The sequence below is a fragment of the Sminthopsis crassicaudata genome, chromosome 4, assembly GCF_048593235.1.
Source record: "Sminthopsis crassicaudata isolate SCR6 chromosome 4, ASM4859323v1, whole genome shotgun sequence".
Taxonomy (NCBI): domain Eukaryota; kingdom Metazoa; phylum Chordata; class Mammalia; order Dasyuromorphia; family Dasyuridae; genus Sminthopsis; species Sminthopsis crassicaudata.
Window position 1 is genome coordinate 442853019 of NC_133620.1, and position 144179 is coordinate 442997197.

Sequence of the window (144179 nt, forward strand, 5' to 3'; positions counted from 1 at the left end):
ATGAGAATATGTCCTGATTATGAGACTCAGGTACCTTCAGCAACTTTTTCAGGGGAATCCATCTCCACCCCAGTCTACTTTTGTTTTTCTCCTTTATGAACTGGCTTACCCTAAACTCCAATACAGAAGTGCAAGGATAAGAACTCATTTCCTTGAGGCAAAAATTTGCCTAGATTATATTTTATTTACATTCCAAATAGAAATAAAGTCTCTATTTTCCCCCAAGGGCTCAGGGACATCCCCTCAGTCGATCTTGTCCTTTAGAGATTAACTGACTCTATGCAGTGCTAGTCTCTAAATGAGGAAATAAAGGAGAAAAACCTTAATTTTTATTTCATAATTGGTTAACATAAAAGCAAATAATCATGTTAGTCAACAGTCATAGTTGAAGAGATAACAGACTAGATTTCCTGGCATCTATCTGCATCTTTCAGAATTAACAGATATCCTTGACACAAGATTAAAATAGTGATTAGCAGGAAAACTGAACTTCTAAACTTTACTCAGAGACCAATGAAATGTGATTTAGGTAATTACACAAAATATTATTCGTGATACAAAATGAAATAAATTACAGATTATCAATTTGATTTTTTTAATTTTAAGGTCAGATTAGTATGGAAAGGATACTGCACTGATTCACTTGGGTATAGATTCCCAGCCCCTATTTTGTTCACACTGGTGAGTCAACCAAACAATTCTTGCCTTTTTTGGGTTGAATTTTGTACTTAGGCCATTAGAAAGCTACACCAACTTTGTCCCCTGAGTCAACTAAATCTTGAGGCTAAGAAAAAAAAAAAAAACTAATGTGGTTTACAACATGGTTATTCCATCTTTCACAATATCCTATCCCCTGAAGGTGGGTCCCTCATATGTGATCCCTTTGCATACTCACGTTACCTACTGATGGTATGTATCTGTGGGAAAATATACCCAATGCTTATGACAGAAATGTTCTATTGCAAACTTTCTTGCCATCCTTTTCGCCTTAAGTCTCTTTGCTTTGAACTCTCTGGTTGTTAAAGAAAAAAGGAAACCATTTGGAGATTCATGAATTATCACTTGGAGCAGATGTGGACTTAATAAGTACTTGAACTTGGTATAATTCTTCAGAGACCCTATATTTAAGAAGGAGGTATCTGAGTGCTGCATATATAAAACACTTTGTGGACTTTAAAGTGCTAAATAAATATGAGATATTATTACTCTGCTTCTCTCCTTTTCTCTTGTCCCAGTGGTGTAGTCTTCCTTTCTAGCCATGTTCCTTCTTCCTATCTTGTCCCAATTCTTCCAGAATCTTGCTCCATCTGTTTCTCCCTTTCTCTTTTCTGGTCATCTTAAAGCAATGATCCTGTCACAGTCTTCTTCACTGTAGGTAGTGAGTCCAATCATGGTTTCACCTTTCCTGCCAGTGGTCCTGCTCACAGTGGAGTGACGTATTAGTCCTGTCTATAAGTAACACATGGTTTCATGTTATACAAAGTATATTGATATTCAGGCAAAGACCCTCAGTCTTTCTACAGTGGTTCTTTTCCCCATGTATATTCACCAACCAACATTGATGTTATCCCCCAAGGGTATTATGCCCCATGTCTGGCATAGTAAATCACTCAGAGCCCAAAGAATCATATAAGCAATTCCTTTAATAGAGACACTTAGGAAACCCAAGGAGAAAGGCAATTCTCATGGTGGGAAAAAGTAATCTAGGAAACCAAAAATAGGTAAAACCCATTATCAAGGAGATTTTTTTTTCAATTTGATTCAGTTCAACAAACGTTTATTATATCAGGGAGAATAAGTTGGCAAGTTCTTTTTGCTAAAGTCCTAAAATTGCTTTTATATCCTCTTTATCCAAAAAAACTGAAAAGTGAGTTCTAGATCAGTCCATCTGGAAGCAACATTTACTCAAATTACCCAGGTCTGTTCCACAGAGTTCTTGGCTTATAACAGCTCTGGTTTTATTGTGAAGCTATAGGAGTTAATTCAAGCCTCTCCAGTCCTGCCTGCTAGAGTCCTGGCCATAATAGGTATGGGAGAGGGAAATATTGATCAAGGGAAATCTCTGAGCAATTGAGTGATCCTAATCAGTTTGTTGAGATTATAGGGCATATAGGGCATGGAGAAAAAGGCACTTTCCATGGAAGTGGATATTCCCTCCACCTCCTTGCTAAAGGACATACACTTGGGTTTTGATTGGTTCCCAAGTATCTGAGCACCTAGAGGATTCTGTCCAAGTGATTAGTCACTAAAAATCAGGAAGGGTGGCTGCTTTTGGATCAGAAAGAGGCACTCTCAATAAACTCTGTGGGAAAGAAGACTCTCTCTACTTTCGAGCATTTTGCTTTTGGTATTTTGCCAGCCCTTTTTCTCTCTTCCTTGGATTTCCAGGAAAGGGGAGAGTTTCTTTTTCCTATCCCCACACTCTAGAAATGGCACAAATATGTAGTAATAGCCATCACTTTGTTCTTACGAAGGCAGGATCAAGATGGGACCTCAAGTCCAGGCTTCTGTTTCTGCTGTATTTCTTCACCTTAAGTACAGGTGAGACATTCCCTGGGTGAATCAGAGTCTAGTCAGAAATTAAATGGGTGTTTCCAGCCTTGGAGGCAATTACATGAATTGAGAAGCTTGGATTTAGGCATCAGCTATTCAGATAAAGGAGAGCTTCTTGGAAAAAAAGATTATCATTGTCTGTATCATAATAACGTCCTGGCTGACATTAGATCTTGTGAGTTATATTTACAATAGAGATTGAGAGGGCTGGGAATGTTTAATTTGTAGAAAATGCTTTGGGAGGTATAGATGGATGATAGATGGGGAGGGAGGAAGGTGGGAAGAGAGACAGAGACACCCACACAGAAAGAGACAGAGATTGAAAGATTACCCATGGAAGCTATTGTAGACAGAATAAGGAGAACCACATGAGAGCTGAAGTCCTGACAATCAGTCAATAGGCATTTATTAAACATCTGTAATGGTATGGTGGATACACAATAGCAAATATCCAAGGGAAAAGATAGATAGTGTCTGCTCTTAAGGAGCTCAGAGTCCAAGAATAGTGGCCCATGAGAACCAATTGTCAGATGTTCAGCATGAGTATTCACCTTGAAAATCAGCAAATGGTAAAAATCAGGATTTGATTTGTTTTGTTGATTAATTACTTAAGAAAGTATAGATTAATAAATGTTAATAATTCAAATTAATCTAAAAGTCTATTATGGGTATATTATTTTTTCTCCCTCTTAAGGGAAAAACAAACATTTTTCAGCATACTTCTGTTCAGGAGTAACAAAACTCAGACCTTTTTAAACTGTGTGAAGGAAAAGGGGGGAGTGTCAAAAAAGCAAAAAGATCACTGTTTTGAAGTAGGCATGGTTCAATGAGAATTGAATGAGAAAAGCCAGAAGTACTCAAGTTATATTTTGCTTCTGTTTTGTAATGGAAAGAAGACAAAAGTGGTTAAGAGAGGATTGAAACTCAAAGGAAGTAGGAAGAAAGAAACTTGCTGTCTTCAAGGAGTTCAAAATCAACAAACCTGGATAAACTATAACATAAGCATTATTGCTAAACCATTGCTAAGTTCTAAGTGACTGTTGAAAAATTATTAAAAATGGGAAGAGATTCCATTGCACAGGATTGGAGAAAGCAAAATCATTTTTTTGTGGCTTTTAAAGTTAAGCTCCAGGTCCCAAGATTTCTGAGCAGCTTTTGAGTTTTGGCTTTAAACACAAGGGCCCCTTGTGTTTGGTGTCTTGGTCACAGCAGGGAGTAGCCCACACTAGCCCTGCCTGGTTTCCCTGTGCTGGGAATTTGCTTTTCTGTACTGTCCCACTAGCTTGCTGTGGTACTGTCTCCTGCAGCCAAGATCGAGTTGCCATTGATCTGTGTTCTGGCTAAGACTCTCTCACTGCCTTGACTGGAACCCTCTGTGCTAGGCTGCACTCCCCTTTCACCCAAGTAAGTATGACATTTTCTAAAGTCCTTTCAAACTATCTTGAGCTGGAAAATTGTTTCATTCCATCTCTTTGTAGGTTTTGTTGCTCCAGAATTTGTTCAGAGGTTTGGTTTCATGTTGTTTGAGAAAAACTGGGGAGAGCTCAAATTACTTCCTGGCTTCTCTATGACATCTTAGCAAAATATTTTACAAAAAGGAATAGAAATGGAATAAAAATAGGCCAATCAGCTTGACTTTGACTCCTGATAAAATACTATAACATAATTGAAATGCCTCTTGCTATGGTACCCCAAAGATAGCCTACTGTTATATGTTAGATATGTAGAGGGAGACCTGCCTCCTTCTCAGTAGAAGGAATGCTGAGTATGATGCTGTGTACCTACCTGAGATTTGGTTCCAGACATTCTCCAAAAGAGAGACATCATAAAGGAATTGTGGGGAGGAAGTAGAGATAAAGACTTCAGAATGAGGGACATATATGAGAATCAGACCCCATAATGTGCCTTGACTTACTTAAAATACTAGAGATCACAAGGATCTTATCTCTCTCCTAGCTGAATATGTCATTTACTGATATATTCTTTTATTTTATTTTTCCAATTTCATGCAAAGATAGTTTTCAGCATTCATTTTTGTAAGATTTTGAGTTCCAATTTTTCCCTCCCTTCCTTCTTTACCTTCTCCTCTTCTAAGACGGTAAGCAATTTGATATGGGTTATATATATATAATCATTTAAAGCATATTTCCATATTTGTCATGTATACTCATATATTCTTTGGATATTCTGTATAATTTCTCTGATTTCTGTTTGCTATTTTTCTTTGCTCTTTGTTTCAGGGGGATGATGATGTCAGAATGTATTGTGATATTTTTAATGTGAGCACTTAGATAAAATCACAAACGCTTTAAGTCAAGGTTTGGTTTATTGTTTTACAATACAATACAATATTCATTAAGTTCCTTACTATGTACCCTGCATTATATTAAATACTGAGGATGCAAATAAGAAAAAGAAAGACTATTTCTGTTCTCAAGGAATTGACAATCTAATGAGAAAAGACAAACATATAAGAGGAAGCTGCAAAGGGGGAGGGCTGAAGGCACTCAGAAAACTAAAGTATGGGGAAACAATAAAGTGACTAGACTTCTGGGCCCTCTTTAAAAGGAGACTTTGGGGGACTTTTCTGCTCTACTCACCCATCAGAGGAAAGGAGGCAAGTGAGGATATGATGAGGTGTGAGTATTTTGAGGGCAGCTGGTGGAAAACGAATATTTTATTGATCTAGACTTAAATAAGTGATGGAGAAAATGTTAATAATGCCCATTAAGTTTATAAAGTCTACTGGTTTGAGAGAACTAGTTGTTCAATATTTGCTAGCATATCCCTGCAGTACTCTAATGAATCAGACCCATTACTTTTTCTATCAGTCTCCAGATTAGGCCAGCTACCTGAATCACAAATTTATAGGGCTTTGGGGGAGTGTTGAATGCTAATGTAAACTTGGCAAATGCCATCTCAGAATTCTGGCCTCTCCTATCCTTATACTCTTGATTTTGCAAGCATTCTTGTTATGATTTCAAGGTTTTCTGCCTTTAGATATAACATAAAAGTTCAGAAGCAGAGACTGGCACCATTTTTTGTTAGTTCAAAATGCCTATAGCACTTTTAGTAAATATGTAATATATTTTGTCCAAATTTCTACTAGTTATTTCTCAGGAATATTAGATGGAATGTTCTGACTATCTTTCTGGGGGACCTTTAAAAGGGCCTTGGTCTTCTTAGTGGAGGAATACAGGAGGCAGGAGAGCCACCAGGATGGTGGGAGATGGAATGCCTCTCTTTCAGTCCTTGTTGGTCCTTATATACTCTATTATAATTACATCATTACAGCATACTCTGCATTGTGAACTTAGAGAACTATTACATCACCATGCTAAGTACTAAGTATATGTAAACTAGATAACCATTGTTTCATCAATTCCTCTGAGTTAACACCTTGTTTCAAGTATATTTCTCTAGAGTTCTGGCCCTCTACATCTCCCGCTTTCTTTTTATTTTAGAACCCTGACTTCTCAGGGAGGGAGGTGAAAACACCAACCAGATATTGTGAGCAGGTTTCCTCTATGCCTAAGGGTTTTACTTGAAACAGGTAGACACAAATCTATCAGCATGGGAGGTATTAACAAGCATATAGTAATATAACACAGGTTAGTAGTGATGTAACAAATAACATGAGGAATTAGACATGTTCATAAGTCCTAGAAGGAAGGTATATAAATAACAATCACACATACACCTCCTTCAGCAGCCAAGAGATAGTCCAGAACCCATCTATTGTCCATCACTTCACGTATCAATGATTCCTGCAGATTTTGAAGTCCTGCAATAGTCTCATCATGTCTCAGGGATTTCAATGATTCCTGAGGGTTTTGAAGTCCTACATCAGTCTCATTATCAGCCATGCTTTTTCAGTGTCAGATGTTTCTTGGGTCTTCTCCTTTGTTTTGAGGTTTTTTTTTTTTTTTTCCTTTTTCTATCTCTCTCTGATGGACAAGGCGAATATGGCTCATTGGCACTCATCTGATTCCTTCTCCATCTGTAGAGATACAAGCAAACCTTCTCCCCCAAGCAGTTAACTTATCTGGTCCCTTCCATTCATCATTTTCTGGATCTTTCCACATTCCCTGGCGATTATCTAAAGGTAGTGGACTGCTCGCACTGAACATTGCCCTTCTGGTGGGTTATAAAACTTGTCTGCTGGAGCCAGTACATCTTTGTCAACAAACAAGAAGTTAATAATATAAAGAGCTAAATTTATAAGTTCTCCAGGCTTTGTTCTAGTTGTGCTGGGAGGTTTACCCACTCTATCACACTGTTTCCTTGTTGAAAGACTGTTGTGGGTGCCTCTTTTGTAGCAAAAACTGATATTTCCAAGGGTTTTTGAGTGACTATTTCAACTACATTGGATAAAGCCAGTTCAATTTCTCTCAAAGCCTCTTGAGCTTCTTTTGTAAGCTAGCGTGGTGAATTTAAAGCACTGTTTCCCCTTAAAATGTCATATAATGGTTGCAATTGATAGGTAATTAAGCCTAACACTGAACACATCCATTAGATATCTCCTATCAATTTCTGAAAATCATTTAAGGTGTTCAGCTTCTCTGTTCTTAAGGAAAGTTTTTGTATTGTAAGCACCTTAGGGTATACTTCATATCCTAAATATTGAAAAGGAGCATCAATTTTTTCCGGAACTATATGCAATTTGTAGTTCCTTAGTTTTCTATGGTCTTTTGTAGACATGCTTTTAACATTTGCTCCTCAGGTGCACAACCCAAGATATCATTCATGTAATGTAGCAACATAATTTTTAGAAATGCTTTTCTTACTGGAGTAAGAGCAGCAGCAACATACATTTGACACATAGTAGGGCTATTTTTCATTCCCTGTAGTAAAACTGTCCATTCATACCTTTTATAAGGCTCAGCTAAATTAACGCTGGACCCCGAAAAGGCAAATCTTTTCATATCCTCCTTATCTAGAGGGATAGAATAGAAACAATCCTTAATATCTATAACCCAAAGAGGACATTCTCTAGGCAACTGGGTAGGAGATAGAAGTTCAGACTGAAGAGTTCCCATAGTTTCTATCTGTTCATTTACTTTTCTTAAAATCAGTCAACATCCTCCATTTTCTAGATTTCTTTTTTACAACAAATACAAGGGAATTCCAAGGGCTTAGAGAGGATTATAAGTGTCCTTGGTTAATCTATATCTATACTATATCTTGTGAAGGACGAGTTAGTACCTTGATCTTTATTCTTGATTTTTTGGGGTGGCAGTCAGGGGAATGGATATAGGAATCTCCGTACCTTCTTTCTCTCCACTCCCAAAAGTGACCCTCTGATCCCTCTCACAATTTTCTGTATACATCCACAGATCAAGACAGCATAAGACAGTGGCCCAGGCCACTCTCCAAGCATATGCTAATAGAGTATTGTCTTAAGTGTTGGTTAGCCAAATGTATCTGCTCAGTTTCAGCCCTTTACAATATATCTAATAAGGCCTGAATTTTATCACTAGCTAGAGGCCAGTGTTTTACCCACATTGGTGTATGAGTTTTCCATTGAATGGGAACAGGTGAGAGTACAGACAGGCCTTCAACAGCAACCCTACCTAAAAAGCCAAAGTACTCAGTTGTTATCCCTTTTTTCCATCGGATTGCTTCTCAGCTGACTGATCATGTCTGAGTACTGAACTTCTAAAAACTCTCTGGGTATAACCTTGGCTGTCCTCATACCGGAAGTGTTTTTTGCCTGGGGGCCTGGAGCTGGGCCTTGCTTTCCATTTTCCTGAGTCAATATACATTCTGATGCCCAATGGAAGCTTCTGTTGCATTTTGGACATGGGTTTTGGGTCTTATTCTCTCACCCTGTCTTTTTACTCTATCTCTGTGCCAACATTGAGCTTTCAGATGCTCTACTTTACCACATTGAAAGCATTGATGAGTCTCTGTGAAAGTCCCTTGCCAAGAAGGACCCAGTCTTCTCATGTTCTGTATCAAACCCTGGATATAAAAGGCATCTTATGATCTCTAAAAGAGCATCCTTATGTAGTCCCAGTATAATTCTTCTACAAACCTCATTAGCATTTTCTCTAGCAAGTTGTTTTATCATTATTCCTGTTGCTTCATTTTCACCAATAGTTCGTATGACAGCTGTCTGCAGACATCCCATGAAATCAGCAATGGGTTCATTTGGACCTTGCTCTGTTTTTGTGAAGGCTTCCTCTTTATCTTGCCTTCCTGGGGGGGAGGGTGCTTTGATAGCAGCAGAAGCAATTTTCTCATATGCTATCAAAGAGTAATTAATCTTTGATAAAATGTCTGCATACTGACCTATACCTGCTAGTTGATCAAAGGTGACTAGTATATTAACTCTAGGTTGCCTATTTCATTGGTCTTGTGTCTACAGAGTTCCCTATACTCTAAAAGCCACAACAAGTTTTATCTAGATTTTAAACATGTCCTTGCTATAGATTTCCAATCATTCAGAATTAAAATTTTAAATGCAAAATTCTCTAATACCATCTTAACATAAGATGATGTTGTAGCCCCATAAAGAGTGCAAGCTCTTTTCAGATCTTTGATAATTTTCAGATCAAAAGGAGTGTATCTCATATATTGTATCTAGGATATACTATAACATATTTAATATATATGGGAATGCCTGCCATCTAGGGGAGGGAGTGGAGGGAAGGAGGAGAAAATTCAGAACAAAGGGAGTGCAAGGGATAATTTTGTAAAAAAGTACCCATGCATATGTACTGTCAAAAAAAAAAAAAGTTGTAATTATAAAATTAATAAAAAATAAATATATTTTTAAAAAAAGAGTGTATCTTCTCCTGTCTTGACCTGAAGAATCAAATTCTTGAATCACAGGATATGCTTTTATTCTTAAATCAGATATAGCCTGTCCTTTTTTTTTTTTTTTTTTAGGTTTAATTACTGCCTTTTATAATCTTGTCATGGGGGTAGACAAAGCTGCTTCATGGGTGATGCTGATTGTATCACTGCCCTTCACCCTCCTCCTTCTCCCTCTACCCATGAAGGGTTAATTGAGGAGGTGGGTCAAGGGATGGGGAATGACTAATGGCTCCTGCTGTGAAGCACCATATTCCTTAATTTCATCAGCACTTGACTCCTTTCTTGTGTAATTCTTCACGCTTTTCAACTATTTTGTCACTACCATCCCCCTTCTGTTCTTTCTACTTTTTCCTTATTCTAATGCTTATGTAATTCCTTAAATCTAATTGTTATGTTGTATATATAGAGTGTTTCTTCAGGAATTTAATCAAGACCATTATCATTGTAATATTCAATTAGTTGCTCTCCCACTAGTTTCCACTTTTCTGGCTCTAATTTTTCTTCCTTAGAGAACCAAGGAGATATGTACTGTAATATTTCTAAGATTTCAATGATCCACTTCCAATTACAATCAAATCTTGGGTTTTTTATTAGCCTAACTATGAACTCTACACACTTCCCTTGGGGTGGGGAAGGTTCTTTTCTAAGCATATGACCAATTTCAGCTGAAACACTAGTTTAGCTCTTACCAAAGTTTCCTACTTGTCTATTTTTGTTCTCATCCTATTCCAAGTTACAGGGACTTCTCCACTGAACTTATCGTGTCAGTCGAACTGCTGAGTGTAAATCTTTATTTCCATGTTCACGTGCCAAAATGTAATGTCCAGGCTAGCTCTCTGGAGGTCCTCTGAATGAGCTTTGGTTTCAGTAGAATAATCACCACAAGAATAGTCAGGGATAAAGTCCAAAGTCTTTATTAGTCTCCTTCAGTCTCCCAGTCTGCTTCAGCAGTCTGTCAGCCAACCAGTCAATAGTCTGCACGTCCAAACGTAATGTCCTGCTTTCTAGAGCCCCCAAGTTGGGGTGACAAAATGTACCACTGCTTTCTACAGCTCCCACACAGGGGTGGATTAAAATATAGCATCCAGACTAGCTCTCTGGAGGATCTCAGAACCAGCCCAATCTCGGAACCCAATCCTCACTTGCACCAGTATCCTATATATACAATCTGGTGTTAGATCTCATCATTTTTACCTTTTTAACATCTTTCTTATATATGAGATACACATTGATTTGGTTCCAGACATTTTTCAGGAAAGACATATGAATAAAGAAACTCCAGGGAGGAAGCAGAGAGATAAAATAACTCTGTACATATGAGATAGAATGTAAATAGAAAGCATTTCCAGAGGGCAAAACACTAATAGAAAATGCTTCCAATAGAAGGTGGAATTTAAGCAAAGCCTTTGAAGAAGCTAGAAGAACACTCAAGGAATTGGGGACAGTACAGAAAAGCCCCAATATCAGTAGATGAAGAGTAGTATGTTAGGAACAGTAAGAAGGTCAGTGTTGTTAGATCTTAGAATGAGTGGAAGGAAGTCAAATATTAGAAGACCAGAATCTCTTTTTATACTTCATTACAGAAGCCAGGATGTAGAGGTCTTTAAAAACCAAATAAGATTTTGCATTGATACTGGAATTTACTCAGTAGGAGGAGTAACCTAATTGAACTACCCTTCAGGAAAATCATTTTGGCAATTGAGTGAAGGTTGAATTGGAGTGGTGAAAAATTTAAGTCAGAAAAAGCAATTAGGCTTAGTTTTGTATTATTATGAGCTGTTATTGAAATAGTCCAGGAGAGAATCAGTGAAGGCTTACATCAGAGTGGTATCTATGTGAAAGGAGAAAAAGGAACAAATAAAAAGCAAGTAGGAGTTACAGAAAGCCAAAGGATAGATTCATTGTGTAGGAAGTAGGCAGGAAGCCTTTTTAATATCCAGGCTGGTTAGGAAAATACCTGACTCTGGGACATGATGAAAAGTCAAAAGAGCCACAAATAGTATAGCCGGGTTAGAAATGAGGAGAGTAAGACCAGTCCAGGTCAAGTTTCTCCCTGAAACAAAATACCTATCCAGCTTCACTACTTGGTTTATTCCTTATGGCTGCTATTGACAGGAAACAAAATCTGTTTTGTTAAAAAAAAATATTTCTCCATCATTGAATCCCCTCCTCTAAGAAATACCAAAAAGCATGTCCAGACCTTGCACAAAAAATTACTATGAATAATCCTAAAAAATGATCTGACATTCTACAAACTCTTCCTGTTGATTGGAAACTCCCTTTATCACACCTTAAATGTGTATTCTTTCTATCAGGGAGATCTCCCCACAATGGAGTGCTTATACTTGTATTGTTTGATATTGATTAATTCAACAGGAATTCACTAAGCATCAGCCATGTTCCAGAAACAGTTTTAAGTGCTGAAGATATAAAAAGCTAGGATCTTTAGCTTCAGAGGGCTTATATTTTATTTAGTGAAAACAATATGTACATAGAAAGGTAAAATACATACAAAATCACTTTAGGATAGAAGATTAGGGAGATCAGGATGGGATTCCTATAGGAATTGGGACCCGAAAGAGCCTCCTAGGAACCTGAGGATTCCATTAGGTGAGCTGGAAGTAGGTAGTGAATGCATTCCAGTCATGATGTGATGTTTGTTCAAAGGCACAAAAATGGGCAAAGGGGGAGAACAACTCTAAATTCAAGGCAATGATCATATGTTTATTTATTGGAAACTATACTGTCAATTTATAATAACTCAGAATAATGAATTATGGTTTGTAATAAGGGTCAATTTTTCCCAAGTGATTGTTTCAAAAGAGAAAGAGAAAGACACCTGGGAGTTTAATAAGCAAAATATACAGGGATTGGAATATCTGCTCATTTATTTGTGAAGGAATTCCCTGGTCAACTCAGTGAGATTACAAAGCAATAAGCCTTTGTTTGAGATTTTAGTTGGATCTTCCTAATGAGAGTATGAATCTGTTTCATAGTGTCTTCTATAATACCTCCATGATGAATTCAATGGTCTCCACTGTTGTGAAATAGTTTAGGGGAGGCCTCCCTCTTTGTGCTGACCTATAAAAGGTAGTAACTAGCCCTCTTAGGATTCTGTTTTGCCTTTTTATCTTTCCAGAATGATCTTGAAAATGTTGCAGAGAGAGTTGGGAGAATTCACCAATTCACCCCCATTAAGAATCATTAATGACAGTCTTGAAGCAAATGCACAGAAGGGCTATAAGAAGTCACCCATGTGGGCTGAAAAGAGAGTTTCTGAACAAAGTTCACCTCCAGTCTTGGAGGGGCACTAGACCATATGGCAAGTGTGGAAAGAAAGCACATGGCTGAATGATGTTCTCATCATTCTTCAGAGCTGCTTCTCTAGCCAAAATTGGAGAGTGCTAGATTCCAGCTTTCTAAGGAAAGAAGGGGGATCCAGCTTCCTACCTGAAGAAGGGAGATTTTGGGAAGCTGTGCCAGCATTTTAATTGTAAGTAAATCAAAGTTTGACATGTTGAGAATATTTTTTTTTCCATCAACAGAAGAGAACTTTCCTAGGCAGTGTGCATTTTGAAGAAATAAGAGGATCACAGGTGTGATTATATCAGCAAAGAATGAAATATATTATATGCAGAACCAAGGAATCTAAGTCTTATCCTTTGCTCTTATCATAGGTTATTAATATGATACAGATTAAATGGACAAGCACATTTCCCTTCTGAGGAGATCTAATGCATAGGATGACCCTGAAAATTTGGGAAATATCGCAAAGTTCCCAACATTCAAATGACTTCCATCATATTGTAGATATGTTGCCTATGTAACAACACCAAATTCATTTTACTTCTGAGTATAACAGAAATCACAGAATGGTACAATGAATCTGGGGCACAGAAAATGGTACTTGGTGAAATGTTGGAGACTTCCCTATTGGTGACCCCAATTTTGCTTACCTTCTGAAGAGAGTCCAAACTATAGAATAGTGTTGATCTTTTTTTTTTTTTTCTTTTCTTTCTTTTTCTTTTTCTTTTCTTTTGCTGAGGCAATCGGAGTCAAGTGACTTGCCCAGGGTCACACAGTTAGGAAGTGTTAAGTGTCTGAGATCAGATTTAAACTCAGGTCCTCCTGACTTCAGGGCTGGTGCTGTATCCACTGCACCCACCTAGCTACCCCTAGTGTTGTTAATCTCAGAAAATTTTGGGAACTTCAGGGAGGGAAGGAGGAGTAAGATTTATAGGAAGAGGAAATTTATATTGATTGTTTATTAATTATTTTGATTCCTTTACATATTAGTTTATTTACATTGTTTATGAACTTTGGTAAATCTTTTCCATTTGTTGTGGGCTTGGAATATAGGCTGTTCTATAACCAGAAAATATATTTATTTTCCTTGGGTGCTGATTGTACAGGAATAAAAAAAGAAAACTCTGCTACTTATGTTTATAGAAATTTAAACATGAACTATATTTGAAACTTTTCCCAGTGTGAACTCTTATGGAAGGGAAGGCAATATGAACCAAAGATATTTGGGAAGGAAGAGTTGCCCCAAAGCAAAGAAGGAGGATCCAGCTTCCTACCTGAAGAAGGGAGATTTTGGGAAGCTGTGCCAGCATTTTAATTGTGAGTAAATCAAAGTTTGACATTTTGAGAATATTTTTTTTTCCATCAAAGTTTTAATTCCAAAGATAGAGGTGCTGAACTATAGGTTTCATTTAGGTATTGCAAGAATTAGATCTATTAGAAAAAAGAGTATACTTATATACACACATACACACATATACTATTAGATCTATTATAAAAAAGAGTATACTTATATACACACATACACACATATACTGTGTATGTATGTATGTATGTATCTATTGTAAAATGTAGTTGGAAAAGATGTTCTGTTTTTATTTGTGAAATCTTACTCAAAAAAAAAAATTGCCACAGAAACTTCCTGGAAAACTTCTAAGTTCCTCAGTAAACAGTCTGGTCCTATCCTCAAGTCAAAAAAAATGTGGGGTAACTGGAATGGAGAAGGAGTTTGGCTCAGCTCCTGGTTAATCATTTAAGTAGGAGAACAGAGCCTGCTCTCAGAATTTTGCAGGTGGCTTATCTCTAAACCTCAGACTCTTCTAGAGTATGAAAGTCTATGTAAAAAGATCACTGACTGCTCAGGAATTTAAAGAATAAGTAGATAACAATAACAAAAACCCCAATAAATACCATCAAAAATATTATTCAATCTATCTATTATGGTCTAAGTGTATGACTTCACATTTAATTTTCCCAAGACAGTCTCTAAAACTTTAAAACATACTACATAAGTGCAGTAAACAGATTAACATTCATTCAGTACTTTTGCTCAGAATTTCCTATAGCAGTTTATTGTATATATTAGATGGATCTGCAGACAAATACAAGGGCAAGAAAGAGATCATAATAATGTTTATGGAAGGAAATACAGGAACCAAAGGCAAAAAGGTGGTAGAGAGCATTTGTGCATAGGAACTGAGGGATGAATGCCCACTCAAACCTATTAAGAAAGAAGAATGGTCAAGATTAATGAAAAGGGGACAGAAATGATAATATCATGAATATAAACATATCATCAGAAGGAAGAAATAAACAAGGACTTTAGAAAATGATTAACATTTTCAGACTGAAATGGAGGCATGATGTAGTAGTCTTGGAAAAATGTTAGATATTCAGACATCTGCTGAAGTTCTCTTTCTGCCAATAAGTTGAGTAACTAATAAATTCTTGACTTACTTTAATGATAATTCAACAGTTAAATGTAGGAAATCTAGGATGACAGTGTAAAAAAAAAATCTAGGATGACTGAATCAACCAGGGGAAAGTTCTGGGTTTTGTTTTGTTTTTGAAAGATAGTAATATATGAATGAGAAAATTGAAGAGTTGGCAAAGAAGAGAACCATTTTATTTTGTTAGACTGGAGCAATGGGAGAGATTGAGAGACCTAGTGAGAATTTGGACTATGAAGGAAGGGAGCTTCAGGAATTCTGAATGAAGAGAATCTATTATCTCAGCAAAGTAGGGGGCAAGGCCATTTTTTGAAACTGAGGTCATAGTGGGTGGAGTTAAGGGCTTTAAGAGAGGTTTGGGGAATATGATAGAGGAGCTAGAGGTTAATAAAGGATAGTATTATAATGATGTGGCTTCTGTTAAGGTTAGATAACATGAATTTGCAAAGAATCCAGTCAACAAGGTTTCATAACGTCCTCTTGTGGCTCAGAAGTAGGACTGAAGAAGATAAAGGTGATCCAGAGTTGAGAATTAGAAAAGGGATAACAGTTGAAAGAAATGAGGGTAAGGACAATGTATTTTTCTTTTATTTTTTAAAATTTAAAACTTTTAATGTATTTATTTTTTAAGATTTTTATTGCTATCTTTTGTTTTTATCAAATTCATTTCCAAATGTAGTCACTCCTACCTTTCTACCCAGAGCTGCATCTTCTATAAGAAAGAACAAGAACAAGATAAAGAAGGAGGAGAAAAAAGCAATTCAGCAAAATTAACCAACACATTAATCAAGTCAGGCAATATGAGCAATGCCTTAGACTCATAATACTGAGCATTTTAAAAAAAAGGGGGGGGGAGGAAAGGAAAGGTATATTTTCTCATTTTTCCTTCAGAGCCAAGCTTGGTCATTAAAATTGCCCAGTGGTGTTGTTGTTGTTTTTTTTTTTTTTCTTCTTTCCATTAAAAAAATTTGTAGTCATTGTGTATGATCACATATACAATAATGTTTGTGGGCTATTTCATCTTTTACATGTTTTTCTACATTTATGTTTTCCTGGTTGTTTACTTCAATTCGCAATAGTTCATAAATATCTAATCATGCTTCACTCTGCTCTTCCTATTAATTTTTTTAATAGCATAGTAATATTTTACTTGCATCTACCACAATTTTTTTTAACCTGTTACACATTGGGCTTATAAAAAAGTTTAGTTATAACATCACAGTCATTTTTGAATCTACTTCCTAAATCTCCTCTCTCCTTATCTCTGTTTTTATTTAACTGTCATTCTTTGTTACAAAAATCAACATAGTTATGATATCTAACAATGTATATAACATTCTGGTTCCCTGGTGTAACATCTCTCTACCAAAAGGAAGGAGAGTTATCACTTCCAGCTGATCAATGATGGACAGAAATAACTACACCCAGAGAAGGAACACTGGGAAGTGAATGTAAAATATTAGCACTACTGTCTATCTACCCAGGTTACTTATACCTTCGGAATCCAATACTTAACGTGCAACAAGAAAATTGGATTTACACACATATATTATATCTAGGTTATATTGTAACACATGTAAAATGTATGGGATTGCCTGTTATCTAGGGGAGGGAGTAGAGGGAGGGAGGGGAAAATGTGGAAAAATTAATACAGGGATAATGTTATAAAAAAATTACTCATGCATATATACTGTCAAAAAATGTATAATTATAAAATTAACAAAAAAAAAAAAGGAAGGAGAGTAATTTCCTTGTTATTTCTTTAAGCCCCAAATTGGTTATTACACTTAGATTTCAACTCTATTTAAATGTTTTTTTAATTTTCATTTAAATTATTTTATTTGCATATATTAGTCCTGTTTCTGCTTATTTTATATTCTGTATCAGTTTATACAAATTCCCATGTTTCTCTGAACTCCTCATATTGATCATTTTTATTGCCCAAAACTATTAGAGTTGTATACTATAGTTTGTACAACTAACCCCCAATTATGAGCACACCCTTCATTTTCAGTTCATTTGCTACCTCAAAAGAGGACAATTTGTTGTAAAAATGGCTCACTCTGTCCTAGTCATCTATAAAAAGGGGATAATAATAGCATCTATCTCTCAAGGTTGCTATAAGAATCAAAAATAATAATTGTAAAGCATTTGACATATAGTAAGTGCCATATGAATGTGTTTTTTAAGTATAATTTTAAAAATTTATTGTTTTCCTTATTTTTCTAGTTATACATGTACATTAATTTTTTAAAATACACATTTATTTATGTATCATATTGGAAGAGAAAAATCACAAAAGGGAAAAACCACGAGAGGAAAAAAAAAAAAAGACAAGAGGGGAAAAAAAAGTAAACATAGCATGTGTTGATTTATATTTAGTCTCTTTAGTTCTCTTTCTGAATGCAGATGGGATTTTCTGTCCAAAGTTTATTGGGATTGTCTTGGATCACTGAACCGCTGAGAAGGACCAAGTCTTTCATAGTTGGTCATCACACAATCTGGCTATTATTGTGCACAATGTATTCCTGGTTTTAATTGTTTTGATCAGGATCAGTTCATATAAATCTTTCCAGGCCTTTCTAAAATCAGTTGTTCATAACTTTTTATAGAGCAATAACAATATTCCATTACTTTCTTATGCATAACTTATTCAGTTATTCCCCAATTGATAGCATATGAATGTTTATGATGATGATGATTTTTAGATCCCTCAGGCAGAACACGTGAATTTGAATCCTGACACTGCTGTTTTTTGTGTAATCTTGGGCAAATCACTTAATCTCTCTGATGTCTAGTTTCCTCATTTGTAAAATGAGAATAAATGATTGCTAACCTCTCTCCCATCTCCAGATTTATGAGCCCACTAACCTTGATTCTTATGACCCTTCTCCCAAAGTAATGAAAGAAGAAGTCCCCAGAGAAAAATGTTCTTACTGGGGACCTACCCAATTACTCAGCAAACATTCAGAGGTCATTTACTCGGAATGGGAGAAATAAAATTCCAAAATACTGAGTGAAATAGGAGTGGTGGTATGAAACTCCTTCAGTATAATGTAGCACAATAAACACTAGAACCAGGAGGTTTAATAAACACTTCAGTGTAAGACAAAAGGGCAGGTGGTGGATGGCGCAAGGTATATGTAGACATTATTTCTGTAGTTGTATCCTAATCTCAAACTGCACCACATAAAGGGTTGTAGAGTTTTATTTTTTTAAATGTTAAACAGAATTTTTCCCCCTGTTTTAAGAATTTAGGGACACCCTTTGGTATAAGTGAAGAAAGCCTAGAGTGTCACAAAGCTAGGCTTAGGGATTTCAGGGCTACTAGTTCAAAGTTGAAGTACTGGACAACCATAGTCAGAACCCTCTGTAAAACTCTGGGCCTCAGTTTCTCTATCAGTAAATTGGGAACAATAATTCTATTATCTCTTACTGAATCTCTGAAAAATAAATAAGATGATCTGATGGCTATTTCCTCCTTTATACTCCTGATATTTTCACTGGCTGTTACCCGGACTTGCAATATTCTCTTCATCATCTCTACCTCCTGATTTCTCTGGCTTCCTTCAAGTCCCAGCTAAAATCCCCTTCTGTTCTATAGGTGAGAAACCTATAAAGTTGTTTTTCCATACAGGGACAAGGCCTTAGAGAAAGGTCAAGTTAGCTGACTAAATTAGTTGTACAAAATAAAATACTGAGCCACTGAACTGATAAATATAATCACCTTTAAACAAAAAGAGGGTTAAAGTAACTACAAGCACTGGATGGGCATGGTTAATGAGCTAATTAATATTAACTTCTCCTCCCCAAAGAAATTTTCTGCCATTTTTGATTATGGGTTGTATGAGGAGAGAAGGGAAACATGTCAATGAGGAACTTTCAATAGGAGGAACAAAAAAATCTGTTAATTTTATCATTCTCAGACAACTTATCCCAGGGGATAAGGGAGAAACCTTGCACTCAGGGTCTGCCCCAGGTGGATACCCCATTTCTTGAAAGAACCATAAATAAACCAACTTATTTCATACATTCCAGAGTTTTTTTTTTAATCTTTGCAGCATATTGCCAACAATTCTATTCACTTTATGTCCTGGGTATATCTTATTTGTACATGGTTGTTTATTGTGCTAGTCATATCTCCCTCCCCCAACTGATTTTCTTTCTGATACTGGGTACTATCTTTTACCTTTCCTTGTGTCCCCATAACTTAGCTCTATACCTGACACATACTAAGCACTTAATACATTTTATTGACTGACAGATCATAGGTGGAGAATAAGGTATATACATACAAATATGATCATTGTGTCTATTTTGCTTAACCTTGGTGGATAATCAAAGTATTATTTGAAGTAATTTTTTAAAATTTCAATATTTTATTTTCCAAATACATGGGAAGATAGTTTTCAACATGCATTTTTAAAAGATTTTGTGTTCCAGATTTTTCTCCCTCCCTCGCTTATCTCCCCCCTCACCAAGACAGAAAGCAATCTGATATAGATTAAATATGTGCAATTCTTTTAAACATACTTTCATATCTGTCATGTTGTACAAGAAAAATCACACCAAAAGGGGGAAAGCCATAAGAAAGGAAAAAAACAAACAAACAAACAAATAGGTGAAGATACCAAGCTTCCGACTATATTCAATCTCCATATTTTTCTCTTTGGATGTGGGTGGCATTTGAAGTAATTTTAAAATAATTTATTTATTTTTAATATACATTGCTTTATAAATCATGTTGGGAGAGAAAAATCAGAGCAAAAAGAAAAACCATGGGAAGAGATAAAAAAAAAAAAAGACCAGAAAAAAAGGAGTGAACATAGCATGTATTGGTTTATATGCAGTCTCCTTGGTTCTTTTTCTGGATGCAGATGGCATTTTTTTGTGCAGTCCATTAGGATTACTTTGGATCACTGAAACACTGAGAAGAAGCAAATCTTTCATTGCTTGATTATCGTACATCTTTGCACCTTCACTTGTTTCCCTCAGCATCAGTTCATGTAAATCTTTTCATGTCTTTTCAAAATCAGCTTGTTCATTAAATTTTTTTGTAGAACAATAATATTCCATTATTTTCATATGCTACTTTTTCAGTCATTCCCCAATTGATGAACATTCACTCATTTTCCATTTCTTTGCTACCACAAAAAGAGCTACTATAAATAATTTTGCACATGTGGGTCCTTTTCCCTCCTTTATGGTTTTCTTGGGATAGAGACCCAGTCAGTGATGGCACTGCTAGGTCAAAGGATATGCAGTTTTATATTCCTTTGGGCATAATTCCAAATTGCTCTTCAGATCTTCATATTGGATCATTTCACAACTCCACCAACAATGCAATCAATGTTGTCCATTTTGCCTTTTATAATGTTCTCTAGTTCTTCTTTGGTCATAAATGCCTCCCTTTTCCAGAGATTTGATAACTTATCCCTTGATCTCCTATTTGTTTATGGTATCATCCTTTAGGCCCAAATCATGCACCCATTTTAACCTTATTTTGGTATGTGCTGTGAGATGTAGGTCTATGCCAAGTTTCTAACACATTATTTTCCAGTTTTGAAGTGATTTTCAATGTGATGACATCTTTTCTGAGAAGGCACAGCAGAGTGTTAGAGGAGAAAGGATTCTTGTCCTCGCTTTCTGAATGACTGAAGCCCATATAGGGCCATGCCCAATCTTCTTGAGCTCTCTTTTCCTACTGATAAAATGAAAAGGAATAACCAACAATAAAAGTAGACTGGATTCATCTATCTGAATTTTTCCTCAGGGATTTACCAACCTTTACATGCCCTCCCTGAGGATAAGACAAAGAAGGGAATAGAGGGAAAAGAATCAGCATCTTCTGATTTTATAAACTTCACATCATTAAGAATTCTAAATCTTTCCTTTTGGAATTCAGTTCATTTCATCATATTCAGTCCTCAACAGAAACGGAGAACAATTCTTCCTTTCCCACTTTAGAATGAGTAACAAGCAAGATGAAATAGTGAGCCTAATCCAAGGTGGCAAGTTTGATCTCACAATAATTATTTAGACTTGATAAGATGAGACCCCAAGACTGGAATATGTCTCTAGAAATCGTATTGTAATAGAGTAGAAGAGAAAAACAGTAAGAACAAAAGGGAGGAGAATAGTATTAAATAATAATAAGATGCATTCATTAAGGAAATTCAGAAGACAAGAGGGAGAGTGGAGAATATTTATGTGAAAATCAGTCGCCTACTTGTCTCAATTTCTCTTCACATGGGAGAGCTGGGGGGAGAATGCCAGTAACCAATGTACCTGGGTACGAGCACACTTCCAAGATGGAGAACAAATTTTTAACTCTAAGCTCAATGTAGCTTCTTTCCTTCTAACATCTTTTTCCCAGAAATCTTCACAAAGCAGCCCTTTAAGCTCCTGTTACATGATGTCACTAGTTGATGAATTCCAGGGTAATATTTCTCATTTTCAAGGTAATAGTGACAAAAGATTAAATTCCTCGCCTGGACATATATTTTTTAGTCCCTTAAAAAATTTGACACTATTATTATCCTTCTCTCTTTGATACTCACTTCTCTCCAGGATTTCAGGGCATCATTCTCTGATCATCCTCCTCCTACCATCTGAGTTTTCTTTGCTATATCTTCTTCCAGATCACTCTGACCTTAGGTGTCCCTCAGTGTTCTGTCCTGGGCTCTCTTCTCCCATTATACCACTTCACTTGGTGATCTCCTCAGCTCCCAATTGATTTAATTACCATCTCTATGATGGTTCTCAAATCTACCCAAACTGCCCTAAGCCTCTCTGCTCATCTCCAACTGCCTTTCAAATATCTCAATCTATATGTCGAGTGGACATCGTAACAGTCAACATGTCTAAACTCTTTCCTCCCAATCTCCTTGAACTCCATTTTCTCTGTTACTGTAACACCATCCACCCAGTCCCTCAGGCTCAACCTAGATGTCATCCTGGAGTTCTCTCTCTCATCCCTCATATCCAATGGGATCCATGGTCTATCGATGTCACTTTTGCAACATCTCTTGATATGCCTTTTTCTCTCCTAGGACATTGCCACTGCTCTGGTTCAGGCTCTCATCACCTCCCATCTGGACTATTGCAATAGCGAGCTGGGGGGGTCTTCCTGCTTTAAATCTCTTCCTACTCAAATCCATCCTCCATTCAGCCACCAAAGTAATCTTCCTAAAGTGAAGGTCCAACCATGTCATCCCCTTAATCTATAAATTCCCAGGCTCCCTTCACTCCCCCCCCCCCCCCCCAGGCTGGGGTTAAGTGACTTGCCTAGGGTCACACAGCTAGGAAGTGTTAAGTGTCTGAGATCAGATTTGAACTCAGGTCCTCCTGAATTCAAGGCTGGTGCTCTCTCCACTGCGCCACCTAGCTGCCCCCTTCCCTTCACTTTCAAAATCAAATATGAAATCCTCTGGCATTCAAAGCCCTTCATAGTCTAGCATCTATCTTATATTTCCAGTCTTCTTACTAGTTTTCCCCACTGTGGATCCTCCTCATCATACACTCTTCAATCCAATAATACTGGCTGGCTATTTTGCTATTCCTGTTAGACTTTACTCCATTTCTCGTTCCTGGGCATTTTCTTTGACTCTCTCCCACACTTGAAATACTCTTCTACTTCATCTTTGCCTATTGACTTCTTGGTTTCTTTTAAATCGCAACTAAAATCCCATCTTCTATAAGAAGCCTTTCCTAATTTCTTTTAATTCTAGTGCCTTCCCTCTCTTAATTATCTTCTTTATCCTGTGTATAACTTGTTTATACAAATTTGTCTACATATTGTTTCTCCCATTAGATTATAAGTTCCTTGAGAGCAGGATCTGGTTTTTGCCTTTCTGTGTCACTTAGTTGCTCACCTAGCAGCTATTAAACATGAAAATTAAACTAGTAATATTTAAGGTGTGTGGGGGGGATGCAGATAGATAAAATTTGAGTACCTCTTTCTCAGAGGAGAGCAGGGAAGCCGACCTCATGTTCCCTTATGTTTTTCACAGGTAGGAATCACAAAATGCCTTGAAGAAAAGTGGGCAAGAATTCAGAGAAATCTATCAGTGCCTCCCCTTGAGCCAATGGCCATACATTTGTATTCCCCATGTCCCTATTTTACATAGGCAGCATCCATGCATATACTTGGTATAAGAGGAAGTATTCATAAAAAGCAAAGAATGCAAAGCAAAGCTAGCTATAACTATCAACAAGGCTATCAGGGCAAACAGAACTATAAATGCCATCATAACACATCAATTCATGGGTGGTTTTATACTACAAACACACACAAGCACGTGACCCAGTAAGTATACCAGCAAAACCATAACAAACATGAACCCAGACAGGTAATAATTAACATGTGCAGTAACAAATACACACATTTATATGTAAGGCACACTTTAGGTCAGGACTCTCTACTACTGTCACCTGGACATGTGTCACCAGTTCAGATTCACCTACACCATCATAAGTGAGTCTAGTGACTTGTTGAATGGGCTGAGTTCTTCTGAAACTTGTTGATTTTTGTTTAACATTACAGGTAGAGGACCACTTCACTAGCAGGATTTTTCTGCTCTGCGGATTTTTTTTATATTCTAGTCTCTAGGATATCTTTTTTCTTCAAGTATGATTGTCTACTATTAGTATCCAGGTATCACAGTGGATAAAGTGGCCTAGAGTCGGGAAAACCTGAATTCAAATCTGTGTGATCTTAGGCAGATGATACACTTAGCCTCAGTTTCCTCAATTATAAAATGTAAAACCCACCAACTAGGAATCTTGTAATGATCAAGCAGGATATTTGTAAAGAACTCAGCATGCATTTCTCTGGCATACAGTCGGTGCTATATAAATGCTAGATATTATCATCTTTATTATTAACATTATTACATAATAATTATAATATAATCATTTATGTACTATACTATCTATCACATATAAATAACTATATAATATATAACATTATTAATATAGTGACATTAAATGTCACTTTCAGAGGCCATATCTGGTTTAGGCAGACTGAATAACTGATGAGTGGTTTCATCATATCATTTCTTTCAGAAATAAATCTCTTGAGGTGAAGTCATGTTACTTGTTTGGCTTCTCTGTCAGCTGAGAGATGTACTAGTTGTGACTGTTTGTATCATCTTCAAACATGTCAATAGGTAAGCATGGCTCTTGCCAAAATATAAGCAAACATGGTACAAAGTTTGCAGCATCATTGTTAGTGGAATATATGTATTAGAAATGTCATATGTTAACTCCACTAAAATTAATATTCAAGTCTCAATATTCTCAGCATTTTCATCAGCATTCAGTTGAAATGATCAGGCTGTGTGTTTCTTTGTGGGTGGTCAAGTATAATTCTAGATTTTGAGGTATCTGCCAGAGACAACATTCCTTTCAGTAGCTTACTCTCAAAATGTTTGACTTGTTCATAATGATGCGGACAAGGAAATCCATACATTGAAAAAAGTTTTCTCCCAAAATACTTTGGCAACTGGATTTGTTATTAACAGAGCACTAGGTAGGTACCTCATTTAGCCTGGCACATCGTAGCTCTTTGGTGGGAAAAGAGGAAAATGACCCTTTCCTTCAATTTCTCAAGCTAAGAAATCAGTGTTTCTGCATAAGCATCAAACCAAACCACTTTTGTATCTTACCTGAAAGATGAGAAGTTAACTTTCAGTTGGCTCTAGATCTTTAATCCTTGTGGGGAGAGCCCCACATTTTCTGAGAACCCTATCGTTACCAGGTTTTCCTTTTAATATATGAAGTCTGATTCTCTTTCTCTTTCTCTCTCAAACTGCCTTTGGATTTGGGGAGTTCTTTGTAAGCACCAAGAGAATGTTTTTACAAATTTTTGGCAAGCAGCAAATTCTGATTAGCTTTATAAAATAGGCATTAATTTCCAAATTTGCATAAGTCTGTGTTTGGGAATAAGTGATTTCATCCTGTAAATCTGGGATAGTATAAAATTCCTTAAAAAAATTTTTTTTCTTTAAAAAAAAAAAAAACAACACTTATAAGGACAGTACTTAAGTCTCACTAAGCCCAAGATAATTTCTGGACTGGAAATAAGGACAAAAAAGTTCAAAATGTCCCTTCATTTGGCAGATTTGCTAAAGAAAGCAAATATACAATGGTTTGTATTATAGGAGTTTATTAGTCTGTGGGGGGTTTAGCCTTGAAATATGTGAGATTGAAATAGCTGTAGAAAGATTGGAGAGATCCATTAATGACAAATGGATCTGGAATGACAGTTATCTAAAGAAATGGTGCTTTGGACATTATGAATACTTAGTGACAGAAAGAAGTGCCAATTATGCATTCTGAAAAGCATCAACCCTTCGGTCCTAGTACAGAGGTGCAACTAAGGAAACTTCATGAAGATTCCACAAGAGAAATAAAAAGTCTTACAGGGCCAGGAATTGGGACACCCTACTCTATGGTCATTGTATTTGTGGAAGAGTCTACCTTGGATTTTAGAGATAATATATGAACTGTTCTTGTTTCATTTTTAAAGTAAATTCCTTTTTAGAAATCTAAATAACTCTGGTTGGCTGATTGTTAATGGGGAGCACACTGGCAGGGACTTATGAGCAACAATACTAGAAATTTAGCTCCGGAGGGTTATCACCGCACTAATCCTCCCAGAGAACAAGCTGCAATAGCTCCATTTGGTTTGGTGTATCTCCAATAACACATTTAAATGCAAGCTAGGGGAATGGCCTGAGGGAGTGGGGAATGCTACATAATATCTACTTTTAGGAGCAGGTAGGTGGTATTGGGGTTAGAATACTGGCCCAGGAGCCACTAGAGCATGACTTTAAATCTGGCCTTAGAGACCAGCTGTGTGACCTTGAATAAATCACATAAAATTTTAATAAATCTACTCTTAAAAAAACCAAATTGTACATAGTAGAGATTTGTGATGTTGTATAGAGGCCTCTTTTTCTGTTCTTTCTATAAGGAAGTGTTTGTGTTTGTTTATATTTATCAAATTTATCATAATAAAAAAGGATTTTAAATGATATGTACAGAAGTTGAAGCAAGGGCAGGTAAATAGAGCATGAATATGAAAGTGTGGCATGAAATGCCAAAGCTAAGGATGAAATCAGGTGGAGAAGGAAAGCTAAAGTTAACAAGGATTTCTTTCTTTCTTTTCTTTTTCCTGAGGCTCGGGTTAAGTGACTTGCCCAGGGTCACACAGCCAGGAAGTGTTAAGTGTCTGAGACCAGATTTGAACTCGGGTCCTCCTGACGTCAGGGTCAGCACTCTATCCACTGCGCCACCTAGCTGCCCCAAGAAGGATTTTTTTTTTAAATTATGGGAGTGAGGGAGAAAGTGTAGGAGGAATAAGTCCACTTTGAAGGTAGATAAAATGATAATGAATGATGGAGGGAAGGAAGAGCTGCTCAACTCTTATTATGCTTATTTTTTTCTTTTCCAGTGAAAATGAGCTTTGACCTACAAAAGGACAAACTCTAAATAAGGGGAAATTGAAACAGAAGATAAGTAGGAAAATAGAGAACATTGAGCTGCCTTGAGTTTAAGTCCCAGTACTGGGTGTTCTGGCAAACCAAGATTGTGGCGATAGATTGGAAGAAGGGCAAATGTCCTGATTTTGAAAAATAAGAGAACAGATTGTGCAAATGATTGTACAAAACAGGCCAGGGAACTTCAATTCCTTGCAAACTTCTAAAATGTTTTCCTTATTGTAGGTTGGTTTGTTTTTTTTTTTTAATCAAGGGGATTGACTGGAAGAGAAGGGAGTGCAAGAGATAATGCAAAAAATTACCCATGTAGTGTACTGTCAAAAAAAAAATTTATAATTATAAAATTTTTAAAAATTTAAAAAACAAAAAAAATCAAGTGGATTGAAAATCAGCACTTCCTGCTCACCTGTTAAGTTTCTGAAATCCCTCAAGACCCTTTTGCCATAAGTGCCGAATTTACTTGTCCGGGTAAATAAATGAACCTGGCCAGAAAGGGAAAACTGAGTTTGAAGCCTCCTCTGCGGCTTTCATTCGCTTTGGGCTCCGCTCTGAACCAGGGTTCTGTGGACAGGCCTCAGTCCTTGTAAGGAATAACTGGAGAGACACTGGTCGGGCCCTGCCGGGAAGTTTCCTTTAGCTTTACTTCAGCGCGGTGGCCACTAAGCGGCGCACTGGGATGAGGAGAACTCTGGACTGGGCACTCCGCCTCTCTGTTTCCTCATCTGTAAAATGGGAATGACAATGCTTACCCCACAGGATTCTGGTGAGAATCAAATGACATAATAGTATGCGTCAAGCGCTACGCGGACATTAAAGCATTATGCATTTCAGGACGCCTTGATGTTTCAGTTACAGTTTTAGAAAAAATATTTAGCCTGTTTGGGGTTTCCTTACTGTGTTTACAAATACATATACGCGTGCGTACTTACATCATGGCATTATATATAAAAATGCACTGCCCCGTACCCATGCGGCACATCTATCCTACGGGTACTTCTAAGGGAAAGTGACGACTCCGTAGTTTAGGATCACTCCCGTACCCGGCGCTGATCCCCGCCCCCGCCTCACTCGGCCACACGGAACGTGACGACGACGTCATCAGAGTTGGACCTCATTCATTGGTCGATCCCGAGGAGGCGGGAGAAAGCGGTTGAAGGCTTTTTACGTCACTTCCACTTCCCTTCGCGCAGGCGCTTTCATTTCCCCTAGGCAGAGTGACTAAGATGGAACCGTTGTTGGAGCCGCGGTTGGGTTTGTGGGCCGGGGGCCCCTCGCCGGGCCAGTTTTACCGTATCCCGCCCGTTCCGGGAGCCCTCCCGGGGCCGGAAAGTTCTGTCTACGGAGGCCCGATTACTCGGACGCAGTGAGTGTCCACATCACTTTCCCGAATGGCCGCATCGGGGCCGCCGCTGGGTGGGGGGGTTGGTGGGGAACTCGGGGGAGGTCGCTGATTGGACGGCAGCTGGAACCGGGGCCAAGACCGAGGCCCGGGGGTCACCGGCGTGGAGGGGGAGGTAGCGGCAAAAACCGTGGAAAACCGGAAGTGAAGGTGTCCTGGAGTCTGGGGGCGCTTCCAGCGCCGGCCTCGTTTCCGCCGGGGCTCTGCGGCTGGTTCCTTCTCCGCTGCCTTTCTTCGCTCGCTGCCCTTTTGAGCCTTTGTCCTGCTCCTTTCCTTCTTGCCGGACTTTCCCGGCGCTTCTTCTCGCCGCTCCCCGACCCTTTCTGCTCCTGCTGAAACCGCTAGGCCGGCAGTCACCTGCCCTGCCCTTGTGGGCCCTCCGTCTTTGCCCCGAGCTTTGGTCTCGGTCCTCGGCGCTCCGGTGCTTTCAGTTATACCCTCCGTGCCGGGCACGCCCACCTTCCTCTTCCCTCTCTCTGCTCCCGGCGCAGTTGAGCCCCCGCTCAGTGCCCGGGTAACTGGCCCCGGGCGGGCCGCTCATCCTCGGATCCGAAACCGAAGCTCCCTTACCTCCTCAACCCACCCTTCAGGCCTCAGCCTCTTAGAGGCCCCTCCTCGTCCCCTCCCCCCCACGATCCCCACTCCCAGCCCTGGTGTTCCTTCAGACTCTCCTTGTCCCGGCCCAACCAGACACTGCTTTGTCCGGGAACGTTCCTCTGACTCGGTGGCTCTGCCTGAAACCCCTCCCCCTCTCTTGCGTGGTTATTACATTTAGCTTCTCGGCCCCCTCCGCACTTTTATCCTGTCGGTTTTCACACGCTCTCTCCCTCCCTCTCCCTCCGTTAGAGTGTGAGCGCGGCTCCTGGGGTACCAGTGGGTAGATGCGGAACGATGGAGAGTCCCTCATCTCCAGATGCACTTCCTCACGGGGGGGGGGGGGGGGGGGGGCCGCTACCTTCTCTTCAGCGTCTGCCCGCGCAGGGGGGTTGTTTAACCTGAGGAGAGGACGGAGGCCGAGGGTTTGGAAGATTTTTAAGCGTTGTTGTATAAATGGACGTTATCGCCCTTGCATCTTTCCAGGAACCCGATGGTGACGGGGACCTCCGTCCTGGGTGTGAAATTCGAGGGCGGTGTGATACTTGCGGCGGACATGCTGGGCTCCTATGGCTCCCTGGCTCGTTTTCGAAATATCTCTCGGATCATGCGTGTCAACAACAACACCATGCTTGGTGCTTCTGGGGACTATGCCGATTTCCAGTATGTGAAGCAAGTCATTGACCAGATGGTGTAAGTCAACATGAGGGCCCAGTGTCTCCGTCCTTTGGTGCCGGTTCCATAGAGGCCACGCCTCATTTCTAGGGCCCATCCTGAGGAGTCCTCAAGTGGGGAGGAGAGAATGTTCTATCTTCCTTCCGCACAGGGCATTAGGATGCTCTTCTGAGCCTGTAGTGGGAGATGATGTAGCAGGAGCTGGGCTGTTTTCCCTCACAGCTCCCTGGCATCTTATTGGGGGGTAGAAGGATCTCCCTGGCTGCTGCTTCACTGTTTAGTTCCTCCTTCTCAATTCTTCTGAAGGATTGATGAAGAGCTGCTGGGTGATGGACATAGCTACAGCCCCAAAGCCATCCATTCTTGGTTGACCAGAGCCATGTACAGCCGCCGCTCCAAGATGAACCCGCTCTGGAACACCATGGTCATCGGCGGCTATGCGGATGGGGAAAGGTAGGTTAGGAGACATCTGAGGCTTTGACAGGGCCTCGACCCCAAGGCTGTATTCACCTGCTCACCCCTGATCCAAATTCAGAAATTAATGGTGGGGTGGGGCCTGGGGAGGTCCAAAGTAGAAGGGGCCCTTTGACCAGTTTCACTGTCTCTTTCCAGCTTCCTTGGCTATGTGGACATGCTTGGTGTAGCTTATGAAGCCCCCACGCTGGCCACTGGTTACGGTGCCTACTTGGCCCAGGTAAGCAGGCTGACCCTGACCTCCCCGCAGTAACAGGAGTGGGGGGGGCTTCTCCAGGATAGAATTCTAAGTACTAAGGAAGGTGTGAGGCATTGAATAGACTTTCCCTAATGTGAGACGTTGGTAGAAATGTGTCATCTTCTCCCTCTTTGCCACCATCCCCCAATTCCGTAATCCCGCGGTTCTTTCCCTCTCAGCCCTTGATGCGAGAGTTTCTGGAGAAGAAGCCAGTTCTAAACCGGGCAGAGGCACGGGAGCTGGTGGAGCGCTGCATGCGCGTGCTGTACTACCGGGACGCTCGTTCTTATAACAGGGTAAGGCACAGTCAGGCCGAGGGTTGGGGTGCCACTGAGGGTCTGTGGCTATCTAGAACAGTTAACCTCCTCAATCTAAAGTGCATATCACCTTATCCCTCATCTTACTCCTCTTAAAATCTGAGGGAAATCAAATTCCTTGGCCTGACACCAAGCCAGGGGGGTTTTCTGAAGCCTCACAACCACCACATTCTGTTTTGCCTTTTAGTTTGAAGTTGCCACAGTGACTGAGAAAGGAGTTGAAGTAGAGGGACCTCTGTCTGCAGAAACCAACTGGGATATTGCCCACCTGATCAGGTGACTTGAAATTCAGGGTTTCTCTTTTGGGCGGGGGATATTAGGGATTGTAGATGGGAATGGTAAACGTGAACTCTGTTGGGTATGGTTTTTTTCTTTTCTGAAGATGCCATGAATTCTAGAAGAGAATTTGAGCTGTCCTCTGCTAGAATTTGGGCACTGGTCAGAGTGACTGCCTTGGAAGTCAGGAAAAATGAATTTGAATCCTCCATCTGCCTCTTTTACTAGTTGTGGAAACCATGATCATTTAGGTTCCATTTAACCTTTAAAAAATAGATGTTTTAAGTACTTGTGAAGCAGTGCTGTTTTTAAGCCATAATTCTGTCTTTTCTGCCTCAAATGGTTTTTTTTTTCCTTCTCTTTTTTAGTGGTTTTGAGTGATGCAGTTTTATCTCCAGCCTCTTCTATTATGCTCTCACAGTTACCCTGCTATTAAAGCCATGTTGGCTGTCCCAGGACTGAGATTTGACTTTCTTCTTTTATAAGAGATTGGTAGGAAATAAATAATTCTGGACCTTTTGTCTTTGTGCTTGTGGGATAAGATGGTGAGCCTGTTGCCTCTTGCAGTTCGCTTCCACCCACACAACCACCTAGTTTTCATTCTCTCTCAAGACATCTTTGTTCAAGAAAATGAATTTGTTCTGTAAGGAAGTATCCACACTGAATTCTTTTGGGCCTCAGACTCTCTATATAAAGGAAGTCCCCAAAGATTAATGCTAATGCTCTAATGTAATCTTAAGCCTGGTTTCAACAAAAGTGCATTTTTAAAGTAGCAATAAGGTGCTTAATAATTTAGTGGCAAACAAAGATCAATGAAAATTGCAAATACAGCCACAAAATTGACTTTACATAAAGTAGTCAACTTATTGGGCTATCCTCCCTCTCCCTTCCCCCCCTAAAAAAACCCCATTCAAGTGAAAAAGTAAAAGAAAACCAAGGACAGAATGGGCCTTGGCTTTGTAGTGTAGAACGCTCCCCCCCCCCCCCAGTCTGATCTCTCATTCCATAGAGGTCTGCAAATTTGCTCAAATTGTGTGGCTTCCAAAATCACAAAACTCACTGTATCATAAAGTTGGGAGAGGCATTAAGAAAAGCAGTGTTGGTTCTAAAATTAAATTATCTCTGGTACATTGGTTATCTGGGCTTATATTTTACCTCTTGTGTTTAAAAAAAAAAAAAAAAAAATCACCCTTTTAAAAGTAAAATCCATATCCAAAGCAGTTGATGAAATGGGCTTTGAATTTTCTCCCTTAAGTATGATCATTCCCCTTAAATTACATACATACCTAAATATCGAATGTAATTCATCCACTCAGACATGAATTTTCTAAAGAGCTGAATTCTATAGCTCTTAAATGCCCCAAATGATAGCAAATACCAAATCCAGGGGGAATGTGCTGGGGTGTGGGAAAGTGATGGAAATAAGAGGTTCTGCTTTGGCAGAATGGACAACATGGCATAAAACACCAGCCTATGGCATCCCCAACTCTTACTTCCAACAGACTTGTTTCAGGAAGGTCAGTTTCCCAAACATTTGACTCTGTAAGAGATGATGTAATTGCTAAATTCTGATTTTAAGAAAGGGTGGAAACTCTAGTAGGGGATACAACTTAGACCTATTACTCCCAAGACAAGGATACCCAAAATGAAAACAAATTTGTTTATAAATCATTTTCCCTGGTTTTATTAAATGTTCCACTTATGTACAATTTAAAGATGAATCATTTACAGGTCTGTGCACACTGCCTCCCGGCTCCCTGAAGGGAAAGTTGCTAAAAACCTCAGGATGGACAAACAGAAGCGTAGCCGTGGGCAAGGTGGGCTGGTGGTGTTTTTTTCCTCTTTGCTGTTATGTCAAAATGCATTTATTTCCGTTTATATCTTAAGTACATACAATAAAAAAAAAACCCTCAAACATGCAAACTGTAGAAAAATTGTGGTTTTTTTCCTTTTTTTCCTTCTTTGAAGCTGGCAGTGAAAAATAAAAAGATACAATGTCTGTGCACACCCCAGTCTATCTTGTCTCCGGGTTGGGTTCTTCTCTCTAGCTCTAGGGAAAGTATGGCAAAGCCACACAAAAAACAAGGGTATATTGGCTATGGTTTTTTTTTTTTAATTTTTATTTTTTTGTTTTTACCTTTAAAAAAAAAAAAATTTAAAGGTTGACCATGGCCTGTACAATTATATCTCCTGGCTATGGTGCACACAATTCTCCTGAGCAGGCTTGGGCTTTTCCTTCCTACCCCAGGACCCCTCCTCTTCCTAAGGGCACTGGCAGGATACAGACCAGCACACAGTGGGGAGGTAGAGAGGATCCCATGCCCTACTGTGAGCCTAAGCCTTCAGTTACTTTGTTTATTCCATGCTCCCAATCTCTAGAAATAAGATGAATCTCATCAAAATAGGGGAGGAGCAGAGGGACAAGGGTGGGGAAAGGGAGTCAAGTATTCACAAAAGCCAGAGCTTATTTACTTTCTGTGAAAATTACTTTTAAAAATCCAAAAAAATATTTTGGATAATTAGAGACGGTTCACACATTTTTAAAGCCACAATTTTAAATGTAGGATCACAGCAGAAACCAATACCTCGGGGAGGAAAGGAAAAAGAAGATGGAGGGGGATCTGAATTTGGTGATTTTTTTTTAAACATCTTTTTTCCCTTTTATGTATAAAAAGTTAAGACCACAATGGAAAAAAAAAAAAAAAAGACATGTATATGTGTACACACACACACATACATATGCCAGTTTGTCAGCTACATATTTTTATCTTTTCCCATCTTCAGAAATGGTCTTACATTAACAATGGTTAGATAGTATCATGCCCAAAGACATCAGCCGCACAATAAAAAAAACAGAACAATGATACAGTTGAGGTAAGGGGAAACAAACCAAAAAAAGAAAAAAAAATTCACTCATGATGGATTTTTTTCTTTTTCTTATGTTTCGTTGGAAAAATACCAAACACAGTGATTTTATTTTTTTTAAAAAAAGTCATGAAAACCTCTCTTGCAGAAGCTGAATAGCCTCTGGCCAGCTCCTCAGCTTAGACATGATCCATTAATTTCCTTTAATTCAAAGGGAAGTATGAACCAACACAAGGGGGTGGCAAGAAAATTAAAAAACCAAAGTTCCCATCCCGCCTTGTACCTCATTTCCCCCCACCCCCTCGCCTACTCCTCCCCTCCCCAGGAGTTTACCCTTCAGATTTCCATCAAATCCAGGTCAGCCTCTTCGAAGCCATAGAAAGACTCTGTTTCACTTTCACCTTCGAAGAGCTGGTGAAGGCTCTCGGGTTCAATTACCTCTTCAGGAGATGGTCTGGATTGGGGTGTGGAGTCGGCAGGCTCCTCTTCAGTCTGCTCCCCACTCAGTTTCAGCTGCTCCTCCAGGGAAGTAATCAGCTCCTCCTGCATGTCAGCGTTGCGGGTAGGTGAGTTAGCTGTGCCATCGGGGCCAGGCAGCACACTGGCCACCAAGAAGGACTGCTGGACTAACTCTGGGCAGTCTGCGATGACCTCCAGCACCTCTGCCAGCCAACAAAGCACCAGCTGAAGGAGGATGTCAGAGTCACATGTGCCATCTGCCATCTCTCGGGCCTGCTCTTTCCACTTTTTGTGAATGAAGTTCTTGACAGTCCTTTTGATGCACACATCCAAAGGCTGGATCTTGGAGCTACAACCCGCAGGCACCACAGCCGGGAGAGTGCTGTAGGAGCTGAGCATGGACAGCACTTCCTCGGACAGGTGGGTGCGATGGCAATCCATCACCAACATGCCCTTGCTGCGCTGGCAGGCTGTGTGCTTCTGCCACACCCTCGAGGACCACAGCTCCATGATCTCGTCATCGCTGTAGCCACTCTCTTTGGCCTCCAGCAGGATAGACTCTGGCACATTGGTGGGCTGCTCCATCTGCCCCCTATAGAAGACCAGGGTGGGAAGGACGGTGCCATCCGCCAGGATGGACAGCACGACATCACACCAGGGCTCCCCTGTGCCCACCGTCTGCAGGGCGTTTTCCTTCCGATCATCGCTGCTCAGTACCTCTGCGTCTAGAAACAGGGAGATTTCATCGATGGCCACGATCATAGAAAGAGGCAGGTCCTGGGTATGGATCTGCCTCTGCACAAACTCAATGAAGAGTCCAGCATTTTCTGCCACTTCCTTGGGTAGGGTGTGAGCCACGGCCCTCCGGGCATGAGGGGTCAGGTGGTGTCGAAGCATAAACCTCACTGCCCACTCATAGGAGATCTTGAAACCGCCCTCCAGCGAACGCCCGATTTTGGTGGCCTTCTGGAAGAGTGTTTCCTCATTGACAGGAAGCTGCTGTTCCCGCTGTGTCAGGACCCATTCGGCCAACTTCTCCTCGGCTTCTAAACTCAGATACTTGCCCTCCAGATTCTCTCCTTGGGAGGCCTGAAAGCGCCGCAGCCAACGCCGGATACGCCGCTGTGGGTTGCGGAAATGCTCAGCTGCCTGCTCGGTATTGCAGCATAAGGCAAACAGTACCACTCGCAGCTTCTTTACTGACAGCTGTTCCTTCTTGCCGGCTCCACTGAGGCCCCCGGCTGCTGTTGGCTCGGGTTCTGACAGAGCTAGGGCTCCTTCCTCTTGCTCGTCAGGACTCAGGCACTCAGCCCCCTCTGCATGCAGAAGGGATGCTGGAGTCTGGGGACAGCCGGGGGCTCCCGGAGGGAGAAGTGGAGATGATGCTGACAGCAGCTGGGCCTGGTGAACAGGTGGCTCCCCACACTCAGAGGGGGTGCCCACGGATTTCACAGTGGCAATTTTGTTGTGGGGGAAAGCAGAAGGGTAGGTGTTCTTTATGCCCCGGTCATGGGCCTGGCCATGCCTGAAAGAAAAAAAGAAGAGCAAAAAGAAAGTCCTTTTTTGAATAATAGAAAACACAAGGATAAAGGGCCAAAATATTCAACACTGACACAAAGATACCCAGAAAGGAATTTGGTTACCTAGAATGGGATATCCAAGTCAGTCCTGCAGAACGAGAAGTCAAAGAAGATAGTTAAATTAAGAAAAGGAACTCTTCCCCCACTCAAGGATCAGTAACAGCTGAAGCTTATACAAACTACAAAGACAATATTTCCCAATTTAATGCAGCAAAAAGCCCAGGCAGAAACTGAGGAGGGGACAACTGACACCAGCTAGAAATACTGCTGCTTTCTCAGTCAGTAGGAGCTCACCATTCTATCTGATCTTTTCTTCCTCAAAACAAATTCCTGACAACCCTTCTCGACCCTTTCCTGTTCCCTCCCCAGCTCACCTCGTGGTAGGATATTGCTGGATTGATGTGATGGATTGAAGACCAGATGTTTAGCCATGGCATCTCCCACAGAAGTAACAAAAACGCAGGAAGTACAGGCCAGCTTGATCCCACTGAGGCAGAATAAAAGGTGGCATGCGGCCACCAACAGAGAAGTTTGAGAAATGAGCTTCTCTTTTCTCATTTTTCCCAACCACACCAGACGTACCCCCAAGAAAACATCAAAGGAAAATGTCTTGTTAATAACATTATAAACATCATACCTGACAGTGGAGTTCTTAAACAAGGCCAGGTACTTGGGGCTCTTCCGTGGAACATGATTGCTGAGGCAAAAGAAAACTGACATTAACCCATCCAAATAGATACTGGCTGCTCCTCTCAATGGTCCAAAGACTGGAGATGCTGCTTGTACCCCACCTGGCTCCAGTTACCTTCCCAATCCCTTTCTCTCTGCCAAGTTAGAAACTGAGACATGAAAGCTAATGGATGGTTTAGTTTAGAAGGAAGGTTGAAGGCCTCGTGCAGACAGGGGGTAGGGAACAGACTTTGGAAAGCTGAGGATGCTAAGGGGGCAACGGGAAGGGCCAATGTCTGGTCACATGGCCTACTTGATCATGTGGTTGGCATATGCTCTGGAGCAGCAGGTGCTATAGCGACACAGGGAGCAGTGGACATAGGTAGGGAAATGATTGGGGAAATCGGGGATCTCAAAGCTGCACTCCAGGCACGTTTGCCGGCCCATGACACTCCTGCTAAAAGAAAGGGAGAATCTCATTAGTGCTGAATTAAAGTGAATCTCCATAGTGTTACAGGGGTTCCCCCAGAACCCCACAGAAAGGCTACCAAGCCACCTCGGTGGTTGGCAACCATTCTACCCAACCAGCCCCGAGTGGCCCAGCACTTAGTGGAAGGCGCTGACATTTTCTTGACAGCTTTCTTCTGGATGCTTCGCTGGACAGGGGGATAAAGGAAGATGGGAAGAGGGTCTGCTGGGGTAGACAGGGGGGCAGCATCTTGCAAGGCATTAGGTGGTGCATCATTTGAGGAGACAGGCAGTATTCGTGGCTGTCCTCGGGATGCCCGGATGGTCACCTGAAAGGGGGTAAAAAAAGGTACATTTAGCCACTCTTGGTCTTCAGTGGGGAAGGAGGATGAATGTTAAGGTGCTGACACTCCTCCTGCCACGCTCAGTTAACTTCAAGCAGCCCTGGCCCTTTACCTTGGTGCCTGGTTTCAGGCCCTCCAGCTGTTTGGGCTTGCGGAAGGTTTTGTGATGCTGAAGTTTGTGCTCTATTTTGTCCTTGGCAAACAGAAACTGCAGCCGGCATTTATTACAGTGATAGACACTCTTCTTCTGAGGGATAAGAGACATTTAAAAAAAACAAAACAAAACAAAACAAAACAAAAAAACCCCAAAGCAAAAACAAACCCTGAAGGGCCCAACCTAAGAGTCATTCCCTGAGTAGAGAAAGGGCATGAAGGCAACAGACACTTCATACACATTTATTCCAAATTGGGAATTTTGATTAACCGAGGGACAAAGGAAAGAACCCAAGGACAGCAACACCTGCTTTTCAAGAGGTGGACTCAAAGGCTTGTCATCTTCTCAGTTCTTCCTGATTCACTGAACAATACAGTATTAGGCAAATTGCTCAACACTTCAATCTCTATCTTAATAATGGGATTATTATCTATTCCTGAACAAATTGCATAGGATCACCTGAAAGGTCCCTTTGAGGAGGGATTTTTTCCTTCACTGTATTTGTATTTCCAGTGACTAGCAAAGGGCCTGGCACCTAGAAGGCCCTGAGTACATGCTTGTTGATTGATTGATCTTATTTGATTCTGACAAAGAGAGGGCTCCTATTGTTGAAGTGCATCTGAGAAAGGGAAGGAAAGGAGAAAGGGAAAGGGATAAGCATTTATATAGCACCTATTGTGTGCCAGGCACTATACTAAGTGCTTTATAAATATTATCACATTTGATCCTCATAACAACCCTGTCAGGCAGGTGCTAAAATGGGGATACCATTTTACAGTTGAGGAAACTGAGGCAGAGGTTAAGTGACTTGCCCAGGGTCACACAGCTTTTATAAGTGTCTGGGGCTGGATCTGAACTCAGGATTTCCTGACTCCATGCCCAGCTCTCTGTGCACTATGGCTCCACTAGCTGCCTCATTAAATCGAAGCTGAGAGTTTTCCCTGCAATCCAGGGGCCCATTTGACAGATCCTGGTGAAGAATATTCAAGCTGGCTTAGCAATCATCCTTTCTGTGGTCCCTTGATTTGCCTTTTGTGTAAGGCCCAAGGACCCAGGTGAGGTCAGATCAAGATAGTGAATATCGGGTTGTGATATTCTTCTTTTAAATGACGAAGACTAATAATAATCTTTTCTGCTTAGTCAAACTTTGGGGAAAGTTACCTGGTGCCTCATGAAATGTTGCTGGAATGCATTGCCATTTTTGAAGACCTTCAAACAGTAAGGGCAGAGCAGATGCCGGGTATCCTCATGGATCATGCGAAAATGACCATCTACTTCTGAGTACAGGGAAGAGCGGTACTGACACACCTAATCATGGAGGGACAGGATGGAATGGCAGGGGTTAAAGTGGCCAGGCTATGGCCAAGAAAGGTAGTCAAGTCTTTTCCCAATACATATGAAACATAACCACGTTGGGAAAAGAGCAAACTCTCTAATGTTATTGCTACAGCTGTAGACAAGAAGAGTTAAGTTTAAAAAGTCTAGGTGAGCATCCTAAGCTGGCAGATGCACTGAAAAAAGAGAGTCAAACAGGAGAGGCAGAAGCCAATATTCTGGACCCGAAGCTGGCACACATATTTCCCTCCTGGGCATGAATCTTCTAAAAAAGGTAGGAAAGTTTTGTAAATGACAACTAGTCCTTATACACACCACTCACTACCCTTGTGGGTACATGCTTTAATCCCGGGCATGGTTCAGGCCTGACTGGCATATCCCCAGAGTGATCGATGAGGGAGGAGTCAGGAAGTAAAACAATACCTGGCAAACGTAAGGCATCTCCCCGGGTTTGTGGGTGTCCTTCATGTGCTGGAGGAACAAGGGCTCACTCTCAAAGGCCCACTCACAAATCTTGCACTTAGCTGTAAGGGCGGGAAGCAAGAGATCAACCCAACAGTCTTCAAACCCAACATATCCTTTTCTAATGGCACCTTCATAGAAGTTCATAACTAACTTTGACCAAGTCCTTAGTATGTGCTAAGAAGTGGGGAAATCACCATCATGATCACACTGATTCTCAAAGAAGTGAAAGGCAGTATGGTACAGAGAGGGAAGATGGCCTCAGAATTGAGAAGAGTTACATCTGAGGCCCACCAGATCAGAAATGTATCAGCTCATGCATGAGCAGGAGTAAAGATTTCATCCCACCTTTGGAGATGAGTAACTTATCTGCACCAGGGGAGAGAATTTCCATACTGAGAGTTCCCAAAACAGATAAAATCAAAGGTCAGAACCAAAAAATAACAGTAATTAAAGGTATCCAAACATATGAATACCCTGCTGTGTATTCAATGCATTTATTAAGTGTTTATTTTAGTCTTAAGAAATCATGTAATTATCATCACAATTAATGAATATATTTGATAAAAGCAAAAGAAAAACTTTTAACTCAAGAATTTAAATATATCAGATTACTGATGTCATACTGGTCTCAATCTATATTCCTAAAAACTTTGTGAAGGCCTGCACTTTCTTCTTACTCTCCTCTAAGTCTGCACAGTCTCCTCACTTCAACTGAATTCACCCTGATCTGTCACCTCCACTGGCCTCCTTTCTGTTATCACGCTCCAGGAGCTCTTGGAAGCCTCCAATACTGCCCATCACCCTCCTCCTTGGGTACTCTTTTCCCTCTAGGCCTCCACTGCTCTCTTCTGGTCTGTCCTTCCTGATTATGCCCTCTCAGTCTCCTTGGCTAGATCTTCAGCTAACCATGGGTGAACTTCAAGGCTCTGTCCTCGATCTTCTCATCTTCGTTTTATAATACTTTTATGCAAACATTTCTGACATCTTTTTATACAGCCCTAACTTTTGAGATTTCCAATATTGCATTAGACTTGCTCTGGGTCCTTTTTTTCTTTTCCTTCTCAATTAAAATCCCTCTTTCTGCAAGAGGCCTTCCCTAGGACACCTGAAACTCAGTGCCTTCTCTTCTTCTACAAGCAGTTAGGTAGCACTATGGATATAGCACTAGGCATGGATTCAGGAAGACTCAAGTTCAAATCCAGCCACAGACACTTACTAGCTTGTACAATCCTGAGCAAAGCATTCCACCTCTGTTTGCCTCAGTTTCTTTAACTGCAAAATGAGGATAATATCACCTACCTTCCAAAGTTGTTGTGAGGAGTATATGAGAATTAATAATAATTGTAAAGTATTTTAGCACAGTGACTGGCACACATAAGTATTAAATAAAACAAGTTCCTTTCCTCTATGATTATCTCAAGTTTATTCTACATATATCTTGTTTGTGCATAGATTTTTGTATGTTGTCTTCCCCAATAGAACGGGAGTTCTATGTTCAGCAGAGTACCTAGCACACAGTAGGTACTTAATAAATATTTGCTGATTTAATTAAACTAAAAGGCAAGAATGGCACGGTGGTAAGAAGAAGAAGTAAGAGGCAATGTTGCTTGGAAGAAACTCTTCCATTTATGGTTTTCTTCTATGCTATTTTCAATAAAGCAAAAATCTTGTTCAAAAGTTTAAACTAAATCAATTATCACTACAAATGATGTAAACATGTATCCATTCTTGCTATAGAATAAATAAGCTATTAACAGTTTGAAGTAAATGTTTCCACTTCTGTTTCCACTGGGCACTGTACAAATGATCTTCCTCAATTGGTCCCAGTGAATTCTCTTTCTTGCCTTTGGCCAGGCTGGCAGCCCTTGATTTACCAGATCAGATTTAAATTCTTCACAATGGCATTCAGGCTGCTCTACATTCTGCAAATACTGCCATATCCTCTCCCCTCCCCCCATCCCCACCTGCTCTGTCCCTTTATTTAATAGTTTAATTAAATTGTGTCTACTATCCATAGAGAGTGCCAGGCACTGGAGAAGTGATTTCTCTAAGGAAGGTAGTAGGTCTCCCTTTCTTTCCTACATGCCTCTGTATCCATGTCTCTGCACTTTTTTCCTCACACTCTCATTTCCCTAACTTGGAATTCACTTCCTCTTACTTTTTTCCTGTTCAAATCATGCTATTACTTCATGATCTCAGTTCCCATGTTTTGAAAACTCTGCTCTTTCTAGCCAACACTGATCTTTCCCTTTTCTGAAAATGATCTCTGCCACATCAATTGGCATGTAAACCTATTGATTAATCTCATCATCTACAAGATCTTCTAATTAGTTTGTACAAAAAATTATTTCTTTTGACAAGATGAAATACTCCTTGAGGCTAAGATCTCTATCTTATACTTCTTTTGTGGCCTTTCAAAACTCCAAATAATTACTAATCTTGGTGGAAATGTGAATCAAAATAACTAGCAACACTCTCTACCACCAGGAGTGGAAAAATATTATCCCACCCACCTTGTTTTCCTCATGGTCTGAAACTAAGACCTTAAATTACTTAGGGCCTCATATTCCAAAGGGATGAAACTTAATCCTATAAGAATGCAGGCTGTAAATAAAGAGCCTGAAAACCAGGAGCACTCCTTCCCTGCTGACCCATACCCAGTTGTCCTGTGACCTATGGCAACTCTTCTACTCACTGGTAGACTCGTAGGGACTGTGAACATTTTCCAGGTGGCACTGAAGCTGGAAGGGAGTGGAAAACTGGCGGTAGCAGTGCTGGCAGATGGTGTGGACATCCACCTCCCCATTCTGCTGGTCCAGCTCCACGTGGTGCTTCATGTGGTTCATGAACCTGAAAGGCGGCACAAAGAAGACCAGCTAACATGACAAGGCCCAGAAGCAGGGTCAGGGTCAAGAGCTCCTTGCTGCTCTCCTCATTAATAGGGCAGAATGTTTTCTATGTTGTGGAAAGGTGCCTGTGGAAGGAGATTCAATGGCTTCCCTCCCTCTCCCAGGAGGTTCCTGCTGATGAAGGCTTAGCCTTCCTGCTGCAAGCTCTACCTACACTTTATGGACTCAGCAAAGGCAAACAATTAATTACCATGAAATATAAAAAGCAACATGAACTTACCGGATATTGTTTTTAAGCCTTTTCGTGCAGTGTGGACATCGAAAGGACGTGGGCACCTTAGGAAAGTTGAGGAGCTGGCTCACTTTGCCGCTGTCCCGTCCATAATAGAAGTCGTCCACTAACATGATGAGCTTGCTCTGAGTGACATCACCTGAATTCTCCATGGGTTCAGGGGCCTTGGCAGGTGGTGACAGGGTAGGAGCAGGTGTAGAAGATGGCGTTGAGGGCATGGGAGCAGTCTTCTCTGGGGATGGTGGCTTTGTTGCTGATGTGATACTGGGCTCTGAATCAAGAGGTTTTCCTTTCTTCAGGAAATCAACCAAGTCTGGACAGCAGTACTATGGAGATAATAATCACATCAATTGTTTGTGGTCACCATTAGAGTGAGCTAGATAGATCCTCATAGCTCAGATTTCAGCCCAAACTTTAGCCCAAATCTCACAAACTCCATTTAATTTTGAACAGTTTTAGGGGATCCCCTATTGGTTATCACAGCTCAACTATCTCTTTCTTCTGTATATATTCTCTTCAAATGCCCCCTTCCCTCTCCCTCCTCCTCCCACCTACCCATTACATGTCTCTCTCTCTGCTCACTCCTTCAAAGCAGGGTGGGATGAGCACCAGCCTCAGAGTTGGGAGAAATGGGCTTGGGGGGTCCTGGGTCTGAAATCATGATTTGTTCATGATTACACAATTAATCTCTCTGAGCCTCCCCTGATCTAGAAAATGGGGAATATAAGTAACACTTGCACTATCTGCCTTACAGGGTTGTTGTGAGTAAAGTGCTTTGTAAGCTTTCAAGTACTATACAAATGAGTTTGTTATTATTATCATTATTATTATTATTATTATCATACTTTACCCTTCCCTAAGAGTTTTTGGTGCCATAACTCCTCAATGCAGCACTTCCTGGCTTCAACCTTTCCTGGCATAAACAAAGCAAAGAATCTAAGAGCAGGAGGAGGCTCTGAAGTTATTAATGAGTCTAAGTCCAATTTAGTCAAGAATCCCTCCTACAAAGTCCCCAGCAAGTGATCTTTTGGCTTCAGCTTAAAGTTCCCTAGTGAAAAGAAAATCTCTTTCCTCTCAAAGCAACCCCTTCTGCTTCTGAAGCATTCTGATGATTAGCAAGTTTTTTATGTTAAGTCTAAAAATCTATCTCTTGGCAACTTCTGGGCATAGATTCCACTTCAACCCTGTGGAGTAGATCAAGTCTATTCCATGACTGTTCTGTAAATATTTCAAGAAGCCCCTTAAGTCTTCTCTTTCTTGGGGTAAACATTTCAAGTCCCCCCAGCTATTATCTGTGTGACAAGTTCTCTGATTCCCACCATCCTGACCACCCTCATCTGCCCAGAATTAAATGGTATTGTAAATGTGGCCTAGCACTGGTTTCACTGGCTTTTTTGGCTACTTTGTCAACACAACTGATTCATGTTAAGCTTGGGTCTATCATCTAGCTACCAATTCCCCCATATTATATCTTATATTAGCTCAGCCCAGCCATGAACAATTTATATTTTTCCAATTGTTTAGATCTAATTTTATTTGTGTGAAGGTAGACCCCCCCCAAAATTTTTATTTTGTCTACAATAATTTTAAATGGAATTTCTCTATCTCTTGCTGATGAGGCTTTGTCAGTTATATATAGAAATGCTGATGATTTGTATGGATTTATTTTATATCCTGCAACCTCCATTTTATATCTTAATCTTTTGACTCCAAACGTAGAATTTCACATTTATCCCTATGAGGTTTTGTATAATTTGATTCGGCCAACTATCCTAGTCAGCTGAGCATTTCTGCATCCTGATTTTACCATCCAATGTTAATTTTCCCATCACCTGGAAATTTAATTCATCCAAGGTATCGATCAAAATACTGAATAACTTAAGGTCAACAAAACATTCCCGGAGTACTACACCAGAAACCTTCCTTTAAGTTGACATCAACTCAATAATTGGACCATTGAGTCAGTTCCAAATATGCTGCATTATCAATGACCCTCATCTACAAATATAGCATGAAAATATTGTGAAATGTATTGCTATAATCTAAGTTGTGTCTATGGAATTTTCCTAATCTATCAGTCTAATTATTTTATGAGAAAAAAGAACAAGATTAATCTGACAAGGACCAGTACTTGAAGCCAAGAAGGTTTTTAATGATCACTGTTTCCTTTCCTAAGTATCTGAAAATTACCCTTTAATTAAAAAAAATTTTTTTTTGCATTCTTTAATAATGTGTTATAAAATATTACTAGGATTTTGAAGCAAGTTCATTGGTTTGCAGATCCAATTTGTTTCATTTTGAAAAAGTGGATATCTGACCTTCTCTAATCCCAAAGCATGATTTCACTTTTCCAAGATAGTCTAAAGATCATTGAATGGCTAGTAATCTTATCTACCAATGCTTTTACTACTCTAAGATGCTGTTCATCTGGGCTTGATTACATGAACTCAGTGAAGGAAGTATGATGTTGTCTGCCACACCAAACTTGGGTTTCCAAACTGGGCAAACCATTGCTGGCTTGTTGGGATAGCCTTCTTAGAGCAAAGAACACTATTCTTAAAAGAAAAAAACATAGGGGCAGCTAGGTGGCGCAGTAGATAGAGCACCAGCCCTGAGTCAGGAGCCTGAATTCAAATTTGACCTCAGACACTTAACACTTCCTGGCTTAATTCCAAATGCCTCAGGAAAAAAGAGAGAGAGAAAACAGAACTGAACAAAGTGGGGCCCTAACTTATCTCTGGGAAAAAACACTAATTTAAGCACTAAAGGAAAAGGAAGTATAGGAAATGTGACTTGACTGAAATATTATCTGAGAGACTTGGGCTTCCTGTGTCTTTCTCTAATATATTTTTGTGGGCTTACAATAGATTCCCTTGAGGTGATATCTTTTTTTTGGAGGCTGGAGTTAAGTGACTTGCCTAGGGTCACACAGCTAGGAAGTGTTAAGTATCTGAGACCAGATTTGAACTCCTGAATTCAAGGCTGGTGCTCTATCCACTGCACACTACTTAGCTGCCCCCAAGGTGATATCTTTATCTCTTCTTCAAGAGACAAAAATAAAGAGATTACTCTTTTCTCTGCTTAGTCTTTACTCCCAGGTTCCCTGCTTAAAACCATCTATGGTTCTTCAAGCTGGTTCACAGTACAGAAATATCACTTACACACATGTGGCCTCTCAGAGCTTCAGTGACACGGAACTGGGAATTACAGCGTGGGCAGACTTTCCGGCCACCATCCTGGAGGTCAAATGTTGGTATTGGAGAAGTCACTGAAAATGAAAGGAAAAAGAAAGGGTAATGATTTGAGAATATTAAATGCACTGCTCTTAGGAAGACTTCTTCTTGGAGGATATCAGAACAGGGGCCAGGGAGCAGGAACCACTAAGCTGAAAGCACCTTCCTGCTGTCCTTTTTCCTTATTTCACTACACTGATCTCATGCTGAAGTTTTAAAATACCTCTACTCACCAAATCCAACTTTGAAAATCGTGTTCATCAATGTTCATGAAGCCATCTCTGAATTGAGCTGACTCTCATTACAGCAACCCTCCCCTCAAAGCACTGGCACAGTTTGTGTGTTTTCTGTTTTAGCAGCTTACTCATTCATAGTCTTCATATGTGTGGCCTATCTCCCACAACAGAATGTAAGCTTCCTGAGGGCAGGCACTGGGCCTACTGCCTTTTTTTAATCTTCCCCACTGGGCCTAGTATAAGTGCCTTACACTCAACAGATGTCCTACCGATGTCTGGACTGACTCATGATCTTTCAGGCCAGGCTATGTACCTTTCATTGCTGATGACTCAGGTCCGCTGGTTCTCTGAGAGCTGTGGGCAGGGCTGTTGTTGGACACCACCATTGGCCCAGGGCTCTGGCCCAGGGAAGGGATGGTGTTGAGGGTATTCACCAGCTTGGCCACCTCATTGCTATTCTCACCTGTCACCCCAGGTCGCTTGACAGTGACAAAGCTGGCAATGCTCACTGCAGGCGGAGAGGGGAAGGAGGGAGCTAGGTTTGCCAGATGATAATCATCTGTTCTGACCCACCCCAATCCCTGCTCGGCCAACCCCCAATTCCCAAGCCTCACCTAGCTTGGGATTCGGGGCCTGGCTGGACTGGCTTGGTGGCTGTACAGCCAACTGCCCCAGCGAGGTCGGCTGCGTGGCAGTGGGAGTGGTTGAGGTGCTGGGAGTGGACTTGGTCTGCTGAGACTGGGACTGCGGGACGGTGCTGCGGATGGTGAGGGTAGCTGGGATGACCGTGGTAAAGGTGTTGGTGGTGGGCCTCACAGGCATGGTGGAGCCTGGCCTCACCTGTGTCATCTGAGAGAACACCTGAGGAACGCCAACTGTTGGTTTAACAAACTGGGTACCTGGAGCTTCAGATGAGAGAAAGAGAGAAATTGCAACCTTCTGTCAATCAACCCCAACATGGCCTTCCTCTCTGCCCGCTTGGAAACACGAGGAATCAGGAGAATTCCTTCTTCCGATTGGCTTGATGGGTTTTATCATCGTTACCAAAAAGAAGTCTAAGACTTAAGGAGGCAGCAGATCTGAGAAGCACCCAACCGGCAAGAGCTTGATTCTGGGGGGGGGGAGAGGGGAGGGGGGTGTCTAGGAGAGTGGGGGAGAGGGAAGGAAAGCCTTGGGAGCCTGCCAACTGCATACAAATAGAAGCTTATTTGGCCTGCTTAGGTAGTCTATGGTTTGGCAGTAGAAGGTATTAAAGGGAAAAGACATAAGCAATTCTAGAATTCAGACAGGAAGCAGGGCACAGCAGAAAAAGGGTCAGACAATGTGGGTATGGATCCCAATTCTACTGCTTGCCAACTCTGTTCTGAGCCTCAGTTAGCTGTATGTAAAATAAAAGGGCTGGATGAGGTCATTTCCAAATTCCCTTCCACCTCCAATACCATAATTCGGAAACTTAAAGAGCGAATTGGTCTTCCTAAAGACTTCAAGATCAATTAAGAGGAATGAACTTCAGAGGAGAAACTTATAGTCCATGACCAAAACAACCTACACTATCTCTGGGAACTGGGGTAACATCTGATAAATAAGTAACAGGGAGAGAGGATTGAACGATATATTGATCAGGCTAAAGTCTTAACTCTGTAAGAAATATAATCTAGTCAATGATGAGCTAACATTTTAACTTCGAAGAGAAAGAGATTCACTTTATTCACATCCAAATCCAATCACAGGTAAAAGTAGGTTTTTAGAAGACCTAACTCCATAAATGGAGAGACTTACAAAGGTATTTCAGGAAACAAAATATGGAATTCAGGGATCAAATAAATGTTCTTGGAGCACTAAAAATCCAAGAATTGATGGAGAGGAAAACTTGAAAAAAAAGAGATAAGCAGGGAAAATTCTGTTGCAGTGCCTCATGATAGGTGTTAAGAAACCAAAACAACTAAACCACCTTCCAGTCAAAAGTTGGGAATATCTTTAAAATTATAGATTTTTTAATTAGATACACATTGCTAGTTAGAACATTCGACAAGGTTTCTAATTAGCCCAGCACATAATTTTCATTAGCCCCAGACAGTAAAATAAAAACTTCTGTTGGATAACATTTTAGTTCAAGGGAATAAATACTTTTTTCTTACCTGGGACTAGTGTAATTGGTCTAACTGTTTGGCCTTGCTGTACATTCAACACTATTCCAACCTGATTCATTGTATTTTGTACAGGCCGAACATTCCTTACAGGAAATCCCTGCATTAAAAAAGCAAAACAAACTTTAATATGTGAATACAAATCAATATGGACCAGTTTGCCCAAGAAAAAGAAGTTGGATACTAGGTAAAATTTTGGATCTAAATACACTTCTTAGAATCTCTCTTGTTCTGAGGTTCTGCTGATGTTGGAACTTTTAATGAATGAGGATGAATAGTTTGGAGACATCCTTAATAAACAGAGAGTTTGGACATATTACTTCAAGAAATGAAAGCCCAATTCCTGCCCTACGAGGACCCAGGTTTAGAAGGGTCAATCTTTAAATAGGTAAAAGCAGAGAAGGAAGGCCAAAGCCAACATTAATCACAGGAACAATCATAGACCTAAAGTATTGTTTTTTAAAAACAAAATACTTCTAAGGCCATAATCTTTGAGATTTCCAACTGGAAACTTAAGCAGTTTCAAGGTCTAATACAAAGAGAAGCTTCACTTAGTACTCAGAGATAGGCTGGTTTTTTACCTTGGCTCACCATGTTATCAATAACAAGTGTGTTCTCTTTCTGCATTTAAAAAGCTTTTCCCCAAAAATATTTCCACAGTGATCCCCAAACTCATCTCAGATAACAAAAGAAGCATGAGTGGAGAAGTCTAGATGCCCAAGGATAACAAGTTTTAATCCATATTTTTATACTAATTTGTGTGACAGCCTCAGAAAAATAGCAATCAGGTTCTGCAAAGCTGTCTACACATTCATGGCATCAAATTAGAAATAATAATTCTGTAAACTTGTAAAAGAAAGTAGAGAAGAAATGGAGGACTTATAACTTCAGATCAGGAGTTGGGAAATCTTTTCTAAGAAGATAGAAAAAATATTTTAGGATTTGTGTGGATCAAGAAGCAAAATCAAGGATATCTGTAAACAAGAGAAAAAGCAAATTTCCATAAATTTTTTTGATAAATTTCAAAATATAATAGTAAAACAAGTCAACTTAATGAGAAGAATGGCATTCTTTCTTGAGGAATAACATTCACTTATTTGGGGTTCAATGTTAAATGTTCCCTATCAGCAAATTCAATTGCAAATGTTAATTCATTAATGTTGATATACAATGAGATTTTGTGTATTTCATCTTTGAAACTATGTTTCCTAGGGCAGCTAGGTGGAGCAGTGGATAGAGTACCAGCTCTGAAGTCAGGAGGACCTGAGTTCAAATCTGGCCTCAGACACTTAAGTGTTTGATCCCGGGCAAGTCACTTAACTCCAACTGCTTCAGGAAAAAAAAGAAAAGGAAAATGTCTTTCCACAGACAAATACTCCAAATAATATTGACATCAATCTACAAGCATATGTTTTTAACTGAGGATATTCTAATGTGGAAAACTTTTTTTAGAATTCCGTTAGGTCCTTCTCTTGACCTACATATCATTATATTGAAGATAAATTCCTTCCAATCAAAGCCAAGTGGTAGCTCCTCAAATGCATCATTAAATGGATTCTGAAATATGGACTTTTTTTTTTTTTTTTTTTGTATCTGCACTAAGGTCAGAAAAACACTACTGAAATTTTGAGCACAGGAAATATATTTGTTACAAATTTGAGTGGGGATGGAAATCTTGCCTAGTTTTAATTTTGACAACATGGGAAGTATACTACTACAACTAATAGTAATAACAACCACCTCAACCAGCTTTTATATAGCAATTACTATGTTTAGACACTGTGCTAAGTTAAGTGCTTCACCACAATCCTGGGTATCACACCCATTTTATAGGTGACAAAAGTTAAGAACCATAGAGGTTGAGTGATGTGCCAAGAGTCCCACAGTTAGTATGTGGGGACAGATTTAAGGTCAGGTTTTCCTGGCTCAAGGCTTGGAATTCTATTCATTGTACTATGAAGCTGCCCTTGACAGAAATATGTGACATTACATGTAATTCAAATAACATTAGTTATTTTGGTATTTGTTTTACTACAAGTTTTGCATGTAAGCACTGTTTTTGCCTTCTAATTTTAAGCTAAATTCATTAGGAACATCCAGTTTGAAGGAAAAGCTAATTTCTAGTCATCTGGTATTCAGCAATATGACTGAAGGCAGTTCTTATTAAGGAAAATTTTGATCTTGACCCTGAGTTCAAAAAAATTATGATAAAACTTTACCACTGGTAAGCAAGTTAGGATACTCAGCTTCTTATTTCTAACAAAAGTTCACAGAAATGACCATGGTTAAGCCCATGAAACCAAATGAAGTTCACCAGTGTTTGTACTGGTTCAATAATACCTGAGAAATTCAAATATTCTTCACACTTGCTGATGAATAAGATAATAAATAATCATAGGCCTTTAAACACCTTTCATTTTCACTAGATTTGTAAATTTTTCCAGCCTTGCAAGCTTTCTTTTTGCTCCATACATATTAATACCACCATCATTGTAACACATCTTAGCAGATTCCATTTCAGGTTGTACTGAATTAAATGTTTTTGAACTTCTTTGAAAATATTCTCCCTTGAGGCAGCTAGGTGGGGCAGTGGATAGAACACCAGCCCTGAAGTCTGGAGGACCTGAGTTCAAATGTGGACACTTAACACTTCCTAGCTGTGTGACCCTGGGCAAGTCAATTAACCCCAATTGCTTCAGCAAAAAAAAAAAAAAGAAAGAAAGAAAGAAAAAAAGAAAAAAAAGGAAATATTCTCCCTTGTAAATTCACAAAGACAGTTTGGAGGCCAATTCTTCAGTCACCTTAGGTTCACAAAGGACTCCCTGAAACAACAACCACTGTACTGGTAACATAATAGCCAAGCAAAACTACTCAAAATCAATTTTGTCCTGTTTTCTAATTGACTTTTTTTTTTTTCAGTTCTCAAAGAAAGTCTTAATAGTATTAAACAAGTTTATTTTCTCTGGATACATTTCTTTAACTGCACTCAGACATGATTTAATTAACTCATCATCAGAGAATGGCTTTCCTTACTTGCCTGACAAATGAAACTTTGAAACTTACTTTGGTGGCAGCCTCATTTTCATTTTTTATTTTTGTCAAGAGATTTTGTTATGTCGAGATATTCCATTTAAAAATTTTTTTTTCCTGACTGCTGCTTTCCTGTAAGCTGGGAATGGTAATGTTGATGGCCGCTGTATTCTTTTAGCCCAGCTACAATGTCACTGCATAATAAACACAATGCTTTGGTATCTAATTCAATAACAAAATAATCCACCCTTGTGCCTTAAAAGCATGACACTGAAAGACCACTTCTCATTTTGGCAAAATGGGTAGATACTGGTAACATTAAACAAACAAAAAATAGCACATCAAAACAAAATGTCGAGATACCACAATACAAGTGGCACTTCTGAGTGATCACTGCAATTGAAACGGTGCTGAGAAGTTGGAACAAAAGGTTTTGCAATTGTCAATGTTGAAAAATTACCCATTCCTATATCTTGTAAATAAAAAACTATAATAAAAAAAAAGGAAAGAAACAGTGCTGAGCACCAGTGCAAGGTGACAAGAGCACTAAACTTGATTTCTGTTATATGTACTTAATTCTATAAGACAAAAGCAGTTACAGGCAATACATAAAACTAGTAAATATGGTTTATTACCAAAAAAATTTAAAGACACTGAAATTTTAATTTCAACTTTTTTACATCAAGAAACACTACTCTTTTTTTTTTCCCCCAATTTAAAAATGTGAAAATTATTTTTTAACTCATGGGTCACATAAAAACAAGTGGCAATCCAGATTTGCTCCACTGGCCACACTTTTTAAACTCTTGCTCCAGATATCAAGGATCCAATATGGTCCAATATATTTTCCCATTCCTTTACCAAATCAAAAAAACATTGAGGCCCCATTTACCTGTGTAGTGATGAATATGGGTTGCGAGGTCACAGGGGAATTAGTAACATGGTTGGCATTCTGCATGACCTGGACAGGCCTCAATACTGGTTGAGTGACCATGGTGCTCAGACCTGAGGCTGGATTCTGTGTCAGGATGAGTGGTTGTCCACCTTGCTGAACCAAAGGATTGCCTGCTAAAACATTAAAGGGGGATATATAAGAAAAAATATCAAACCCCTCAAGTTTCTCCATATACATCAACGTCATAGGAAATATCATGGTCTCAGATAAGTACTAAATACTTTAAACATAATGATAGTACTATTTCAATTTAAATGTTCAGGTAGAGAGGAAAATCTGTTATCAAAAAAGCATAATTTAAATAGATTCTAAAATCCCTGACAATCACAGAGCAAAACAAGAATTGGAGAGGAATCAGTGTGACATCTCTTATCTATGCTTCTTATGAAGATAAATTAGTAAAACAGCTCACAATGTACCTCTCTTCCTTTTTTCAGAGGTCAAGTACTAAATGGATGGAACACTACATATAATGTTGGATTGGTTGATATGCTGGTTTGCTAAAACTTTCTTTTTTTCATTCTTTATTATAAAGAATAACTCTCAGGGAAGTGGAAAAGGGAGGAATAGATTGGAAAATCTAAAACCAAAAGGTATAAATGAAAATTTTAAATAACATATAGCACTTTGAAATCTGCCAAGTGCTATAAATGACTTGGGAGTTAGTATTGTTTTATTATGTGTACTTATATCTCCAGTTCTTATCATAAGGCCCAATACATAACAGGCATTTAATAAAATCCTGCTGACTGATTAGTAGATCTCATCTGATTCTCAACAACTCTGTGTTAGGTGCTCTGATTATCCTCATTTTTACAGATGAGAAAACTGGATCTACTGGAGGTTACCTGATTTGCCCAGGGACTGCACATGTAGAAGTGAGAGTCAAGATTCAAACTGAAGCTTTCTTTCATTGCCATTTCATTGCTACTAATTATATTAAAATCATTGTTAACTTTTCTCTAAGGTTTCAGAACATACTCCTGCTTCTCACTCTACTTAACTGGATCCTCTTTTGCTGTATGGCTCTCCCTAATCACATCCTCCAACCTATTCTGGGCCCTCTTCTCTCTAAAGACCTCACAGTTCCCATAGATTTAAATATCCTCTTGATGCTGTCAATTTTCAACTCTACCTGTCCTGCCTTAACCTCTCTGCTGACCTCCAATCTCCAAATACCTTTCTGACATCTCAAACTGGCTGCCCAGTAGACACCTTAAATTCAACATGTTAAAAAACAAACTTCCTATCTTTGTTCCCACTGTTCTCTGTCAAAGTTCCCTACTCCTATCACAAGTACTACCATCTTCTCAAGAGTCATCCTTGACTCTTCCCCACCTCTCCTTCTCCACATGTGGTTACCAAGGCCTTTTGATTTCACTTTTGGACATTTCTTAAATATACCCCCTTCTCTCCTCTGACTCTGCCCTAAACTAATACAAGGATCCCATCCCTGGGCTACTGCAATCTGTTAGTGGGTCTGCCTCAAGGCTCTTTCCATTCCAGTCCATCCTCCATTCAGTCATCAAAGTGAGTTTTCTAAAGTGAAGGTGTGACTATGTCACCCCCACTTTTTCTTATTCAATAAACATCAATGGGGCAGCTAGATGGTATGGGCCCTACAGTCAGAAGAACTCAAACTCCAGTGGCTCCTTATTACCTCCAGGATCAAATATAATATCCTATTTATTTTTCAAAGCCCACTTCCCAACAGTGGCATCCCTCTCCCTGGTATGACTGGAAAAAGACATTCTGTCTCTCAACTCTAGATATTTTCACTGCCTATCTCCTATGACTAGAATCTTTCAGTTAACATTTATTTAGCACTTATTATGTGTCAGGCACTGTGCTTTATAATTATTATCTCATTCGATCCTCACAACAATCCCTGAGAGGTAAATACTGATTATCCCCATTTTTTCAGATGAGAAAACTGAGGCAAAGACAGTTAAGTGATTTGCCCAAAATCACACAACTATTAAGACTGAAGTCATGTCTTTCTGATTTTAGGCCCAATGTTTCATCTCCTGGGCCACCCAAAAACCTTTTTAAACACCTCTGAATTTGGGGGCCTTCCCTTGGTGCTTATTTCCTCGTCCTGTCTACTTGTTGTTGTTTCCATGCTGTCTTCCCTCATTGATTATGGGGACAGGGATTGTCTTTTGCCTTTTTTGAATCCCTAGTTCTCAGCACAGTGTTTAGCACATTATGAATGCTTACTTTACTGTCAACATGTCTGAAAATGTGGATAAGGATCACCTAGGCAGCATAGTCCCATATAGAAGACCTAGAAAACATGCAAATTCTTTTCTAGAGATTTTAACTCTTGTATAAACCCAACTTGACTGAGAATTAATTTAACAGTTGGTTGATCTAACATTGGCAACAACAATTAAACAAGTCCAAAGGAGAAAGGAGTACTCTATCTTCATTTTTATTTGGAGCTTGAGTTTGAACTGTCAGGAAAATGATAAGCCTCTGAGAGAGTGAAGGACAAAGGTCTTTCAAACAAAGCACATCGATAATGAGGCTGTCTGCTCAGGTTTTTTTTTTTTTTTTTTTTTGTTTTGTTTTGTTTTGTTTTGTTTTTAATAACATCAGGATTGATAAGCAAAATAACTTTAAAAAGCCTTATGCCAAGATGCATTTCTTCAAGTACAGAAGATTATAATTTCATGAATAAATAAGGTTAATTACCCAGAGAATTTTTAATGCCCTGACCTGGGAGAACAGTCTATGTATAAATGTTTTTAAAAATTCTTTATTTTATAACCCAGACAGGTTTGAGAAACCAGTTTGTAAGAGCAGAAGAGATCCTTAGCTCCTCATTCTTCAGGACAGAAAGCCTGTGGTCTTCTCTTCAGGAAGGTGGTAGAAATTCATCTGGACCTCTAAATAAAAACTTTGAAGGTTGGGTTGACATAATTGGCATTGGGGATTAATGAAAAGCCTGGTCTGGCTAGAGAAGAGGTTTCAAGTTGAAGTGCTAAGAAAAAGGGATAGATAATCATAATAGACCAGGGAGTATGGGGAGTGGGGACAGAGCTCAGAGTTAGTCAGGAAGAGTGACCTATACTAGAAGTTGAAGGAAGGATTTACCTTGGAGGAGGAGTTTCCTCACTGAGAGGTCCCTAAAGAACTAAGAGCTGTGATTTTTCCTAAGATCCCTTCTTAAATTTGCTGAATATGAATTCAGGGCACAGGGGTTGAGTAGAGAAAGAGGTGAGAATGGCCATGAGTCTCAGCACTTGTCTGAGGTTGGTGACCATGAGTCCAGGCATTCCCCTTCCCATTTGTAAATTTTTGAACCTGAGTTTTAGTTTCCTCACCTGTGGGGTAGGAGTACCCGTGGTTTCTGATTACAGGATTGCTAGGAGGCAGCAATGGTGGCTTCACGTGGAGATCTCTGAGGGAAGTATTGTGGTATAGTGTTGGACCTAGAGTTAGGAAGATCTCAGTTCAAATGCTGCCTCTCACATTTTATATCTGTGTCATCCTGGGCAAGTTCTGTAAAATGGGCCGAATAATAGAGACCACCTCCCAGAATTATTATGAGGGTAAAAGGAAATTATATTGTATATTGTACAGTGCTTTAAAAACCTTAATGTATAATATAAATACTATTATAATTAATTCATCTGTAAAATGAGAGTCCTAATATCGATTCCTTCTGTGATTATTTTCAGCTCTAAATCTTTGAATCTATTATCATTCCCAATAAGAGAACCTACAATATACATATGGCCCTAGAAGGTTAGAGCTTCCCCTCTAAAACTGTCACCTATTCTGTTTAAATCCTGTATGTATCTAGTTATATACTGACTGTCTCTCCTATTAAAAATCAAGATCCTTAAAGATGGGGTCCTATCTTTGTTTTTCTTTGTATATTAAGTACCTTTTATTAAATAAAATTTAATGAATAAAGTATTAAATTAAGTGCTTAAAGATCAAGGGGGAGGAAAGGGAGGGATATAGTAGAAGTAAGGAAGCCTGCAGAGTTACAAAATGTTACACTTGTGGTCAAGAAGAACTCTGTTCAAATCCTGCACACTGGTAATTATTACATATGTGACCTAATTTTAGTTTCCTCATCTCTGCATGGGAGAATAATAATCCTGATTGTGAGAAATGGATGGGCATTTGGTTTCCATAGTTATGAAGATTAAATTGAAGAAATGAAACAAATTAGAAAACTGAAACCCACAAGGACATCTTGATTATTTCAAGAAAAGAGTTTATCTCCCCCCAAAAGAAGGTAAGCTCTTTGGGGGCAGCTACTGACTTTTATAATCAGAGGTGATGGCCTGAAATTTGAAAATAATTTTTTGTTCTCAGCCCTTAGCCCTTCTCTGCTACTTCCCCCCCTTCTAGAATGGAAGCTCCTTTGGGGCAGGGACTGGCTATGTAAAAAGGGTTAAAGATTCATTTCCTGTAATCTCTGTAATATCCAATTATTGGGAGAATCAGGGGAAGGACTTGTGCTTCAAGATAGGAAATAAAATGCGGCCTTTGGAGTTTTAAAGGTATGTCTACCCACCTAGGCACCCATTCTTGCAAGAATGTAAAATAAATGGCGTTCTTGGTAAGATAGTTTGTTTCTTATGCTGATCATCCCTACTTTGCTGTCTCTAGTGAGACAACATAAATATCTTAAAGAGCTCTGTCAGTTACTCCTCCTAAAGAATCAGCAAGAGCCAGGGACATTTCAAACTTTGACATAAAATTACAAACTTTAATATATGAATTTAGCAGATCAGCAGTAGTGTTTTGAGATTGTTCAGTAGAGAGCAGATAAGCTGACAAGTATCACCACATCTAAGAGGGGAACAAAAAGCTTGTGAGGAAACCAGACAAAGACTTAGGTTTAATAAAAGTCTAGACCTTTCCTGTTAGATGCCCTGGGATTGTAGAGGTTGACAGATATCTGCATAACACTTGGTCACCTCCCCCCCACCCCAAAAAAAAGGCCAATAGGGTCTCCCTCCAAGATAAATTATGATGAGAAGAAAAGCCACACAGCAGAAAGGAGTGGCTGTATAAAGCATTGGTTATTGGAAAGAAATCTGTGGCAGTTTGCCTTAAATTTTAGGAAAGTTAATTTACTTAGCAGCTGTTCATGTTGAGTTGTCTAGGGATAATAAATAAAAAACTGAAGGCAGAGTTTGGTTATGTAGGAACACATGGAGAAAAGGAAAGTACCAAGTTTAAGAGGTGTAAAACTCCCTCCCCCCACAACAAAGCAAGATGAAAATTTGCAAAACCAGCCTATTTGTACCCATTTATAAGCTATAATTATATATCCCAAAGCTGAGCCAAAAAAGGAGACAGCAATGGATCACATGAATTTGTTCATCTGCAAAAATTAGTAACAAAACAGTTAATTTTTTTTTTTTCTTTCTTTCTTTCTTTTTTTTTTTTTTTGGCTGAGGCAATTGGGATTAAGTGACTTGCCCAGGGTCACACAGCTAGGAAGTGTTAAGTGTCTGAGGCCACATTTGAACTCAGGTCTTCATGACTTCAGGGCTGGTGCTGTACCCACTGCACCACCTGGCTGCCCCTACAACAAAATAGTAATTAATGAAAAGGCTCTGAATAAGAGGTTTGGCTTTGAGCTGCATGTATGTCATCTGATTCCTCAAGGGTAGAGAGGTATCATCAAAAGGTTGGTCATGGATTGACTTTCTTTCTTGATCACAGCAGCTCAAGAAGACTGTCAGTTTACACCTAGATTAAATCACTAATTCTTGAATTCAGAAGTATGCACATTGAGGAAGGTGCACAATTTTATTTCTATTAAGGCAATTATTTTACACTGGATTCAAATACAATTAAAGATGTATTTTGTTACAACTAGAGGCAACGTTCTGCCGTATTTATGAACCTGAAGATTAATTAGCTACCCTTCAAAAGAGACTGGGCAGTTAATCTAGAAGCCAAAGGACAGAAAACTATTCCCCAGAAATCATTATCTTATAAGCACTTTACTATATATGGAATTCTAGTCATTTCAAAAGAATTGTGAATCTAGGGGGAAAAAAACCAAAGCTCTACAAATATTCTTGAATCTAGATTATTTACATTCATATTTGGGAGTGTTTTGGGATGGGGTGGGTGGGTCATGGAGCTTACTTCACTTCAGAAATAAAATGAAATGTATTGGCCAACCTGTCATCTGGGTCGGGGGGGGGGGGGGGAAGGAGGGGAAAAATTGGAACAAAAGGCATGGCAATTGTCAGTGTTGTAAAATTACCCATGCATATATCTGGTAAATAAAAAGCTATAATAATAATGATAATAATAAAGAAGAAATAAAATGAAATATACACAATCAAAGATACATTCAATAGAAAAGTAAGCTTATCCAAAACAAAGTGATAGAGAAACAATTGGTGACAACTGGCATGGCAGTACTGGAAGATTTACAGTAAAACATAGTCAAGAGTTACAGAGACAGGTTATGAAGGGTCATAATTGGACATGAGGGAAAGAATACCTACATGAATGAAATCATGAATGAACAAACATATCAGAATGTGTGCTCATCAATTTTCTCAGAAAATTCAGAAGGTAGAAAAAAAATTAAGTTTCTACCTCAAGACTATCATTATAACAGTTGAACTTTAAGCAAATTGAAAACATTTAGGTGAACAAGTAGAGAGATTGACAAATATTTGAATTCATACTGAAATTCTGCTTTAAGCAGTCAAGGATTTACAATGAGACACCCAGCACTGAGTGCTGTAAAAATAACAGAATCCTAAGGTTTAAGGAATTAGCTAACACTTCTTGGTCTTCCTGCAGTCAGTGGGTGAGACTCCATGCACTTCCTCAGCTTAAATATTTGTAAGGGAGAGATTCTATTTCCCTGGCCTACCTGCTCTAAAAGGTTTAACAGTTATGAAATACTTCTTTGGTATATTACCTCATCTTTCCTTCTCCATTCAAGCCCACTCCATCTTGTTTTTATCCTCAATGGAAATGGAGAACTTGTACTACACTGATTCCAATAAGCCGTTTAAATAGATAAGAAAGTCATAAACCTAGTCATTAAGCATTATCAAATTTTCTTCACAGCATTTCTTGGACTTACTCATTCAACAAACCGAATTCATGGGATGTAAAAGGTATCGTGTTAGCTGACTTCAAGAAGCCTACAAATCTCATATAGCAAATATGACACAACAAATATCTACAATAGAAGCTAATAAGTAATATATATCACATAAGCAATACAAGCCAAATACTATATAAGATGACATCCTAAACAAGAAGGCAAATTTCACCTTACAAACACTACTGAGACCTGGTGAATTCTTGGAATATATCACAGAAGAGAGCAATAGCAAGGACAGTCTTACATGTACCAATATTTTGAAATAACTGTATAGCATTAAGACAGTGTCAAAACAGGAGCAGCTAGGTGGCACAGTGGATAGAGCACCAGCCTTGAATTCAGGAGGACCCGAGTTCAAATCTGGTCTCAGACACTTAACACTTCCTGGCTGTGTGACCCTGGGCAAGTCACTTAACCCCAGCCTCAGGGGGGAAAAAAAAAAGTGTCAAAACAGCTAAAACTCCAAATAAGCTGAGGCTAGTGACAAAAACTAAAGTTAACAACAACAACAAAAAAAAGGTTTTTAAAATTTACACTAAAGAGGCAGGTCAAAGAAATGATGGGACCATTGCTTGGAGATGTAGAAAACAAAAAAAGAAGTCAGAGAGAAGGTGTTGCTAAAAATATTTTACTCTTCTTTTTCTTCTTTTCTTTATCAGGTCTCATGGCCAGAACAAAAATGGTTAACAGGGAGCTGTTTTCCAACAAAAGCAGGAAAGAAATAAGAAAGCACTAGCTCTTCTTCTTCTTCTTTTTTAATAGCTTTTATAGACGCAAAAATAGTTTTCAACATTCACTTTTGCAAAACCTTGTGTTCCAAATTTTTCTCCCCCTCCCATAGATAACAAGGAATCCAATAAAAGTTAAACATGTGCAATTCTTCTAAACATATTTCCATATTCATTATGCTGCACAAGAAATATCAGATTAAAGGTGAAAGAAAAAAAAAATACAAGGAATAAAATAAGCAAACAAATAACAAAAAAAGTGAAATTACTATGCTTTGATCCATATTCAGTCTCCATAGTTCTTGTGTCTGGATGCAGATGTTGTTTCTATCAAGTCTATTGGATTGCCTTGAATCACCTCATTGTTGAAAAGAGCCACATCCATCACAGTTGATCATAATCTTGTGGCTATATATAATGTTCTCTTGATCCTACTCACTTCACTTCCAGCATAGCTTATGCAAGTCTTTCCAGGTTTTTCTGAAATCAGCCTGCTCATCACTTCATATAGAATAATAATATTCCATTACATTCATATACCATAACTTATTCAGCCATTCCCCAATTGATGCACCTAGCTATTCTTGATGATTAATAAACTACCAATTAATAATTTAATTACCAAATAAACTACATGCCACATGAGTAAGAAACCGGCAGATATGACAAACCTTTGAAACATTTAGTGATATCTGAAAGATGGTAGAAAACAGCAAAATTCCGTTCTGAGGACTAAAAATGTCCCAAAATTCAAAATGAAAGTATAAGGTCTGAAGTCAAACTTACTAATTTACAATTCCTGGTAAAATACTTAACCTATTATTAAAATGATGGTTAGTAAACATGTGGAAAAGAAGTGGTGATCACAAAGAGCCTGCAGAGCTTCATCCAGAAAGACAACTGCCTGAAAGGGAGGATAGATCTCTCCTCTCCCACTTACCTGAAAAAACCCTGAAGTTTTCACCAGACGTAATAATGATCAATAGATTTTAGGGAAAAAACTATAGAAAGTGATTTCTTCTACCACAAAGCTATATAAGTTAGTCAGAAAGCCATGGGAGTGTGAACCACTGATTTTTTTTTCATGTGCTGATTAGTTTGGCAGGTAATTTTTCCTTTTTTCAAAAAAATTACATTATAGAAGACAGCTTCTGGGAAAGGAAGGCTTCTTGGGTAAATTTTAGGTGATGTAAAAACAAAAGGTATCAATAAAATTGTATTTTTAAAAATATTATCAAAATTCAACAGAGAATTAAGTGGAAATTAAGTGAGAGGGAAGTCACAAAACAAACCAAAAAACCCTTCCTTATACTGAAGATGAAATTCAAATGGGGAGAGAAAATTAAAACAAAACAAAACAAAAAAAAACTATACTAAAACAGAACATCAGATTGCCACTTAGACAATTAGGAAATGGCTAGACAGACTGTATTATATTAATGGAATCTAATATTTTTGTAAGAAAGACTTATAAGAATTGACAAAAGAGATGACTAAAGAATCTTGGGCGGTATGAAATGACAGAATGAAGTGAGCAGTAAAAAGTAGGAGAACAATTTCTACACGGAGAGAAAATATTAAGAAAAACAACTTTGAAAGACAGATCAAAATAACGACCCAACTATGGTGGTATGGAAAACTTTTGAAGAAACATGTTACCCATCTACCTCCTAACAGAGACAGCGGTACATATGTGCATGAGAGAGAAAGTTCTGAATAAGCAATTTTAAAATAGAGAACATTAGAAAATTCAGGAGGCAGAACAAACAAGCAGGACAATTTTTTTAAATTAATAAAACATTTACTAAAAAATTAGTAACCCGGAGTCAGCTAGGTGGCACAGTGGATAGAGCACCAGCCTTGAAGTCAGAAGGACTCAAGTTCAAATCTGAGCTCAGACACTTAACACTTCCTAGCTATGTGACCCTGGGCAAGTCACTTAACCCCAATTGCCTCAGGGGGAAAAAAAAGAAAAATTAGTAACTACCTAATTTTTTTTTTCTCTCTCTCCATGTCTCCATCCTTTAAGTCTACTGAACCACAGATTTTTAAAAACTATACCCAGAGATCCTTATCATGGCAAATCTCCACACTCAGCCACCATATTAATGAGGAGAATCAAGTCTTATTGAAGAGTTTTTGGCTCTATTTGAAATAGCTGCAGAGGCCTGACACCCTAGCAGGGAACCATTTAATTACATATAGGCACTGAGTCAGTTCTTAATTCACAATGTGCTTTTTCATAAGAAATCTAAAACTGCTATCAGCAAAGCAAGAATATGAATCTGGGAGTCCTGGTAACGATGATTAAACAACAATGACTAATGATAGATCAAGCAGGACAATTTCTAAAATAATGCACAGAATTTATTCTAGATATTTTAAAACAGCAAATAGCATGGTGCAGCTAGGTGTCCCAATGAATAGTGTGCTTATTCAAATTGTGCTTCAAACAATTACTAGCTGTGTGTCCCTGAAAAATCATTTAACCTCTTGCAACTTCACTTTCCTCAATTATAAAATGCAAATAATAATAACTTACATCACAGGGTTATTATGAAGATCAAATGAGAAAGTATTTGTAAAGTGCTTGGGTCAGAAGAATGATGTATTATATTTTACTTATATTTTAATAAAGCATTTGCCAATGCCTTCTCATGCTATTCTTGTGGATGAAATAGAAAGGTATTGCCTAGATAATAGTATAGCTAAGTAGATTTAGAACGTTGGTTTCCAAAAGGAGTAATTAATAGTTGAGTGACAACTTGGTCCTTTTCTTAATGATTTGAATAATGGAATAAACGATAAAAATGGCAATAAATAAATAAATAAATAGATAGATGGATAGATAGATAGATAAATTTAAAAAAATTAATTAATTAATTAATTAAATTAATAGAAGGGTAGCTGCTATGCTATGACAGAGCAAACTGGGACTAAAAAGACTTGACAGGCTAGAATACTAGGCCCAAATCTAGTCTGGTGAGATTTAATAGAGCTATTTGCAAAGCCTTAAAATTGGGAATTCAGAAAAATAATTTAAAAATACAAAGTGTGGTTCAATATAAAAAATTCTTTTCGATTTGTCAGAAGTGATCATCCTTGCATTTTAGTAGGGTTTGTTTGGTTGATTTTTGAGGTGCTTATCAGTCACCTATGACTGAGAGATTGCTTCCTTTTAATCTCATTTTTTACACATTGCCCTGTGAGCAAACTTTCATGATTTTGATAAGCAACAAACATTTATAAAGAACTTACAATGTTTGTTAACATGGACAAAAAAGTCCATGCAATCTTAAATTGCACTAAGAAATGCTAAGTTTCCAGAAAAAGAAAGATATAGAAAACTATATCTTAAACTGATTGGACCTTATCTACATCAGGACTTCTTAAATTTTTCCACTTGTAACTCCTTTTTGCCTGAGAAATTTTTACACCCTACTAACTAGGCATACAAATCAAACCTTTGCTGATAATAAATCATAAAGAAAAAATTTTGACTTCCACATTCAGTTTTGTTTTCAGGTCAGAGAACTCCATTTTAGGAAGGGACAATTGCTAGAGAGCAAAGAGAAGAGAGAGACTAAAAAAAATCAAGTGCCATAAAGACCAGCTGAAGAAACTAGAGGAGGAATGGGCCTATTTGTAGTTAGGAAAAAGGGAAGAAAAAGAAGGTACTGCCCACCAGGTCAGGTGTAAGGAGCATGGGTTATGATAAACACAACATGGTTAACCACACACTCCCAGTGCAAGAAGCTTGGGTTCTAGTAGACAGGATGCCAGGAAGCCTGGGTCCTGCTACATGCTTCTATTCTTTGTTTTTCTCAAAATTTGACTAATGGTTAAAAAGTAAACATCTCCTTAGAAAGGATTTAACCAATGAATAAAGAATAAGCATCTTTCTGTCTACTCCTATATTTCCCTAAAAAATATCCTAAAGTACCTCCTGAGACCAACCAGTTCCTTGGTGCTGCTTACTCCTGTCCTGCTTTCTATGAAAATAAAGCTTTTTCCTTTCAGAATACAGTCTCATGTTCAGGTAATTAAATCTTTTTTTAAAAAAAATTTCATCTGATCATACATGTATATTAACTTTCTAAATACACATGAATCATGTTGAGAGAAAAATTATAACAAAAGGGAAAAACCATGGGAAAGAAAAAAAAAAAACCAACAACAGAAAAAAGTAGTGAACATAGCATGTGTTGATTTACATTCAGTCTCTATAGTTCTCTTTCTAGGGTGCAGATCACAGCACATTCTTTTTTTTTTTTTTTTAAATAGTTTTTATTTACCAGATATATCCATGGGTAATTTTCCAGCACTGACAATTGCCAAACCTTTTGTTCTAATTTTTCCCCTCCTTCCTCCCCCCCCAGATGGCAGGTTGGCCAATACATGTTAAATATGTTAAAGTATAAATTAAATACAATACTTGTATGTCCTGCTGACCACATCTCCTGGTCCTGGCAACCCCAATTCTAGTTAACTCTACCAGGGCCCAGACAGGCTCCCCATTCACCCCTGCAAGCTTCATTCCTGCAGCCTTGATGTGGGGATGCCAATGCCCACATGAAGGATTCTAGGAGGTCCCACGGGATTGAGGCATTGAATGCACATGCATGTGCAAGCACCCTAAGCCTGAAGGTGCTGGAAAGTCTGCACCTGCAGGGGCTCCCCACCAGGATTCTTCCAAACAGGTAGGAAAGTTCCTGCTCCAGGGAAGGAGACTTGAGACAGCACAGCCCTTGGAGCAGGAGAGGAGACAGGGCAGACTGAAGGATCACCCAGATCCCCACAAAGGAGGAGAGATTGGAGCTGTGTACCAACATTAAAAATTCAGCAGGCAAAGAAAATTCGTGCAGTCTGAATAATTTTTTTTGATATTTGGAAAGAAAAATAGGAAAGGACTAAAGCAAGAACATGGAAGGTAATAAAAGTTTGGGTTTTAAAATCACAAGATATATAAAAATGAAAAGCATGCTTAGAAGGTTTGAGGAAATTACAGAAAGCTAAGAAAAAACTAATAAGCATCAGGTTCTTTCTGAGATTACAAAACCCATTTTTGAATTAAATTATGATGTATTCTTAAATTAAAGCAGATTACTGCCACTTTTAAAATTGTTAGCAGTATATTAGCTGGAAATAAGTCAATCCCATAAAATGAAATGCTTGGAATAATCCTCATGGGAAATATGCTACTAAATAATTGAAATCATAAGTTGAGATTTGTATGATACCATTTGGAAAATAGCACTAGGTGACAATCATTGAATCTATTCTGATCTATGCTATATAGGATTAAGATAAATTGGAAATCTGATGGATCAGGAAACTTGTTAGCTGCAAGATCTTAAGGCTAGCTAGCATGCTGTAGGCTTAGAGGAAAACCCTGCCACTTTCAGGGACAGACTCTGGGATTCTATGTCAAGTTCACTGACCTAGATCCTGAATACTGGGTGGGAGCAACAGTCCTGGACATGCATTTTATTTCATTCAGCTCTGGGCATTTGCTGGAGGCTCCAAAACTTGAAAAAGCTTCCTAAAACCATTTGGGAATTGCTTTAAGTGGCTTTTGTAGTCTATAAGGAACAAGTTGCAGATGGAGAAGGATCTGAGGATTAGTAAGAAGGCTCAGGCCTTAGCCACTGCTGTAGAGGTGGCCAATAACCAAAACCATGGTTCCCATCTCATTTAACTCTTGTTTTAAATGTAGGAAGGATGACAATGGTCCTGACACTATCTTCTCCAGTCCTTGTGTCCATGTCCCTATGTAAATTAGGAGGGACACTGACAAGGGGACTGCCCCAGGGTATATGTGCAGAATGTTTGAAGCCAGCTATTCAGCTTCCTTCCCCTCCCCCCAAGGTCCTCTAAATTCGAACTGATGGGGCCCTCTGAGCAGTGTGACTCCCTCTTTAAACATCTCTCTTGCTGAGCCCAGGATGAAATTAAATCTATTCCCTTCTTGACCTTTGGCCTGTGCTTATGATGACTTCCTTTTTGTCAAAAAATAAATTAAAATAAATTTAAAAAAAAAAAAAAAGATTTCCTTTTTGTCTTATCATTTTTGGTCTTTTCTAAATTCCCAAGTCACCTGCTTGGACAAGACCTTATGTGTAACCTTATGTTACTCTCCCAACTGGCAATCCTTGCTACTCCTCTTGCCTCCCCTTTCCAAAATTTTGTGAACTCAAGAGGTTTGGGAAGATACCATACCAGGAAAATCCCTCAGCACAATACCCATCCTCATTTTTTTTTTTTTTTGAACAAGGCAATTGGGGTTAAGTGACTTGTCCAGGGTCACACAGTTTGTAGTATCTAGTATCAAGTACCTGAGATCAGATTTGAACTCAGGTCCTCGTGACTCCAGGACCGGTGCTCTACCCACTGTGCTGTCTAGCTATCCCTGTCTTTATATGTCTTAAAGATTTAATAAGATATCTCACTAGAAACATTATTCCCTAAAGCCCATCCACAACTGCAGCCATTCTCTGCATTTCCTAGCCAGTCTCTAAGAGACAACTGAAGACTTTTCTTGATATGGCCAGATATTGCCAGGTCTGGATACCTCTTTTTAAGCTCCACTGCCATCCCCCTCTATGAAGCCATCTGCAAGTCAGATGGCACCCATCTTGGTTGGGGACCCTCTCAGGAAATGTCCTTACAAGATGTAAAGTGCTGACTTTCTTCAGCATCAGCGTTAGCCTTTCCCAATCTTGCCAATCCCTTCTGTTTTTGTGTAGATGAAAGGCATGGTTATGTCCGGGGTGACTTTGTCTGATTCTTAGGCCCTGATCCTCATTTTATGGATAACTTTTCCAAAGTCTTGGATTCAATCACCTCTGGCTAGACTTCCTACCTTTGGGCAGTAGCAGCTACAGTCCTCTTACTGCCTAAACACAATATCATAGAGGAAATGAGATCTTAGTCCCTCTTTCACCCTATGAGTGGGGGGAGATTACCCTAAATCTTAGCAGCATCTCTATTCAATATTCAAACAACATAACAATGGAAAAAGACAACCCTGAAGGCCCATGAAGGCCTTATGGATCTCCCCATTAAGCTTGGTAAACTCAGAATTACCTTTTCTAGGACCTAAGATATCCCCTTGTTGAGGTCCCCATATTCTCCTCTGTCTCTTTAAGAGTACTACTCATTTTATTTTCTACCAAATCCTGAAGATGGGACTCCTGTGGGCAACCTTTCTAGGAATTCATGCCAACATTTCTCTTGATGAAGCAGCAGCTACCATTCAAGCAGCTTGGGAAGCATAATGAAAACCTCCTGCACAACCCTTTTTTGTCCCTGGCCAGTTTGAGGCAGTTACAGATGACAGAGCCTGCACCTTTATTCCCCGATTCCTATTATCCTTGCCAAATCAATAAATGGGGAAATGGAGCAGGCCTTAGCAGGGGTTTCTATTTCTTGTTTTTCTCAAAATTTGGTCAATGGTTAAGAAGTAAATATCTCCCTAGAGAGGATCTAAGCAATGAGCAAAAAGTAAACATCATCTCCCCTACTCCTACATTTCCCTATATACTCCATCCTGAAAGAACCCCCTGAGACCAATCAGGCTGCTCCTAATGCTGTTTGGTCCTGTCCTGCTTTATATGACAAAAAAAGCCTTTTCCTCTGAGAAATCAGTACAGTGTCCAAGTAATTCTTATCTACTGAACCTGCTCTTCCACTATGGGGATGTTTAACCCAGAGAAAAGATGTATGGCTTCAAGAAATAGAATAATAATCATTAAATACTTGATGGTTATTAGAGAAGGGACAAGCCTTATCTGCTTAACTCTGGAAAAGTAATGGATTAAAGAGATATAGATTTAGGTTGGGTTAAAAAAAATATGAAAAGCTTTGTAATCAAACTATTAAAGAGTGGAATGGTTTGCCACAGAATTTAATGGGTTCACTATCACCAGAAGTTTTCAAACAAAATGTAATTGTCTTCTTAAAAAAAAATTAACTTTTTGCAATTAAAAATCAGTTTATTTTCTTCCCGTGAAGCAACTAAAGAAAACCTAAATCCTTTTATCAAATATGTAATCAAGACAAACAAATTTCCACAGTAGCCATATTACACGTTTCAATCTGCAGCTTGGGTCCACCACCTCTCTGTCTGAAGATGGGTATCATGTTGGGGTCTTTTTTAATCCAATTTTATTTTCAGCTCTAAATTTTCTCCCTCCCACCTTTCTCTTTCCTCTTCATTGAGAAAGAAAAATAAAATGCATTATATAAGCCAAATTTCAACATTAGCAATTTCCAAAAGGTAGCAGGTTTCATCACAAGTCCTCTCTAATTGGAGGATTCTGGGAAGATGATGGGATAGATCAGTAAATTTCAAGCTTTCCAGATTTCCCCCAGAACAACAGAACAATGTTGCACTTTCACTGACTGGTGAAAAATCAAGAAGGGCAGAACAGGGATCCTCCTGGTACAACCCAAGAAGACCAGAAAAAAGCCTTTAGGCCAATGACTGACCAGTGTGAAATGTAAACACTTTCAGGCTAGCTCTACAGAAACATGAAGTGGGGACCCCTGGGGCTCGCTGGGTTTGGCTGGAACCTCAGCAGGAACCACAGAACCTTTCACCTCCTGGATAGCTTAGTGAATTCAGGAAGACCGAGTGAATTTTAGTTGATTAGGAATATCAGGTGCAGCTGTGCTGCATAGAGGCACTCCTCGATGGGAAAGAACCAGCACACTAGGAGTGCAGAGGTAGAGGGCAGGGATACTGCTGGCTTCAGGCATTTACAGGAAGCAAGAATTTTGGGTTTGGGGTTCCAGGTCAAAAGGGAGAGTTGAAGTGAAAGTAGAATCACCTCTCCCCCTCACAATTAGAAGAGAGTACACTGATATTAAAAAAAATAATAAATGAACCAGCAAAGAAGAACCCCCCATATGAATGGGGGAAGATGGGGTTCATATTCAGAGGAGGATACTGAAGTTAAAAAAAAAAAAAAAGCTTTTTCTACCCCAAAGAGCAACATGAAAAGGCTCCCTGCCCAGAGAGAATTTATAAAATTCCTCAAAAAAGAATTTAGAAATCAAATGAGAGACATTGAGGAAAATCTAAAACAAAACAAAACAAAAACCATCCAAGATAAATAAGATGATGGGGGGGGAGGGGGAAGTTAACCTGCTAAAAAAAAAAGATACAGTCTTTCTTTTTTTCCCTGAGGCTGGGATTAAGTGACTTGCCCAGGGTCACACAGCTAGGAAGTGTGGAGTGTCTGAGACCACATTTGAACTTGGGTCTTCCTGAATTCAAGGCTGGTGCTATATCCACTGCGCCACCTAGCTGCCCCCGATATAGTCTTAAAGATGAAAATAACTCTTTGAAAATTAGAGTTGGACAAGGGGAAGCCAGTGAAGCTATACAAGAAATAACAAGACAAAATATAAAGAATGAAAAAATAAAACAGAATATGAAACACTTATAAGATAAACAACAGATTTAGAGAACAGATCAAGAAGAAAAAACATAAGAATAATTGGACTACCTGCAAAAGAAGAATCTTGATACAACAACACAAGAAATAATCCAAGAAAATTGTCCTGGAGTGATAGGACATGAAGGGAAACTAGAAATAGGAAAAAAACTCATCAATCACCACCTCAAAGAGATCCTTTGTGGAAAATACATAGGAATATTATCGCCACATTTCAAAAACCTTCAAATCAAAGGGAAAATATTGCAAAAAACAAGAAAAAAATTCAAATATTCTGAAAGTACGATTAGAATTATATAGGACTTACCAGCAGCCACAATAAAAGACTACAAGTCCTGAAATAATATATACCAGCAATCAAAAAAAGTAAGTCTGAGGTTAAAAATATCATATTCAGCAAAATTATCTGTAACATTGAATGAAAACAACAACAACAACAACAACAACAAAAACCACCAATCGACATTCATGAACTTGCAGATTTTCAGGATTTTTTTACCAACCAAACCGAACTCAACAAAATTTAACATATAAAAGCCAATATCAAAGATCAAATTTCAAAGAACTTAACATGGACAAAATGTTTATATTTTTTAATGCAAATGTATATCATATGTTTAAGATTGACATCAGCAACTGGGTAGTTCAAAAGAAAGAGTGGGTAGAATTAAGGTAAAAATAGTAATAATATTATGCAAATAAGGTACAGAGGATAAATAGACACAGAAGCATTGGAGGGGAAGGAAGGCTCATATTAGGAATAGTTTAAATAGGCAATACTACATATATACCATTAAGGGTATAGCACCCTCCAAAAATCTATAAAGAAATAATGGGGAAGGGATGGGTGGAGGGGAATTCAACAGGTAGGAGAAGAAGACAAGAGAGGGATCCATGGATAGGGGAAGCTTACTTATAGCAAGGCAAAGGAGCAGAATTAAAGCAAAGAGTTAGCAGGGATAGGAAAGATGGTGAGGAGGATGGCGGTGGCACAGGTATGTGTGTATGAATATAGCTATATATGTATACATAAAATATCTCCTTGCTTAACTTTAAGCCTGCGTGGGGGAGGTGGGGATGATGAAAAGGGAAAAAAAAAGTTAAAAAGTATGCTACAAAAAACAAAAGAACAACCTACAAGGAAGCAAAGAAAAGATGGGTACTTGTGTATATAATTTCTTCTACTATTATATATCCTTTCTTGAACTGGTAAGTTATTGTTTTATATTTTGAATCCCCCCCGATATTCTGCTGAGCACATAACAATGTTCTGTTTTCCTTTTTTTAAAAATTGTCTTTTTTTTTAAATAAAATAAATTTAAAAAATAAAAACAAAATAAATTTTAAAAAAGAACCAGTTATTTGTAATTTGTGACTCAATTTTAGAAAGTTGTTTTTTTTTACAATATTGTTATTGTATAAATTCTCCTACTTTTACATATTTCACTTTCCATCAGTTTACTCATGTCTTCTTATATTTCTCTGAAACCATTATCCTTCTTATATAGTATAATATTTCATAACATTAATAAACCATAATGGTTCAACTATTCCCCATTTGACATCAATCTCCTCAGTTTCCAACTCTCTGTTACAGTCAATTGGGCAACATAGCTCTCTCTTCTTTCCTTTCTTTCCTTCTGTCCACATAGCTATCTTGTAGGTTCCTCTGCCCAAAGGAATGCAATTTTTTTTTTTACCCCGATTGCTGAAATCTTCCAGGAAATCTTGCCACTGGACCCTGAGGACTAGAGGAGAAAGTGAAGCAAGTGCCTTTGAACAAGCCACCCACACTCCCTTGCTTTTCCATTCTTTGCCATCACAAAATAAGACAAAGCAAAATACTTCCATTTCTTCTTATGGATTATAGTATAGAAGGAACAGGTAGAGGTTAAACTATAGTGGTCTCTAAGATACTTTCTGGTTCTGTGATTGTATCCTGGGTGATCTAGGAAAGCCATTAAACAGAAGTTAGCAATTGTGCTACCTTAAAAAACGGCTAGGATTTTGCAAAGTGAAAATTAGGGAAAGGGCTATAATGAACCTTTTTGCAGACCCCTGAATTTCCTTGCTGTTCTGGACAAGACACAAGATGTCATAATGTATGAAGTAATGAAAAGAAGCTCTAAGTGAATATCAATGTTTACTGTACCATTCTCAAGAGTTAAGTCATCTATTAAGACCAAGTATCAATTTAATGGCATCTTTTTCTAATGTTTGAGCTAGAGACTCCCCTCTTCCCAGACTGTCCACTCTAGGAATTAAGAGTACAGAAATAAATCACTTGAAAAGCCATGAGAACTGACCTCTCTCTCATAAACAGGTGGAGACAAACCCTTAATTATCATTAGGACAAATAGAGAGAATTTCAAAAGAGATTTTCATTTAGACCTAACTTTTGGAAGACCAAATAAGGAAATCTCAAAAGTTCAAGAGATTGGAACTGAGTAAGTTTTGGGAACAGGACAGAAAGTTCTTGACTTTCACAAATGGATGGAAATAAGGGAAAAGTCTTGCCAAATGAGTCATTCCTTTTGTCTCATGTCCCTGTGTTTTGTTTTCAAAACACATATGTAACATTTGGAGTGGCTAGGTGGCACAGTGGATAAAGTGCTGAGTCCAGAGTCAGAAAGACAACTTCCCAAGTTCAAATCCAACCTCAGACACTTATTAGCTGTGTGAGCCTGGACAAGTCATTTAGCCCTGTTTGTGCCTCAGTTCCCTCTTCTATAAAATAAGCTGAAGGGGGGCAGCTAGGTGGCGCAGTGGATAGAGCACCAGCCCTGAATTCAGGAGGAGCCGAGTTCAAATCTGGTCTCAGACACTTAGCACTTCCTAGCTGTGTGACCCTGGGCAAGTCACTTAATCCCAGCCTCAAAAAAAAAAAAAAAAAAAAAAAAAAAAAATAATAATAATAATAATAAGCTGAAGAAGAAAATGGAAAATCACTAGTATCTTTGCCAAGAAAACCCCAAATAGGATCACAAAAAATAAGACCTGACTGAAAAATGACTAATGACAAAATGTAATATTTGAGTAAAATCTCAGACACTTAGCACTTCCTAGCTGTGTGACCCTGGGCAAGTCACTTAATCCCAGCCTCAAAAAAAAAAAAAAAAAAAAAAAAAAAAAATAATAATAATAATAATAATAATAAGCTGAAGAAGAAAATGGAAAATCACTAGTATCTTTGCCAAGAAAACCCCAAATAGGATCACAAAAAATAAGACCTGACTGAAAAATGACTAATGACAAAATGTAATATTTGAGTAAAATCTCAGACACTTAGCACTTCCTAGCTGTGTGACCCTGGGCAAGTCACTTAATCCCAGCCTCAAAAAAAAAAAAAAAAAAAAAAAAATAATAATAATAAGCTGAAGAAGAAAATGGAAAATCACTAGTATCTTTGCCAAGAAAACCCCAAATAGGATCACAAAAAATAAGACCTGACTGAAAAATGACTAATGACAAAATGTAATATTTGAGTAAAATCTCAGACACTTAGCACTTCCTAGCTGTGTGACCCTGGGCAAGTCACTTAATCCCAGCCTCAAAAAAAAAAAAAAAATAATAATAATAATAATAATAATAAGCTGAAGAAGAAAATGGAAAATCACTAGTATCTTTGCCAAGAAAACCCCAAATAGGATCACAAAAAATAAGACCTGACTGAAAAATGACTAATGACAAAATGTAATATTTGAGTAAATTTCAAGTACAGGTACCTAAATACTTTTCTTTCACTTATTCAATTCTCAGGCGTCTTCTCCCTTATCTTCTGAAACAATCACTTGAAAGACACTACCCAAGTAAAAACTTCAATTTATAATAATAATTTGGGGCAAATTGACAATAGTACTGATTGCAAAGATATAGCCTCTTATCTAAATACATGAAATATATATATATATACAGTGCACTGAATTAAAAGTTGTCCCTACCCTTTCCTCCATTAAACAACATAAGTACAACAATCTCACTCTAGGAAAATGCTTCCTGATCAACATACACAAACATACACACACACACACACACGTGTGTGTATATACGTATAAGCATTCCCTGAAGAGAACTTCTGAGTCTGGCCTTTCTTTTTGCACTCCTGAGCTTAGAGCGAAATTGTTTTGTGCTTTTTAAGCTAAAGTTAGTCCAAGAAGTAGGGGAAACAAGTTTCTAACAGGTTCTTATTTTTAAAAGCAGGTTTTATTGGAAATTACTGAAAAAAAAAAAAAAAAAAAAAAAAAAAAAAAAAAACACAGACTCCTTGAAAATCAAGACCAATGAATTCTTAGAAGTTACGTTTTTATATGAAGTATTTATCAAGATACTTTTTAAAAAAATTAGTACCAGAAGTATCAAATTCAGCTATTTTTAAGAGTTCAGAGCCAAAAGGCTATAAAACTGTATACTCTTTGATTTAGCAATACCACTATTAGATCTATATCCCAAAGAGATCATAAAAAAAGGGGGAAAGACCCAGACATACAAAAATATTTATAGCAGCTCTTTTTGTGTGGCAAAGACTTGGAAACTGAGGAGATGTCCATCAATTGGGGAATAGTTGAAGAAATTGTGGCATATTAATGTAGTGTAATACTATTGTGCAATAAGAGATGATATGCAGGCTGATTTCAGAATAATATGGAAAGGCTAACATGAATTGATAATGAATGAAGTAAGCAGAATAATGATATAAAATAATTCCAAAAGACTTAATTTGGAAAATGCTATTCATATCCAGAGAAATAGATATGGAATCTCAATTCACATTGAAGCATACTATTTTCATGGTTTTTAATTTTTTCCCTTTTGTTCTGAATCTTCTTCCACAACATGATTAATGTGGAAATATGTTTGACATGATTATACATGCATAATCTATATCAGATCGTTTGCTGTCTTGAAGAGGAGAGAGGGAGAAAAATTTGGAGCTCAAAATGTTATAAAGATGAATGTTGAAAACTATCTTTACATGTAACCAGAAAGAAAGAAATACTATATATATATTTTAAGAGTCAGAGGGGCTTTTTTATCAGGGAGAATAACCAGCCCCAAAACATCTATAGATCAGTCGCTGGATGATCTTTTTTCAATCCTCAAAATCTCTATAGCTACAACCCAAGGCTTTCCATCTCATTTCCATGTCTTCAAAATGGCTACTAATTTTGTCTAGAACACTTTCTTCTATTAACTTTTACCTTTTTGAAACCTTTATTTCTACATGAAGTCTTTCTTGCCCTTGCATCTAAAAGGATCTTCCTCCAAATTATTTTATATTTCTTGTGTGCATATATGTACACGCATGTATACACACAGTTTCCTGGTAAAATGCCAGCTCTTCAAACCTGGTAGGAAGGTGGCATTTAATGCTTTTGGGATGGATTGCTCTAAAGCGTCTTCCCTACTGCCTTGCATCAGGAATCAGGAAGATTAAGTGTCTCTTGAAAGATCTCAAAGTGTACATTTATTTATTTTTTCTTTTTTTTCTTTTTATTTTTTTTATCAAAGTGTACATTTAGAAACAGAACCTATAGATAATATTTTGTCTCCCCACAAATTAAAGTGCAAAGTCCAAAGTAAGATTAAGAAGCCAGAAAACCTGTTAGTAACATCAGCTCTTATCTGAAAAGCTATAGCTTCTCTACACAAGGAAGTATCAAAAACTTTCAACTTTTGTCTGCTTCTTTCTTCCTGCACCTGCACTCCAACTTTGGGCCCTTATACCGGTGGAATCAACAGCAGGGCTAAAGCCATGTTCTATGACTAGAGGCCCCAAAGAACAAATCCAGGGACAACAATCAGTAGTGGTGTTCTTTTATCTTTCAGAGATCTCAAGGTTATGGGATTACACCCAGTAATCTTAATTCCAGTAGATCTGCCTTAACATACTTTAAAATTTTTGTTGGGCTATTTTCTTTCTAGTGTGGTTACTGATTTACAATAAAAATTAGCTGTTTATAAATAGCATTTGTTGATAAATGATAAAGAAAACAGAAAAGAAAGTTGAATCATTCATTTCTCCTGCCTTCAGTAAATCCTGGACTTCCCCATTCAAAGCATTTCAAGCAAAGGGAGTAATATCCACCTAATCACAGACTTTCAGAGCTAAAAGACCATCTATTTAGTCTAATTAATATCTGACCAAGACACCTTTATACAATATATCCAAATTCCTGAGCTGTCATAAGATCTCCAGCAAAGAGAAATTTACTATATGTGGAGGCAAACAATTCTAATTGTTAGGAAGTTTCCCTTATGTGAAACTTAAATTTTTCTTTTGGTTATTTCTATTTACTGTTCCTAGTTCCATTTTAATATTTGCTACATACTTAAATATAAGGAGCTATATTAGTTATTAAGCATGAGCTAGGCTCTTTAGTGGAAAAGTACAATATGCATTTATAGAACAGCTAGAAGGAGTAAAGAAGGCTGGAAAGTTAGGATGTAGTACATGTGCCTAAACTTTATCTTGAAGATAATCAACTGGTGGTCATTGAAAAATATATGAGCAGGGGAGTAACAAAAAAAACAACAATAGTGCTTTAGGAAAATGAAGGTATTTATAAGATACAAGATTACTAGAGACACTGAAGGCAGGAAAATCGTTACAAAGCCACCTATTCTATTTACAAGGATAATAATAAAGGCCTAAGTAGAAAAGGAACAAGTAAAAGAGAAGACATTTATTCCTCTCCTATTCCAACCTTAATCTAGACCCTAAGTTTCCTATCTGTGTTACAGCGAGTGTTCCAGCTGTTACTAGAAGATGTGGCTATTGGTAAATATAAGGTTAGCAATATAAGAGCCTGCAGCATTAAAAGTCTAGCAAGATTAGAAATGGGGTGATTTCCTCATTTTCCAAGTTGCTGAGGATGCAAAATGAGATTATCTTCATGGTCCAGCAAATGCTCTTTGAGAGTAGGTAGCAGAGTTAGATCTCAAAGAAAGGAATAGAAAGAAAAGTTCAATCCAGTTCTAGTAGGAAGAAGAACGAAGAAAGGAATAAAAGAGGAAAGAATTTAATTTTTGTCTCTGAATCCCTAACACCTAGTTCCTTGTACTTAATGCTTAATAACTACTTTTGAATGCATGAATGAATTGCTAGTGTACCTTAATGGAATATGAATATATTAAGAAGTCTTAACATTTAGAAAACATCGAAAATGAGGGCTTGAAACAGAATTGTGTTAGAAAGGGGGAAATTCTGTCTAAAAATGTTATTTAACCCTTATCCTCACCCTTATTTTTTAAAAGACTAGGAGAAAATAACAATAAACAAAATAGTATTTTAGTTGTAATAACTCAGGCCAAAGTTTTCAGACAGCAACGTTAAGACAATCCAAAATTTATAAAGTACATAACATAAAGGCATTCTTAAGAAGTAAAATTACACAGTTGGTTGTTTTATTTTGGTTTTTTACACCAGGGCTTCTCTGATCATTAAACTACAGCTAATCATATGACTCTCACTTCTTCAACTATTAAAAATGCAGTCACCTGTAATATAGATGCCTTCATAGTTCAATTGTAATACTGTCAACCCTATCTTATCTTCTATATCTAAGAACTAACAAACAACTTAATGTACAAGAGCAAGGGATCTCAGCTACCCAGGAAGAATTCTGCCAGAAAAGGAACTCTTAATAACTAGGAATTTGACATACTGCTTCTTCTGCTGGGTGTCCTCAGCAATAACCCAGTGGTCCTTGGTGTGTTATACTCCAGCAAGAGTTCATCACCTATCTACTCAGCAGAGACAGTGCCAATCACTCAATCATTTTTTGATTCTAACTTCTACTTATTCCAGAGATTGAATTCAAATCAGCAATATTTACAAAGGCATTGTGAATACAAAGATGATGAAAGACAAAGATATCTGTCCCCAAAGAATATATAGTCTAATAGAGGGAGGAGAAAAGATATATCCAATGCTACAAAGCAGAATGTTCTAAGGAAAAACCCTGGATAAAGCACTTGTGAGAAATGTTATGAAGGAAAGATAGCTTTCAACTAAGGGGGAATGAAGAGAAGTTTCACAAAGAAAAGAGCACCAGAGTTAGATCTTGAAGAAAGGGAAGAATTTTAACTAGGAGAGACTGGAAAGAAAGAAATCCATTCCAGTTCTAGCAGGGAGAAAAGAGTGAATATAAAGGCACAAATGAGAGAAGAATGAAAACAGGAGAGAAAAGTAATCCAATTTAACTGGAACCTAAGAACACAGAAAGGGAAGAAACATGGGATAAGACTAGAAAAGTAGAGACATGTTGTAGAGCATCTCAAATACTATACTTGAGAAACATATATTCAGGAAGTACTAAGATTTTTGAGTAAAAAGAATGATGTGATAATGTGGTGCATTAGGAAGATTGGATGAAATTTGCTACTTAAAAAAGGCTCAGTTGTCGCAATGATTTTTTGTTCTCCCTTATCTTCTTAAATTTTCTGACCAGGAAGATTTTCCAAGGATCCCACTTACCATTGTTATTGGCAATTAGTGTGACAAGCGTCTTCTTGGCACTGTCGCTGTTCTGTACTCCGCTGCTACTAACGGTGGTAGATGTAGAGAGGTGCCCACCAACAGAAGCATGGGCAACGATGGGCACTGGAGCTGAGACTGGCTGCAGGCTCACAGAAACTGTGGGAAGGGGAGGTACAGTCACTTGAAGACATATGACCCAGGGACAGAAGACAAAGAAGGAATCTGCCCTTGCTTTTCTTCTCTACCTTTGTGGGGAAATCTATCGAAGAAATTTCCTGTTTTCTGGATGACTCTTCTTTTTATTTATCCCTAATTCTTCTACTTAGAAACAATCAATTTTTTTCCCTTTTTGAGTGATGAGTCTGCTTGGTTAAGTTAGATGATTTATCCACTGTACTAAGTATTTAATTTCATGTTTTATATAGTACCAAGCAGACAGGGCTCAATAAAGTTCTATCAACATCATTGTTACTGGTTTCATAATCATGACGATACAATGCTGAACTCAGATTAAGCCAAAGCCATCTCTTAAAAAAAAAAAAGAAAAGAAAAGAAAAAAAAAGTCATAAAACAACTGGTTATGCTTTAACAAAAAGAAAATATACATCATCTAGATTCCAGAGTAGTCCAAAGTGTGACCCTGAAATAAATATGTATTTCCTGAGACAATGCAGAACAAAAACCTGATGAGCCCAGACTTGTAAATGCTACAGAAGTAAAAACAAGAAGTAATGTGTAGTTTTCACAGAGAAGTACAACTAAATAAGTCTACAGAAACCTGTGTTTGTATTAAGCATATAAATGTGTGCAGCATCACCACCGCTTTTGTACTCTGGATTTTATCAACTTCACAGCACCTCTGAGGTAAATGTAATTTTCTTAGAAAAATTAGGAAATGGATCCACCTGTAGGATAAAAGATAAAAAGCAAGATGGCACTCATTGCCACAATAAGATCACTGCAAGCTTGAGTTTCTTTTCCACTTCATTCTCTCAAACAGAAATGCTATGTAGATCAACAAATAAAAAAACTTAAATATGAGCTTCTCTGACAAACTTGTTACCTGTAGCTGTTTTATCCACTGAATTATAATCTTCAACCACAGAATCCTCAATCACATCACTGATTTTCTGCCATGGCTCCAGCTCCTCTTCCTCACATTCCATAAACAGGTCGGTATCTGCCATGCTATATGAGAAACAAAGAAATGAAAAGAGTGGCATAATTTGGAGTAAGAAGTTAAGCAGAATAAATAATCATATTCTTGGATCCACAGATCCAAAGATCAGATTTCCAGTGATCCAGAATTATAATATTCCTGTTCCATAAAGATGTGTCTATATAAGAGGCATGTATGTGTTATGTGCAGATCTGATATATATATATATATATATACACATATATTTATAAGTATATACATTAAAAAAAAAATCCATGCTAAGAGAATGGCTTCTCTGACCATTAAACTGCAATTTATTAATATCTTATGTTTTATATCACTTCCTTCCAAATTTATTCTCCTCCCACCCTTCTCCCCAGTCATACCCTATTATAATAAAAAACAAAAAGAGAAAAAAAAAAGATCAGCAAAACCAATCAATTCATCAATGAAGTCTAATGGTATAAATAATATTTTGTACCCACAGTCCTGCCACCTCTGCAAATATGGCAAGGACTTGCATTCTTTCATTAGATATGACATTTTAAAAGGCACTTAGGCTGACACATGCCTGAGAGCAATTCACTTAATCTTTCAACAAGATTGAACAACCATCTAAGACAATAAGTTGCTGAATAACTATTTGCATTGGTGGATAGTTTATCCTCACTGAAGGTACCTAAATCAAAGTAAATCATAGAATTCAACTTAAAGAAAGAAAATACACTGAAGAATTAGTTCTCTTTTCTCTACACTTTCATTTGGTGACTGTATCAACTCCCTAGAGTTCAATTATCTCTATTGCAGATGATTGTCTCCTAAGAGAATTTCATGAATTTACTGATGGACATCCACAACTAAATGCCCTGGAAACATCTCAAACTCAAGATGTACAAAGTAAAACTGATCATAGATTAGCTTTTTCCAAAAACCCACTTCTCTTCTGTATTTCCATATTACTGACATATTGCATGTCTTTTTAAACATCCAAGTTCCCAACATCAGTATCAACTTGGGCCCTTCATTATCAAATCACCTCACTTTATCTAATCAGTTTCTAATTCTTGTTCTGCACAGAATCTCTCCTATAAGGCCTCTTTTCTCCTCTCACAGTCAGCCCTCTATACCAATATCCTTCTTATAACTCTCCTTGATACAAGTCCCTCCCTAATCTAACCTATCCTCTACAGAGTTACCAAAGTGGTTTTCCTAAGGAGCACTCTCTGATCCAATTACCCACTCCCTACCCCATTAAGTCCAGTAATTTTTTATTACTTCTAGGATCAAATAAAGCCTGCTGGGCTTTGAATTTCAAGTTCTTCTCAGTATGGCTCCTTTCTATCTTTCTGCTCTTATACATTCTTCCCTTCCATACACTCTACAGAACAGTCATATTGTCCTTCTAGCTGTTTCTCATACACAACAAAAACTACCTCCAATCTCCACTCATTGACCTTGTGCCTAAAATGCCCTCTCTCCTTATGTCCATCTCATATATTAACCTAGATTCAGTTCAATCTCAGTTCAATTCATCGCCTCAGTTCTCTGCCACCTTTCCTAAAGCCTTTCCCTTTAAAGAGATACAAGCTACCTTGTATCTACTTTGTATGCATCTTTTATATACATTTACATATATACAGTGTCTTCCCCATTAGAATGTAAGCTCCTTGAAGGCAGATATTGGCTTAGCTTTTTCTTTGTATCCCCAGAACTTAGCAATATAGTGTTTTATGCTTCCTAAATGCTCACTGATCAATTAACATGTTTCAGAGAAGATTCCATGCATCTGACCTATCAATGACTATTTCTATTTAAAAAAATAAAATAACTAAAGAAAAGTTATGACTGTCTCATCCTTGATGAAAACAGAAGGCACAAGCAAGCTTTCACAATCCTATAGTGTATGACTTCTTAAAACTTTTTCCATTCCATTCATTTCTTATATATTTTGCTATAGTAGATTTTATTTATATCATCATACAATTGTAAATAAGTTTCTACTGCACTGTGATTACTGATTTGGAAAAGTAAAAAATTTCAATAGCAAAATCTGAAGATCACTTAAAAACATCCCTTAGTCATTTAAATAATAGAAAGCCATATGAAAAAAAGATCAACGATGGAGACAACTTTTCCAAAGGTCTAGTGACATCAAATAAAGGCATGAGACAATAAACAGTTTCACCTATGGTTTTTTCAAGTGTCTTCTACTGAATTTAAACTAAAGAAAATTAATCGACCTATCTAGTGACTAAAAGGTTAGCTTATTCACATGTTAAAACACTATCTGGATGAGGCCAAGATATTTTACAATTTTTTAGTGAGATCCACAATATTGTGAAAGGGACTGGTTTAAATATTCACACTGAAAAACAAAGTTAAGTAAAAGATGAATACCACTCAAACCGTGACATACAGTTAGGCATCCTTAGCGTGTATATCCAATGTCCACTGTGAACGAACAAGTTGAGTTTAGAATTAAGAAAACCTCATAGAAGAAAAAAATTGGGATTGATCACACATAGATTTAGCATAATGGGATGACTATGGACTTTCCTAACAAGAAAGCATATTATAACAGTAGTGACAACTTTTTGACAACTTTTGCTAAGAGACTTTCACTGTAAGTCCATTCCACCTTTGGAAGTCTTAAAAAAGTTTCCCTCTCATTTCATATTTATTCTGTTTATAAATTGTTTTGTACATATTATGTTTACATGTTATCTTTCTCCACTATTAGATTACAAGCTCCTTAAAGTGAGGTACTGTCTTTTGTCTTTTTGTGTCCCCAATGCCTGACATATAGTAGGAATCTAATAAAATGTTTACTGATCGATAATACTGCCCTAAAGTCTGTCTGTCTAGAAATGTCATTATTCCTGGTTCTAGCATCTGGTGAAGCAAAGTATTTTTAATCCTTCTTTCATGTCAACATTCCAAATATTTGAAGAGAACAAACGAATGCCTCCAAGACTTTTCTTCAAATAAACATATCTAATTTTTTCAATCGGTACTTTTATGGCAAGATCTCCAAGTGTTCTCATCATCTTGGCCAATTTCCTCCAGATAATCTTCAGTTATCAATTGCCTTTTTAAAATGTGGTTTCTATAACTAAACCAGATGCTGCAAAGCATAAACCAAAAGGAATCTCTACTCTTAACATACCCAATATCCTCCAGGTTCTACCTAAAGACCTCCACCATCTTCCCTTACAGTCCTTTATACTTAGAGGTAGTTCTCATTGTTAGCTGCCTTCCCTTAGATCAAGTTTAAATTGTCCCTTTTGTAACTTTCTATCTACTGCTTCTAGTTCTGCCTTCCGGAAAGCAGAACAAAATTTATATTCATTAAATTATAAATTCCTTTCTCTAATAATAATCTTTTACCATTTAATCCTTTTTTCTGCTTTATGACTCCTAGTCTTTTTCTCCATTTTTACCATGATCTTCCCCTCAGTTCTTTTCCAAGCCACCAACCCCTATGCAGGCCACATTCTCTTTCCTCCCCTATCTTGACCCAAAAGTAAACCACTTCTACTCTATTCTTTATCTACATTTGAGTTAATTGCCCTTTTACCCCATAGTAGATGATGCCCACCATCTAATGCCTTTGCTATTTACATGAGAGCTAGAGAACCTCATAAAACTGTGCTGACTGGTCTTATCCCAGTCCCACATATCAGCTATTCTAAACTCTTATCCCTTCTCAAGACTCCCATGGTACCTTCTACTAAACTTTCTCAGTTGAGGATCTTCCCTGATAACTTCACCAAAAAAATCCCAAACACCTGAGGTCATTTACTCTATACTCCCTCTTCTCCTCTCCTCTTCCTAACATCACTCTTTCATCTTCCCTTACTATTCCCTCCTTCACCCTTGTCTTACACAAAAAAGGGGCTGGCTCTTCTTACTAAGGCAAATACCTCTAACAGTACCCTTGATCTTCCTTCCATTCCATCTTTTCTATCATCTAATATGCCCACTCTCACTAATTTTCAATCTCTCCCAATAGTTTCTCTGTTGTCTACAAAGATACCCATGCTTCCCTTGGTTTTAAATAAACTTTCACCTGATCAATCCATTCTATCTAGCTAATATCTCTACTTTCTGTCTAAACTCCATGGGAAAAATCTAAAAAATCTACTTTGTAGATTTGCATTTTCTTCTAAATTCTGCAAGGTGTTTTCCAATATCATCACAACTAAAATAGTCCAAAGTTACCAATGACCTCTTAATTAATGATCTAATGGCCTTTACTCATTCTTGATCCTTTTTTATATCTCTGAAGCCTCTGATACTATTGAGCACCCTTTTCTCCTATTGTCTCTCCTCTAGTTTTTTTTTTTTTTTTTTGGGGGGGGGTAAAAAGGAGACTATGCTCTCTCCTGGTTCTCTGTCTACTTGGGTAATCATTCTCCAGTCTCCTTTGGAGATTCTTCATCTAGTTCAAACCCACTCATTTTGAGTATCCCCATGATAAAGGTTTTCTGCAGATGATCCTCACATTTATCTAGTCCAAATGTCCAGTCTCATATCATCAACTGCCTACTGACCATATCAAAATGCATGCACTGTAGTCATATCCAAAAGGGAACTCATTATTTCCCAATAGTCTCAAGCCTCTTTTCATTCTACTATTACTATAGAGAATACCACCATGCTTCTAATCACAAAGGCTCATTATCAAAGTGTCAGTCTAGACCCCTAGACTTACTTACACTTACATCACACATACAATCTGTTGCCAATTCTGTCATTTAAATTTTCCTAAAATCTCATATAACTATCCTTTCTCCATTCATACAGTTATTACTCTGATGAAAGACCTCATGACCTGGACTACTCAGTACAATAGCCTTTTGACTGGTCTACCTGCCTCCTCTCCCCATCCCCCCTTATTCCAGTTTAGCTACAATTTAACTGTCAGAGTGATCTTCCTAGGGTGCAGTTATGATTGTGTCACACACACCCTCCCCCCCATTAGTGGCTCCTTAATACTTCCAGGATCAAATATAAACCCCAATGTTTGGTTTTTAAAGCTCCTTTAAAAAGGAGCCCTTTCTTGCCTTTCTAGTCTTATATTTTACTCTTCTCTATATACTCTCCAAATCAGTCACATTGGCCATTATTAATTTCCTTATTCTGTAGCTATCTGCCATATCTGCAGTATTCTCTTTCTTTATCTTTACCTCCTTGCTCAAGACTTAGCTCAAAGCTTTGGCCAGAATCCTTTACCAATCTCCCCTACTGCTACCAGTGCCATCTCTATTAAAACTGCCTTCAATTTACACTGCATCTCTATACCCTGCAGGCACAATTGATTGCATGCCGTCTCCCTTATTATAATGTTAGCTCCTTTGATGAAAGAAGCTGTTTTTTGCCATTCTTTGTGTTTCAATTGCTTAAAGTTCCTGGCACATAGTAAGGACTTAATAAATGCTTGTTGACTAACTTGAAACTGTCCAAAAGCCACATTCAAGTCATAAGTCATATTCCTGCAAGTCCAGTACTCAATCTACCATGCTACCTATTTTATTATTCCGTCACATATTTGTGAACAGAAATCTGAGACAATGAATTTTATTATTTAGCCCTGATAATTAATATTAACTGATAAGTATTTGTATTTGTAGACCATTTTCACAGACCTTTTTTTTCTTTAAACATTGACCAGCTGGATACAAATATTTAGAACATGTATGTGTTCAGTAAGCTAGGAAGACATCATTTCTGAAAGACAGGAATTAATTTCTATTTAATTAGAAACCCTAGTCTTTAAGCCAATCACTGCTATGCAAATCTGTATGACCTTTGGAAAAGCCTTGGATCTCAATCATTTGTACTGGTTTACATTTTTGTTTTTCAACCTTTGTATCCTCAATATAGGACAGTGCCTTGATCACCATAAACATTTTGCAGATGTTTATTTTTTTGAATCTTCCTTATCACAATAGACACTTTGGGTTTTTTTTTTTCTCTCAAGGCAGCATAAGAATATGCTCAAATTTTCTTTAAATGGAAATATTAGATTCTGTCCTGTATGCAGTACAGCTCTTTTGAAAGTAAGGGTTGAAAAAAGTGATATTTTTTTAAAATGAAAGGTGCTGGGCCTCAACGACTAGAGAAGAGCCAGCCTAATTATGATAATATAATGCAATCTTATGTCTGTAGCACAAGGGAAGGCAAACATGAAAGATTCAGAAGAAACTGGGAAAACATGTATTTAAAAAATGATGCAGAGTTTAAAAAAAAAAAAAAAGAGAGAGGAGTTCTAAGACCCATACACAACAACTTCAATATAAACATTAGGCTTCAATATAAACATTAGGTAGAAAACAGCAAAATTCTGGTCAACTGTATTGGTCTCTCAGTATCATTATGTTGAAGTTGAAAGATGCTCCCTTCCATGTTAACAATAGATACAGATATTTTGTTGGTAAATGTATCAAACAAATATACACATACACACAAATAAACATACAAATAAATTGGTGTGTCCTTTGAGAAGATATCAAGGGAATCTTTTTATGTTCCATTACTATTTCTTAGCCTTCAATATAGAAACAAGTGGCAATGTCAATACTTTGCTTACAATTAAAGACAATTCAACTTAGTGAAAAATCATCTTCTCCAAGGATTCAAGACATGGAGCCAACCGTGATCATTATATCATAGACTTAGAGATGGAAAGCCCTTTACACGTCCAAAACCCTCTTTTTATAGATGAGGGAACAGGTCCAGAGAGTGAGTTTAAGTGATTTGGTCAAAGTCACACAGATCAGAAATGGCAGAACTAGGATCTAAACAATTCTTCAGACTCATTATGCTAATTCTCATAGTATTTCAACTGATAATCAGTTGTTTAATTTTTGTAGTTCAGTAAGGAAATGAATTACCATGCATTACAGAAATCCACATTATCCAAAAGACCTTCATTTTAGCTATTGGTTTCAAAGGTTTACTTCTTTCTCATCAAATCTTTCCTCTAATTGTTGACAATGGGAAAAAAAAAAAAAAAAAAAAAAAAAGGACCATTTTTCTGTCTTTCACTACTCCTATCCTAAGGGTAGAAATAAAATAAAATAAGAGAGATGGTAATTCATATAATATAGTAATCCCAAATTTTCCTTATCATAAACTACTACTGATAAAAAGTTTTGAACCTATACTCCCAATGTATATATTTACTTACAAAGTTTCATGTTATTATATTAATAAGTATGTACAAGATACAAAAGAGAATTTTTCCAAAAAGATAAAGATGAAATAAAATTTGATCCTATAAGCCATTATATTGAGTAAACAAATTATAGTCAGATTTGTTTTTTAGGAAAATAACTTTAGCAGGTGTGTGGGGGATGAATTCAAAGAGAGAGAGATTTAAGGCAGAAAAATAAATTAGAAGATTGTTACAATAGTTTAAGCAAGAGGCAGATTAATGGTTCTGTGACTAGAAAAATGAGGATAAATTGAAAAAACAAGGCAAAAATAAAACTTAGAAATCAAGTGAAGAGAAATTGATATTTAGATTGTGAATTAAGTAAGGAAGTATTGATGCCCTCAACAATAATGAACTTCAGATGAATGGGATTTGGGGCAAAGAAAATGTAATGAGATGTGATGCAGATTAGAATCCATCCCTGTCTCTTGGTCCCACCCTCCCACAAGGGGGATGGAAGGAGGGAAAGGCTCGGCTCTTATTTATTAGTCATTCTTATAAAAAATGCTTGCCTTCCTGAAGTCACAGAGATGATATAAGATTTTTCAATGACATCTCTCTGCTGCTGATCATGGTACTGGGGTAGCAGCTAGCTAATAACTGCCCTGAGGGGGTGATGGTGTTATAATTGGGGAAATAAGGATCTTGCACAGTAAAGGAGGAGTCAGAGTGAAGAAATGTTGGGAGATAAGATTAGATATGGTTTTATTAGAAAGAAATCTCATCATGAGTATCTAGGGAAGAAAGGGATTCAACTCATATCAATTAAGATTGGTTAATTAAGGGTGTTCAAACCATAGTTCTTGCTTTGGAGGCCATGGCTTTTGGAAATTTCTTTTGGAATTTCATCTTAATTAATCTTGGAAACTTAATTTTGGATAAAACTTCCAATAAAAGTACAAATTTTAGAAAACAATAACTCAAGTGGCATAGACAACCACTCAGGCCAAGAAGAAAATATGCATGGGAAGTAGATAAAATACTTTCAACTATGTAAACAATTTCTCCCAGAGTGGTAAAAGGATATGAGCAAAAAGAAAAACAAGTTTGCAAACTTTAAGAATTCTATGATTTAGGTTTGGAAAAAGAACTATAGGTCATCCAGTCCAATCGTCTTATTTTATAAATGAGCAAACATAGTGGGAGTTGAAGTTGTTTTGCTCAGATTCCCAAGGTAAATGGCAAAGGGAGATTAGAATTCAGGTCCTTTGAAATGAAATCTAGCCCATTTCCTCTATAGCTAATTCTTATTATAAAGTTTAAATTCCTCCATTTGGAGCAGAACCAGAAGATCACTATACACTCCAACAACAATACTGTATGAAGGTGTATTCTGATGGAAGTGGATATCTTCAACATAAAGAAGATACAACTCACTTCCAGCTGATCAATGATGGACAGAAACAACTACACCCAGAGAAGGAACACTGGGAAGTGAATGTAAATTGTTAGCACTACTGTCTATCTACCCAGGTTACTTATACCTTCGGGAGCTAATACTTAATGTGCAACAAGAAAATTGGATTCACACACATATATTGTATCTACATATATTGTATCTACTGTAACACATGTAAAATGTATGAGATTGCCTGTCATCTAGGGAAGGGAGTAGAGGGAGGGAGGGGAAAATCTGGAAAAATGAATACAAGAGATAATGTTATAAAAAAATTACTCATGCATATATACTGTCAAAAAACTGCATAATTAAATAAATAAATGAATGAATGAATGAATGAATTCCTCCATTTCGCATTTAAGGATTCTACACTTTTAACAATGTACTACCTTTTTGGTAATATATTATTCCCCTCTATAAATTCTAGGTTTCACTCAAAATAGACTCAGTGGGCTGCCATCCCTAGAATGCCCTTCCTCTGATGCACAATTCAAACCTTAGCCATCATTTAACTCAAACATTTCCTCCTCTATGAAATTTTCCTGATCATTGGTAGATAATAACCTTTCTCTTCCTAATTCTATAACCTTGTGAGCATATGCCTCAAATAGTAAGAGAAATGCAAATTAAAACAGATCTTAGGTTTTAACTTCAAACTGCAAATTGACAAAGAAAACAAACAAACAAAAAAAGGGAACAGTAAATATTTGTTTAACTTTTTTGGATATCAATGTAATTACGAAATAACTAAAATGTTCATATTCTTTAACCCAACAATTCCACTACTGGTCATATATGTTAGAGAGGTCAAAGGTAGAAAAGCAGCAATACTTTCTATGGTAGCCAAAAACTAGGGGAGGAGAAGAATGAGAATTGATTAGTGGAGGCAGCTAGGTAGTGTAACGGATAGAGCTCCAGCCCTTAAGTCAGGAGTTCAAATATGCCTTCCTAGCTGTGTGACCCTGGGCAAATCACTTAACCTCAATTGCTTCAGCAAAAAAAAAAAAAAAAAAAAAAAAAAAAAAAGAAATGAGAATTGATTAGTGAATGGATGAGTAAATTGTGGTATATGAATTTAAGGAAATATTATTCTATAATAAATTTTGAATGAGGAACTCAAAGAAATGCCAGAAGATATTGTATGATCTAATTAAATTAAGTGAAAAAAGTTGACCCCAAAGATTAATGTAAAAGAAAAGATCACAAAAAGATAAACTGAGTAATTGAAAAAACAATAATGTTCTGAGACAACATAATAAAATAACAGATACCTAAAAATAGAGGAAACTATTGAGGCAGAATGTTACTTATACTGTCAGATACAGTTTAACTGTCTTAGTTATAAAGGAGAATTCAATCTGGAGGGTCAGGAGCAGGGTTATTTCCAGAAATGATTGTGCTACAAAAAAAAAAAAACAAATACCCCCCCATTAAAAAAAAAAAATGTCTTTGAAAATAAGTAACAACACCTTCCTCCCTCCTTTTTTTGGAAGTAAGAACTACTTTGCCAGAAAGTTGCCTACAGAAACACTTACAAATGTTACACTATCAAGTATTTCTTTTAGTTGTTTTTGTTACAGGGGAAGGTCCAAATTCTTGGAAAGATTAAGAAAAGATATTTCCAGAAATGAATGGCATTAAAAACAAAAGGCAACAACAAACTTTAAGGGGCAGTCAGGTGGCACAGAGTCCTGGTGTAAAGAGAAGGTAAATCAAATCCAGCCTCAAGACAGTTGACATTTACTAGCTGTGTGATCCTGGACAAACTACTTAACCCTAATTGCTTCACCAAAAAACCCCAAAACTTAAATTTTATCATTAGATCTTTTTAAAAATTAATCACTAATTAATTAATTAGTAATTATCATACTAAAACCAAGAAATGAGGATGGGGGGGAATAAGTATTAAAACTACAGTAAGATATTCTCATTTTACTATATAATCATTAAACTTCATTTTTATTTTTTTATATTTTAATAGTTTTTATTTACCAGATATATGCATGAGTAATTTTACAACACTGACAATTGCTAAACCTTCTGTTCCAATTTTTCCCCTCCTCCCCCCCTCCATGGCAGGTTGACCAATACATGTTAAATATGTTAAAGTATAAATTAAATACAATATACGTATACATGCTCAAACAGTGTTTTGCTGTACAAAAAGAATAGGACTTTGAAATAGTGTACAATTAGCCTGTGAAGGAAATCCAAAATGCAAGAGGACAAAATTAGAGGGATTGGGAATTCTATGTAGTGGTTCATAATCATCTCCTAGAGTTCTTTTGCTGGGTGTGGTTAGTTCAGTTCATTACTACTCTATTGGAACTGATTTGGTTCATCTCATTGTTGAAAATGGCCACATCCGTCAGAATTGATCATCATCATATAGTAATGTTGTTGAAGTATTCAACGATCTCCTGGTCCTGCTCATTTCACTCAGCATCAATTCATGTAAGTCTCTCCAGGTCTTTCTGAAATCATCTTGTTGGTCATTTCTTAAAGAATAATATTCCATAATATTCATATACCACATTTTATGCAGCCATTCTCCAATTGATGGGCATCCATGTAGTTTCCAGTTTCTGGCCACCACAAAGAGGGCTGCCACAAACATTCTTGCACATAACAAGTCCCCTTCCCTTTTTTAAGATCTCTTTGGGATATAAGCCCAGTAGTAACACTGCTGGGTCAAAGGGTATGCACAGTTTTATAACTTTTTGAGCAGAGTTCCAAATTGCTCTGCAGAATGGCTGGATGTATTCACAATTCCACCAACAATGTATCAGTGTCCCTGTTTTCCCACATCCCCTCCAGCATTCCGCATTATCTTTCCCTGTCATTCTAGCTAATCTGACAGGTATGTTGTGGTATCTCAGAGTTGTCTTAATTTGCATTTTTCTGATTAATAATGACTTGGAGCATCTTTTCATATGGCTAGAAATAGTTTCAATTTCTTCATCTGAGAATTGTCTGTTCATATCCTTTGACCATTTATCAATTGGAGATTGGCTTGACTTTTTATAAATTAGAGTCAATTCTCTATATATTTTGGAAATGAGGCCTTATCGGAACCTTTGACTGTAAAAATGTTTTCCCAGTTTATTTAAACTTCATTTTTATTAATAAATTTTTATTTTACATCACATTCCTTTTTGAAGTACCCTTTCTCCTTATATAGCAAACAAAATCTTTGTAACAAAAGGGAAAAAGCTGCCCTATGACAAAACCAACCGAAAAATCATCCCCATTTGACAGTATGTGCAGTGAGGAGGGGATGATGACACCCACAGTCCGCAGTCCCAACAAGAGGGATGGGAGATACATTTTCTCTTTTTCTCCGAGGCCAAGCTTCAGGTTTCAGGTTTCTGTTCTTTCCATTTACATTGTTGTAGTCATTGTGTATACTGTTTTCTGGGATGTTTATTTCACTCAGCAGCACCCTTCTCTAAATATGTCATGTTCATCATTTTTATTCAGTAATATTTCACTCACAATTCTTCATATTTCAGTAAAGATGCTATTAGAAAAGTTTCACAGTCAAGTCAAATGCTACCTTCATTTTGGGTGTATCAATGTGTTTAAGGATCTGTGATTTCACTGGTTTATGGAACTTCTTCTCAGGAAGAAACTTATCTATCATAATATCATATGATAAATATTGATAAATAGTTCAGCCACTTCAAATTCTAAAAGCCCTTTCCTGGGGCACTGAGAAGTTCAGAGATAGGGTCAGGCAGCCAATACATGTCAGAAAGAGACCAAGTCTGACTAAGAGCGGTTCTGGCTTTCACCAAGCCACAGGCTTTCTATTCAATGCCATTTTTTCTCCTCCTCTCTCTCTCTCTATACACACCCACCCAACCCACCCTTCCCCCCCTCTTTCCTTGGGTAACTTCATTCATTAGTTCTTAAGTCATATTTCATTTTTCATGTGTGGATAATTTACTTATTAAAAAAATTATATAAATACTCATCAGCTTGAAGACATCAATTTCTTTATGGAAAAAATATAAAGTAACAAAAGAAAATCTTTCAAGATTTCCTAATAAAATATTTTAGCAAGCACTAATTATGTTTGACCAATAAAAAGCTTCTTAAACTACTATACTGATTTTAAATGTTATTCAATTAGAAAAAGCTTCTAAATTGGACTTTCAAATAAGTAACTGATAGCTACTTTTAAATAGCTATTATAAAAAGAAAAATGCCCAATAAATTGTATACCAAATTCTTTTAGTATTCTTCTGATTGTAAGTTGTATTCTTCTACTAATAACTGAGACTGGAGGGGGATAAATTTCTTGTCATTTCTTCTAATCCAAAAATGCAGCTTGTCTGCAGAGGAGAATTCAACAGCTAGACAGTCCTTTTAAAAAAGAAGTGAGAAAACTGTTCTCTGCTGCAATACAGTTTACTAAAGGGTGCTATCAACATGCAGAATATATATATTAAAAATAGTAAAAATCATATTCTGATGAAGGCAATATAAGACTTTATTAATTTAAATACCATACAGATCATTTTGTATATCTGAGACTATTACTCTCTTGGATCTTTATCAGAAGTAAAAAGTACATATTGAATCCAAGGAAAGATCTACAAACCATATTTAAAGAGTTACTGTCAATCTTTTTGCTAATTTTAAATATTCACACTTTCTAAAATATTTTAGAAACAACAAAACAAAGTCTCCTTCAGTTTGATGAAATGGCAGCAATCTATGCAATAGGAACAATTTTCATATGTTTCATCTTATATAAAATTCGATTTCTCAGATTTAATCAGTTTGCACAATCTAAAACCATGGAGGAAATTGCACTCATTACAAAGAGTCCATTCAAATACTGCAAAAGAGAACTCTTGTTTTGACAACTTTGACACTGGACTACATAGCAAATTTTTTTCCCCCTGGTATCTTTCTAACAAAAACTTGGGAAACCTGGGCTTGATTTTGGATTCCCCCCCCCCATCATTCTTCATTAATAAAGTGAATCAGGCATATAAACTCAGCACCTTCACTTTTTGAATTTAATATTGTCATGCACTTGTTCAAACTTTTAGAAAATACCAAAGCTGTCTAGCCTAAAAGCTGCCCTAAGAAAAAAAGAAGCAATGCCATCTCTCCCCAAGCCCACCAGAAAATATAAGCATGTGCAAAAGAAACACTACTTATTATTTACTCAATTTTTTATAACAAAAAATGATAAAATCTCATTAAAAATACTAAATTCTATCTTAACAGAAAAATTGAGTGCCTCATTATTTAGTTAATGGTACTGAACTGACACTTTCAATGACATCTAATCTTTTACAATGACAATCTTGAAAACGGGGGAAAATGGTGATTGTGTCAATTAATGCATGACTAACAAACGAGTTAAAAAGTGATCTTTTCCCTCAAAAAATTGTGTATTGTCAATATAATTTTCTTGAGGTGGAAAAAAAAATTGCTAAACGCTTCCAATATAAACAGTTCAGTTACAGCAAGAGAAGCCTTAACAGAAAATGTCACTTCTCTCAGCAGCAGTCCAAAGTTAGTAAATCCCCTATCAAAAATTGTTTAAGTAAATGTTTTTTGGCATCAGTACAAAAAATTTTCAGCCAACTTAATAGAATACTACGATGGCAAAAAAGTCACCTTAAAAAAAACCCCAAAAAACAAATAACAAGTCAACAAGGATCTAAATTAAAGAGTTGTATGAAGTAAATTCCCTCTATGCAAAACTTTTTCTCAGAGGCCAAGTTTCCAGTCTTGCCAAGGGGCGGTATATTACTAACAAATGAACTATCTAGACTCTGAAAAGTGGTTCAAAAAAGTAATTTTGTGCAATTTTACGTGTAGGTTAAAAGCTTCATTTGCCTTTTGCTGACTCTGAAATATTAAGTTAGCTTCTCAAATTCTCATAGATGGAAGCTCCAGAGCAATCACAGAAAAAATGAATTGAAAACTTATAGTCTCTTCCTTCAAGAAGCATTCTTAAGAATAGAACCTAAAGCACAGGACAAACACAAAAAAGCTCCCCCAAGTTACACCACAGGTGTAAGTGGCTGAAAAGGAAAACGAATTACCTTGTCACCAAAACAATTCATTATGATCATTAGTTCCTTCAATTTGTGCTTCACCATCACTAAAGGAAAGCAAAAGAGTCAATGGCAAGATAGAGACAAAGAATGAACAATGTTGCTACTTTAAGAATCCATCCAAAAGAATCAACATAGGGATCATCAGTCATCGGAAACCAACACTTCCTATTGGATGCCTCCAGGGAGCAGAAAGAGCTTCAAGAGGGCATGGACACTACTCCCACTCTCCACCAACCAAGTCTACGATGGAGAGGGGTTCGCATAAAAGACGGACCAAAGGAGGGGAGACCACCGCTGAGCAGAAGAGCGTGGGTGAGTCAAATCTCGATGTGCCCCTCCTCTACAAAATGAGTAGAGCTGGACTATTATTTTTTGGGATCTCCTGAGGCCAGACCACTACTCAAGACGGGAAACACTAAAACGCAACCTGACAGTTTCGGAGAATGCCCAAAGAAGTTGGGGAAGAGGAAGAAGGGCACCGCTTGGGATTAAAAAGGGCTGATAAAGGGGAGAACGAATGTCCCCTCTGTCGGGGCGCCAGCAAAGGGAGAAAATAGTCCTTGGCAGAAACATGGCGCCCACCGCGGCAGGACATCTAACTCCCAAGTTGCTGTCATCAAAAGCCCCTCTTTAAAAAAACTAAAAATAATAACAAATCAGATCGACATCCCTACGAGAAGATAGGCAAGGCCCCGGACAGACGGTTCGCACCTTGTCGGAGGGTCGGGGGCCCGTCAAACCAGGCAGAGATTACATAACGGGGATGGGTTCCATCCACCAGTCACAAACCAGAGGAAACCCCCCAAACTCTTTGCTTGCTCCCTCCCCAAAGTCCAGAGGCGGCAGCGGGGAGTGCGTAACCCCCAGTCCCGATGAAATAATGTTATCCCTCCGCCTCCCCCACCAACCATCTCCTTCGCTGCAGGCTCGCCCCCCGAGAGCGCGCGAGAGGAGAGGGAGCTCGCCAGGCCCCTCCCCCTCCGTCTCGCGCCGCCGCCTCCAGTCCCCCTCCCCCGAACCTCCCCCCTGGGTCGAGGCTCGCGCATCCCCGCCCACCCCCTTCCCCGCAACGCAGGCGGGGACGTCGTGCGAGTGCGGGCATTTAAGAGGGCGACAGGAGGATGATGTTGTGGAGGGTGGGAGTTGGAGGAGGGACCTAGGGGGACCTCCCCTCCCCTCTAGTCCCGCGACTTCGAGGCGCACGCACGCATACACGCTCGCGCCGCGCCCGCTCCTCCCTCCCTCCGCCACCTCCGCTCGCTCCGTGATTCGCGGTGGACGCGTGCGCGCGCGCCGCCCTTTCGCGCGCCCCCCCACTTCCCATCCCCCTCCTTCATTGTCTCCCGGCCGTCCACCGCGGGCACCGAAAAGATAACGGAACCCCGGTAGAAGGGGTGGAGGAAGAGAACGTCCGATCACTCACCTCCTCCCGTGGTCGCCGCCGCCGCTTGTCTGACTTGAGTAAGGCGCCGTCGCCTTAAAGGGACCTTACACCCCGTCGCTGGGAGAAGGGGGTGGGAGGGGACGGTAGTACAGGGGGAGGGGGAGAGGAGGAAGAGAGACTGGCCAAGCCTCGGCTCCCCAACGGGGAAAGGAAACCCCCCTAGGGCCCGAATGATATGGGGTTGTTTTTTTTCCCCTGGGGGGGGCGGGAGGGCCCCGGGGGAGGGGGTGGGGGGGGGGCCAAGGAATGTGGCTCCGTATACGGGAGCTGGCGCGGGGGAAAGAGAAGCCGACTCCCCCCACCGACCCTCCTGCCCTGCGGAGGGATATGTTGGCGTCACTTCCGCCCTCCCCCTCTCGTGAGTCTTCGATTGGCCGGGCCGGCTACACGTCACGGGATCACCCAAACTCCTCGACCCGGTCTTCTTTCCTAGTCAAGTTTGACTGGGCCCTCAAATAAATAAATAAAAGAAAAAAACATTTCTGAGAAAAAAATAATAATGTTTTTCATGGTATTTGGCAGCACTTTCTCATTATAAAAAATTAAATGAGGAAAATGGGCTTGCCCAATGAAATGCCACCTCATTTCACCCTATGGATTCCTAAGCAAGATCTGGGGGTCTCCCTATCCCCACCCAAGCAATATGATGATGCCCAAAGGAGAGGCTTATACCTCTGTCAGAGGGGAAGACTTGGCAGGGTCAATCTAGGCTAGCATAGTGTATCACTGGTTGGCTGGAAGAAGGCACAATGGCGCCTACCCAGTGGAATCCATTTCCATGTCCATTCCACATCTTTGCATATGTCATTGTTTTCACGAAAAGTTCCAAAAAGTAGCCAGTGATTTTTCCAGGCATTCTATTCTACGCAAGAAGACTTATCGAGGCCCAGTTGAGGTGGTTGTTACTATGGGAATATAAAAAAATGTTTTTAGTATCCTCATCAAAGATGCAGAAATCTGAGACACAATAGGTTCTTAATCCTTTCTTCAGCCTATTTAGGTATTTTCAGCCAAAGACACTGGGCTTATTCAGCCATGTCAATTCAAATTCTCACATTCTCTTCAATTTCCAATCTTGGTCATCATAGGGCTTGAATATTTTCCTTGGATATTTGATTTTGTTGGTTCTCTAAGTACCTCAATTTGTGTTCTAAATTCAGAATTAACTCAAGAAAGATTCGCAAGAGATGTATGATTAATTTGCTCCTTTACTTCTACTTTATTTTCTGGCCCAAACCAGTAATTTCACTGGAAGTGAACTCCCAATTCCCCATGAGGAAACTGCCTCTTCTCATGCCTATAGTCTTAGAAAGTTGTCTGGAGGGAGTAACTAGGGGGCGCAGTGGATAGAGCACCAGCCTTGAATTCAGGAGGACCCCAGTTCAAATCTGGTCTCAGACACTTAACACTTCCTAGCTGTGTGACCCTGGGCAAGTCACTTAACTCCAGCCTCAGAAAAAGAAAAAGAAAGTTGTCTGGACTCTGAGAAATTGCCCAGCATCACACAACTGCAGTATGTCAAGGGTAGGACTTGTATTCAAGTGTTTATGAATTGGAGCCTCTTTTAATGCTTTGTTCTGCTGCTTCTCCTTATTTTCTTGAAAACAAAAGTAGTGTCAAATGAAAGCGTTAAAATAAGTATTTTTTTGAAAAGTCAGAAATTTTATGATTCAAGACCTTTCCAATAAATTTCATGCATATAGGTGAGAGCTTGAAGTAGAAAGAATACCAGATTTTGGGAGACTGCTGGGTGCAGAAGTTGCTTCAGATACTTCCCATTGGCTTTTGTGACCATGACCAGTCATTTAACCCCTTTAAGCCTCAGCTTCTTTTATAAAATGAGGATAGTATTTACCTTACTTATCACATAGGATTGTTATGAAGAAAGCACTTTGCAAAAAGGGATTTGGAAATGTTTAGAGAAAGGACCCTATAATTAGATATTAGAAAAGTCACTAGTCATCATTCATTCAACAAGCATTTTTTTTTTAAGTCTATTTAACATTGGACTCTATCCAAATCTGGTTCAGGAAAGCCCCCCAATGATGCCTGGAAATGTGAAAGCAGTTCTCTGAGAGAAAATATAAATGGGATTGAATAGCTCAGTGAAAACAATGGGACTATAGAAGAAAGGCTAAGAGAAAATTATTAGTACTGATTTGGATATTATCAGAACACCATCTTGAGATGGTAAAGCAAAAACTCCAAATTAGATTAATTGGTCTATACTGTTTGATCAAGCCCATATAGATATATGGAGAAATGAAAATAAGATGATGATTAAGGTGAATCAAACCCTTTGGATAATGATGACAATTTTTTCTATAAAATGATGTATAAGGAAGCTGGAATAAATCAGTACTGACTTGTAAAATTAAAGAAATCTCTGATTCAAAAGCCAAAATACAATCAAGGACTATTACTTAAGGAAGACTAACTCCTTTTCACTAGAGTATTTAATTTGAGAAACTAAAGGAAAAAGTTCTGGTTAAGTAAGGTCTCATTTGGGCAATCAGGTAGCCAAAGAGTATTTGGCTTTTTATAGCTTATGAGAACATTTTTTCCCTGATTCCTTTGCTATATGGTTTCTGATATAGTTTGAAAATTGGAACCACCTGTGGCTTGGATAGTGGCAGGATAGGATGGAATGATAAATGTCTTTAAACATGTCTTCAAAAGCAGCAAATTATGGGTGTTGTCTATGATGTCATTGGGCTGATTTTTTTAAAGTAGTTTTTTATATCTCTGATTTAAAATCAGGTTAATTGGAATCCATAAAATAAAACCAAAAGCTGGAGGCAAGATAATTGGCAGGGGAAAAGATTACAGATTCATGAGAAAGTGATAAATCCAACAGCTTATTTCTCCCTGAACCTTGAACCTCAGGATGGTCAATGCCATGGAAGTAAGAAGGACAGTGTATTTTGGAGAAAATTTTTGTCATCTGGGATGACTTTCAGTTTACACAGATTGACTATTATGTAGTCTGAACTCCAACAAGATACAATATATCTATGTGTAACTGTGGGAAAAGAAGAAGAGTGCTGAGTTAGCTAACTTCAAAGGGAGGAAAGTAAAGACTTGTAAGTCTTACTACTGGCTAAGTGGTAATCTTGCTACAATAGCATAGGAGAGCTTGTCAGACAGTAAAAGGATATTGTTATTTTACTGCCTCTGTATTTTAATGATGTCAATTTCCCTAAAAATCTTAGGAGATCATAGACTAACAGAATCTTAGATTTGAAAAGGACCTTAGCGGGCATGTAATATAATCCTTTCTGATGCATGAATTTCTTCTATAAAGATCCTGACAAAATACATCCCTTAATGGAAAGCTCACTACTTCATGAAATATTGCATTCCATTTTCAGGAAACTCTGTTAGGCTGTTTATTATATTGAACTGAATTGAAAGGTAAATCTCTTTCATTTCTATCCATCTGCCATAGTTTCGACCTTTGGAGGCAAAAAGAATAAATCTAATGCATCTTCTGACAGACTTTCACATATTATATTTGAAGACAGCCATAATATCTCCCCACTAAATCTTTTTGGCCATTTCCTTTAGCCCATCCTCTTATGATGTGGTTTCTTTTTTCTCTTTCACTAAAAAAAAATTTTTTGGAGGGTTACATTTTAAGTTGCACCCTGCATTAGAGAAATCCACCATTTGATATAAATTTATGAACATATATAAAATGATACTATATCTATTTTTATTTATCACTTCTTTGTCTGGAAGTAGATAGCATCTTCCTTCATGGGTTCTTTGTGGCTGATTTGAATACTTAAGATACTCAGAATAACTTGATCATTCACAATTATTCTTCTAACAATATTGCTGATACTATATACAAGATTCTCCTGCTCCTGCTTCTGCTTTTTTCACTTTTCATTATTTCATGCAAGTTTCTAAAGTTAATAAGCTCATAATTTCTTATGGCAGAGTAGTATTCTATCATGATTATATAACATAACTTATTTAGCCATTCACCAATTTATGGGCCTCCCCTCAGTTTCCAGTCTTTTGTCACCACAAAATGCAATAAATAAATAAATAAATAAATAAATAAATAAATAAATAAATAAATAAATGAATGAATGAATGAATGAATGAATGAATGAATGAATGAATGAATAAATAAATAAATAAATAAACAAACAAACAAACAAACAAACAAACAAACAAATAAATAAATAAATAAATAACAATAAATACTTTAGAACACACAGGTTCATTACTTTCTCCCTCATTCAATGGAGAGAACATAGAGACCTAATTGATGGGTTGAATTGTATATTCTTTGTGCATGGTTCAAAATGATTCCATTTATATTTCTCTAATCAGTTATGATTTAGAGACTTTTTTACTTTTGTATATGTAATTTTTATTTATTAAAAAAAACACCCTGCCTATTTTATGTCCTTTGACCATTTATCAATTCTTAAAAATTTGACAAAAGTTCTCTATATGTCTGAAATAGGAGAATTTATCTGAGAAACTATCTTTAAAATTTCCCCCCAGTTTTCTGCTTTCCTTCTAAAATTGGCTATATTGCTTTTATTTTCACAAGAACTTTTTAATTTAATATAATCAAAATTATCCATTTTACATCACAGTGCCCTTTATCTCTTGTTTATTACAGATTCTCCTCCTATGTATCCATTTTGACCTTATTTTGGTAAATGTTGTGAAATATTGATTTATATCTAATTTCTGTCACACTGCTTTCTAGTTTTCCCAATAATTCTTAACCAAATAGTATATTCTTATCCCCAAAACTTAAATCTTTACATTAAATACAAGATTACTAAAATAATTTAATGATTTATTCTCACTGATATCTTTCTATTTCTTATCCAGTACCAGATACTTTAAATAATTATCTCATAATGAAGTTTAAGATCTGATACTGCTAAACTTCCTTCCTTTATATTTTTTCCATTAATTTCTTTGATATCTTCACCTTTTGTGCTTCCAAATGAATTTTGTTATTATAGCTCAAAAATTTAATTAGGATGGCATTGAATAAGTTCAGTAGTTTAGATAGAATTTTTATGATATTGGCTCTTCCCCATTCATGAACAATATTTCTGCAATTATTTAAATTTAACTTTATTTATATAAAAAGGGTTTTATAATTATGTTCATGTAGTTCCTGGGTTTATCTTGGCAGAAATACTTCCAGGTATTTTATATCATCTAGAATTATTTTAAGTGGGATATCTGTCATTATCTCTTTTTGCAAGGTTTTGTTGGTGATATGTAGAAATGCTATGTATGATTCATGTGGTCTTCTTTTATATCCTATTACTTTGCTAAAATTATTGTTTCAACTAACTATTTAGTTGAATTTCTAAAATTTCCCAAGCCCATACTCATATTATCTTCGAAAAGAAAGTTTTATCCTATTGCCCATTCTGGTTCCTTCACTTTTCTTTTTTTCTCATTGCCATTACTAGCATTTCTAATGTTTCTAATCCTCTTCCCTTACCCTCTTATTTCTTGATCAGCATAGTCTTCTAAAAATACCTCCCTTATTCTATTTCCTCACCCAGCTAGTTCTCTGTAAATTCCTAGTTCTTTGTAGGTTCTTTTTATACTTTCTAGATTTACATGTTATTCCCTCATTAACCCAGTTCTGATAAGGATAAGGTTTTAGCACAAAATCCCTTCATCTCCTCCCATCTTCAATGAAATATTTCTTCCATTCCTCTTTTATTTGTATAAGATAATTACTTTGTTTTACCTTTTCCTACTCAATTTTATTTTTTGGTGATCATCTCATCATACTGTATCACTTATATGAACCACCTGCCTGTTATCTCTTTCAAACTACCTAAGTAATATAACATTCTTAAGAGTTATTGATGATTTTTTTCTCATTAAAAATACATTTTGACCTAATTGAATTCTTTATAATTGTGTTTTATATTTATCTTCTTATGTTTCTCCTCTGATTAGTAAGTAAAATTTTCCATTCAGTTCTGATCTCTTCTTTACAAATACTTGAAAGTCTTTATTCATTAAATATTTTTTTTTCTCATTTAGATTACCAAAGGTGAGTAAGTTATTCTTGGTTGTAAACCCAGTTCCTTTGCTTCTTGAAATATAATAGTCTATGCCCTTCAATCTTTTCATTGTGGACACTGCTAAATCTTGTGCTACACTGACTACAGTATTAAAAAGATTTTTTTTCTAGTTGCTTGTAATATTTTCTCCTTGTCCTGGGAGTTTCACTAGATTACCATAGCTATCTAGAAGTAGCCAAGTGGTATAGTGGCTAAAGTGCTGGACTTGGCTTCAGGGAGACCTAATATTCCATTCCTACTTCAGATATTTATTATCTTTGTGACTGGGCTAATTACCTAACCTCTCAATTTCAGTTTTCTCATCTGTAAAATGGGCATAATGATAACATCTACTTCATAGAAATGGTGTTAGGGTCAAATGAGAATATATAAAGCTCTTTGCAAAAAAAAAAAATACATATACATATTAGTTTTCATTCTAGCTGGTGGTGGCAGCAGCAGTGGTAGTGGTGATAGCAACAGCAGCAGCAGTAGTGGTGGCTATGGTAGTAATGGGATTTCAGAGTTCTTGATCATGTAACTCAAGCACTTTTAGATGATGGAAAGACAAAAATGTGCCCTTCCTGTATGTAACTGAGATGAAATGTAGCAGTTGGTCATGAAAATTGGAGAAGCCAAATAACAATCTATAATGATCAGGCTAGCTTTCTGGAGGGCTTCAGGATCAGAGTCAGGATCAAAGTCCTTGGTCTTTAGGAGGAGAAGTGAAAAAGGCAGGCAAGCTGCCATGTGGCTCATTAAAGATGGATCCTGGACAATGGAGTTTGGAGCCTGAATTCTCTCCTCACTGTACTATAGTAGAGTGACTCTGACCCTCTCCCTCAGCCCTCTCTAATCCTTGCCTCCAATTACTTCACCAAAACACATTGTGCAAGCACCAATAGTGAGTAGAGCCATCATATAATCATATCCTCTAAGTATATGTTTATAGAATCATTGTCTCACATTGAGTAGGTACTTAGCCTTAAGCACTCTGCTGTCTTTAGATTCAAGTACATCTTTTTGAGAGTTCTAGCTCTCTACATCAATCAATATTGATATATTGTCATATGTCTTCTAAAGAGAGGGAAGAGGTAAAAACATAGGATAATGTGAGCCAAGCACTTCACTCTTTGAAAAAAGGAGAATATACCAATAGATAGTAGTTTGGGGATCTTGATTGGAAGATAAATTTATATAGAATGAACCTCAAAGAAGAAAGTTGAAAGAGAACTAAAATGTCTATATGCTTTGCTCCAGAGATCCTACTGCTAGATATCTATATAAAAAGAAAGGTCCCGTAAAGAACAACATGTTTATAAGAAAAAATTTTTAATAGTAGCAAAGAATTAGAATCAAAGTAAGTGTCCATTGATTAGGGAATGGATAAACCAGTTGTGATACATGAATACCTTGGAATTTTTACTCTTGAGAAATCTTAAACATAGAAGCATGAAAATACTTACATGAACTGACATAGTGAAGTAAGCAGAGGCAAGGAGAACAGTATACCCAATGACTATAAGAATGTAAATGAAAAACAAAATAAAACAAAAAACAATGAATGCTTTATAATAACCAATCTTTGTCCTAAGAAGAGCTAGAAAGTGCACCTCCTCTTTTTAATTGCAGCACTTTGGGGAGAAGTGATATGAAACCATCAATACATCTGTCAGATTCCATTGATGTGTTGGTTAGCTTCTTTTCTCTCCTTTTTATTTGTTGTTATAAGGGGTGATTTTCTTCATGAAGGAGGGATATATTGAAAATTTCCTCAAACTGGTATTTTATTCTTTGTTGTTTTGATTGAAAAAATTTAGCATTGATTTTGATCTTTGTTCTGACCATGCACAGAAGCAATTCAGAAATTATTCCTATTTGTTAAAATATAACCAATTTCATTTTTAATGATGCTATTTGGCATTCAACATATCTAGTACTTCCCAGTTCTCAAGTTATATGAGTGTGAAATTCTGTATAATTTGTAAAGCCTTAAGGTTTTCTTGTTTCTATTACCTTAACTTTCTCCAAGATTTCCTCTATTCTCCTTAAAAGCCATGCTATAAAACAAGTAACTTATTTAAAGGACATGCAGGAGAGGAAGAGGGAGAGGGAGAGGGAAAGGGAGAGGGAGAGAGAGAGAAATTAGTTTAACTGACCAATATAACAACAACAAAAATCTGAATGTGTGTAATGTATCATCTTTGTCGACCTCCCATTTCTACAAAGGGGTGGGGATGGGAAGTATCTTTTCATATCTCTTCTTTCAAGACATATTTGTTCTTTTTTTTTTTCCCCCATGCTTGTTCTTTGTAATTTTGCAGCATTCACTTTTTGGTCCTTTTTGTAGTTATTCTTTCCTTCTACATTGTTGTAGCTACTGGGTAAATTGTTTCATTGTCAGCTTACTTTATTCTACATCAATTTATTTAATTCTTTCCAGGCTTCTTTGTATTTGTTATGTAGTTATTATTATTATATTCATAATTTTTAAAGCACAGAAATATTTAGTTACATTCATGTACCATGATTTGCTTAGTTATTCTCCATTTGATTAGTATCTACTTTGCCTCCAATTCTTTGCGCTCACAAAAAAAAAAATGCTGCTTTAAATATTTTGGTAAATATGGGAATTTTCTTCTTATCCATGGCCTCCTTGGCATATAAGCCTAGAAGGAGATACTTTGGATCATTTTAATCATTTTTTTCATAATTCTGAATTACTTTCCAAAATGACTATACTGATTCTTAGCTCTACTAACAATGAACTAGCATACCTGTCTTCTCACAATCCTTCAAATAGTAACTATTTTCATCATTTCTCTTCTTTGCCAGTTTGCAGATGAAACTTCAAAATTGTTTTGATTTGCATTTTTCTCATTATGGATATTTTGGAAGAGTCTTTCATATGGTTATTAATGGTAGCGCTACTTATTATTATTATTTTTACAGAGGCAATTGGGGTTAAGCAACTTGTCTAGGGTCACACAGCTAGGAAGTGTTAAGTGTCTAAGATCAGATTTGAACTCAGATCCTCTTGACTTCAGGGCTGGTGCTTTATCCATTGCACCAACTAGCTGCCCCAACAAATTATTTTTAAGATAGTCTCTTTTTTTGTGCAAATATATATAATGAATACTGTAATGCAAGATATATAAGTGAGGGCTTCAAGAATATTTAAAACAGCCTGCATGCCACAGTCAGGAATTGGAATAGAACTTGAAGATTTTCCATTACACTACACTGAAATATGGAATGATTTACACAAAATGATGCAAAGTAAGGAAAGTAGAATTAAAACACCATATAAGTTGTTTTACAATTATATAAAAACTATAACAACAATTTATTATTATTTTACCATTAGTATAGATTTATAATAAGTGATCAGAAGAGGCCTCATTGTGAATGGCTATTATTTTTTCTATTTAGGAAAGACTAAAATTTTGAAAATAATTTTGATTTCATTTTTTAAAACAGATAAAATTATTTAGGAAAAAATGATAAATAAAATTAACTTTATTTCCAGTTAATATAAAGAATATATATATATATATACATATATATATATATATAGCATTTCTATAGTGTCTATATAGCATATTGATAACATTTATATAGCAACAAAAGGAATTCTAAAAACACTGTAAAATTTAATCTTGTTGTTTTATCTCATATATTTCTTTGTTAGATTTTAAGGTGTATCTGTGTCAGTAAAATTGGGAAGTCCCATATAAAATTGAATTCTCATGAATAATCTGGTAATAGAATATGAAGGAGATTCCAGAAAGAACATGGTAACATTATAGAATATGAGTTATTGAGATTTAAAACCATACTACAAAGTTTTGGTCATCAAAACCATTTGGTACTGGCTAAGAAATAGAGTAGTTTGATAAACCCCAAAACTCCAGCTTTTGTGATTAAAAACTCACTATTTGACAAAAATCTCTGGGAAAACTAGAAAATAGTATGGCAGAAACTAGGCATTGGCCAATATCTAATATCTTATACCAAGAGTTGAAATGGATTCATTATTTAGACATAAAGAGTGATACTATAAGCAAATTAGGAGAATAAGGGATAGTCTGCCTCTCAGATCTATGGAAAAGGGAGGATTATATGGACAAAGAATAACTAGAAAATATTGTGAAATGCAAAATGGATAATTCCAGTAGTTGGGGATGGGGGAGGTTATTGATTTATTTTTTGTTTTTGTTTTTGGTGAGGCAATTGAAGTTAAATAACTTGCCTGCCAAGTTCACACAACTAATAAGTGCTAATAAGTTAGTCCCCAACTGAGATAGTCTATATGAGAAAATATACTATGGAGGGAGAACTGGTCTCTTAAAGAAGCTCTGAACTTGCTTTCTTGCAGAGAATATCAAGGGAGGTGGATTTTTCCCATCTTTTTCTTAGGAATGGCATACTATGACAATCAGTTATATATATGATTTCAAAAGACATTTGAACTTATATACAATCTTGTGGGAAAAGATAAAACCTTTGTTTCCTGAACCCTAGCTTTCTAGAGTTGGAAGTTGGGAGACAGAGAGTTTGATGCCATGATCTGGGATCCTGTTCCTTGGAAGATGTCAAACCTCAGTTATGAATTAGGAGGTTCTCTCTAGTCCTAGAATAAATGGTCTTGTTGTTTCTGAAGAACCTAACAATGCCCTAGCAAGAATTGTGGCTTAGAAGCTAGAAGCAACAGAGGCTATTGCCATCTGGCAGAGCAATGTGCTTAGCAGAGAGCAGGCCCATTGTGCCCAATGGAGCAGTATGCCTAACCAAAATATTATATCCCTCAAGTAACAATGAATGCAAGGACATTATTAGAGGATGTTGAGAGCTCTTTTCTTGGCAGAGATAAGTTGCTTATCTTTGTTCCCTTTGCGTAGGCCACTTTTTTTCCATTTTTAATCCCTTTTTGCCCAAGAAATTTTTACATGACTCTAGGTATATAGATATACAAATCAAACATTTACTGAAAATAAATCATAATTTCACATCTTCCATATTCAGTTACAAGACTCCATAAATTTAAGAAGCTAAGGTATAAGCCCTGAAGGTATGATTATTGTACTTGCTTACTTTTCTTAATGATGGTGTATATGCTTGTAGGAAAGTGTGCCCTATGGAAGTTGTTCTTAAATATTACAATACTATTCCAGTGAATGCCTTTTCTTTTAGTTAATTATGTCCTGTAGTTAACTTCTGAAATACATACATGGGGATTTATGTGTTGGGTGTATGAATGTAAAAAGGATCTGTAATATTGTAATGCCGGAAAAACTGAGGCAAGATAGAGATTAAAGAGTTTTAATATTTTTTTTGGAGAGCTTAAATTAATTGACTGGATTGGACTTGCATCTCAAAGAATCCAAAGAGTGAAGAATTCTGGGAATTTTTATAGGACTTCACCAATCTGAAAAGATAAAGGCAGAGGTGGGGTTAGAATACTGGTCAGTGGACCATAAATTTGGTTCTGACAGGTTAGGGTGAGGATTATAAATTCTGTTAAGTTGGGAGTGAAGAAGGTAGTCAAGCTAGACATAGTTTGGAAAGAGATAAAGGGTGCAGCTAGGTATCTGAGATGAGCCATCTGCTCTTATGGAATGCTAATGGTTAGGGTTCCCAGCCCTATACATATATATATATATATATATATCAGTTCTAATAGTTAGGGAAAAGGGGGGACATAGCATACTAACTCAGGAAAATTGAGATATTATAATTCAGGGAAACTAATGCAGGGAAGCTGAGGTATAATTCAGGGAAACTGAGGCAGAACAATTCAAGGAAACTGTGGCATAACAATATGACTTGCCTGCAAGTTATAGGGTAGCCTATTGAGGCGAAAAAGAGTTAAGTGGCATTTACATGTACTCTTTGGCCCAGGATATTCCTGTTCAACAAGAACTTCTAGCTTTGGGCTCACAATAGACCACCAATGAAAGGAGTCAGATGAGTTAGATTTTTCTCTCCAAGATCCTCCAGAGGCATCTCTAAAACAAAACTTAGATATAACTCTTTTCCAGAGTTTCTCCCACTTGGATGACAAAGTCCCTTTTAGAAAAGAGAGTGTATAATATGAATGTCACCTATAAGGCAATGGTTTGTTTCCTCTAGTACAGAAATTGCTTTTAGATGAGCATTAACAAATATATTATACATAAAACATACCAAATGATCTATTTTGCTTCTCATGCTGTTCCCAAAGATAACAAAAGTCTTGTTATCTTTACTGAATAGTTATTTCACATTCATTTTAGATTTGCATTGCCCAAGCAACACACAAGGTCCAAATTTCCTGACCATCCAGAGCATGACTTCCTTTATTTCCTTGACTACAGGTTATCCCAGATGTGATCTCTGAAGTTATACTTTTATGGAAATAACTCCCTCCTAAGCATCTAACATCTAAGTCAGAGATTTGAATCCATAAGGTAGCTTGCCAAGGCAAGAAAACACTGTTTCTCAGACTTGATGGTCAAGGACATGTACTCAGGAAGGAAACAGACAGAATCAAAGGGTTAGGCTTCTCTTAGCAAGCATGTTTGGTACTATGCACTTGTCTTTTTTTGTTTGTTTTTGTCGAGACTATTGGGGTTAAGTGACTTGCCCAGGGTCTCACAGCTAGGAAGGGGAAATTTGAACTCAGGTCTTCCTGACTTCAAGGTTGGTGCATTATCCCCTGCACTACCTCACTGCCCCTGGTAAATCACTGCATTTGTAAATCACTATTGTCACTATGGGATGGAAGAGAGATCAGAATTCCTTCCCTTCCCCTTGCTAAAAGTCCAAAGGAAAAAAGTATAAGAGTTGCCAAAGAGAAGGATTGAAGAGTAGTAGGAGCCTAACTGACTGACCTCCTTATTCAAGTATGGGTTTGTTTTTATTTAATGGCTTTTGATATCTTAAGTCTAGTTGATGGTATTTCCTAGGAAATGAGAAAGATGCCAGGAGCACTTTGACACTTGGCTAAAGGATCTTAATGGATTTAGGGAAGGAAGTTTGATTAACTTTAATCAACTCCAGAAGTTCTTTTGCCATCCTTTTGAACATACTGCTAAGGCTAAGCAAATCTCTTTAACTACTGAATGATCTATGACTGGCCCATTTTGTTCCAGTATTGAACCTGTGAGGGATGTAGAAGACCCTTACCCAAAATGACTACTCAGAGATCACTCAGTAGAAGGCAGAAAAGTTGTTTATTGAAAACATCCGGAGGATGAGCCATACCATCTCGAGATAAGAAAGAAGAAGATCGTGGTAGGAAGGCTAAAGAAGTGGTAAAGATGCATAGTTTTTATACAAGAAATTACATGATAAGTAAGAGAGAATTGAGAAGGGGAGGGGAAAGCAGCTAATTGGTTGTTGCTATTTGGAGAGATTGGAATGGAAGGTTTCTGTTTCCCAAAAATCTCCTGATTTTTAGGAAACAGAAAATCAGGCCTTTAGGCTTAATCAAGCAGATAGTGATCCACTAATAGACTAAATATCGATAAATGTCAAATACTGATAAATGTCATCAGCTCAGGTTAAGTAAACATTATTATAGCTGGCCAAGGCTCAAGTAAATATGAGCCTGCACGTATTATACAGGTCATAGGGGAAACACAGAAATAATGAAAATAAAATACAGAAAAAGAATTCACATATTCTTGTAAGTTCTTCACCTTATCTTGCTCTATTCCCCACAAAATAAATTACCAGGGAATTGACCTGAATTAGATCCAACCCAGAATACCCCCAAATGGGTGGCTTCTAATTCAGTCACCAATTAATTATCTTTTTTTTAAATTATAGCTTTTATTTACCAGATATATGCATGGGTAATTTTACAGCATTGACAATTGCCAAACCTTTTGTTCCAATTTTTTCCCCTCCTCCCCCCCCACCATGGCAGGTTGACTAATATATGTTAAATATGTTAAAAGTATAAATTAAATACAATATATGTATACATGTCCAATCAATTGTTTTGCTGTACAAAAAGAATCGGACTTTGAAATAGTGTAAATTATCCTTGAAGGAAATCAAAAATACAGGTGGACAAAAATAAAGGGATTGGGAATTCTATGTAGCGGTTCATAGTCGTCTCCCAGAGTTCTTTCGCTGGGTGTAGCTAGTTTAGTTCATTACTGTTCTATTGGAACTAATTTAATTCATCTCATTATTAAAGAGAGCCACATCCATCAGAATTGATCATCATAGTACTGTTGTTGAAGTTTACAATGATCTCTTTCACCAATTATCTTTGACACAACTCTGGACAATCAGGAGTTGCTATGCTTTCCCAGCAAAGTTCAAGTGCCTCACTTCATCGAATCTTACTCCCTTTATGTTTTCTCAATTATCATCAATTCTTGCCTGGGGATGTGCATTTCAGTTTGGAGATGAATTAATTTAGAAATTAATTCTCTTGAAGATGAGGACTATTATGTTCTAAATTAAGTGAATAATACCTCCTGTATCACCAGCAATTTAACTTTGGAAGTTCCTATTGCCCCAAATTGAAGATAAAAACATTACCCTCTTCTAAAATCTCAACAAAAGTCCTACTACAATGCCTCATCAAGATCTAGAGAAGACCATGAGTTTTTAGAGTCTATACCATCAAAGTACAAATCCTGATAGATTCTATCATAACTGAAAAGCTTTGTAATACTTGTAACAAATAATGTCTACTTGGAAAGATATTTTGTAATGGGAGATGGGGATCTTACAAATGGGTATAATGAGCAGGGATTTCATGTAGAGGTACAACTCCATGAGAAAAGGCTATACCACCATGAAGAGCATCCTGCCTCAGGAGAAGGATCAAAGTTCCTGGGGACAGTTGATATTCAGAAGCTTGGGAGGGCACAGACCCAAAGAACAGATTTCATGGAAAATGGTGGGAAAGGGATTAGGAAAGCAAAGGGTAGTGATAAAATGCACAATCAGGGACAGGAACATTTTTACCATAAAACAATGTCTCTATCTCCTCTCCCCCAGAAAATGGTATCTCTAAGAATGAGGTACAGCAAGATAAAAAAAGCATAAGGGGATGAGATCTTTAAAATAATAATATGGAAGAGGGAAACTCAAAATAGATACCTGAAGATCTTTAATTCCATGATGAATACAGAGGTTAAAAAAAGGAATCAATAAGAATAAGGGCCATGAATCAAATAATCATCTAGATTAGGCTGAGAGGAAAGAGAAATAATGAAAGAATGAAAAAATCATTTTAGAAAAGGAGGGAAAATTGAAAAACAAAATAAGTTGAAGGGAAGAAGAGGAAGAGGGAGTTAAATGACATCTTAAGAAAAAAAGAAAAGAACTATTTAAGTAACTAAAAGGAAGAAACACAACAGAATTAGTAAGGAAAATTCCAAAACTAGGGAAAAGTTAATGGATCTTGATGGGTAATTCATGGTGGATAAGGGAATTATTGAAGATGAAGAGAAGAGAGCCAATGAAAACAGGGTTGCCTCAATACAGTTAATTAAGTAAAATTAACTGACTGGACAAAAAGTATTGACTTTAAAAAGAAAAAACCAAAAATCCTAATTCAAAAAAAAAGCTATTAGAAACAAATGATGGAAAATCATCCAATTCTCATATCTTTAAATGTGAAACAATTAAATGATTTAATAAAATGAAAAAGTAATGAATTAGATGAGAAAAAATCCTAGAATTTGTTACTTACACATAAAAAAGCCAAGTTACACCTAAAATAAAATTGAGGGGCTGGACCAAAATTTATTTTGCATCTGGTAGTCAAAAAAAGGAACAAAAATTACAATTATACTATTAGCAAAATGAAAATAAACATTCATAACATAAAAATTAAGATAAGCAAGGATGTACATGAGGGCAAAAGAAGCTCTAGGGGAAAAAACCTCCAACATCAGTATAAAATCATATGCTATAAATAGAATAGCATTTAAAGTTAAAAAGGAAAAGTTCACTGAATTACAAGAAGACATACAATAGCAGTAATCTTTAATGTCCTCTCTTAATAAAAAAAAAACTCCATTAGAAATAAAAGTTTTTAAGAAGAATAATAAAAAATTGGATAAATCATTAGAGAAAACAAAATTAGGGGATTTATGGTATATCCTAAGTTGGATTGCTAAAATATACATATTTCTCATGAAATGAAACTTTTACAAAAATTGTGTATGTATTGAAGCAGAAAGTACAAAAAAGTATAAAAGAAGAAATAATAAAAATCCTTTATTTATAGACCATAAAACAATAAAAATAATCATGTATTCAGGGAGCACAAACAGATGGCACATATTCAAATGGGCACTTAATCAAATTGTGATTTCATTGTGATTCAAATAAAAAACTAAAATAATAATTAATGAAAGAAAATGATAATGACAAAATAATATACCAAGGTTTCTGAAATGCAGCTACAACAGTCTTCAGAGGAAAATTATGTCCCTAAAAACATACATTGACAAGATTGAAGAAAAATAGATTGGTGATCTCAGATTGGTTAAGATGACAGGAAAAGATAATGACAATTGTTGGAGAGGATGTGGGAAAACTGGGACATTAATACATTGTTGGTGGAGTTGTGAATGGATCCAGCCATTCCAGAGAGCAATTTGGAAGTCTGTTCAAAAAATTATCAAACTATGCATAAATACCCTTTGATACAGCAGCGTTTCTTCTGGATCTATATCCCAAAGAGATTTTAAAGGAGGGAAAGGGACCCACATGTGCAAAAATGTTTGTGACAGCCCTTTTTATAAAGGCAAGAATCTAGAAACTGGAAACTGAGTGGATGTCCATCAACTGGAGAATGGCTGAATAAGTTATGGTATATAAATGTTATGGAATATTATTGTTCTATAAGAAATGATCAGCAGGATGATTTCAGAGAGGCATGGAGAGACTTACATGAACTGATGCTGAGTGAAGTGAGCAGATGCAGGAGATCATTATACATGTATATATGTGACTCTTTCCAACAATGAGATGATTGAGGCCAGTTTCAATGATCTTGTAATGAAGAGAACCACCTACACCCAAAGAGAGGGCTGTGGGAACTGAGTGTGGATCATAACATAACATCCTCACTTTTTTTTGTTGTTAGTTTGCACTTATTAGTTTTCTTATTCATTTTCTTTCCTTTGTGATCTGTTCTTTCTTGTACAGAAAGATATTTACATATGTTGAACTTAACATATAATTTAACATGTATAACATATATTGAATTACTTGCCATTTGGGGAGAGTGTGGGGGGAAAGAGGGGAAAATTTGGAACACAAGGCTATGCAAGAATCAATGTTGAAAAATTATCCATGCTTATGTTTTGAAAATAAAAAGCTTTAATAATAAAAAATGTATTGGTGAGCTGAATATATATTTTAAAAATATAAAACCAATAAATTAAAAAATTAGAAGAGAAATAGATAAATTGGACATCAAAAGAACCATAGAAATTATAAAACCAAAAGCTTATTCTTTGAGGATATTAACAATATTGATAAACTTTTAGCCAAAGTGATAAACATAAAGGCAGAAAATCAATTCAGCAATAACAAATGAACAAAGTGAAATCACAACGAAACCAAAAGTTAAAAAATATTACCAGACCTATTATGTATAGTTTAAAGCTAATAAAACTGAGGGCACAAAAGTAGAGGAAGACTTTCAAAAATATAAAATATTGGAATAATAAAAAAAATCAAATATAAATTTTTGAATTGAATCTAAGAAAAAGAAATAAAATTAGCTGTAATGGAGCTACCACAGGGATAGAAGGGAACTGATTCTGATGAATTAGCTTCACAAAATTCAATCAGATTCATAAAGAAAATTAGTAACAATATTTTTATAAATTATTCTCAATGATTGAAAAAGAATGCTTCCTACCAATATATTTTTATGAGAAAATATTCCAATATTTAAACCAGAAAAGGATAAAGCACAAAAGGAGCACTATAATCTTATATAATTAGTGAATATCAATACAACATTTTTAATCATGTTCTATTAGTCTACAAAAATACATCTAAGAAATCATCCATTATACAGAAAATCACAAATTTCTATGTCTCCATTACAAATTCTCTCTCCCTCTTTTGGATAGGGTGGAAGTTAGGTATCAGAGATATCCTCTTCCTCCTTCACCATTTAAGTACAACACCCAGGGAATTTATATGAAATTCAAAAGCTGCTGTACAAATAAAACTAGTTTATCTAGGATAAGAAAATAATTTAAATAGTAAAAATTCTTTATCAAACTTAAATTAGGATTTCATACACATACATATATGCTGGTGTATACATATGGGGCAGCTAGGTGACTGTTAGGGGCCGGAACCGTTCACAGGAAACCTCAACAGTGACTGCCTCTTCCAGCTTCCCCGACCCGATGGGGCTTCGGAAGTCTCCGGCCCTCCTCGTGGAGACGGGAGGAGGGAATCACCAGACAGAGAGCCAAGGTGGATAGAACACAGTGATGTTTATTGAAGTTACAAGTCAGCAGTGTCTCCCCCAGCCCTTCCGTGCTAGCTCTTTTATAGCCCATTTGTCTTTTTTGCATATTTCCCCGTTAGAGTTTGGACTCCTCCCTGATTCCTCCCTGAAGGTGGAGCCAGTCCTTACTGTGCCTCCCCTGCACCCACCCAGATCCTACCACTTCAGTTGCCACGGTGACAGATCCGGGTTCAGGCGGGTCCTGACACAAAGGCGTCTCAACTCTCCCCCAGGAGGTTCAGGTCCAGAGCCTCTTACAGGTGACATAATGGATAGAGTGATGGGCCTGAAATCAGGAAGACTCATCTTTCTGAATTCAAATCTGGCCTGAGACACTGTGATCTTGGGGCAAGTAATATAGTCCTATTTGCCTCAGTTTTCTCATCTGTAAAATGAATTAAAGAAGGAAATGTCAAACCACTCCTGTAATTTTTCCAAGAAAACTTCAAGTGGGATCACAACAAAATCAGGCATGACTGAACACACACACATGTATGTATGAAACAAAAAGCCATTCCCCATAGAGAAATAAACATTTCTCAAAAGAATTACACACAATTAACAATTAAAACGCTTCAAATTTCTAATAATAAGAGAATACACATTTATATAGTACCCTTCTGTGTGCCAGGCACTGGACTAAACATTTTCTACAGATATTATTTCATTTGATCTTTACAGCAACCCTATGAAGTCTGTTCTGTTATCCTCTCCATTTAACAGTTGAGGAAATTGAGGCAAATAGAAGTTAAGTGACTTGCCCATGGTCACTATTTATGGTTGAACTTGAGGCTTCTTGACTCTAAACTCTGCATTTTGGCAATTCTGAGTCTGTAATACAAGTCAAACTTCACAAAGTAGCAAAGATGACAAAAGATAGAGTTGTCAGTGATGGAGTAATTTTGTGATATGAGGCAACACTAGTGCATTATTGGTAGAGTTGTAATTCAGTATAGTCATTTTGGAAAACAATTTGGAATTATGCAAATAAAGTAGCTAAAATGTACAAACTCTTTGATCCAGAAATTCCATTACTGGACCTATATGCCCCAAGGAAAACAGTGTTAAGAAGAAAGCTCCTATATACTTCAAGATAATTTTAATACACTTTTTGTGATAAGTAGTTACTTACCATTAGGAGAATAGTGATAGAAATTACAATACCTAAATGTAATAGAATATTGCTATAAGAAATGATGAATATGCTAAATACAGAGGAGCAATGAAAGATTTATATGATTTAATGCAGAGTGAAGAAAACTATACACATTAGTTACAACAATGTATGTAGGAAGAATAGACACAAAATAATCAAAAGTGAATATTGCAAAATTAAAAAAAAAACTAACCATGGCTCAAAAAAAAAAAAAAAAAAAAAAAAAGAGATGAAAAGATATATCCATTCCACTCCTTTGTAGAGGTGAGAGATCCATGAATGTGATACAATTAATATATTTTCATTGTTTTTAAATGTATTGATCAGTTTTGTTGATTTTTTTCTTTTCCTTTGAAAATGTTTTTTTTAAGGATTGGCTCTCTGGGGAAGGGAGGGACAAAAGAGGAACTGTTGGTGATGTAAAAAAATATATACATATATACACACAACAAATTATGTCTACTTTCTGAGGATCAATCTAGCTAAGCATAAAGACACCTAACCCCAAGAAAATGGCTTTTGGGTAATAACATTTTTTTACCACATTAACTCAAAAAGGAGCTGAATGTTCATTTATGAAATTAATTAAGCTCTGTTAAAGACTTTTGGGGGAGTATTAATAGAATAGTAAATGACAGAGAAGTAATGTAGTAAGGAATGGGAGAGCCTTTTCCCAATGAAAAACATCCTTTTCTCAGTCCCTTCTTTCATATAACTACCTCATAAAGGCATGAAATTCAAAAGATTGCCAGTTGGGAGACTTCCTAGTTTTCAAATCACTTCACTGCTTCTAACTGATTTAATAAGCTTCATCCACTTAAGAAATAATTGTGGTTCTTCAGCCAGTCTAAATGGCCTGCAGTGTGCCAGTGCTGTGAATCAGGTATGTATTTAGCCATTTCCCATTTTTTAGGCTTCAGGCTTCCTAGTAGCCCTTTATTTTTCTCTGCTTTTGTACTCCGCAAAGTTTTCCTTTCAAACTTGAAGATTGAGAAGCTTCATACTTCAGGGTTCATATGCCAGCATCAATAAAAATGGCACATTTCTTGATAGCTTTAAAAAAGTATTCCTAAAGGATTGATTTCTTTTCATTTATAATGAGATTTTATACTATGTAAACCTTTTGGTAACTCTCTAAATTTAACTAGCCTGCCTCCCTCTCCAACCCATGTCCACAAGGGCAGGTTATATAGAGCTGATAATCATCTGCGTAGAGATGGTAAATGAACCTACCATCAAAATGAAATTCCTAAAACACAGATTTGACCATATCACTCTTTTGTTCAAGAAGATCCAATGGGATAAAAAGGTGCTCCAAATCACTACTGATCAGAAAAATACAAATTAAAACAACTCTGAGATACCACTACACACCTCTCAGATTGGCTAAGATGACAGGAACAAATAATGATGAATGTTGGAGGGGATGTGGGAAAACTGGGACACTAATACATTATTGGTGGAGTTGTGAAAGAATCCAGCTATTCTGGAGAGCAATCTGGAATTATGCTCAAAAAGTTATCAAACTGTACATATCCTTTGACTCAGCAGCAGTTCTACTGGGCTTATATCCCAAAGGGATCATAAAGGATGAAAAGGGATCCACATGTGCAAAAATGTTTGTGGCAGCCCTCTTTGTAGTGGCAAGAAACTGGAAACTGAGTAGATGCCCATCAATTGGAGAATGGCTGAATAAATTGTAGTATATGTTATAGAATACTACTGCTCTATTAGAAACGACCAGCAGGCTGATTTCAGAGAGGCCTGGAGAGACTTACATCAACTGATGCTAAGTGAAATAAACAGAACCGGGAGATCATTATACATGGCAACAACAAAACTAAATGATGATAAAGTTTTCTTTGCAATGTACATATTTACCAAAACAATAGCATGTGTATTGTTTATGGATAAATATGCACATCTAAAACCACATATTAATTTTTTTTTACTGATAGGGATTCACATTCAACTTTTTAAAAAATCTACTATTATATATAGCTTCATATACAAAAGTACTTCTCTAATTATTTTATGCTGATTTTCCCTTGCCACTCCCTCTTTTCACTCCTACAGGTTTCTCATTTCTTCTTGTACTCAAGGGTGTATATAGGTAGATAAGTATCTCTTATTATCAGGAGTAATGTAATCACTGAGCTAATTCCTGGTGGACCATGCATGGAAAATGTCTTTTTCTTATCTCTCATACCCAAACCATTTTAAATCTATTAATATCCCAAATTCTTCTCATTCTAAATAATAACTTATGTTTACATAATTTCTTAGGATTTACGAGAAACACTTTCTATTCATCGTTTAAGTTGCTACATCGTGGCTCAAGGGAAGGAATTATGAATGTGGGAATTAGCAATTAATTACCTTACATGACCAATAAATTATTGTCCTCCCTGGGCTTCAGTTTCCTCATCTGTAAAATGAGGGGTTAGATTAGATGACCTCTAAAGTTTCTTCTAGATATATGATCCTATTTTTATCTCCATTTTATGGATGAGGAAACAGATTCCAAGAAGTTAAAGAGCTTCTTTAAAGTTAATAAATGTCAGTGGCAAGATTGAACCCATGTATTCCTATCTCCAGTAGGCTTTGCAAACACTACGCTGCCTCTCCTGTTCTTCTGCTCCTTTTAATAAGGCATTGAAGCCATCAAGTCTCAAGTTTTTACCCCAGGGTCTTGAGAAAAAAGATAGGTACAATAGTAATGTATTTAGATTTTATGTTCTCTAAAGTTATAAATGAGGCTAACAGACCAACAATTCTTCAAGACCCTACTTGAGCTTTACTTCCTCCAAATAACCTTCACTAAAGAGTACAAGCCACCTTAATTTCAAACTCTACAAACAAAAAACCCCAAATTTAAAGTGGATAAGCTAAAGATGAAATAATATTTTATCCTGGAATCAATAAAGAACAACTAGAGTTTATGGAGTAAGAGAATTAAATAATCAGAATTGTGCTTTAAGAAAATAACTTTACCAGGTGTGCGAAGAATGGCTTGAAAATGAAGGCAGGTGAATCATTTAGGACACCATTGCAATAGTCCAAGTGAGAAGTGATAAGGGGCTGACCTAGAGTGATGTGCCAGTGGAGAAAAAGAGGCAGATTCAAGAGAAGTGAAGATAGAAATGACAAAATTTGAAAACTGATTGGATATGTGGGATGAGAATAAAGAGTGAAGGATAACATGGAGGTTGTAGAGCTGGAAATTGGCAATAATAGGCAAGTTCAGAAGAGGAATCTGGGAAGCATAGTGTGGAGATAATAGATGGATGAGTGAATAATAATGACTTTGAAGGAGTTTCTATTTCTACTTTTAAGTTTTATTGCACTTTAAAACTCTTTATTATTTCTCTATTGCCTGGAAGGACTATATTAACTCTGCCTTAATATAAAGGGTTTTTTTTGGAGTAGGTAGATGGAACATTAGCCCTGGAGTCAAGAGGTCCTTAGTTCAAATACAACCCTTGGCAAGTTACTTAACCCCAAATTGTCTCACAATACAACCAAAAAAAGAAGTTTTTTGTTTTTTATCCAGGAGAATGTTAAGCCATATGTGTCAGAATCAGGCTAAGAGTAAAAAGACAAAAATATTGTCATTCTTTGAAATATTATTGTAAACATGCATAGTGTTTTCTTGGTTCTGTTCACTCTGCATCAGTGTGTATAAATCTTCCAAGGTCTTTCTGAAATTATCCTTTTCATCATTTGTTATGCTTAAATAATATTCCATCACATAAACACACCATAATTTATTTAGTTATCCCATAAATAATGGGCATTCCCTTTAATTTCTATTCTTTTGCTGCAACAAAAAGAACTAATGTAAAAATATTCTGTGCATTTAGGTCCTTCTCTTTTATTAATCTCTTTAGAGTATAGACTTGGTGTTGATATCAGTACATCAAAAGATATATACACAGTTTAGTGACTTTTTGGATATCAATCCCAAGTTGTTTTCTAGAATAACTGGACAAAATTTCAGAGCCCCACCAAAAGTATATCAATGAGTGCCTTCCTCCACTCCCTCTAAAACTTGTCATTTTTTTGGTCATCTCTAACAATGAAATATTTTAGTTTTAATTTCTTGAATTTTCAGTGATTTGGATAATTTTTTCATATGCCTTTTTAAATATAGTTATGAATTTTTTTATATTGTTTCCCTGCATAATATTTAACATAATATTTATCTTACTAGATATCTAGGCTTTATATAGCTTGGACTTCTTCTTTTGAGAATTGCCTGTTCATATCCTTTGGTCATTTATTTATTGGGGAATAGTTTTCCTTCTTGTGTATTTGAATCAATTCCTTCTAGATCTTGGATGTCAGACTTTTGTTGAAGAAACTCAGCAAATATATTCCTCCAGGTTTTGTTAGCTATAATCTGTTCTCATCCTGAGACTTCCTATTTTAATGACCAATGAGGGCCTAATCCTTAGAGCATGCTCATATTTGTCCTTACTGATAGATTTTTAATTCCAATCTAAGATGGATTGTGCAAGCCTGTTTCCAGCCATGTATGACTGAGAAGTTGTAATATGCAATAATGAGAAATCTAATTAACTGCAGAGCCAGAATTGATCATGGAGGAGATGCTGAACTGAAACAGTAGAGTAGAGAGAGCTATATAGTTTAGGATATGACCATAGTATGAAGTCCTTGTGTTTGACTATGCTTATCTGTTATAAGGTTTTTTGTTTTTAATTAATTGAGGGAATGGGTAGAGGCCAATAGGTAGGTGGTACAATAAGACTGCCAAGTGTGGAATAACGAAATCTCACCTTCCTATGCTCTAATCTGATCTCAGATACTTCCCAGGATGCGTGAGAATCAAATCAAATAATGATTGCAAAGAACCTACCTTATACTTATAGAATACAAAGGTACTATACAAATGCTAGTTATTCCTACTATTAGAGAGCCATGATGATGCCAAAAGGAAAAAAATAAGACAGCCATTCAAACATCTTTTTTTCTCCCCCCCAGAGGCTGGGGTTAAGTGACTTGCCCAGGGTCACACAGCTAAGAAGTGTTAAGTGTCTGAGACCAGATTTGAACTTGGGTCCTCCTGAATTCAAGGCTGGTGGTCTATCCACTGCACCACATAGCTGCCCCCCCATTCAAACATCTTTAACAGTGCACAGTCCAGAATGGAGGAACTTTCAGATGGGAGCACAGATCATCAGGACTGCTTTGAAAGTAAAAATTCAATTTATGTTGTATATACACATACACACAGAGAAATATGTTTGTTGTCGTTCAGTTGGTTTCTTAGTTGTGTTTGTTTCTTTGTAATTCCATTTGGAGTTTTCTTGGCAAAATACCAGTGTTTTGCCATTTCCTTCTTTTGCTCATATTACAGATGAAGAAACTTAGGCAAATAGCTAAAAAGTATCAGATGCCAGATTTGGATTCAGGAAGTTGAATCTTCCTGACTCCACGCCCAATCTTCTATCCACTGCGAGAACTAGCTGTCACACACACCATTAGCATGTACATATTGTAATTACATAATTATAACATATATAATCATATGTCATGTATTCCTTATCTATTACATGCAATAAATATATAGAATAATAACATAATTGAATAATAAACATAACATGTAATTGTATGTAATGTATTATATAATTTTACATATTATATATATAATTATATCTACATACACTGTGTATATATGTATATTAGCATTCCAAGGAAAAGTGGTTGCTAATAGCAGCTTCTATTTCCTAGGGTACAGATTTCCTTTTTCAGTGAAGCATTCTTTGGTCAGCTCAGAGCACCCAGCCAATCAATAGCACCCTGTGACATTTGAATGGACCAATGGGATATAGTCTATCCCTATTAGGAAGTTGGTCTGGAAAGTCTGTGATTGTGGGTTGAGTGCAACATTTGTGAGCAGCTAAAGGATGCTGTGTACCTCAGGGTTTTGGAGTTGATGGAGGTAGTCTGCATCAGGTTTTGTTATTCAGTCTATAACTGAAGGTTTTCTTTTTAATATTGTGTTATTTAGTATTTAGAATGGAGTGTAATTAATCCAGATGCAGGTTTTAATTACTTGGTGGCATATTCTCCTCTCCCCACCCCTATCCACAATTCCTTCTCAAAAAATGGCCTTAAATCTTGGCCATTCCATGTTCACAACACCAATGGTTTATACAGCAAATAGGAAGCTCAGTCCAGTGAAGCTTATGGTAGTGATGAAACAAAAAGGTATGAATAAGAAATCCTAAACAAAATGAAAAACATTCTCTTTAAGAATGACTGTTAAGACAATTCTCAGATGATGAAATTGAAACTATTTCCACTCATATGAAAGAGTGTTCCAAATCACTACTGATCAGAGAAATGCAAATTAAGACAACTCTGAGATATCATTACACACCTGTCAGATTGGCTAAGATGACAGGAACAAATAATGATGAATGTTGGAGGGGATGTGGGAAAATTGGGACACTGATACATTGTTGGTGGAGTTGGAAAGAATCCAACCATTCTGGAGAGCAATTTGGAACTATGCCCAAAAAGTTATCAAACTGTGCATACCCTTTGACCCAGCATTGCTGTTATTGGGCTTATATCCCAAAGAAATACTAAAGAGCAAAAAGGGACCTGTATGTGCCAAAATGTTTGTGGCAGCTCTTTTTGTTGTAGCTAGAAACTGGAAGATGAATGGATGTCCATCAATTGGAGAATGGTTGGGTAAATTATGGTATATGAAGGTTATGGAATATTATTGCTCTGTAAGAAATGACCAGCAGGAGGAATACAGAGAGGCTTGGAGAGACTTACATCAACTGATGCTGAGTGAAATGAGCAGAACCAGAAGATCACTATACACTTCAACAACAATACTGTATGAGGATGTATTCTGATGGAGTTGGAAATCTTCAATATAAGGAAGATCCAACTCATTTCCAGTTGATCAATGATGGACAGAAATAACTACACCCAGAGAAGGAACACTGGGAAGTGAATGTAAATTGTTAGCACTAATGTCTGTCTGCCCAGGTTACTTATACCTTCGGAATCTAATGCTTATTGTGCAACAAGAAAATGGTATTTACACACATGTATTGTATCTAGGTTATATTGTAACACATGTAAAATGTATGGGATTGCCTGTCATCGGGGGGAGGGAGTAGAGGGAGGGGGAGATAAATTGGAAAAATGAATACAAGGGATAATATTATAAAAAATATATATAATTTAAAAAATGACTGTTAAGCAATCATACTACAAATAAGTAAAAAAGGGAGTAAACAGAATAGTTTAAACAAAACCTCTAGGCAAAAAATGGAGGGTCATAGTAATAATTTTTAAAAGTACTTAGGTTTTGGAACTGTGATTTTGAACAGTCACAATTATTTGACAAGACATAATAAAATATCAGTGTTGTAGGGAATCACAAGAAATAATGCCTGCACATGTGTGTGTGTGTGTGTATGTGTGTGTGTGTTTGTGTGTTTGTGTATAGGGGCAGTCAGGTGGCACAGTGGACAGAGTGCCAGGTCCTGGAAGTAGGGATGTGGCCTCAGATACTTACTAATTTTTGCTAGCTATGTGACCCTGTTTGCCTTCATTTCTTTATCAGAAAAATGAACTGGAGAAGGAAATGCCAAATCATTGCAGTACCTTTGCTAAGAAAATCCCAAATGTGGTCATAAAGAGACAGATGACTAAAACAGCTCGATCACAAAGTATGTGCATATATATATATATATATGTATATTTGTATATATTAGTATATATGTATACAAACATTTTGTATATATGTATTTAAACACCAAACGGATCAGAATTTAAGAATAATTCAAAGGAGCAAACTGTCAATTGATGAAAATAGTGATAGTAGGATTAAAAAATTATTTCAAAAATTATCATATGTTTGTAGTTATTGGTCTTTAAATACATTTGAACAGATAGGAGAAAGAAAATATTATCAAATATATTTCCTTGTAATCATTTATTTAAGAATCGTGATAATCATAAGAATCACATTTGAAGGTTTTTTTTTTTGTTGTTGCTCATGTGATGTGAACAGGTTTTGTGCTTTTTGTTTTTGCAAATGAAAGCTACATTTTTGGTTCTGTTCTTACACTTATATTGTAACAAGCATGTCTCATTTTGGCTGGAATATCAGTGTCTTCAATCATAGTTACTGTAACTTTCAATTTGCCACTTAAAAAATTGGCAATATGCTCTTTGCTCCCCTTTTAGATGTATCTGCCCACAGATAATGTTTGAATTACCAACTTTTACTATACATATTATCCATATGTTTGAGAATATGTAGAACATATATAGAGAGAGTTCAGCTCCTATATATCTCCTGCTACTTTCACTAAGTAACCTCTTGCTATTTACTTAAGGACATTGCTCCCTGCCTTATTTTTTTTACTACAATAAAATCATATCTAGCTTTTCTTTAGTTATCCTCTGAACATTTGGATGGAGGATTTTCATTATAGTTCTAAACTTGGATCTTTTGAGTCCTGTCTGAAAGTCAGGGCTCCTAGAGGCTTCTCTGGAAATTTCAAAACCAGAATTTCTTGAAGAAGCCTACAAGTCTTTGTTACTTCTAGACATTCTCTATGATTCTGATGAACAGTCCTAACTATGCTGGATCTTGACTTTGAAAGTGTCAAAGAAAGATACTGGAATGTAAAATATCAATCTAATATAAAATTGTATAATATCATTCATTAATTGACAAGGTTAGTCCTTGTTGAATGGAGGTTTTATGAGCTTTAACACTATTCTTTAGGTTTCCTAGGAGCTTTGCTTCTAATATAATATTTTCTCAAGTAAGGGACCCTGTTGATTAAGTATTTTTGGTGTCCACTGCTAACCAAAATTTCAAGCCAAATTTGTCTGGCTTGTTTAATTTATATTGAATAAATTACAGGTGGAGAAAATCATGTAACCATGATTGAATGGGTCCACTGGACCTTCACTATTTCTAAACAATTCTATTATACTTCCCTTTATCAGCTCACTATGCCACTCTCCACAGTGGCTCTTCCACATTTTTCTTCCCTCTTCAAATTTCCATCACTAATATACCAAGAGTAACAGTAAGATCAATGAAATTTTCTAATTAATCTAATACAATGGATCACTTTTTTCCTGTTACTGTTTCCTGTTACTGACCCTCAACATTTGTACATTTCTGAATGTTTATAAGCATGAATTCACTAACTATAATTCAAAAATAACAAACAGGAACTTTTCTTAGTAAGATGAGTTATAGAATATGCAGTAATATCTTCATATTTAGCCATTGCAAATATCCTTACACTGCTTGAGAAGAAGCAGCCTGTTGTCAAGAAGAACTATATTTACCTTTCAGATATTGTGACTCTTTGTCTCTTTTTTCAACTTGTATCAGATAAGAATTATATTGCTCCTTACCTTTTAGATTGCCATATATAGAAGGAACTTCACTGCTATAATCATCACTGATTGAGTCACTACTGTCACTAGAATTATGATGTATACTCTTTCTGCTTTACAAAACTGTAATTATTGCAACTGCAGAAATTACATCATCAAATTCATTATCTGAAAGTTCAACATTGGAATTAGATAATATGTTAAAATATGTTCTCCATAATCTCTCAAACATTTTATAAGTAAGGATGCTATATTATGATGACCAAACTATAAATTCTGAAAATCTGGAAGAAACAGAAGAAAAATGAGTTAAATAGTAGAAACTATATGTAAAGATAAAATTTTGTTTTACCTTATAAATTCATTATTTGGAGCAGCTAGGTGGTGCAGTGGATAGAGTACCAGCTCTGAAATCAAGATGACCTGAGTTAAAATTTGACTTCAGACACTTAACACTTCCTAGGTATGTGACCCTAGGCAAGTCACTTAACCCCATCTGCCTCGGCAATAAATAAATAAATACATGGATTCATTATTCACAGATTTTATAAATGCTTAATGAAATCTCCTGATTCTTCAAGGGAAAAATATTACTATGGGCAAAATAAGTGATCCAAAAGAAATAAATGTTGGAACATTCCTTCATATTTGCAACAAAAGTATAAAGTACTTAAACATATACCTCATTTGATGCAGTTAGTTCTTACTGACAGAACCACATATTTTGTTCTTTTTGTTATTTGAAAAGCAATTTTTTTGAAAAATATTTTTATTAAAATCAAAAATATGGGAAAAATCATGAAGTACGAAGTACAAAAACCTAATCTTTTTTGAGTTTCACATGTCTAAAAAATTTTGTATCAATTGATATACCTGGTCCTTCTCATTTGGAAAGTGCTGTAAGTGCTTGTTATTGTTATTATTATTATTATTATCATTATATTGCTTCATGATGGTTATATGGATCTCAAGAGAAGCATTTTTGTGGGACCCTTAAAATATTCCCAGCCATAGAGTACAACATTTAACCAATAATTTTATAAGGCACTGGAACAAAGAAGTCTTGGACCTAAACTTTCATTTTTGTCTTAAATCTGGCACCTAAGAGCTGTTCCAAAGGAGTCTACACACTGTAAGACACAATGGAAAAAAATAAAACTTTTTAACAAAGAAAAGATGATTAACACAGATAAAAATAGGCCCCCCAAAATAAATACATATTAATATCAAGTTAGACAGAATTTATCTTGTTTTCATCATCTTGAGTTTAGCTGCTTCTGAAAACATTTTGCCCTGGTAAATCTGAGTCAGACAGGGTTTGTCTTCATCTACTGTCCACAAATTGTCTGATTTGACCCACTTACAATAAGAAAAAATTTCCATGACTCAATATCTTAGAGTTTTAACTGTAACTTCAATTCTGAGATGGATAAATATTCTCACCTTATTTCTCAGGCAGATTTGCAGAGGCATTTTTTTCTTGTAGATCCCTTTGCCAAGTTTCAAATTGTGCTATGACTCTCATAATGATTTCCTAGGTAAAAAATATGGAATCTTCATGCATTTTTCTATTATCTTTACCCAGGTGCCATACTAACTTTATTTGTATCATTGCAATTATGTGTGCTGCCAAAGAAAATAATGAATGTGCCATTTTTTAAAAAGCAAGTGGTACTACACACCTGTCAGATTGGCTAAGATGACAGGAACAAATGATGAATGTTGGAGGGGATGTGGGAAAACTGGGACACTGATACATTATTGGTGGAGTTGTGAAAGAATCCAGCCATACTGGAGAGCAATTTGGAACTATGCCCAAAAAGTTATCAAACTGTGCATACCCTTTGACCCAGCATTGCTGTTATTAGGATTATATCCCAAAGAAATACTAAAGAGCAAAAAGGGACCTGTATGTGCCAAAATGTTTGTGGCAGCTCTTTTTGTTGTAGCTAGAAACTGGAAGATGAATGGATGTCCATCAATTGGAGAATGGTTGGGTAAATTATGGTATATGAAGGTTATGGAATATTATTGTTCTGTAAGAAATGACCAGCAGGAGGAATACAGAGAGTCTTGGAGAGACTTACATCAACTGTTGCTGAGTGAAATGAGCAGAACCAGAAGATCACTATACACTTCAACAACAATACTGTATGAGGATGTATTCTGATGGAAGTGGATATCTTCAACATAAAGAAGATCCAACTCACTTCCAGTTGATCAATGATGGACAGAAACAACTACACCCAGAGAAGGAACACTGGGAAGTGAATGTAAATTGTTAGCACTACTGTCTATCTACCCAGGTTACTTATACCTTCGGGAGCTAATACTTAATGTGCAACAAGAAAATGGTATTTACACATATATATTGTATCTAGATTATATTGTAACACATGTAAAATGTATGGGATTGCCTGTCATGGGGGGAGGGAGTGGAGGGAGGGAGGGGATAATTTGGAAAAATGAATTAAAAAAAAAAAAAGAAATATGGAGATGAAAAAGAAAAAAAAAGCAAGTGGTATATATTCTTCCTTGTGTGTTCTTCATTTATAGAAATATCCTTATTTTTGGTGATTCTTAAGTTCTTAGAGCCCATGATAAACATGTTAAAATTTACATAAATACTTTTGGAACTAACAAACTTCACTTCACAAAATGATAGCAAAGATTGAAAACATAATTTGTTTAATATAAGTAAAAGTGGTTTATCTCAAGACAGAGTCTATGAAATGACTAATATTCAAGAGCAGAATTAAAAAGGGCACTGCTTAGTCAACATCCACAAAATCATATATATATATATATATATATATATATATATATATATATATATATATATATATATATATATATATCAGCCAAGGAGCTTTAAAAATTACTGAATTTTGCAGATTTGTTTTTAGAAGTGGAAGGACTTGAAATAGTAATTGGAGATCAGGTCATTGCTACCAGAAATTATAGAAAAGTTTTCTTTCAGGAGCCCAGATATATTTCTTGATGTAGATTGTACAATGAAGTGGTGAAAACTATTGCAGGTAGTAAAAAGATAGGAGCTACCAATAACTTGTTCATCACTTGTTCTCAAAAAAAACTAATTACATCATGAGGATGATATCTTAACTTGGATTAAAGTGAAGCAGAGCTGTACAGAGTCATCAGCCTCACTGTTTCCTCCAGCTATAAAAGTCCAGTGGCAACTCAAAAGTTAAGATAAAAAAAAAGAAAAAAAAAGTCAAAACAAAGATGAACTGCAATGGCCCAGAATGAAGTAGATGAATTTGGCCTTGCTAAATTAAGGTCTTTTTCGGGCCTTTCCCAAGCTAGAAATTCGAGGCATTGCCTATTCAATACACTGTATGACTTTGGTTGACAAGCCATTTACCCTCTCTAAACCCCAGTTTCCTCAACTGTATAATTGGACTGAGATGACCTCTAACATTTTCCAGGCAAGAATTTTTAATACCTCTGTTTCCCTTCTCACCAGGAAAAAAGGTTTACTTTTTATATTGTGTAGGTGATTTCATAAGATATATGTTATAACTTATCGATAATCATCCAGGCTCTGCATATATGTTATGCAGAGCCTGGATGATTATCGATAAGGTATAATAAATAAGAGATTCCTTTCCTCATTTCCCTTAGTATTCAACTAAAGTATCAGCTAGAGCCTATCTTAATGCTCTGAGCTGTGTCTTTATTCTCTCAAGAATTTCTTGTATCTTCTTTATAATAATATTACTATTAATAATAATGATGATGATGATAAAGACTGGGTGTCCTTATACCACTCAAACTGGAAGGTCAGGGACTATTCACTAGGCTGATCCCACTACTTATTAGCATTCACTATATTAATGCCAAACTTACACCAGATCAGAATGGTCCACTGCAACTCAGTATTCAATAATCAATAAAAATTTATTAAGCATCTACTGTGTACCCAACACCATGCTAAGCCTAGGGGTATAAAAAGAGACAAAGAACAATCCAAAAGAAACAATCAACAATCCCCTAACTTGAAAGACAATTGGCTAACATTGTAGATGACAAGCTTTCTAGCCTTCATATATAACATTGATCCAGGACTTCCGGCCAAGATGGCAGCGTGGAGGCAGACAGCTGCTTGAGCTCCTCGTTTTCTCTCAGAACTTATTTCATGACAAACCTCAGACTTAATGCTTGACCCAGAAAGAAATCCACAAATAATCACCAAGAGAAGACATTCTTGAAAGTCGCCAGAAAAGGTCTGTGTTTGCTTGGGGGAGGGTCAATCAGACTGGGCGCAGACTGAGGGCAGGCAAGCCAGAGCAAGACAGGCAGCTCACACAGCTCAGACCAGAGGGGGAGGGGTACAATCTCTGCCTTTTCTGAGAAAAGACTTTTTCCCCAGTGTGAATACTCTGTCTTGGCAGCAAGCTAGGATCAGCGGAGAGGGTGTAAACACCGGAGGTGAAGATTAAAACCCCGGAAAGCCAGCGTCTCTCAGAACCCGGCCACCCCCAACCCCCACCTGGACTGATTCAGTGCATTCTCAGAGCCTCAGAGCGCAGACTCAGTACAGTCATTGCTGTTCTGTTAGTGGCTCTCTGCTGCCCTACCCCCAGTCTGTAGAGGAAGCCCATTAATACCATCCAGCCCCATCCCCCACAAAACAGACCAATTGTTTCTCTTGTCAGTTTGTTTTCTTCGATTCCAACTCTGACAAAATGAACAAAAAATTCAAAAGGGCTCTAACCATTGACAGCTTTTGTATGGAGAGAGGAGACTTCAAATACTGAGGAGACTAAAAACAGACTGTCTCCAGAGGTATCCCCTAAGGGGGATATGAGCTGCTTCTCAATACAAAAGAATCTCCTAGAGGAAATCAAAAAGGCTCTCACAAGAGAGCTGGAAGAGAAATGGGAAAAGGAAAGGGAAGCTTGGCAAGAGAGCCTGGAGAAGTCATCCCATGCATTCAAAGACAGAGTGGATAAAGAAATCAAATCATTGAGAAACAAGATTAGTGAGCTGGAAAAGGTAAACAACTCCAAGGAAAACAGGATTAGCGAGCTGGAAAACAGCTCTCTAAAAAATAAAATGGATAAAATGGAAAAAAATTCCATAGAAGATAAAAACTCAATTGGACAATTACAAAGAGATATAAAAAAAGTGAGTAAAGAAAATACATCATTGAAAATTAGACTGGAACAAGTAGAAATGCATGACTCAAGGAGAAACCAAGAGGTAGTCAAGCAAAACCAGAGAAATGAAACAATTGAAAAGAATGTCAAGTACCTTACTAGAAAAAACAACAGACCTGGAAAACAGATCCAGGAGAGACAATTTGAGAATAATTGGACTCCCTGAAAAATGTGAGGGAAAAAAAGAGCTTGGACACCATTTTCGAGGAAATTATCAAAGAGAACTGCCCAGACGTTCTGGAAACAGAGGGTAAAATAGACATTGAAAAAATTCATTGATCACCTACTGAAAGGGACCCTAAAATCAAAACGCCAAGAAATATACTGGCCAAGTTCAAGAACCATCAGACAAAGGAAAAGATATTGGAAGCTGCTAGAAAAAAGCAATTCAGATATGGAGGATCCACAATAAGGATAACCCAGGATCTAGCAGCATCCACATTAAAAGAACGCAGAGCCTGGAACATGATATTCCGAAAGGCTAAGGAACTTGGTATGCAGCCAAGAATAACTTACCCAGCAAGAATGAGCATCGTTTTCCAGGGAAGAAGATGGACATTTAACGAAATAAATGAATTCCATCTATTTTTTGATGAAAAAACCAGACCTACATAAAAGGTTTGATCTTCAAATACAGAACTCAAGAGATTTCTAAAAAGGTAAAAAGAAATCTTGAGAACTATACTTCTGCCAAAAAAAAATATGTAAAGAACATATGTACAATTTGTCTTAGAAACTAGAGGTGGAAAGGAAATTATATCATAAAAAAGTGTAAAGTGGTGGTACTACATCTCATGAAGAGGCAAAGGTAACCTATTATATCTGAGAGAAAGAAAGGAGGGAGATGAACATAGTGTGTATCAATAGGCATATTCGATTTATGGTGAAACTTCTTCCACTTCATTGAAAAGTGAAAGGGAAGGAGTAAGCTAAGGGGAAGGGAATACAGAAATTTTGAGGAAAAGGGGTAAAATAAGGGGAGGATCTTTAAGGTGGGGGAGGGATCCTAAAAAGGGAGGGCTGTGAAAAGCAAGTGGTGTTCACCAGTTTAATACTGGGTAGGGGGGTAAGAGGGAAGGAAAGGGGAAAAGCATAAGCAGGGGTTAGTAGGATGGCAAGCAATATAGAATTAGTCCTTCTAACCATAAATATGAATGGGGCAAACTGCCTCATAAAGAGGAAGCAGTTAGCAGACTGGATTAAAAGTCAGAATCCTACTATATGTTGTTTACAGGAAACACACCTGAAACAGGGTGAGACATTCAAACTAAAAGTAAAAGGGTGGAGCAGAATCTATTATGCTTCAGGCAAAACCAAAAAAGCAGGAGTAATCATCCTCATCTCAGATCAAGCAAAAACAAAAATTGATCTAATTAAAAGAGATAAGGAAGGGCATTATATCCTGCTAAAGGGCAGCATCAATAATGAAGCAGTATCAATATTAAACATATATGCACCAAGTGGTGCAACATCTAAATTCTTAAAAGAGAAATTAAGAGAGCTGCAAGAGGAAATAGATAGCAAAACTCTAATAGTGGGAGATCTCAACCTTGCACTCTCAGAATTAGATAAATCAAACCACAAAATAAATAAGAAAGAAGTCAAAGAGGTAAATAGAATACTAGAAAAGTTTGATATGATAAATCTTTGGTGAAAGCTAAATGGAAACAGAAAGGAATATACTTTCTTCTCAGCAGTTCATGGAACCTATACAAAAATTGATCATATACTAGGGCATAAAAACCTCAAAATCAAATGCAGTAAGGCAGAAATAGTAAATGCATCCTTTTCAGACCATAATGCAATCAAAATCACATTTAATAAAAAGCCAGGGGAAAATAGACCAAAAAATAATTGGAAACTAAATAATCTTATACTAAAGAATGATTGGGTAAAACAGCAAATCATAGACATAATTAATAACTTCACCCAAGAAAATGACAATAATGAGACATCATACCAAAATGTGTGGGATACAGCCAAAGCAGTAATAAGGAAAAGTAGGCCTCTACAGGTCTACTTGCATAAAATAGAGAAAGAGAGGGCCAACGAATTGGGCTTACAACTAAAATTGCTAGAAAAGGAACAAATTAAAAACCCACAGACAAACACAAAACTTGAAATTCAAAAAAGAAAAGGTGAGATTAATAAAATTGAAAGTAAAAAAACTATTGAATTAATTAATAAAACAAAGAGTTGGTTCTATGAAAAAACCAACAAAATAGACAAACCCTTAGTAAACCTGATTAAAAAAAGGAAAGAGAAAAAGCAAATTGTTAGTTTTGAAAATGAAAAGGGTGAACTCACCACTAATGAAGAGGAAATTAGAACAATAGTTAGGAGCTACTTTGCTCAACTTTATGCCGATAAATTCGATAACTTAAATGAAATGGAAGAATACCTTCAAAAATATAGCTTGCTCAGATTAACACAGGAAGAAGTAAGTAGTCTAAATAGTCCCATCTCAGAAAAAGAAATAGACCATGCTATTAACCAACTTCCTAAGAAAAAGTCCCCAGGACCAGATGGATTTACATGTGAATTCTACCAAACATTTAAAGAACAACTAACTCCAATGCTATGTAAACTATTTGAAAAAATAGGGATTGAAGGAGTCCTACCAAATTCCTTCTATGACACAGACATGGTACTGATACCTAAACCAGGTAGATCGAAAACTGAGAAAAAAAAACTATAGACCAATTTCCTTAATGAATATTGATGCTAAAATCTTAAATATTATATTAGCAAATAGACTTCAGAAAATCATCCTCAGGATAATACACTATGACCAAGTGGGATTTATACCAGGAATGCAGGGCTGGTTTAATATAAGGAAAACTATTAGTATAATTGACCATATTAATAATCAAATTAATAAAAACCATATGATCATCTCAATAGATGCAGAAAAATCATTTGATAAAATCCAACATCCATTCCTACTAAAAATGCTTGAGAGTATAGGAATAAATGGACTATTCCTTAAAATAATAAGGAGCATATATTTAAAACCTTCAGTAAACATCATATGTAATGGCGATAAACTAGAACCTTTCCCTATAAGATCAGGAGTGAAACAAGGTTGCCCACTATCACCATTACTTTTCAATATAGTACTAGAAACTCTAGCCTCGGCAATAAGAGCCAAGAAAGAGATTCAAGGAATTAGAGTAGGAAATGAAAAAATCAAATTGTCACTTTTTGCAGTTGACATGATGGTATACTTAGAGAACCCCAAAGACTCTGCTAAAAAGCTATTAGAAATAATTCAGAATTTTAGCAAAGTTGCAGGATACAAAATAAATCCACATAAATCCTCAGCATTTTTATACATTAACAACACAATCCAAAAGCAGGAGATACAAAGAGAAATTCCATTCAAAATAACGGTCGATAGTATAAAATATTTGGGAATATATCTACCAAAGGAGAGTCAGGAATTATATGAGCAAAATTACAAAACACTTGCCACAAAAATAAAGTCAGATTTAAATAATTGGAAAGACATTCAGTGCTCTTGGATAGGCCGAGCAAATATAATTAAGATGACAATACTCCCTAAACTAATCTATTTATTTAGTGCTGTACCAATCAAACTCCCAAGAAACTATTTAAATAACCTAGAAAAAATAACAACAGAATTCATATGGAAGAACAGAAGGTCGAGAATTTCAAGGGAAGTAATGAGAAAAAAATTAAGTGAAGGTGGTCTAGCTGTACCTGATCTAGAACTATATTATAAAGCAACAGTCACCAAAACCATTTGGTATTGGCTAAGAATAAACTAGTTGATCAGTGGCATAGGTTGGGTTCACAGGGCAAGATAGTGAATAAAAATAGCAATCTAGTGTTTGACAAAGCCAAAGATCCCAAATTTTGGGATAAGAATTCATTATTTGACAAAAACTGCTGGGAAAACTGGAAATTAGTATGGCAGAAACTAGGCATGGACCCACATTTAACACCACATACTAAGATTAGATCAAAATGGGTCCAAGATTTAGGCATAAAGAACGAAATCATAAATAAATTGGAGGAACATGGGATGGTTTACCTCTCAGACTTGTGGAGGAGGAAGGAGTTTGTGTCCAAGGGAGAACTAGAGACCATTATTGATCACAAGATAGAACATTTTGATTACACCAAATTAAAAAGTTTCTGCACAAACAAAACTAATGCAAACAAGATTAGAAGGGAAGTAACAAATTGGGAAAACATTTTTACAGTTAAAGGTTCTGATAAAGGCCTCATCTCCAAAATATACAGAGAATTGACTTTAATTTATAAGAAATCAAGCCATTCTCCAATTGATAAATGGTCAAAGGATATGAACAGACAATTTTCAGATGATGAAATTAAAACTATTTCCACTCATATGAAAGAGTGTTCCAAATCACTATTGATCAGAGAAATGCAAATTAAGACAACTCTGAGATATCATTACACACCTGTCAGATTGGCTAAGATGACAGGAACAAATAATGATGAATGTTGGAGGGGCTGTGGGAAAACTGGGACACTGATGCATTGTTGGTGGAGTTGTGAAAAAATCCAACCATTCTGGAGAGCAATCTGGAATTATGCCCAAAAAGTTATCAAAATGTGCATATCCTTTGACCCAGCCATACTACTACTGGGCTTATATCCAAAGGAAATACTAAAGAAGGGAAAGGGACCTGTATGTGCCAAAATGTTTGTGGCAGCCCTTTTTGTAGTGGCTAGAAGCTGGAAGATGAATGGATGTCCATCAATTGGAGAATGGTTGGGTAAATTATGGTATATGAATGTTATGGAATATTATTGTTCTGTAAGAAATGACCAACAGGAGAAATACAGAGAGGCTTGGAGAGACTTACATCAACTGATGCTAAGTGAAACGAGCAGAACCAGAAGATCATTATACACTTCAACAATGATACTGTACGAGGATGTATGCTGATGGAAGTGGATATCTTCAACATAGAGAAGAGCTAATCCAATTCCAATTGATTAACGATGGACAGAATCAGCTACATCCAGAAAAGGAACACTGGGAAATGAGTGTAAACTGTTATTTTTACCTTCTGAATCCAATTCTTCCTGTGCAACAAGAAATTCGGTTCTACACACATATATTGTATCTAGAATATACTGTAATATATTTAACATGTATAAGACTGCCTGCCATCTGGGGGAGGGGGTTGGGGGAGGAAGGGAAAAAAATCTGAATAGAAGTAAGTGCAAGGGATAATGTTGTAAAAAATTACCCATGCATATGTACTGTCAAAAAAAGTTATAATTATAAAATAAAATTAAAATTTAAAAAAATAAATAAAGAAGAGCAGGAATCTAAAAAAAAAAAAAAAAAAAGGAGGAGGAGAAGGAGGAGGAAGAAGAAAGGAGGAGGAGAGAAGAAAGAAAAAAAAGAACTGCAGTGTTATATCAAAATCTAGGCACAAATCCCAGCTCTCTGAAAAATTATTATTTGTGTGACTTGACGTTACTGAATGATTTGACTTTATTGAACTGCATTTTTAGCTCATCTAGAATATGGACATATCATTTCTATGATGCCTCAAATGGTGTCATTGTGAAAATCAAATAATATAATATTATATATCACTTTTAAATACAAAATGTTTGTGGAAATTTGAGCTGTTAAAGGAATTAGGTGCCCATTTAATAATGAGCAGCAAGTTCACTGGTGGCAATACAATGTTTGGATAAAACATGGTTCCTGTCCTCATGGTCCAGTAGTGCAGTGTGGTATGCAAACAAATAGCTCTAATGTACAATAATTTATAAGAAAAATATTAAAAGAAGTGGAAAAAAAAAACACATTGATCCAGAAGGACTTAAGAATAATATTTTTCTGGAAATTAGTATGGCAGAAATCAGATATGGATCTACACTGAACACCATATACCAAGATAAGATCAAAATGGGTCCATGATTTAGGCATAAAGAGTGAGATAATAAATAGATTAGAGAAACAGAGAACAGTCTACCTTTCAGACCTGTGGAGGAGGAAGGAATTTATGACCAGAGGAGAACTAGAGATCATTATTGATCACAAAATAGAAGATTTTGATTACATCAAACTAAAAAGTTTCTGTACAAACAATACTAATGCAAACAAGATTAGAAGGGAAGTAACAAATTGGGAAAATATTTTTAAAGTTAAAGGTTCTGACAAAGGTCTCATTTCCAAAATATATAGAGAACTGACCCTGATTTATAAGAAATCAAACCATTCTCAAATTGATAAATGGTCAAAGGATATGAACAGACAATTTTCAGATGATGAAATTAAAACTATTTCCACTCATATGAAAGAGTGTTCCAAATCACTACTGATCAGAGAAATGCAAATTAAGACAACTCTGAGATACCACTACACACCTGTCAGATTGGCTAAGATGACAGGAACAAATAATGATGAATGTTGGAGGGGATGTGGGAAAACTGGGACACTGATACATTGTTGGTGGAGCTGTGAAAGAATCCAGCCATTCTGGAGAGCAATTTGGAGCAATGCCCCAAAAATTATCAAACTGTGCATACCCTTTGACCCAGCATTGCTATTATTGGGCTTATATCCCAAAGAAATACTAAAGAGCAGAAAGGGACCTGTATGTGCCAAAATGTTTGTGGCAGCTCTTTTTGTTGTAGCTAGAAACTGGAAGATGAATGGATGTCCATCAGTTGGAGAATGGTTGGGTAAATTATGGTATATGAAGGTTATGGAATATTATTGCTCTGTAAGAAATGACCAGCAGGAGAAATACAGAGAGGCTTGGAGAGACTTACATCAACTGATGCTGAGTGAAATGAGCAGAACTAGAAGATCGCTGTACACTTTAATGCTGTATGAAGATATATTCTGATGGAAGTGGATATCTTCAACATAAAGAAGATCCAACTCACTTCCAGTTGATCAATGATGGACAGAAATAACTACACCCAGAGAAGGAACACTGGGAAATGAATGTAAATTGTTAGCACAACTGTCTATCTACCCAGGTTACTTATACCTTTGGAATCTAATACTTAATATGCAACAAGAAAATGGTATTTACACACATATATTGTATCTAGGTTATATTGTAACACATGTAAAATGTATGGGATTGCCTGTCATGGGGGGAGGGAGTGAAGGGAGGGGAGGATAATTTGGAAAAAATGAATACAAGGGATAATGTTATAAAAAAATTGCTCATGCATATATACTGTGGAAAAAAATTCTAAATAAAAAAAGAATAATATTTTTAATTGATTTCACCATACCAAAACCTAATAATCTTTAAGCTGTGTGTAATACAAAACTTACACAATATAGAGGAAGTAAAAAAATCACGTGGGAACAAGATGAAGTATACATATCATCCCTGGAGTACTGTCTGCAGTGGTTCTGCAGAAAATGAATTTATATTCCAATTCTCTTATTACATAAAGGAGTCATTTTATCAACCTCTTCAAGATTCCACAGAACATGATAATAAAATAGTAGAAAAGCAACTTGTTCCCAAACTGTTTTTGTCTAAACCTCATCAAAAAAGAGTGTGAAAACAGGGAAGACAACAATAACAATGACAGCAGTTTTAGAAAGAATACAAAAAACAACTCTTAACAATAACAAATTATCCACCCTACCATCCCACCACACTTATAGAAAAATTTACACTCTTTAAAAAAAAAAAAAGATTGATGAATGTTCTCAGAGGGCGTTGAAAATAGGTCAAAAATTTTCATAACACTTTCAGAACAGACATCACTTCATAAAGCTAAGTAAAAAGTAAAGGCTGAGGTAACATATTAATAACAGATACATATAGTCAGTTTTATTGAATGTAAGTTATATTAGTCTGCCAGTAGATGAATCTTATTAAAGGATAAGATTTAATAACGGAATAAAAAAACAGATCATTGGCAATATTCACATGAATTTAATTGTATCAACATGAACTCATCAATATGACAGCAAAGGAACATTGACCAAATGACTGAGTAAAATAGATTTGTCTACAAAAAAGAAGGGGTTCATGATAATGATACAGATCATGATAATGATACAGATACTAGTCAGTCAGTCAATAAATATTTATTAAGACCAACTAAGTAAGCACTATGCTAAATGCTGGGGGATACAAAGAAAGATAAAATATGGTCCCTGCTTTTAAGGATCTCACAATATAAGGGTTGAGACAATATGTACACAACTGTGTATAAACAAACTACATATAGAATAAACTGGAAATAACAGAGAGGAATTGGGAAGAACTTCCTGTATAGGATGGGACTGTAGTTGGGACTTGAAGAAAGCTAGAGAAATCAGGAGGTAATGATGAGAGAGTATTCCATGTAGTGTAAATGCCCACAGATGGGAAATGAAGATGTCTTGTTTGAAGAAAGAAAAGTAAAAACCTGCAAAACAATTTTTATAGTAAAAGCCTCTAATAAAGGCTTCACTTTTCAAATATATAGAGAATTGAGTCAAATTAATTGGAATACAAATCATTCCCCAAATGACAAATGTCAAAGGATATGACCAGGAAGTTTTTAAACAAAGAAATAAAAATTATCTATAGCCATATGAAAAAGCCCTCTAAATCACAGAGAAATAAAAATTAAAACAACCTTGAGATATCACCTATTAGATTGGCTAATATGATATAAAAGAAAAATAATAAATGTTGGAGGTAATATGGGAAAATTGGGGCACCAATACAGTGTTAGTGGAGTTGTGAATTTATTCAACCATTCTGGAGAACAATTTGAAACTATGCCCAAAAGGCTATAAAATTGTGTATGTTCTTTGACCCAGCAATACCACTATTAAGTTTGTATCCCACAGAGATTTTTTTTTAAAAGGGGGAAAAGAACCTACTTGTACAAAAATATTTATAGCAGCTCTTTTTGTGGTGGCAAAGAATTGGAAATTGTGGGAATGCTTATCAGTTGGGGAATGGTTGAACAAGTTATGGAATATGATTGTAAGGAATACTATTATATATAACAAATGATGAACAAGAGATTTCAGAAAAATCTTAGAAAGATTTGCATGAATTGATGCAAAGTGAAGTGAACAGAATCAGGAGAATATTGCACACAATAAAATGTGTTTATGATGGTAAACTCTGCATAACAGCTTTTTTCAGCAATTTAATGATCTAAATGCTGGGGATACAAAGGACTCATAATGAAAAATGTTATCACTATCTAGAGAAAGAACTGATAAAAGAGTCTGAATGAAAATCAAAACATACAAATTTTCATTTTATTTTGTAGGGTTTGTTTTGGTCTGTGCTTTCTTTTCACAACATGGTTAATATGAAAATAAGTTTTGCATGATTGCACATGTAGGTTACGTCAGAATGCTTACCATATCAGGAAGTGGACAAGGAAGAGAGGAAAAGAGAATTTTTAATGGGGAAAATGTTTTTACATATACAATTGAAAAAATAAAATATTTTTTTAAAGATCACTTTAATGACTAAGATAGACTTCAGTAGGGAGAGCCTTGTGGCAAGCAGATCCACCAAAAGACTATTACAAGTAGTCCAGGCATGAAAGGATATGAGCCTTCTTTAGAATTGTGGCTATATCAAAGGAGAGAAAGGGATATATACAAAAAGTGTTATGAAGGTAAAAATCGATATGTAACAGGCTAGATTTATAGAGAGAGACAGAGAAAGGAATTGAGAATAACACCAAGGTTGTGAGCCTGGATGACCAGGAGGATAATGATACCTTTAAGAAAAATAAGGAAGTTTGGAGGAGAGCAAGTTCAGGGAGAAGATAATGAGTTCAGTTTCAGGACATGTTGACTTTAAAATATCTATAGGATATCCAGTTGAAGATATTCAATAGGTAATTGGAGATTAGAATCTGTAGATCAGAAGAGGGATTAGAACTGGGTAAGTAGATTTGCAAATAATTAGGATAGAGATAATTGAATCTTTGGGAGCTAATGAGATTTCCAAGTGATAGTATAGAGAAACCTGTTGGACACCCACAGTTAGTGAGAATAACCTGAGTGATAATCTAGCAAGGAAGACTAAGAAAAAGCAGACAAATAGGATGAGAACCAGTGCAGAGTAATGTCAAGAAATGAGAAATTATTAAATATTTATTCTTAAGAAGACTAGACTTGTAAATTGATATAGATTTTAAAAGGAAAATGCAAAAATTGTGCAACATATTACTTCGAAATACAAAAAAAGTTAGCACCTACTGTATGCCTAAAAAGACACGACTGAGTAGCCAGTTTTATACATAAGAAGCTTGCTAATCTTCATATACTAATAGGCTGTAACAGATTGCCATACTATAAATTCAATCCTCAAAATACCCTAAGAATTTAACAAATAAATGACTTAAATTGAAATATCATTACATATAAAGCTTTCCCACAATTACCTATATAAGATATTGACCTTCAAAAATTTAAGGCTATTTTAAAATGATACTACCATAGCAAATATTCATAAGCTCCAAACTACATGAAACCAAAAGCTTTTAGAATATAACAGTGAAAAAAATCAAAACCATATGGGAACAGTAAAGAGTATTCATTATCTCCAGTCTTCTTATCAACTAAAAGAGTTGTCTCAAAGATACTTTCAGTGAGTTAACAAAAGATAAGCTTTTAGCCCAATAAGCTTTTTCAATTACCTATCAATTATTTTTTTTTACTTATGAAACACTTTACTGAACATTAAATAAATTAAATGAAATATTAATAAAGTAACCTGCCTTAGAAGTATTTCTGTCTGAACTCCATCAAACATAATTACGAATATTTATTATTAATCAGCTTTAATAATTAATTGATACATACCAACTATCATTATCAACAATAATAGATGATATACATATATATATAGAGAGAGAGATTTAAGGTTTGTAGAATGCTTTGTTTTCATTATCTTCTTTGAACCTAATTTTGAGGCAAATAAATTTTTAATTCTTATTCATGAAGTTATCTTCAACATAGAGAAGAGCTAATTCAATTCCAATTGATCAATGATGGACAGAATCAGCTTCACCCAGAGAAGGAACACTGGGAAATGAATGTAAATTGTTTGCATTTTTTGTTTTTCTTCTCAGGTTATTTTTACCTTCCACATCCAATTCTTCCTTTGCAACAACAACAACAAAATTCAGTTCTGCACATATATATTGTATCTAGGATAACTATAACATATTTAATATGTATGGGAATACCTGCCATCTAGGGGAAGGGTGGAGGTAAGGAGGGGAAAATTCGTAACAGAAGGGAGTACAAAGGATAATGTTGTAAAAAAATTACCTATGCATATGTACTGTCAAAAATGTTATAATTATAAAATTAATAAAAAAGAATATTTATATAAAAAGCATGTAAAAACAAACAAAAATATTATATGCAATGGGGATACTCCAGAATCTTTTCCAATAAATGTGGGAGTAAAACAAACAAACAAAAACATTATTAGTGGTTTGAAGCATTTGTATATGACTGTAGAAAGTTTGGATTTCTTCCTATAAAAACTGCCTATTCATATGATTTGATCATTTATCAATTGGTGAATTATTCATATTCTTAAATTTTTGAATCATACAGTTCCTCAACAAGCATTTATTGAGTACTTACTATATTTAGGCATGGAAATACCAAATTGATATTCCTAAAGCATAGGTCTGACCATGTCATTCTTCTGTTCAATCTGTTCCTTTTAAATTAAAATTTAAACTCTCGGTCATTCAATGCCCTCCAAAATCTGATTCCACGCAGATTATCAAAACTGATTTCAGGCCGATAACATCTTACTCACATTCAACTCCCTTATACATTCAGTGACTTGTTTTTTTATTCAACATGCAGGAAATGCCATGGATCACCTCGGTATCTTTGTATAAATTGCCTTCAATATGTAAAATACTCTCACTCCTCACCTCCAGCTCTGGAACCCTCCCTTATTTTAAGACTCACCTCAAGTCTCGTTTCTTCAAGGGGTCCTTCCTTATTCCCTTAGGTTTTGCATGGATTTATCATGTAATAATTTTTTGGGAGGAGGAGTATTGTTTGTATTGCATATAGCCTATATTTATTTACCTGTGAATTTGCATTACAAACAGGATTGTCTCATTTGTATTTATATCAGCAGCATTTAGCTGGCACATATAGAATGATCAATAAATGTGTTCTAAGTGATTGATAGTTTAAACAAAACCTACCTGTGAACCAGAAGACGTTCAGCCACCATAGTATGCAATGAATGCTGCTCTCCATTGGTTGTTACAGACCCGTCACTCTTCCTGAAGTTCTTTTCTGCTCCCAGCAAATGGAGCCAAACAGCCCAGGGGCCAAGGTGGAGCTGGTTATTTGTCCGTTTCTTTAACAGAATTTCTGCTGCTCCAGCATCTCTTGCTGTACCCTCCCTCCTCCCTCCTGATGGTGTTTCCTCTCAGTGTGGCAGAATGTTCCCAGAAATGTCTCTTCTAGGGACTCTGGGAGTTCCCCTGTTCCATCTGTAACAGGATGTCAATGAAAACTCTATATTGTTATTATTTTTTTTTGTAAGATATAGCTCTGCTCAATATTTACTTCAAGAGTATGACACCCCTATTCCTTCCAGCTCCATCTTCTGCCATAGTCTCCAGAAATCTTTCTTCTTGGATCTTGCATTTCCCTTATGCGAAGACGCATACAATCTCATTCAACTTCCCAAGATCTCAGCATATAGAATGTGTAAAGGATTGGTGGATACATACCTCTCAGCTTGGGAAAGGGGCCCACATGTGCAAAATGTTTGTGACAGCCCTTTTTGTAGTGGCAAGGAACTGGAAAATGAGTGGATGCCCATCAGGAGGGGAATAGCTGAATAAATTACCAGAGTACCAGCAGGATGATTTCAGAAAGGCCTGGATTGACTTACATGAACTGATGCTGAATGAAATGAACAGAGCCAGGGGATCATTATATACTTCGACAAGAAGAATATGCAATGATCAATTCTGACGGATGTGGCTCTTATCAACAATGAGACGATTCAGGCTAGTTCCAATGATCCTGTGATGAAGCGAGCCATCTACACCCAGAGAGAGGGCTGAGAAAACTGAGTATGGACCACAGAATAGCATTTTCACTTCTTTTGTTGTTGGTTTGAGTTTTGTTTTCTTTCTCTTTTTTTTTTTTCCTTTTTGATCTGATTTTTCTTGTGCAGCAAGTATAAATATGTATGGCTATATTGGATTCACACATATTTTTACCATGTTTAATATATATTGGATTACTTGCAATGTAGGGGAGGGTGGGAGAAAGGGGAGAAATTGGAACACAAGGTTTTGCAAGGGTCAGTGGTGAAAAATTATCCTTGTATATGTTTTGAAAATAAAGAGCTTCAATTAAAAAAAAAAAAGGATTAGCAGAGCTGAAAATAGTTATTCCCTTTCCCAAATTCAAGATCCTATTATATGTAATTAAGAGTATATTCATAAAAGTCTTAATTCCCCCTTCTAGATTAAAAACTCTTATCAGAGCAGAGATCATGTTTAATTTTTTTTTTTCTTATGGTGATCCCATAGTACTGTCTTCTGCAACTACTGCAGTATTTTTTGTTTTTTTCTTTTTGAGAATTGAATATTTCTATCTGGTAGAAGAAAGGAAAAGAATAGAACTGTCATCTAGGAAAAGAACAATTTCATTTAGTTGGGAAAATCAAATCAAAATGTATCATCATCATCATCACTATCATCCCCTTCTCCTCCTTCCTTTCCTCTTCTTTTTTTCCCCACTTTTGGTTTTCACACAAAGAATTGAGGGAAACTTTGTATTTTTCTTTATTTCATGACTTATTATATAGCTGAAGAATTTGTTACCTGGAGGACATTCTACTGGTGATAAACCTCTCCTTAGTGAGAATGGTTTTTAGACATCAGATCCAGTCTGTCATTGCAGCCATACTTGAAATCTATTTAGCTTGATAGATTCTTTCTCTTAGCTTATCTAGACATCAAGAACCTAGGATCCCCTCCATACCACAATGAGGCATCATAATATGATGTTTGTGGAAGTCTTTTCATCATTATTCTTGCTAACAGCAATAAAAAGCAACTATTTATATCCATATTCATCACATTCAATATCCACTAGTCATCTCTCCTCTGAGTTTAATATTGGTCATCTGAGTTCAGTTTAGTTGGTGTTTTTATTTACATTTTTGTAACTATTATGAACAGATTGCCTTGAAAAATAGTGGGAAACATGGGAAAGAAAAACAAGTGAACAGGAAAATAGGCTTGAAACCCAACTCAGCTAGATTCTCTCAGGAGCATTTATTTATAGATGAAAGTAATAGACAACAAATATAAAAAGGAATAAATTTAATATAATTTCAATAGTAAGTTCTCATTATGGATGATAGTAGGCTATATATTTAGCCCCCCAAATATCAGTATCTAATATAATATATAAGGGAGTAAAAAATGACACTGAAGAGAGCAGAGCCAAGACAGAAATAAAAAGGCAGAGACTCAGGTGAGCTCTCCCCCAAACCATTCCAAACAATTTTAAATATTGCCCCTAAACAAATTATGAAATGGCAGAAACAATGGCAGCCCAAGACAACTTAGAAGTTCAGCAGGAAAAGTTTGTTGCATTGGATTGAGAGCAGAGCAGAGCACAGGCTATGTTTGAGTAACAGTGGAGTCCAATGAATCAGTAACAGTAGCAGTGCTACATCTCAGCCCACAGATGGTAAAGAAGTTAGACAACTGGGCAGAAGGGTATTACAGGGATCCCTCTGCTGGTATTGGGGGCAGGACTCTGTTTCACTGTCCATACTTCAATCTGGATCATAGTCCTGAACCTTAGTCCTAAGTCAAGGAAGAGCAGTAGCACACCAGAGCTTGTGGTCACAGGGCAGCTAGGACATTGCTCACAGTTTCAGGGCAGAAAAGAATGCTTGTGGTCACTCACCACAGTGTGATCACTCTGGAGTATGAGCTAGGTCATACCACCTGAAAGAACCAAAAACTTACAGATCCTCAGAATTATCTCTGAAAATAGTTGCACAGAAAAACCCTGAATATTGGGAAAGTGTCCTCTCCACTACACAA

The 144179-nt window shown here is 36.8% G+C and overlaps 2 protein-coding genes and 1 long non-coding RNA gene across 19 annotated transcripts in view; 2 read left to right on the forward strand and 1 right to left on the reverse strand.

Moving 5' to 3' along the window:
* Positions 1–20088, forward strand: part of LOC141541196 (uncharacterized) — a 105880-nt gene extending 85792 nt beyond the window's left edge. Inside the window, exons 3-6 of one of the 2 annotated variants that reach the window (XR_012481679.1) lie at positions 12515–12868; positions 13862–13998; positions 15559–15693; positions 15808–20088. This is a non-coding gene — a long non-coding RNA (uncharacterized LOC141541196). Of the gene's footprint in view, positions 1–12514; positions 12869–13861; positions 13999–15553; positions 15694–15807 lie in introns of both variants that reach the window. The other variant, XR_012481678.1, reaches the window with a different exon arrangement.
* A 7727-nt stretch (positions 20089–27815) lies between these two features.
* Positions 27816–31124, forward strand: PSMB4 (proteasome 20S subunit beta 4). Its single transcript, XM_074265399.1, has 7 exons — positions 27816–27995; positions 29112–29318; positions 29607–29753; positions 29913–29994; positions 30192–30308; positions 30517–30605; positions 30974–31124. The coding sequence occupies exons 1-7, from the start codon at positions 27856–27858 to the stop codon at positions 30984–30986; spliced, it is 795 nt and encodes a 264-aa protein (XP_074121500.1). The 5' UTR covers positions 27816–27855; the 3' UTR covers positions 30987–31124.
* Positions 31125–31773: 649 nt separating this feature from the next.
* POGZ (pogo transposable element derived with ZNF domain) lies at positions 31774–95087 on the reverse strand. 16 transcript variants are annotated; one of them, XM_074265361.1, is made up of 20 exons: positions 94755–95049; positions 78532–78656; positions 77466–77624; positions 55016–55123; positions 51624–51796; positions 47693–47801; positions 46169–46459; positions 45868–46089; positions 45247–45353; positions 42074–42411; positions 41640–41794; positions 38903–39003; positions 38306–38452; positions 37103–37252; positions 36803–36975; positions 36492–36632; positions 36147–36206; positions 35884–35996; positions 35573–35597; positions 31774–35454 (listed from the first exon to the last, which is right to left on the reverse strand). In XM_074265361.1, the coding sequence occupies exons 2-20, from the start codon at positions 78653–78655 to the stop codon at positions 33807–33809; spliced, it is 4344 nt and encodes a 1447-aa protein (XP_074121462.1). In that variant the 5' UTR covers position 78656; positions 94755–95049; the 3' UTR covers positions 31774–33806. The 16 variants fall into 16 exon arrangements, with proteins under 16 accessions (XP_074121462.1, XP_074121465.1, XP_074121460.1 ...); XM_074265364.1 differs by having other exon boundaries at positions 45868–46062; positions 51624–51799; XM_074265359.1 differs by having other exon boundaries at positions 51624–51799.
* Positions 95088–144179: the final 49092 nt, after the last annotated feature.

Excerpts from the sequence above, each read along its gene's own strand:
- PSMB4 (XM_074265399.1), top strand. The coding sequence starts at position 27,856 with ATGGAACCGTTGTTGGAGCCGCGGTTGGGTTTGTGGGCCGGGGGCCCC. Across the intron at positions 27,996-29,111 it reads GGCCCGATTACTCGGACGCA|GAACCCGATGGTGACGGGGA; the intron begins GTGAGTGTCCAC and ends GCATCTTTCCAG. Across the intron at positions 29,995-30,191 it reads ACGGTGCCTACTTGGCCCAG|CCCTTGATGCGAGAGTTTCT; the intron begins GTAAGCAGGCTG and ends TTTCCCTCTCAG.
- POGZ (XM_074265359.1), bottom strand. The coding sequence starts at position 78,655 with ATGGCAGATACCGACCTGTTTATGGAATGTGAGGAAGAGGAGCTGGAG. Across the intron at positions 41,795-42,073 it reads AGGCTTAAAAACAATATCCG|GTTCATGAACCACATGAAGC; the intron begins GTAAGTTCATGT and ends GCCGCCTTTCAG. Across the intron at positions 36,633-36,802 it reads AAGAAAGCTGTCAAGAAAAT|GAGTGTCATGGGCCGGCAAA; the intron begins GTCAGCGCCTTC and ends TTCTTTTAGCAG.